Source organism: Harpia harpyja, chromosome 22 (assembly GCF_026419915.1).
Source record: "Harpia harpyja isolate bHarHar1 chromosome 22, bHarHar1 primary haplotype, whole genome shotgun sequence".
Classification (NCBI taxonomy): Eukaryota; Metazoa; Chordata; class Aves; order Accipitriformes; family Accipitridae; genus Harpia; species Harpia harpyja.
This window is the reverse complement of record NC_068961.1, coordinates 9,122,647-9,248,737: the sequence shown is the minus strand read 5'-3', so window position 1 is coordinate 9,248,737 and position 126,091 is coordinate 9,122,647. Positions and strand designations below refer to the sequence as shown.

Below are 126,091 nucleotides of genomic sequence, written 5' to 3'. Positions count from 1 at the left end.
GAGTTACCAATGCCTGCAGGAGAAATTGCTGGAGAGATGCTTTTCTTCCATTCTGCTGGGTGGAAGACTAACATTGATCATCCCCTGTTAGATCAGACCTATGACCACATGGCTGGGTTTTTGACATGTCCTGTTTGAACAGAAAGAAGATTAGCCAAATCAAGAAAAAATTGTGATCAACAGATCAGTAGAGAAGGCATCCAAATCTGAAAAAGACATGTCAGTATGATGAAGATGGACTGCAGCCACTCCTGGGATCTTTTCTATTCAAAAATAACCTGGGAATGTTTAACACCGAGGATATTATGGTAGGCTTTATGGATTTATTAATGATAATGCAGAACACATTACTGTTGTAAGGTTGTAACCTAATCTTTGGAGAAGATTTGTTGTCATTTGTCATGTGACTTTGGTCATTGCTTATCCTTTCAACTTTTCTATACGAGTATTATATTTAGACACACCTCCTGTAGAGACTACTGCCAGAAGTGTTCAGGGTGTCTGCATTTGACAAAGACTACCAAGGCCTTTTCAGTTGGTCTTTGCATGAAATTTGGACTAAATAAGCATTATCACTAAAACAAAGGCTGTGTGGTAAGAGGGCGTTGTCAGAGTTTGAAGCACAGGAGATTCACCGAGCAACTATGTCTTGAAGAGCACCACAGGTATCCTGCCACTGCTGAGCATAGATAGCACCATCCCCAGTCGTCGTGTTAGAGATGCTCATACACTAGGTTACCAGAAGAGGTCCCCGAATTGAAGTGCCATGTAAACAAGCAAGGTCTCCTTCACTAGCCTACTGCCTGCACTGCACCCATTTATGGCTTCTTGAAATAGTAGCCCGTTGCTGATACAGCAAAGTGCGTATCAGAGAGGCTGAGGCAATCTCACAGGGTCAACAGCTCAGTGCGTGCTGCTTTACAGCTAAAACCAGAATTGCTGTAACAGAGACACAACGCCCATATGGCTGGAAAGGGTACTAACAACTATTCAATATTTAGGGTTTAAAAAGTACTCTATCTTTCTGAATATCTGAAAGGAAAGAACACACCAACTTGAAAAATAGAGGGTAAATAGGTGTTAAAAAGACTTGAAAGAAAAAAAGCAGAACTAGCTCAGATGATAGTGTATCTCACAAACTTCAAAAACAGATCAATGAATGAGGTACTTCTAAGAAGAAAACTGCTCTAATGCAAAACTTCACTAGAAAGTAATGATTCGAACATGATAAGGCAAAGTTTACTAAGAAATACAGAAAGGAAGAGGAAGAACACCATTAATTTCCTTCCTTAATATTGTGTCACACAATGCTCAGCATAGCCTAGGCTGGAAATGACTGAAGAACCTGAGCACAATTCTCTGTGAGTCAGAGTATAATAGAGAGTGCATGGGAAAGAAACGAAAGTACTTATGTAACTGCTGTATAACCACAATTTCAGACTGGTGTATATCACCTTTCTGGGAATAATCAGATGATTGTCATTGCAACTTAAAAGGCAAAGGAATTCTGAAATGAAGAAATGTCATTTCAGTGGAGATATTTATATTGGCACAAATCAGGTTCAGCTGTCATTATTGTCAATGAAAAGAAATACACTCTGACAAAACAACGTTCCCCTCACCCTGTTCATTTTCACCCAGAAAGTATCCATTTCTCTTCACAGACTGAAGTGAGCACATAGTCGTGTAACTAAAGTATAGATGACTACAATATGCAGTTTTAATCTACACTTCAGAAATTAATCCCATCCTTGAAGTCTTGTTTAACATTCACTGTATGGAGCTATAATGTATAAAATGACTGTGAACAAAAGCATAATTTGGTCTGGTCAGTCAGCCTGCCTGCAAATTCAGCATTGATCTGCTCCTTGTCAGTATATAAACTCTCTTAACAGAAATTATGTTCTGGTAAAAAGGTTTAAGAGCTTTAATTCTGGGGAAAATAAATAAATAAATAAATAAAATAAAATAAAATAAAACTACAACCAGGAGTTAATAATGTCTAAACTAAATCTAGCTAAAAATCTTTATCTAAACTATCATCTCCATTATTCCACTTTTTAAACAATTATCTGTACATGGAGAAAAAGGGTAAGGTGACATGCTAACACCACAATAAACATTCTATTTGGTTAGAGACTGGATATAGATTTCAAATTGTGATGTACTCCAACATAGATTATTTCCTGATGAAGAGCTCCAACAAAGAATCCAAGTCCATTCTGCAATGAATATATTAAGTATGTGGTTTCTTTTTAAATACTATTTCCATTACTTAGGCCAGTACAAGAGCCTTTATATGGTACAAAGTTTCACCATTCCTACCCTGACAGCTGCAAATCTATAGCATCAAAGGTTTGCATATTTGTCTGCTTTGGTTCCCGGTCTGGAATAATAGCTCAGAAGCATAAGTGTTGGAGAGTGTTTACTACAATCATGGTTTGCATTGGAAGGGAACTTTAAAGATCATCAAGTCTTACCCCCCCCAGCACAAGCGGGGACACCTTCCACTAGACCAGGTTGCTCAAAGCCCCATCCAACCTGGCCTTGAACACTGCCAGGGATGGGGCAGCCACAACCTCTCTGGGCAACCTGTTCCAGTACCTCACCACTCTCATTGTAAAAAATTTCTTCCTTAAATCCAATATAAATCTGCCCTCTTTTAGTTTAAACAGGGGCTGCTCTCAATCCATTCATGCCCCCAGTCTGTATCAATGTTGGGGATTGCCTCAACCCAGGTGCAGGACCTGACACTTGGCCTTATTGAACTTCACGAGGTTTGCACAGGCCCACTGCTCAAGCCTGGCCAGGTCCCTCTGGACGGCATCCCTTCCTTCTAGCAAATCAACCGCCCCACTCAGCTTGGTGTCATCTGCAAACTTACTGAGGGTGCACTCAATCCCAGTCTCTGTGTCATTAATGAAGATGTCAAATAGTACTGGTTCCAGTACAAACCCTTGAGGGACACTACTTGTTACTGGTTTCCACTTGGACATTGAGCCATTGACAACTGTAAGGCTTTGGATGCACCCAGCCAGCCAGTTCCATAGCCATCTAACAGTCCACCTGTCAAACTGCTATGTCCCCAATCTAGAGGCAAGAATGTTGGGGGGGGGCTCTATCAAAGGCCTTACAGAAGGGGTTTACATAAGGATGATTTGAAACTCTGAGTTTGGAATGTGTGGGCAGCAATGCCCAGCATAGATAAACCTATATCTTACAGTTTAATGCATGGAGTGGCCCAATGCTACTACTTACAGAACAATTTGCACCTTTTCCTTCTGAAATTAGGGTATGTTTTGTCAGTATTTGGGGAGGAAGAAGTAAAGCAGAACAAAACAGACACAAACCAAAGGGCAGAGTGTCTGAATAAGGGAATGACTGAGCGCAACCAAGAAGCAAAATTAAGCCCTCTGAAAGCTACATGTGGCCTTCGTCTTGTACGCAGGCAGTACCTTGCTGCTTTCCAGGCTCAGTAATCAGTTTTTCTTTCTGTTACTTGGGAAGATTCTCAAAGTGGCCACATGATGGTAGCCTAGGATCAGAGACAAGCAAGCTAAATCACAAAAGTAAAGGAAATGGGGTGAAAAATTACTTCTTGTAAACTGAAATCAAAACAAACATTGGGACCAGCCACCACCACACAGTGAGGAATGGAACTATATTTCAGCTTCCAAGTAGTGTAATATCCACGATAGGACTATCTAGTGTACCTACTGGATAGCCCTATACCAAGAGATGCTAGGTGTCTGGAGCTCTGCACTGTTATGGACAAATTTATATCCAGCGAACTTCTGCTTACACTTCTCTTACCATGTGAGGTCAGCATATTACCAGCTGCAGTTGCCTGCAACTTCTCCTTTTCTTCTAAAACACAAAACAGAAGGAGTAAAAGGTTTAAACAAAACTCCTTGCTACAGTCTCAGAGTGTCTTATTCATTACAAAAACAAATAGCTTTGACTGTATGCCACGAATAAAGGAAAAGGAGGGGTTTGGACAAAATCAGCCAACTCTGTAGTTTGAGGAGACCTGGTAGTATTTGCAGATTTGAACCAAACTCAGCCAATAGATTCATAGCCCTGTTTCTTGGAAGGGTATAAACTCTGCTTGTAAGATTTGAAGCATTGCTTAATCATGCAAAAAGGTGAAGACAGTGTTTGTGTTCTACAGAAAATGTCACTGGCCCTGAAGCCAGCTTGGGGCTTGGGCAATTCTACTACACAGAAGTGTATATTTCTTGGTGGAATTAATAAAAAATAATATAAAAAAAAAGCAAAAACCATAACCAAGTTGCTAATATTGCTTGCTTTCTGCTTCTGATACCTCCCATAAAAGGTGATAAATTTTAAATAGATTAAGCCAGAGAAACAAAAATAAAAATTAATGAAAGACTTTCTTTTGATTATCAGATACTTCTTGACTACAACAGCAGTGTTCTTTCTTAGCATTAGCTGTGAAGACTAAATGCAAATCTTTGAATTCTTGTGTTTTAAATTAAAAGTGACAAAGCTAGTCATATAAAGTTTGTACAATTAGTCTGGTTTTAAGAATCCAGATTGATGCAAAAAGTCTGTGGTAAAATGTGCTGGTCTAAAGGTAAAGGATGCTTTCAGACTACTCTGGCATGCAACTCCCCTCCCTTTCATTAAGCAAACCAAATCATCCTTCAGACTGCACAGCTGCTAAGGGGAACTTCATCTTCAAGTTGACTGGTTTGGTGAAAACATCCATGTCTACTTCAAATACTGATCATGAGACTCTGAATGACAAGACTGGGATGCATATGTAGTACCCCAAATCCACTGCAGCGTAGTCTTAGGCATTTTGTGAATTTTCATGAAGTCATACATTCCATATAGTTCATTATATTGCCTATACGGAAACTGATAGCATACTGTTTACTCTGTATAAATGTTGAAGGTTTTAACTTTTCCAATCTATATGAAAAATTTTCATAATTACGGAAATTCACTTGACAATAAATTAAGGCGTTTGTACCAGCCCAGTTTCCTGTACCCCAATTCACTGTAACACTTACGTCATGGTCAAACTTCTCCAGTGCTGGGACTCAGGGTTCCAAGAATAATTCTGTTCTGAGAATCTGCAGGGTCCAGTTTCAAGAATTGCAGAAGCTGAGTAGACACAAACGTCTCAGCACTGTCTTTATCCTCTAGCAGGACTCTTTCAATTCCTCTACAGAGCAGCAGTCAGAACAACTTTTATGCAAATTGGTACTCTTTAGAAGAAAGGGAATTAACGAAGTGCAACACTTTCTCTTAACTAAGAAGAAACTGATGACTGCCCTTGCTGATACTGCATTACTTTATCTGCTGTTAACCACAATACGTGCATGAACACCATCCATCTGCATTTTCTATTTCTTGCACAGGAAGCTAATCAGTAAAAAAAGAAAGGAAAATACTTACAACTTAGGTCAAGTCTCATTCCTCTGTGACTGCATTAGTAGCTACTGATTATACGATTTGCTCTGTTTCCTTTATTTCTCTCAGTTTCTATTCTAAACCTTTTGATCTGTTTTGCCAACCAAGATGCCCCTTTAAAGTGCAGCTTTGCAGTGAACTTTCACCTTTTTTGCCATTCATTATTGCAGGGAAAGTGTCTCAGCCAGGGCAACTTTACAATCAATGGGGAGTGGAAGAGCACATTTTAAAACTTTTTCTCCCCTTGAGAGCTTGCCAAGGAGAGATTTCCACTCTTTCATTTGGAAATGAATTGCAAGCCTAAATAGAGCTTGAAAACTAGTTCTTCCCTGAAGTAAACAAATAGCCCAGCATTCACAGAAGTTCTCTGAAAGACAGACAGGAACAACCAATTCTGCCTGCTGAGCTCAAGGTGGAAATCACAGGTGAGTGTATCCTAAGCCTTTCCTCAGCTTGTGGGAGAAACACTAGAAACATGAAACCTACCTGTAGTAGCTGCATCCATTGGGAAGGAGTGTTGTTCTGCGGAACCTTGCAGAAGTTTTGAGGGAAGCCATTCCAGGCACTTACTTGCCAAAGCATGCCCTTCCCACACACATGCTCAGGATGCAGAAATGATACAAAAAAGAAAGGTAAAAAAAATTGTGCTTTGCCTTGCAGCAGTAGACTACCACTTGATGCTTGGGATTTTTTCTTTATCTCATCAGTAAACAGTGCATGAGTAACTTTCTTGTTGGATTGTCATGCGAGCACTTGTCTTACAAAGTGTTACAGCTCATCTGGTGACAACTTGGCATCTTGCCACAGGTGCTACAGAGGTAGGGTTGGTTTGACTGAATTCTCTCTAGTCATTGCAAGATGTCATAAGTAACGAGATTTCCTCGGTGGCCAAACGGAGAACGCACACTAGTCCCAAGATCACAAATTAACTTTTGTTCTACCTGAACATAATAATATAAAAACACACCTCACAACTTGATGGTTACCTTTCTGTGTTTTCTGTAAGACCCGCCAGTTGATCTGAAAGATGTGGCAGTGTGTACCTTACCTAGAACTTACCTGGAACTCTCATCACGGAAGCTCTTTTGTTTCTATTTTGGCAGTTTCACTTGTTTCCTGAGGTTAGGTCATGATTTTTAGCTTTTAGTTGCAAATGTTTCATATATTGTTTCAGGGAAGACGTAGCGAGTTAAACTCGTGCAAGTTCACCAAGTACCACATCTTGGAGCTAAATTAAATACTAAGGTCTGAACAAAACACAAGGACAAAGAAAACATCCCTAGTTTTATTATGCATGATCCCACTGTTGTTTTCATGAGTGGCTTCACCTGAAGGCTCATGTGTTCACTGATAGATTACCTAGCGATGCCTAGGGTTCTGGATCAGTTCCCGTATTTTTTCCTCCCAGTTGGCATGTAGAGAGTACATATCAAGTGTCCAATTGTCTAGGAGTTTGTATGTACCACTGATGGGATTTGGACTCTTTCCTGCTCTGAGCTTTCTAAATCCTTCCATTCCTTTAACTTGCTTTTTTTTTTTTCGTGGGCAATCTGCCCTTAACAGGTTCAAGGACACAGTGTCAAAGGGCTTTGTCAATAGTTCAAAAGTGAGTGTAGAATTAACTGACACTTTAGAAAGCAGCAATCCTGCCAATGGACTAAAGAAAGTAACCAAAAAAAAAATCCAAGAAATCACTGGACTATTACAGTTGTTTTCCTGGATAATTCATTCCTCTAACAATGTCAAATGTTCTGAGAAATTCTCATCTATTAAACTAGAAAATACTATTAACAGGGTTGCAGATTGTGTCCACAAGACAACAACTAGTATTTCCTGCCATACTGAAGAGCTTTGATGTCAGTGTGATTACATACTTACATCCTTTCCATGGAAGACCTGTTTCATTCTGTGCAACTTATGGATGCATTTGAGAATCAGTTGTTTAGCTTCCAAGCTACACAGCATTATTGTCATCTACCTGGGCAGGTTGTACATACCTTATAGAAAATGAGGTTTCAGGTTCACTGATAAAAATCTATCCCAAAACCATAATTCAGTCCAATTTTATAGAAGTGTCTACAACAGAAAATGAGAAAGAGAACAAAAGGCCTTACTTCTGCAGGTCCTGAAATGAAGTGTCTTAGCAGGGAACATGCTAGCATCTTATTGTCTATTCTGTTAAAAAAATTGAGGAATTGAGACCTGAAGAAGAGGAAATATCTCAAGAAATCCCCCGATTCCTCCTCTGCCCAGAAAAGCAACAAGAACAAAGGCTGATGGGAATGAAGCTGTACAAGATACAGACAGACAGAAGCAGGACAGATCTGATCTGATTTACCACTCCTCCAGCGACATATAACAGATACATATAGTAAGACTAGCACACTCAATGAACATTATAAGTAATCAGATTTACATGCTGTTTTCTACTTTAATAAACATTTTCCTGTTCAAATTATTTAAAGGTGAGAAAGGCAGAGGGCTCTGTAATCAGACTGTGCTATGTGCTACATGAAAAGGCAGATGCTATGTTTCTCAGTTCACAGAAAGTTGCTTTGCTGGACAAACATCTTTCAGGACGCAGCCCCACTCTGCAGTGCCAAAAGCAGTCAAGACAGCAAAAAAGCCTCAGGCTTACTCATTTTGGAGCCTGCTAACGAGGGCAGTTGTGGATGTCCGTGCCTAGACAGTGCACAACCGGCTGTGTGAGCACCACACTGTGTGTGTGCACTCTTTGCTGAATGCAGTTGGAAAGAAGACATTCAGCTTCTGAAGCCAGAGGGCAAAGGGGATTGCACACCTTCGTGGGACCAGGGCACGAGCACAGGCGAGTGACATAGTGTTCATTTGGTACACTCAGGGCATTTGCACTTTTCCTGGTCTGTGTGTTGAATTCACCCAGCCCAGAAAAATGTGCATACATCAAGTGGAAAAGTTGTGGAGGCTGGTGTTACTGCTTTGTTACCCATCTGCAGGAAATGAGGCTGGCTAGTGTAAAGCTGGGAATGGCTGTTACAAAGTCCAGAGCACCAGGCTTATTCTCCTGTGCAGGGCAGTGACCCTAAGCAATGAGCAGAAAACAGTGGCGTGGCTTGAAACGATGGTACCTGACCTATACCTGAGCCAGAAGGTAGACTCATACATTCACCTACCTCTGAGGCTGTTCCCTGTACAGGAGCCTGTATGAAAAGTGTGTGGTAAAGAGGATGTCCCTCTATTCTGACCTATTTGTCTCCCTGTAGAAAAACAGTAGCTGCAACCACGCTTTTCCTTGTTACATTACAACATGAAGGAAATGAGTAAGACATAGGCGGGATTTTTACGCCCTGTTACATGAGCAGTTCCGAAGGACTTCATAATGAAATCATGTTGTCAAAGCACACAAAGATAGACCACCAAGGCAAATTCACAGCTTCCATCCTTTTTGTGCCCCATTACTGTAACTGCCACAAGGAAATGGATTTTCAAGGAGGAGGTAGGTTTACTTTTGTCTTTGTCTGTTGTTTACTTTTATTCCAAAGAAGGTAGGCAAAGAAATACCGCATTTTGTTATTTGTGCTAGTTTTAATGTTCTTAAAATAACTGTGAGGGGTGGATAGACACTACTTTTGTCTGATGAATGTCTTAGCCAAAATTTTGATGGTGTATTTTTTCTATAGTCTGAAAATAATTATATAAAAATATTCTAAAATTAGCAGTTTCCAGTATTACTGGTCTCATCCACATAGCAGTATTTTGCTTGTTGAAACCTGCGTTACAGCATTGAAGAGTGCCTATGCCACTTTCTCTTGAAAACACAGTCAAACTGGAAATGTTCAGATTTTAGCTCTTTACATCCATAGAACAAAATCACTATGCAGAGTGAAACCCTTTTAGAGGTGCTGCATTTAGGCACCGGTAGAATGGAAGTATGTCAGTGTCTTTTCTCTTGTTACAATTTTAATGCTAAGCAGAAGATTTCACATATACACAGTTCTCTGAAAATGTTGCAGGAATGCAGGCATAATTTTATCCCCATATCACATCCAACATGTAAGCAGTAATTCCATTTCATATATTCCCCCCAACAAAAATAGCTTTCTAAGTGTTTCAGAGGCAAAGCTGGGAAATAAAACTCAATGGTCTAGTCTTAACTGCTATACCCAGCACAGATAAGATATTTCCCTCAACAAAAAATAGCGATATAAAAAAAAGTGGTGGTTTTTTTTTTTAATTACAAACCTTCCTTTCCAATGGTTATAAAAATCATAGCAATATCAAGACATGATAAAGTACATAGAATCATAGAATCACAGAATGGTTTGGGTTGGAAGGGAACTTTTAAATATCATCTAATTCCAGCCCCCCTGCCATGGGGCCTTGAACACTTCCAGGGATGGGGCATCCAGAACTTCTCTGGGCAACCTGTTCCAGTGTCTCACCACCCTCACTGTAAAGAATTTCTTCCTAATATCTAATCTAAATCTACCATCTTTCAGTTTAAAACCGTTACCCCTTGTCTTATCACTACCCTCCCTGATAAAGTGTCCCTCCCCATCTTTCCTGCAGGCCCCCTTTAAGTACGGGAAGGCCACTATAAGGTCTTCCCAGAGCCTTCTCTTCTCCAGGCTAAACAAGCCCAACTCTCTCAGCCTGTCCCCACAGGAGAGGTGTTCTAGCCCCCTGATCATCTTCATGGCCCTCCTCTGGACCGGCTCGAGCAGGTCCATGTCCTTCTTATGGTGGGGCCCCAGCGCTGAACACAGTACTGCAGGTGGGGTCTCACCAGAGTGGAGCAGACGGGGAGAATCACGTCCCAACTGCTTCTTTTGATCCAGCCCAGAATGTGATGAACTCTCTGGGCTGCGAGCACACATTTTTGGCTCACATTCAGTTTTTCATCCACTAATACCCCCAAGTCCTTCCCCGCAGGGCTGCTCCCAATCCACTCATCGCCCAGCCTGTATTTGTGCTTGGGATTGCCCCAACCCATGTGCAAGACCTGGCACTTGGCCTTGTTGAACTTCATGAGGTTCGCATGGGCCAACCTTGCAAGCCTGTCAAGGTCCCTGTGGACCTAGCATATGATACTAGCACAGGTATGAGAAAGAGGAGGAAAAGGCATTTTCAAAAATAAATTTGCAGTTTTCAGTGAGAAAAGAATAGTGGCAGCATTTCTGTTTAGTACTTACATGTGGATTCCAGCTGATGTAAGAGGCTTCCAGCTTGGACTGCAGTGAAGCTTGGACAGGAGGCAGTCACTTGTTTTCATAACATGGTGGCTTCTGAGCCATGTTTGGGAACCTGTGTTAGACATGTAGGGAGCTTTAAGGCTAACTGGGGACATACATGTAAATAAGCAGTGGTGGTGCTTAAGCTCAATGAACCACTATCATGGAAAGCTGTGACCCAGTCCTTCAATTCATGATGACAGTAGTTAAGCAGTGGTACTGCATGATTATTACTTCCTGTGGGAGACCTCACCTTTTGATAGGGAAGAAACAACACAGGGAATTCATTCCTCATGTGAATACACAGCCTAAATAGTCTTCTAACTTAAGCAAGCTGTCAACTTCTGCTTCAGTTTTGTCTTGGTTTTACATTAATGACATGGCCAATCAGGCCTGCTTCTATCAAGTTCAGTGCAAACAAAATTCCCCCATCCTTGAATCCAAAATGCCAGAACAGATTAGCAACCATTTTCAATTCAAGATCGAAAAACATGTCATTCTCTCTTCAAAATTGTGACACCTGCAGGGACTAACTTCAGAAAGCAGTCTCAGGGTTAGGTTGTAATCACCCAGCTGTTACACAGAAGAAAGTGGTGGACAGCTTATTTTAAATCCTTAGTCCTTTATAAGCCAACCAAGGCTCAGAGCACTTAAGACAAACACAGGAGAGAGAACCTGCCTTGCTCATGGTTGTAGAATTATATTCCACTGTAGACTGGACCTTAGATAAACAGGGGATCTAAGCAAAGGACACAACAGTGACTGTATGATATTAGCTTCCACTACCTCCCTGTGCCTGAGTTGATTAGACAGTTGATTAAATCCTAGTCACATCTTCAGCATCTGTAAAAATGGTAGATAATCCTCACGGCTCAATACAAATAAAATCATTGCTATCTTAAAGTAAGCACGTAACTGCAAGACCCAAACAACATGCAGTTGGATTTACTAATCAGGTGGCTAAAAATTACTAAATGAGATTGCAGAGATCTGCATGATTTGAGCAGTTACACTGTTCTTCTGCAGAGTGGACATGGGATATTCTTCCTGTGTTTGCAGGCATGAATGGGACAGCCATTGAAAATTTTGTCTGTGTCATTTTTAATGTTTCCTTCATGAACTGCACTTGGCATGTGGGCAGGACTGCTTCAGGAGATACCCAGTATTTCCTGTACTGGAAGAACTCATGGTAAGTAGGTCTGCTTGAATCTAGGGAATTTTGATTTCTGGTCTGACATGTGACATTGCCAATATTTAACTGATGCAATATGTCATGTAAAGGAAAGAAGATTTCACAGGATGCCAGAACTACATCAGAGATAATTGTGGAAGGCACACAGGCTGTAGATTCCAAAATGTGACAATAGAAAATAAAAAAGCTCATTTCCTGGTAAATGGGTCTAGAAATGGACAAAACATTCAGCCATATGAGAAGAAGATTATTCTGTACAAAATTGGTAAGGATTTTTTTTTTTTTAATTTAAGTTTTATACTAAGGGAATGAAGAAATCATCCCTGGCAAAAAGCATACATTTTTAAAATAGTGCTCCTTAGAACAGGTTTCTTTTTCCTTTTCCCCAGCCTCGATGGCTGAAAAGTCAAAAGTATAAGAATGAACAAAAATGAATGAATGCATAGGTCAGAGAATTGTGAACATTTCAGTCAAATATTTATTCTCTGAAAGAAAGGTATCATCTTTGGGGATTAACTAGCTAAGGATGCCTGAGCAGGACTACCTACATGTTGGTCTTATATCGTTATCTTGTAATTCTGTTCATCCACGTAATACAAAAGAACAAATTACCTTAACGCTGTGAGCAAAAACTTACATTTTTTTAATGGAAGAATGTTGCTAATAAAAAAAAAAAAAAAGAAATTACTTCTGTTTAATATGAACACAGTATATAAAAAAAAAACTGCACAGATTATATGCTGAATTCAGTAAAATCTAACAAATGGTTTGTGTTTTTTAATTTTACCTACTGCTGCTGCTGATACTCCAGGCTCCTCAACTGGAGTGTTAAATCAGGGAGTCCTGCTTCAGAATATGGGGTGAATATAATAATTCTGACAAAGCTGCATTACATCTTTTTAGACCAGCTGCTTGACCTATATTTTAAAAAGGCAGGGTGAAGAGACCTGATTATTAATCAATAATATTTCTGATTATATTATTGTAGAAAAACTCACCCCTCCATTAAATGTCACTGTGAACTGTACAGAAGCTTCTCATCATTGTGAAATTCGGTGGCAACCACCTCGCACAAGTCATGTGAAAAAACCTAGTTGTTTCAAATATGAAGTTGTCATAGAAAACAAGGTAAGAGTAATTATGACTTAATAATATTCTGTATGTTTGTATTTCCACACATCCTACCATACAACCAATACCCTGTTATCTTTCCCTACTTAACTAATCTCTCTTTTTTGATATGTAGCACCCTTCTTGCACATGAGCTGAGGACTGCTGTCACTCACAAATAGGGGCAGCAAATTGAGGGAATGCTTTCAGTCCACTGTACAGCTGGTCCTTAAAGAAACTGGGCAAGGGATTCCCCACGCTGAGGGTGAATTTCTCTTCTAGCACATGTAGGTGGATCGACGATATTACTTGACGACTTTGTTATGAACAGTTATAGGATACATCAAATGAACTCTAAACACACTGCAAAAATGCAAAGCTACTGTTAAAGTGGATACAACCAATTTTATGTGTCTCTGTAAGGTAGTTTGGGTCCCAGTGCAGTCTTCAAGCCCTACTGCTGTTTTCTGATGAAGTCAGGACGTTCTGTTCTGTGGTTTTCCTCTCTGCAGTCTCCTATCCCATCAATCACTTTTTATCATGTCTTTCACAAACCCACTTTGCATTTGTTCCTGCTTCTTGTAGTCATCATTACTGCTCAGTCAGGTTTATGATATTACTAAATTAGGCCCAAAGAAGTAACACGTCCTTTATTACAAAGGCACACCTGTAAGTTAGGATGTGCTGCAAGAGCTCTTAAGCATCTCCACCTGGACCTCCTTTGTGTATCCAGCCTTGCCTTCTTTTCCTGTTGCCTCCATTTACTGACACCAGCATGGTGTTGCAGAAGGAGTTTAGGTTTACCTAAGGTAGGTCTGCAGCATGACAATCAAGATGGTTGCACCACAGCTGTCACAATCAGATGTAAGGGGCAGTAATATATCATCTGTTCATTATAGAGTTTTATTAAGTTTTGTGTCTTTTTTTTTAACTTAAAGTGGAAAGAGCCATCCATGTCTTTGAATAAAAAGAAATATTCTGTCAGGTTATTGGAACAGAATACCCAGGTTTTCCAGGTTGTAACTGTATATGGTTGTTATTATACATTTCAGTAATTGCAAGTATTTTGAAGACTTAGATGAATATGGAAAGTAGTATTACATCCATTAAAACCAAATTTTGAAATATTTGAGGAAATATTTGTGAGACATGGAGACATAATGCAGCTAAATTAAATGTTTAAGAATGTAAAAGCTACACTGACAAAAGTTTTAATGGAAGAAACATTGTCCAGGTTCACTAGTATCTTTTTAGATACTTTGTTTTGTACAGGTAAAACATAAAATTTTAACTGGTGGGCGACGTGAGCCTTTTTTTGTTTAGTTCTCTGATACTCAGTTCTGCAATCAAATGTAAAGGGTACAGTATTTCAGAGCACCAGTGGTGGGGAAAAATCTTTCAGTGGAAGAACAGCTTAACTTCAGTCTTTAAAAGAAGGCATTTAAAATATTAGATGTACTTTTTTTTTCAAGTCCCATTGTTTAGCAGAGGTTAAAGAGCCAGGGAAGCATACTGCAAATTTCATCTTCACATCACCAAGAACAAAAATGTTCAAACAAAAGGAATTAGGATGGAACAAGCTAATTTATTAAGGGGAAATTTTCTATTTGTTATTTCACTCTAGTGTGTTCACAGAAGTATATGTAAAATTTTCTTTTGTAATTGTTTGCATCATTAAATGAACCTGACACATTCTTAACATCTGTACATCTAGTGAATAAAAAGTTCTCAGTCTAGTTTTTTTGTATATAGGGAAGAAACATCACAGGAAACTCCTACAAATTCGAAAGCTTCAGCGCAAAAAAGAGGTACAGCGTCAAAATCAGAGCAATTGACAATGGTTGTTTAGTGAGCCCAAGCTGGGGAGAGTGGAGTACACCTGTAGAGTTTGGTAAGAATGAAAATCACTTCCTTGGCCTAGTTTTCCCTTCGTTATTACTTGTCTGCCTCATTTATTACTTCATACTTACAGATGGAAACACATTGATATTTGCACATTAATTTGCTACAGTGAAAAGGAGCGAAGAATTGGCATATCTCTTAATTTGAGGAAGGTCTCCAAGCATTCTGGTGTGACAGTGGGTGCTTCTTGCAAGGAGACAGTGAATAAAGCAGACCTTTTTGAGGTCTATTGCCAGCTCTTTTCCTTCTTCCATTTCTTTATAAACTTCTCTTTTCCCCTGTTACTCTCTGCCACTTTGGATTTTGAAGTACTCGGTAGGCCTCAGTTCCTCACAAAATGCTTGGTAAGGTCTCAAGTTACCACAGTCAGTCCACATACTGTCAGCCATCCCATTCCTTCACATGTTACAGGGCAATGAGAAGCTAAGCTAAAAAAGAAGCCATTTCATACTGGTGCTTGACACTATTATGCAAAGCAGATTGCAGATAGCTGTGCAGTCATTCCTGTTCTGTGATACTAATCAACACTTGGATGATTGCTTGTCTTTCAGGAAAAGAACAACTTACATCTACTTCATCATATACGTTATTTCTGATACCAGTGCTGGCAGCAACTCTCATGCTTTTTCTCTTCGCAGGGTAAGCCTTATTTCTTGTGCAAAATTTTTATTCTGTAGTTGAAATAACACCTCTTCCCCCAAGAGAAAATTTCTGGCCTCCTTTTAAAGGAGAGGAGGGAGGGGGAAAATCAACACTGAACTATAGCAGGAATCATGACCTGCTGGATGTTCCTCAAATGGGCTTTACGTTGCTGATTCCCAAACTTCTTATCCACTTGTTCCATATAACACAACACTTTCCAATACTGGGACGAGGCCTTACCTCAGTGCCACTTTCCTGCCATCAGACCCTGCAATGTAGATGGGTGGTACATGAAATTGTTTCCTTGTTTTGAGGTTATTTCCCTTTCAGATACTTAAAAAGGCAACTTCCTATGATTCTTGAATAAGTCATAAAATAAATTATCATCCAAATTCTGAACAATGAAATGATACCATTGTATTCAGCCTATGTAATATGTAATTTTTAGTTACCCTTTCACTACTTTTGTCTTAGAGGAATAAAATAATACGTCAGAAGCATTATTATATAGTAAGCGTTCATATGTTTGCATACTAAGTCTTTTGTTCATCAACACTTTTTGTCACTGTAGAAGCATTTATTTGAAAAAAACATCTGCTACAGTACCACAGCCAAGAGACCCATTCCATGAGCTCTCTCCAATGGATTTCCAGGTATGTTTTCTTTCCATTTGTCTGAAATTTGTTGTAAGTAAGGATCCACTGCAGTCTCAAAGGTATGACCTAAGTGTCAGAAAGATGCACAGAAGCAAGTATAAATTTTCTTTCTTTTTCTTGTTCTTGGGGTAATGAAAGAGAAGGTCCATATGCAAATAATTTTTCTGGTTTTCCTTTTCCATTCTGAAACAATTGTCATCTCTCTACCTGGAGCATTGGAGAAAATACACTATTTCACACTGCTCTCCCTGTAAGCCATATTCTATCACTAGAATAGCGCTGAGCCTAAGCTTCTCAGCACAATAATAATGCAGAATCAGACTGTTGATCAGCTATGGGAAACAAGGGACAACAAAATCTACTGCTGGCCAAAAATAGTTGTGCCATAGCAGATGTTGAGACCCATGTTAGTATTTGGCAATGATGCTGAAGGAGGAAAAGTTTCTAGGGTATGGTAAGCAAGAAAGTATAGCAGAGAGCTGAGAGGTTCTAGCTTATGTGGAGGGCTGGAGAGACTCATGAGAAGAAGAAGGAACAGGCAGATAGATATTGCAAGTAACAGAGGGGAACTGCCCATCTAGAGAGCATGTTGCAAAGTTTGCTGCAATTTGCAAGTTGCAAGTCTTTAAGTTGGCCACAGCCAGGTCTGGAAGCAAGAATGTGTCTGCAAGGACACACTGGATCCCTGGTCAGCCTTTATAAATCCTTTTACTTTCTGTTCCTTTGTCATGTTAACTTTTCAATGTTTAAAAAGATGAGTTTTCTGGCTTTTGAGTTGAAAAGTATTTTGTTCCTCTTTGGGGAGCTAATATCTACTTCAGTCCTTTCATTGACAGAGTCCCACTACAGCTTCTATATAACAAATAACAACTCTCCAAATGACAGGAGATTCATAAATTGTAAACTTGTGGCTGATCTCATGCATGAAACACTAATGAAATGTTTTATTCTTCCTTTAACAGACAGAATGTAAGAATCAACTAATAAAGCATGAAACTGAAGAAATAACTGTTATTGAATCATAGAATCATTTAGGTTGGAAAAGACCTTCAAGATCATCGAGTCCAACCATCATCCATGCCGACTAAACCATGTCATGGAGTACCCCGTCTACGCACTTTTTGAATACCTCCAGGGATGGTGACTCAACCACTTCCCTGGGCAGCCTATTCCAATGTGTGACAACCATCTCAGTAAAGAAATTTTTCCTAATATCCAACTTAAATCTCCCTTGCCGCAACTTGAGGCCATTTCCTCTCGTCCTATCTCCAGCCACCTGACAGAAGAGACCATCACCCACCTCACTGCAACCCCCCTTCAGTCAGTTGTAGAGAGCGAGAAGGTCTCCCCTCAGCCTCCTTTTCTCCAGACTAAACAGCCCCAGCTCCCTCAGCTGCTCCTCATCAGACTTGTGCTCCAGGCCCCTCACCAGCTCGGTTGCCCTTCTCTGGACACGCTCCAGCCCCTCCATGTCTTTCCTGCAGTGAGGGGCCCAAAACTGAACACAGGACTCGAGGTGTCACTTCACCAGTGCCCAGTACAGGGGGACGATCACCTCCCTGCTCCTGCTGGCCACACTGTTCCTGATACAGGCCAGGATGCCGTTGGCCTTCTTGGCCACCTGGGCACACTGCTGGCTCATATCCAGCCGGCTGTCGACCAGCACCCCCAGGTCCTTTTCCACCGGGCAGCTTTCCAGCCCCTCTTCCCCAAGCCTGTAGCGCTGCGTGGGGTTGTTGTGACCCAAGTGCAGGACCCGGCACTTGGCCTTCTTGAACCTCATCCAGTTGGCCTCGGACCATCGATCCAGCCTGTCCAGATCCCTCTGTAAAGCCTTCCTACCCTCGAGCAGATCAACCCTGCCTCCCAACTTGGCGTCATCCACAAACTTACTGAGGGTGCACTCGATCCCCTCATCCAGATCATTGATAAAGATATTAGAGAACTGGCCCCAGCACTGAGTCCTGGGGAACACCACTTGTGACCGGCCACCAACTGGATTTCACCCCATTCACCACAACCCTCTGGGCTCGTCCATCCAGCCAGTTTTTCACCCAGCGAAGAGTACACCTCTCTAAGCTATGAGACGCCAGCTTCTCAAGGAGCATGCCGTGAGAGACAGTGTCAAAGGCCTTGCTGAAGTCAAAGTAGATAACATCCACAGCCTTTCCCTCATCCACTAGGCAGGTCACCTGGTCACAGAAGGAGATCAGGTTGGTCAAGCAGGACCTGCCTTTCATGAACCCAAGCTGACTGGGCCCGATCCCCTGCTTGTCCTGGACTTGCCATGTGAGTGCTCTCAAGACAAACTGTTCCATAATCTTCCCCGGTACCGAGGTCAGGCTGACAGGCCAGTAGTTCCCCAGATCCTCCCTCCAGTCCTTCCTTGTTTGTAAACAACAGATCTAGCAAGGCTCCTCCCCTGGTTGGCTCACCTACCAGCTGTGTCAAGAAGTTATCATCTTCCACACACTCCAGGAACCTCCTAGATTGTTTACTCACTGCTGTGTTGTATTTCCAGCAGACGTCTGGAAAGTTAAAGTCCCCCACGAGAACAAGGACACACCATTCTGAGACTACTGCCAGCTGCTTGTAGAATGATTCATCTGTCTCTTCAACCTGGTTGGGTGAAGAGACGTAATGGCATAGAAGTGAAATGAGCAACTTGTATTTTTTCAAAAATATGTATCTATCTTGTTGGCAGTAATTTACAGGTTTTTCATATTATCTCCCTCTTGCAAGCAGAGAGAATACTTTTGTCTGTAGAGACAATTCCCCAAGAACCTATCTTTAAAAGCGTCTTTGTATTTGATTGCATTTTCCATAAATAATTTGTTTGGACTATTTTTGTTTCTTCTTATGATAAGTATTCTTGCAATGTTCTGCAAAAATATTTCAGTAGTGCTTTGGAAGTTATTATACTGCTTTTCAACACCATGCAAAAGAATAAAATAAGAACAACAAAACTTGAGAGGTTAATTCAGGATCTCCAGTGGTCCAGTGCCTTGGAAAAGGTACAGCCATATTGAGATTGTGATCAGGAATAAAAATTTGTCATCTGTATGAAAACCCACTGAAAACTGGCCAAGATTAAGTGTCTTAAAAATGATCACTTTCTCATACAAAGTGAGTATTGTTAAAGAGTCCAGGAGATAATTTTCTCCTTCAAACTATGTTGCTACATCCTTCAGCATAGCATGCCCTAGATGTTGCTCACAGCCATTTACAAAACCAAAAATTTCCTCCCACTTTTCATCACGTCATATCCATGGTAGATGAAAAAATAGCTTAAAATATGATTGCTAACAGGTAGCAGATAATTATGTGTACGTATGTGGGGTGGGAAATGTTGGTAATTGAACTTTTGAAGTCTCCAGCAGAAGCCTGCCACTTGCTAGCTGCAAATGGTACAGGCTGGTTGTGTGGTTTTATAATACGTGGACAAAACAGAAGGGGCATATCCTGAATCCTCCAATTAGTAAGGAGATATGAAACAAAACCATCAATTTGGAAGCTAATCTCACATTGTGCTTCTGTGGATGGATTATTTAGATTGGGAAAACCAGGGCTTAAAGGCCATTGATAGTGCCATGCCTGTGTCCCATCCCTTATCCAGCCCCATGCCTCTACACCTCTACGCCCTATCCTGTGTCTCCACTTCTAAAGGCCCCTGCTGTCATCCAGACCTACACTGCATCTGTGTGTTAAGAGTTGTAAAACCTTTATGGTACCATACAAAGATAAACAAAAGTAAAACAAATTAGCCATGGACACCTGGTCAAACAAAAATACAAACAGGTCAAGTTCAAGCAGAGCAAGCCTGAAAAACTTCAGCCCCGAGACCTTGCAAACTCATTACAAAGCTTATGGCCTGTTACTAGCAATGACAATACTGTATTACAGGGCTACATGGTTACAACAGCTAAGTCCACTAATACTGCTGTTACAAATGATCTGGTTTTTCCTCACATCAGCATTACTTGAAGAGTGTCTGTACAGAATAAACACTAAAGATCTCCTGTGCCTACTAGGCAATGCTGTTCCTGACTAGCTTTTCCAAATCTTTACCTGAGGCTGCTAAAATGACTTCTTCTGAAAAAGGTAAGTTCTTTGTTTCTGCATGTGTGCCAGAAAAAACCAAAGGACAGACTCTTGCACAGGGCAATGTCTTGAGTGATTTGAACGTTCTGGTAAACTGAGTCCCTGCAAAACAGAAGAGGTGTTGCCAAGGTGAAGAAAAGACTGTGCCAGGTGAAAAAAACTCAGTATGGTGGCCCTTAAACTGAGAAGCTGCAGTTAGTTGTCCGCATCAAGCCATAGCTTCTTATGGGAGTTTCACGTCTGTCCAGAGCAGAGCCCTGGCTGGAGGGAGGCATGCCTTGAGCCATCCCATACTGTGAACCGAGATCCAGCAGACAGGCACCAAGGGAGGTCCTGCAGCAGAGGAAATTAGGATAGAATAGAATAGAATAGAATAGAATAGAATAGAATAGAATAGAACAGAACAGAATATTTCAGTTGGAAGGGACTTACAATGATCATCCAGTCCAACTGCCTGACCAATTCAGGGCTGAACAGAAGTTAAAGCCTGTTGTTAAGGCATTATCCAAATGCCTCTTGAACATTGACAGGCTTGGGGCATCAACCACCTCTCTAGGAAGTCTGTTCCAGTGTTTGACCACCCCCTCAGTAAAGAAATGCTTCCTACTGTCCAGTCTAAACCTCCTCTGGTGCAGCTTTGAACCATTCCCATGTGTCCTATCACTGGATCCCAGGGAGAAGAGCTCAGCACCTCCCTCTCTAGTTCCCCTCCTCAGGAAACTGTAGAGAGCAATGAGGTCACCCCTCAGCCTCCTTTTCTCCAAATCAGACAAACCCAGAATCCTCAGCCACTCCTCATAGGATATGCCTTCCAGCCCTTCCACCAGCTTTGTTGCCTCCTCTGGATGCATTCAAGGACTTTTAACATCCTTCTTAAATTGTGGGGCCCAGAACTGCACACAGTATTCAAGGTGAGGCTGCACCAACGCTGAATAATGCTGAATTACGGGATAATCCCCTCTTTTGAGCAGCTGGTCATGCTGTGTTTGATGCCCCCCAGGGTGCAGTTTGCCCTCTTGGCTGCCCCGGCACACTGCTGACTCGTACTGAGCCTGCTGCCGACCAGCACCCCCGATCCCTTTCCGCAGGGCTGCTCTCCAGCCACTCCTCTCCCAGTTTGTACTTGTGCCTGGTGTTAATACATCCTAGGTGCAGAATCCAGCATTTGGACTTGTTAAATTTCATGCCATTGCTGATTGCCCAGTGCTCCAGTCTATCTAGATCCCTCTGCAAGGCCTCTTGTCCCTCGAGAAAGTCAACAGCACCTCCCCGTTTGGTATCGTCAGCAAACTTGTTAATGGTGCATTCAACTCCTGCATCCAGATTGTTGATAAATATATTGAACACAACTGGCCCTAAAATTCAGCCCTGAGAAACACTGCTGGTGACTGGTTGCCAGCCAGATATAGTCCCATTCACTACAACCCTTTGAGCTCTGCCCTTCAGCTAGATCCAAAAGGTCAGGAGGAAACAAGTAGTGGCAGAAGGCTCAGACACTTGGGTCTGTGAGGTGTGTGAGGACACCTCTGGCATAGTAGATTATGTGTCAGGGCAAAGGTGAAAGATGTCATGAGCTGTTTAGAGAGGTTACTTGGGACTGCAAAGGATGAGCTGTGTTACATGTCATGGTATCCAAGACACAGGAGAGAACGGGAAGGATGTGCTGGAGGCTAAACCCAAGCTGCTGGCAGGAGTCCAGCACATCTATAGTGAAAGTCTCTGAATTACTGCCAGTCTCTCAGTCAAGAGCTGAGAGATGGGCAGAGTACTAGATCTCAGATCCTATTCTGCCCCGAGCAAGCTGAAGTCTGCTCTCATGACATTCAACATATATAGCATGCTATTTGCCTTCCTCCTTTCTCTCAAGATCGTGATCCTTGCAGTAAAGACTGTCGATGACTGTGGGATACTTGGAAAGTAATGGACACATAGTGAACAATCCAGGCACAATGGACCTGATTAACTTGTGAACCAAAGACGCTTTGTAGGCAGCAGGCCTCAAGAATGCTTTGCAAGCAACTGGCCTCAAGGACGCTTTGTTAAGGATAATTGTTGTTACAATTTTGATGGAGCAAGCACAAAAAAGCAGGACAAAGTTGGGCCTACGTGACGGAAAGGAGGACACAGAACAGGGTACAGGTGGGGGGAATCATTCGCGTGATCAGAAAGTCTTATCCAATCAAACTATTGCTTTAGGCGCGTGGACAGCACATGCTAACCAATCTTTAATCAGCTTATGCGTGATCGGGAACCAAAATGAGTATATAAACTGAGCTATTAGGGCAATAAAGTGGCATCTGCTTGATCACATTGATTGTGTGCAGTGTCCGTGACTTCCGCGTCAACAAGTGGTGCCCAAACAGGGACCCTCGGATCGGCGTTGAATTCTACGACAGGAGCCGATGGAGAGAGGGTGCGGAAGCCAGCCGTAGGTGAGTGCTTCCCCGGCACTTGGGAAAAAACGGTACCATCGTGGAAATCTCGTCTTGATCAGGCGAGCAGCTGGGGAGGAGATGGAGTCCACTATGTCCAAGGAAGAGGCAGCAGTGGTTAAGCTCCTCCAACATATGCTCTCTGTGAGAGGATTAAGTTATGACTCGTCTACCCTGAAAGCCTTGCTACTGTGGGCGAAAGAAAAAAGCTTACTCCCTACCTTCGGAGATGTTTTTACCATCCCTACTTGGAAAAGATAGGGCAAGAACTATGGCAAAACATAAGTTCGGGTTCAAAAGAGGCGAGCAGATACTCCACCATGTGGAAGTTAATTATAGAAACTTTAAAAGATATGAAAGCAGAACGTTTGGCAGCAGCTTCTGCTTTTGCAACACTGCAACCTGAAGGGTCACAAGGGATGCCATCCCTGGCGAGTTTCACCTTTGCACCACCACAAATTCCAGCTCTTGCTCCAATTTGTACATCAGGAACAGGGGCTAGTGCAGCCAAGAAATCTGCAGTAACAGATTCAGAGCCCAAAGATCAGCCCTTGGAAAAAGCCGACAGCCTGGCAGAATTTCCGCCACCACCAGCAGAAGAGATGGAAATCAACTTAGTCTCTAATTCTCGTCCTTCATCACCTAAACCATTTACCTGATCCCTGTATCCACCACTGCCACCAACCACTCCTCCATCCCCGCTCGAGGGAAAGGAGGAACAGGTGATAGGTTCGGGGGATCAGCAATTAAAAGAACTGTTACACAGACTAGAGACTCTCGAAGCCCGACTGGAGCCGTCAGTGAGGCCCAAGCCGGCGTCTTCAACTTTTCCTGTGCCTCCACCGCCTCTCAGTGACAGTTTTCCACCACCACCTCCGACGAATCCTTGTGTTTCACAGGACGTATCGGGTGAGATCGGTGCCGTGGCTCCTTTGCCACCGTCACCTCCGACGACCTTATTAACAGGGGGTGGGGTGGGAGATCCGGCAAAAAGATGGAAGGGGGTAATCAGAGATGCTTTAATTGAAGGGGAAATTATTCCATCTGCGTTCCCAGTTGTAGCAGGGGCACATGGGGGTCCTGTTTGGGAAGCGTTAGACTGGAAAGTTTTAAAAGAAGCTAAGGCAGCAGTCACTCAGTATGGGTTAAAATCACCATACAGTCAATCTATTATTCAACATGTATTTTCTGCACATTTGTTGACACCATGCGATGTTAAAATGATTGTACAAATGTTACCACTTCCACCACAGCAGATTCAGTTTTATCAAAATTGGCAAGCAGCCTGTGAAAATGCAGCTGCTATCCCACGGCAGAACGGAGATCCTTTGTTCGGAGTGCAAGCTCAAATGTTATTGGGGGCAGGTCCTTATACCAGTTTGGGATGGCAGGCACAATTTGCTACAGAAGTGTTACAACTCAGTCAAGATTTAGCTTTTAGAGCATTGAATAGTGTACAGGATGAGAAAATTAAACATCCCTTCACTTCAGTGAAGCAAGGTCCCACGGAAACATTTTCAGCTTTTATAGATCGATTGCATGCTGCTATCATGGCACACCCTGATTTGGATCCTGACATGAAAGTTAAGTTTTTGGACATGCTTGCTTTTGATAATGCAAATGAAAAAACCAAAAAAGTTCTTAGTATACTGCCAAAAGGTTCTACCACCGCTCAGCTGTTAGAAGCTGCAGAGCGAATGTTAGAATCAGAAAAAGCAACAGTGATGGCCGCTGCGGTAGGAGCAGCTGTAAAACCTCTATTAATAAAAGGCAAAGGAGGACGAAAAGATAAAAAATGTTTTCATTGTGGAAAAATGGGACATTTCAAAAAGGATTGCAGGAGCCAAATAGTTGTTGGCTTAAGTGATTCTAACCCGATTGACTCACAGAAAAAATGGTGTGCAAACTGTCAGTGAAATAATCATAACACCCAAGAATGCAGGAGATCGGGAAACAAGTTGCAGAGCGCGACTCACCCACATGCGATGACACAAATACAGGGTGCCTGGACCGCTGCGCAGCCGCAACCAGCGGAAGCGCAGGGGTGGACTTGGCAACAGCAGTAGACACTACACTGATAACTTCTGAAGTACAACTCATAGATTCTGATCAAAAAGGACCATTGGGACATGGGCTAAGTGCATTGCTATTAGGTCGTTCTTCTGTTTCTCGAAAAGGCATTTTTATAGTGCCGGGACTTATTGATGGAGATTATTGTGGTGTGATAAAAATTAAGGTCTATACACTGACTCCTCCTGTTACCATACCAGCTCAACCAAAAATAGCCCAATTGGTACCATTTCACGCATGTGTGCCCAGAGCGCAGGCTGTGGAACGAGGCCACGGGAGTTTTGGTTCCACGGGCCAACCTCAAGTGCTGCTAGCTGTTGACATTGCTAGAGGAAAGCCTGAAGAAAGAATCACAATGCTGCACCCTAATGGACAATCCCTGACAATGTCAAGCCTGATGGACACTGGGGCTGACGTTACCATCATTCCTACAGGCAGATGGCCTAGTGAGTGGCCGCTAGTGCCCGCAGCTACCGGGGTAATGGGAGTAGGAGGTGTTCAACAAACAATGATCAGCAAAGTTCTAATCTCTTTTTGCTTTTCAGATGGCACTGTGGTAACAACTCGACCGTATGTGATGCATTTACCAATAGCTCTAATCGGTCGGGATCTTTTATCCCAAATGGGTGCTCGTTTAGTTACACAGCCTTTTCAGGAGCGGCCTCTGAGGAGCAGCCTGTATTAAAACTCACATGGAAAACAGATGAACCAGTGTGGGTGGATCAGTGGCCGCTGAAACAAGATAGGCTGCAAATAATTCAAACATTAGTGGATGAACAATTGGCAGCAGGACACATCGTATCTTCCACAAGTCCATGGAATACACCCATTTTTGCAATCCCTAAAAAATCAGGAAAATGGAGATTGTTGCACGACCTTCGAGCAGTAAATGCGGTCATGCAAGATATGGGTGCTTTGCAACCAGGTCTACCATCCCCTGTTATGATTCCAGAACATTGGAAACTATTAATTATTGATTTGAAAGATTGCTTTTTCACAATTCCTTTACATCCTAATGATGTTGAAAAATTTGCATTTACAGTGCCCTCAATTAACAAGCAAGAACCAGCCAAAAGATACCATTGGGTGGTGTTACCACAAGGCATGAAAAATTCACCTACATTATATCAGACATTTGTATGATGGGCATTGCAGTCTTTTTGAAGAAACAATCCAGAATTGTTGATATATCATTATATGGATGATATATTGATTGCAGGAGAAAATATGGACACAAGTAAAACCTTAACAGAGATCACTGAAAATTTGGAGCCTAAAGGTTTAAAAATAGCCCCAGAAAAAGTCCAGTGTTCACATCCGTGGAAATATTTAGGTTGGGTTATTACAGAAAGTATGATACAGCCTCAGAAAATTGTACTGAATTCCAAAATTTCAAATCTTACAGATATTCAAAAACTGATGGGAGACATTCAATGGGTAAGACCCGTTGTGGGAATTACCAATGATGATTTAGAGCCCTTGATGGCATTGTTAGGAACAACAACAGGAGCAAATGATTACCGAAAACTATCATCAGAACAAAAAGATGCCCTTGATAAGGTCATTGACAAAGTGGTTTCTAACAGTGTGCAGAGAAAAATAAATGACTTACCGTTACAATTTTTATTGATTAATACTTCTGTTGAACGAAAACATCTTATTGGGTTGATAGTTCAGATAACAAAACAAAAAATTGCTATTTTGGAATGGGTATTTTTACCTTTTCAACCTAATACTACTGTATATACTAAAATTGACCAACTAGCACATCTAATGATGAAAGGTAGAAAAAGAATTTTGGAAATTTCAGGACTTGAACCTGAAACTATTCTTGTGCCCATAAGGCAAGATTATTTGGACTGGCTCATGGCCACCTCAGAAACAATTCAAATTGCCTTAGCAGAATATCCAGGAAAGATCACAAATCACTATCCCTCTGATAAACTATTACCATTGTTACAAAATCAGGAATTTGAAGAAAAACCAGTTAGGTCAGAAACTCCTGTTGATGGATTAACAGTATTTACAGATGCAGGAAGAAAATCAAAACGAGCTGCTGTAGTCTGGTATGAAAATGATCAATGGCATCAACAGCTACTTTCAGGACATGCTGGAGATTCTTTGCAAACTCTGGAATTACGAGCAGTTTTGTGGGTTTTTTAACATTGGCTTGATACACCTGTCAATGTTGTGTCAGACTCCTTGTACGTGGTGAGAACCACCCAAAGATTGGAATGAGCAATGAGTAAGCAAGTAAGAAATCCTGTTTTATGTATGTTGTTGATGCACTTATTATTTTTGTTAAATCAGAGACAAAGTAAATATTTTATTACTCACATCCGCAGTCATCAATTTCAGCATGGATTATCTATTGGCAACAATATTGCAGATAAATTAGTTGCTCCTGCATGACAGCAACATGGAACTAACTTGTTTGAGCAGGCCCGAGTATCGCACAACTTTTTCCATCAGTCAGCAAAAGTTTTAGCGTGACAATTTGACTTGAAAGTCTCTGATGCGCAAGGCATTGTACAGTCGTGTCCCGCTTGTCAAAAGGTGGGATTTGGCTTAGGCATTGGAGTGAATCCGCGAGGTTTAAAGTCTTTACAACTATGGCAGATGGATGTCACCTATGTGCCTGAATTTGGCCGTTTAAAGTATGTCCATGTTTGCATTGACACATTTTCACATGTGATATGGGCAACTGCTCAAACAGGTGAGACAGCTAAACAAGTGATAAAGCATATGCATAGTGCCATTGCAGTCTTGGGTATCCCGCAGGAACTTAAGACGGATAATGGTCCTGCATATGTTTCAACTTCTTTTAACAGATTCTGTACTTTATGGGGAATTCGTCACCTGACAGGTATCCCTCACTCACCCACTGGACAAGCCATTGTGGAAAGAGCTCATGGGACTCTAAAATCGCTTTTGCAAAAACAAAAAGAGGGAGAACTGTTGCCACCATCTGAAAGACTTGCAAAAGCGCTGTATGTGTTGAACTATTTACGTTTGACAGAAGGAAGAGACTCCCTTCCTATTGTAATTCATCACATGTCATTACGATCAGGGATTCAGAAAGAAATTGATGCAATTAAAGTGCTATATCGGGATTTACGAACTGGAGAATGAAAAGGTCCAGTAGAAGTGAAATTAACTGGTCGCAGTTATGTTTGTGTTTTAACAGACGAAGGACCAAAATGGGTGCCAAGCCGATGAGTGAAACCGTGGAAACAGGGAAAGTGATATCTGATTCATGGTTTCCTCAATTTTTGTTTTTGACAGAGACCTGAAGGGACGGTGATCAATCGTGTACCACCAGTTTCGTCAGCTGTTTGTCTCCAGAACCAAGCAAGTCGGATGATCACCGTGTCCAACCAGTCATTTGTTTTATTTTAGGTCAAAGATGCTGCCATGGTGGTTTGTTGTTTCAACGTTTTGTCAAGGCGTTGGAGCATTTTGGGTTCCTTCTTTACCCAAGACAAATATATGGCTCACGATTGCTAACCTTACCAATCAATCAACCCTGTGTTTGGCTATGGCCAACCCCGACAACCCATTTTCTACATGCTTGGTGGGAGTGCCTTTGGACAATGAGGCATGGCCGTCGCCAATGGGACTTCCGCTACGAGTAACCATGGGCACTGGCAAGGTTGACAACTGGGACCAGATTATGCCATGGTTACCTGGGGCGATAGTGGAACCACAAGAATTAGAACTTTTGGGTTCTGTAAAAATGGATTATTGTGTGATGTTTAACTATAGCAGTAATCATATTAAAAAAGGACAGATAGTCAATGCAACGTTGCCGAATCAAGCTGCTATTGATTTTTTATTGCTAGCACATGGTCATGGTTGTGAAGATTTAGATGGAATGTGTTGTATGAATTTATCTGACACTCTGAATCAGTCCATAAAGCTATACAAACGATGAAGGACCAAGTTAAAAAACTGCAAGTTAGTGATGGTTTGGGGTGGTTAGACAGTCTGTTTACCCGTTGGGGAATTATGGGATGGATAAGAGTTCTGTTAAAGATGTTGGGAGTTGTTTTGTTAGTATTATTAGTCTTGTTATTAATTATCCCTTGTATACTCAGTTGTATAGGAAGGATGGTACAGAATGCAATGGCTAAAGTCTGGATTGTTCAAAAACAAAAAGAGGGATTTGTGGGATACTTGGAAAGTAATGGACACATAGTGAACAATCCAGGCACAATGGACCTGATTAACTTGTGAACCAAAGACGCTTTGTAGGCAGCAGGCCTCAAGAATGCTTTGCAAGCAACTGGCCTCAAGGACGCTTTGTTAAGGATAATTGTTGTTACAATTTTGATGGAGCAAGCACAAAAAAGCAGGACAAAGTTGGGCCTACGTGACGGAAAGGAGGACACAGAACAGGGTACAGGCGGGGGGAATCATTCGCGTGATCAGAAAGTCTTATCCAATCAAACTATTGCTTTAGGCGCGTGGACAGCACATGCTAACCAATCTTTAATCAGCTTATGCGTGATCGGGAACCAAAATGAGTATATAAACTGAGCTATTAGGGCAATAAAGTGGCATCTGCTTGATCACATTGATTGTGTGCAGTGTCCGTGACTTCTGCGTCAACAGATGACTGTCACACCTGTGATCAGTTTTTCTTTGATGAATTGCAGATCTGGCTGAGTACCTCCTGCAGTCATCTTGTCCAGCATCTGTATCAAAATACTGTTCCTGGTGACCTCTGTAATTCTCCTGACTTGCTTGTACCCTGCCAGCAGGTCTCAGGATGGTCTTAGGTGGTAGAAATCCTCTCATGGTAGATATAGTTCTCTCAGGGTGATAAAATTCCACTAGACCAGCTTACCTCCAAGAGGCCACCTTTGAAACTAAGTTTTTCTATAATTCTGTGTTTCTAAATAAGCTTTCATTAACAATTGCTTTTAACTTTTTAAAACAGAACCAGAGTAGGAGACTTCTATTTAAGTAATAACTGCCTAAAGATAAGAGCACTTGCATCAGAAGTGGCCAACTAAAGCCAAAGCTTACTTTAATCTAAGGGGAATTAAACAGATAATGTCTACTGGATCCTCTCCATCCTGCTTCACTCACAGTCGATCACGGCCATTGGTGCGCTCCTTACATCCCCACTGCTTTCGCTACAAAAGCTGCTGAGACTGCAAAGCCATTCAGAAAACTTGTTCACTACCAGCACCCTGACACTAGCACCAGAAATCCTATCCATGAAACAATGGAGGTGGGAGTCGGAGTGGGATTAAGGTATCCCTTACCCATCCCTGGGCAAAGACCCAATGTAACACTCACTGGGAAAAGATGGTCAGGCTATATAACCTTCTAACCAAGTGGCTTATGTTCACACAGATAGAAGTCCTTTATTCTGGTCTCTTATGGCTGTTCCTCTGTTCTGTGGAGAAAGACATTTGCTAAAAACTAGAAAGTTCTTGCTGCAAGGACCAGAGAGAGGGCCTTGTCTCCCATGTGTATTTTTGCAGTCTACACAAAAGCTGTAAAACACCGGCATAGCAAAATGCCTAGGCAATTCTTGTGAGCACTCCTATTGTTGTTGGAGCAATAAATTATTCTTCAAGCTTTTGGGACTTTTAAGAAAGGTTGGTTTTAATCCTGTTCCTTCAGTGACTCTACTCTCTGTAGAGCCAAAAGTTTGTAAACAGCCCTAGTGTCCCTGCCCAGATCTCTCTTCTCTCTCTCTTCTTCTTTCTCTTTCTCTTCTTCTTCTCATTTCTCTTCCAGCTCCTGGGTCATACTGAGGACACTTGTTATGGGTTTGTGTGGCGGTGTTTTTGGTATGGGGTGAGGGTCCGCAGGGCCGGCTCCTGTGAGAAGCTGCTGGAAGCTTCCCCGGCCCCAAGCCGGACCCGCCGCTGGCCCAGGCCGAGCCCCTCAGCGACGGCGGTAGCGCCGCTGGGAGAGCAGATTTAAGAGGGGAAACCTGCGGAGAGTCGGGGATTGGGATGGGAGAGGAACCCCTCTGCGGGTACCGAGGTCAGGGAGGAAGGAGGGGAGGAGGAGCGGGGCAGGAGGGGATGCCCCCGCAGCCCGCGGTGAGGCGGCAGGCTGTGTGTCCCCAGCCACGGAGGGGAGCGGGGGAGCAGATGCCCACCTGCAGCCCGGGGAGAGAGGAGCCCACGCCGGAGCAGGGGGATGGATGCCCCCCAAGATGGCCGGGACTCCGTGGGGGACCCACGCTGGAGCAGGCTGGGACTGAAGGACTGCAGCCCATGGGAGGGACCCATGCTGGAGCAGCTCGTGAAGAACTGTAGCCTGTGGGAAGGACTCACGTTGGAGAAGTTGGTGGAGGACTGTCTCCTGCGGGAGACCCCCCACGGCGGAGCAGGGCCCGAGTGCGGAGTCCTCCTCCCCCTGAGGAGGAAGGAGCAGCAGAGACAAGGTGTGGCGAGCTGACCCCAGCCCCCATTGCCGGGGGGAGGAGGGAGAAAGAACCGGGAGTGGGGCTGAGCCGGGCAGGAGGGAGGGATGGGGGGAAGGTGTTCTAAGATCTGGGTTTTACTTCTCAGTATCCTTGTTTTGATTTGATTGGTAGTAAACTAAATCGATTTTGCTTCTTCCCCAAGCTGAGCCTGTCTTTTGCCCATGACCATAAGTGGGGAGTGATCCCTCCCTGTCCTTGTCTCGACCCATGACCTTTTCTTTATATTTTCTCCTCATCCTACCAGGGCCAGGGGAGAGGACTGAGCGAGCAGCTTCATGGTGCTTTGTTACCAGCTGGGCTTAAACCACAACAGCACTCAACACTGGTGTTCTGACCTCTGAAAGGTAACAGACTTTGGTAGCACCATCAATAGCACCAGCTTTGCTTGCGGTTTTTTTGATTTTTTTGATTTGTTTGCATTTTTGAAAGCCTTACGTGAGGACTTGCCCCAAATATAGGCAAGCAAAGAAATCCCCCAGGTAGGATAGTTTGTCCTTTGTCTGTGGTAACACCACTGCCTTTGTGGGCTGTTCGGATTGTTCTGGTGCAGTATATTCCATTTTAAAAACAAAAAGTACCGAAACCCCAAAACCTCAAAACCCAGACTTCCTCATTGTGTTACAGAGGTGCATAATCTGAGAGAGCAGCAGAGAGCACACTGCTCCTCTGCTGCCTGCTCTACAGGCACAGGAGATCTTCAGAGTGGGAGCATGGAGCTTTGTCTAGGGTGCACAGGTAGCCACCCAGTTGAGAGTTCAACTGGAAAAAGAGAACCCAACACTGGCCAGATGTGTTTGCCCTTGTCCACTCATTGCAAGATGTCTAATTGGGATGACTCAGAGGCTGGAAGTTGACAGCACTTCCCAAGACCAGATTTAGGCACAGAAAAAGCACACGGTAGCCCAGGGCAGTCAATGTGCCACTGTATCAATGCTAAACAGTGCAATGAAAGGGTGTCTTAGATACAGACACTGCCCAGCAATCCTGCCACAGCCATCAGTGGGCGCAGTCTTGTGGTCCAACTGCTTCTGCCAAGAAATCTCCATAGGATTGTGGAGCTACAACCACCTCACAGCAACAGCTGCTCTTAAACTCCATCCCTAAAGTGGTACAGGATCAGTAAATGCAACTTTTGGTGCAATTGATCCTAGCCTTCCTCCTCCGCAGCCCAATCTCTGGGCTGCATGGCTCACCTCAACTCCCTCCCTTCTCCGTTCCTGCCGTGTGAGGTGCCAGAGGGTGAGCAGAACTCCTGGTTTGGATGTGTCTGCTGATGGAGTGGGTGGGAGACTGCTTAACGCTCTGGGAACTGACCTGTTGGAGGATGGAGACCAAGGGAGGTGAAAGCCTGGGGGAAAGGAGAGGGAAAGACAGAGGCACGGAAACTCTGTCTTCCTTGGTTTTCCAGAGCCCCATTTGACTCTCCATGACATTTCCTACAGCTCTCATTTTATTACCCTGGGCACTTCCCACCCTCCCTTCTCCATGAAAGCCAGTCTGTTACCACCACAAAGTTGAGTGCTTTCTTCCAAAGATGAAGACACAATAAAGTGTGGGTTTTTTCCATTCTTTGTGATCACAAGTCCTTTCTTCCATCTTTACAGCACCGTAAGTGTTCAGAAAAATACCTACATAGATAGGTATGGAATGTCTTTAATTTGGAAGTACAGTGAAACTTCTGACAATGGGCTACTTTTTCCTCTGAATGACTATCTTTCAGATAGACCTGAAGTCTAAACTTCCAGTTGCTTTGTCTGTTGACACCTTTAATGTGATAGGGGTAGTCATAGTGATTCTTATCAAAAAGAGCTGCTTCTATGTCTAAATCTGCTTTTTGTTAGAACATCCACCTACTCTTATTTGCTCCTCATTCCCACTATTTGCTTCATAACTATGCTTCAGAAAAACTTTGTCACATTTTTATTCTCTCCTAGCATATGAAAAAAGTGAACTCCCATGAATTGGTCCTTATAAAGCCACCATTGCCTTAAACCTTTCCCTCTGAAACCACAAAAGACCAGGCCAGGCTCTGTTGTTTCTTTCATGATTACTGTTTCTAGGGATGACTGGATTTTTTTAAGTTCTGGTTGCTCTAGGTGAGTTGTTCATCTCCTCAGCCAATACCGAGTTACTGACAGACATGATCAAATGCATGAAAGCAACCATAGGATGTCATTTAATACATTGTTTTTCTGTTCATGCCTTGCTCTATGCTTCTAGTACTGCATGTGAGCAGAAGTGGAGCTGGTTCAATTCTCATTTTTGTAGAAAATACTTTTGCAGTCAAAAAGTTGCTGTTACCTTCATACTATTTGAATTGCAGAGAAGAAAGCAGGTCAGATATCCACTTTGGGGTATTGGCTGGTCTCAGTGACAACTTGGTATCATTCATGTTTACAAGCAACGTAAGAGAATGAACCTGAAAAATGACGGTCCACTTACAGCTTATCAGTCATCAATCTCACACTCAGAGGAATCTAGAAAGCAGAAATACTCATAAGTCTAGGCATTTCTGGGTCTCTAGAAAGTAAGTTCTCTTTGTCCTCAAAGACAGTCAGCACTGCACTATCTTTGGCTTTTTCTTTGGGAAATAACTATCTTAGTTATGTATGAATAGCTGATATATGAACTACTGCTGATATGGTTATATCACTTCATTTGTCAATAAAGAAGCAGTAGGATAAAAATGATCTTGGGATTTTGATAAAGGTGAATCCTGGAGCATCCTGGAAGGGTGCTGGCCAGCAGTTGACTTTTTCCAAATATAATAGGCAAGAAATGGGAGTGGTAGAGAAGCACATGTAGAGTTCTGTCTCCTGCAAGTTTTTAACTCCCGCAGAACAGATCTGCCTCTTTTTAAGAGGAAAATGTTGACATATCTTGATATCTTGCTGTTTGAAAAATGTCATGTTTTCTAGTGATACTTCAATTTCAACATGTGAAGAAAAGAAATTACTTTACATGGATCATAAATATCCATATTAAATAAATTACATTGTATTCTGTGAAGCAAAGCCTTTCAAGGTATAAGGGAGCTTTTGATGTTTTATACTGTTTATAATAACCCTCTCCTTTAGAAATTGTACAGCTGTGACCTGAGAAGGGAGTAAATACTCAGCAGCAGGCCCTGGAGTAGATTTTTGTAGTCAGATGCTTACTACTTCCAATTTCTTGTCTTTTTTTGCAGTGGCTTGTGGTTTGTTTTTTTGACACTGGGAGAAATAGACTGAGAACAAACCTTGATCGCAACTGGGGGATAAGATATATCTTATCTGAAGACTTTCTATCCAAGACTTTAAATCCTCTTTTTTTCACAGGCTTAAGGAACTTTTACAATTTGCATTGTCATCTCCTTGAGTGCCCCCATAGACCATCCCTGCCCAGCCCCCCGGGGCTCCCCCCACCCTGCCCAGGGCCCAGGACCCCATGTCAGGGGCCGTCAGCCCCTGCCCCAGCAACACTCCGGCTCCCCCCAGCCCTGCCCGGCCCGGCCGTGGGCCCCTCCGAGCCGGGCCCCCCATGTCCCAGCCCGTCCCCGTCCCCGTCCCCACGGAGGTGCGCGATGCCCGGGGCTGGGGCTGCCCCGGTGCCCCCGGCTCCTGGGGGGGTGGGACGGGCCCTGGCTGCCAGGCCCTGCCCTGACCCACCGTGGGGAGCCCCCCGAGTCCCCAGGGGTGGTTTGTATTGAGAGACGCTTTGTACTACTCAGTATTATTTAGAGCTAAATACCTGTAAAAGAAAAGATTTTTATGCACTCACAGGATTCCCAAGCACCAGTGGGCTCTGTAAAACAGAAAGGAAAATTTAACCAGCTAGCTGCTTGTTCACGTTACATGAAATCATGAGTTCTGCAATAACGTATTTGTCAAGAATTGGGAGGGAAGTGATGAACATCATATCTTGCAACACTTCCGATGGCACTACAGTTCCCCAAAACACAAGCAGCAAGGCAGACAGCCCTATTTATAGCTATACAACCATTTAAAATACGAGTCTCCATCTTCTCTGAGCCTGAAGACTATGACAGAAAGATAAACAAGATAAAGACATATTGAAATAGGAGGTGGGTCCATCTTTATCTTTCTGACTGTTTTGCTTGCTGAGGTATTCACAGAGACTCTAGGAAGTCCAGGGCTGGAGGGGTGATGTCCCACACAAAATCTAAAAAGCTGTCAGAGGAATACATGGAGCTAAGTTTTATAAAGTTTTTTGCAAATAAAGTACCTACTGCCTGCTAAGAAATGTCCTAGCCACAATTTTTATTTTCTTACTGGGTTTGGTACTGAATTTGTAGAAGTTAGACACCTCTCCAAGATCCACTTTTAAGCATATACTCAAAAACATCCTTGAAAGTACATGAACTAACACTCTTATCAAACTTGCCATACTCACCATTGAATAACTCAAGATGATTGATATTGCTGTGACCCATTTTGATATTTTGTGTTTGCAGCTGTTCGCCCACCTGCTTCGCATCTATTCGTTCTGACTTTTGTATATAGCAAATAGAAAAATAATCTCTAGACCTTCAGACAGCAGTCACCAAAAGTATGTATGTATGTAATGTTTACACAGTGCTCCCAAGATCAGAAGCTTTACGAATCATCACACAAATTGTTACAGAAAGGGATGACTTCTTAAACTTTGTTACTCTTTATTTGAACATTGACTGCTTGAGAAGTCTATCTAATCTTTCCTCCCACCAGAACTGAGAGTTGGTCAGATGGTATAGCAGCAGGCATATGAGCAGGTCAGACTATATAAATTTAGGGGAGAGTGGTTCACGATGGCATCTTTCACCTTGAACAAGTTTCACTGTTCTCTGCCTCCAAGGATGAAGACAGAGATGACTGCTCCTCTTACACTCATCTTCATAACCCAGTGGATGTTGCTGATCACCCAGTTGTGTGTTGGCTGGCACTGCACAGACTGTGAGTAGAACACTTCCATGGGGCGATCCTCCGAGGTGGAATGTTACATGCTTCTCATTATAGGTAGTTGTGCTTAAGTTGCCTTCTGTCTTAGATGTGCTAGGTAGTAACTTCTGCACCCAAAACTCTGGGAATCAGTCTTTCACCTTACTGGTCCTATTATGTGACACTTGCAGTGGAGATGCCAGACTCACCTATTACAAATTTGATGCTGAGTCAGTGGAAAATGGAACTGAGTTGACTGAGCAGCATGAATTTCACTGAGGACTGGTGTTCAGTGACTGCAGGAGATTTTACCAAGACTATACTGGTAAATTTGCCATGTAAAGTTTTAACAGAGATAAATCATTACACTTTCTTCTTTTTCTTTCATATCCTTAAGTAACTGAAAAAAGTATCCTTGGTAGGAAGAAGAGAGTCTGTGTTTTAGCAGTCCTTTCTAGTTTTTGTTGAGACCTATCTTGGTACTGAGGCGTATTTGCCCTCTCTGGCTGTTCTTGTGAAATTCTTGCCATCAGAGGACTCTTCTGGAGTCAGGGCCTTGATGGGACTGATATGTAAGATGATTGCCTTTTTTCCTGGTTTCAGAGGAACTTTGGTAAGAGGCATCTCATGCTGTGTGGATGAGAATTCTTAAGTACAAAGGACAGACTGAATTAGATACATGGGTCCTTACTGACTTACCTAAAAACAGGACATAAGCATTCAGGGACTTTGGAGGTGCAGTGATGTGCTTGCTCAGGGCTGACTGGTGTGACACAGAAGCCTGTGAAGACACAATATTTCTGGAGTGGCTCTTGAGGGCCAAGCAGGTTCATACAATCATAGAATGGTTTGGGTTGGAAGGCGACTTTTAAATATCATCTAGTTCAACCTCCTTGCCATGAGCAGGGACATCTTTCACTAGACCAGGTTGCTCAAAACCCCATTCAACCTGTCCTTGAACACTTCCAGGGGCAGATCATCCACAGCTTCTCTGGGCAACCAGTTCCAGCATTCTACCACCCTCATTGTAAAAAGTTCCTTCCTTATGTCCAGTCTAAATCTACACTCTTTCAGTTTAAACCATTGCCCCCTGTTCTGTTACTAAAGGCCCTGGTAAAAAGTCTCTCTCCATCTTTCTTATAATCTCCCTGTATGTATTGAAAAGCCACAACAGAGTCTCCCCAGAGCCTTCTATTCTCCAGGCTGAACAACCCCAACTCTCCCAGCCTTTCTTCAGAGGAGAGGGGTTCCAGCCCTCTGATCATTCTTGTGGCCCTCCTCTAGACCCACTCTGACAGATCCTTGTCTTTCTTGTGCTGGGGACCCCAGACCTGGACGCAGTACTCCAGATGGGACCTCACAAGAGTGGAGTAGAGGGGGAGAATCACCTTCCGTGACCTGCTGGCCATGCTGCTTTTTATGCAGCCCAGGATACGATTGGCTTTCTGGGCTGCAAGCGCACATTGCCGGCTCATATCTGATTTTTCACCCACCAATATCCCCAAGTTCTTCTCTGCAGGGCTGCTCTCAATCCATTCATGCCCCCAGTCTGTATCGATGTTGGGGATTGCCTCAACCCAGGTGCAGGACCTGACACTTGGCCTTATTGAACTTCACGAGGTTTGCACAGGCCCACTGCTCAAGCCTGGCCAGGTCCCTCTGGACGGCATCCCTTCCTTCTAGCAAATCAACCGCCCCACTCAGCTTGGTGTCATCTGCAAACTTACTGAGGGTGCACTCAATCCCAGTCTCTGTGTCATTAATGAAGATGTCAAATAGTACTGGTTCCAGTACAAACCCTTGAGGGACACTACTTGTTACTGGTTTCCACTTGGACACTGAGCCATTGGCAACTGTAAGGCTTTGGATGCACCCAGCCAGCCAGTTCCATAGCCATCTAACAGTCCACCTGTCAAATACATACCTCTTATAAGCCACTGTCTGTGTCTTCCTTCACCACTGCATAGACAAGGCACCTGTATGACTTGCCTAAATTAGGTGCTAGTTTTTAGAAAGCTAATGTTAGTGGAGATGAATCTCAAGCCAGCTCCTTCGCCAGGCAGTCATTTTACAATTTGCAGAGTTCCATCCACAATAATGAAAGGTCTGACAGAATTTACTCTTTGTATGAGAGGGGTAATATATATGAGACTGTTAAGAGAATGAGGTACAAGATCTGTTCATTTAAGCAACATGGAGTTGTTGGCATATACAAAATGGTATTACTTCCTGCCTCATCAAGCTCAAAGTATTTGCTGATTCCTTATAAAAGGATGGATAAATCATCCTTCCTTTTAAAAGGTATGCTTAGTCTCCTTATTGGGTTTTGTTGGGGGTGGGGGTAAAGGAATAAATTGATATGTTCGTGATCAGGAGAAGATTCCTCATGTTAATCTCAGGTGGAAGAAGGTATTGCTGCAGAGCACAAACACCTCACAAGTTTACACATACATCTCCCTGAAGTCTTGAAAAGCTTCACAGCTCTGCACTTGGGTTTCTTTCCCTCTTTTGAGTCCACAGGGAAGCTCCTCATTCTCTCCATTCATTTGACAGGATGCTGAAGAGCGTCCTTCAGATAGAAATGCTACGGCAGGGTACTGAAGGATGACAGGCACATGTTTCACTTTGTGGCATTGTGGCACCAGTGTCTCCTTTTGAATAGGAATAATTCAAATCACAGGGGTAGCCACTTTAGGTGTCAGCGTGTACTAGAGCAGTGTAGGCTCCCCTGAGACTTATTCTATCAGACGCAGCTATAATCATATCTTTGGAGGATTTATCCATGACAAACTCTTCATTGAATCTGTCAGTGCAAACCTCTTCCAGTGTAACTACCTAAATTGAAGCAAGTCATTCCTAACCGAAGCAATAACCAGCTGGAGTTGCAGGTGTCTAACATATCTCAGCATGTGCCAAGATCCTCCAGCTTGGAGCACTCACACAATTTTTCCTCATCACGGATATTCCTGTGTTTGCAGGCATGAACGGGTCAGCCATTGAAAACTTCTCCTGTGTGATTTATAACATCTCCCTCATGAACTGCACTTGGCAGCCAGGCAGGGATGCTCCAGGAGATACCCAATATTTTCTCTACTGGCAGAACCCGCTGTAAGTAGGTCCACCTGAGTCCAGGGAAGTCTGGATTCTCATTCGACACATCACACTGCCCACGTTTAACTAAAATATCTTGCTATATACAGACCTGGTGAAGTGATGGAATGTGAGCGTTACATTAAAGATGAAAATGGTAGAAACACAGGATGTATGTTCCAAAATGTGAGGATAGAGCCTGAAAAAGCTTACTTCCTGGTGAACGGGTCTAGCAAAGATGGCCTGATCCAGTTCTATGATGAGTACATTCAACTGTATAAAATTGGTAAGTAAATAATTTCTTTCTGCATTATTTTCATTATTGCATGCAGGTAGTAGAGCATTTATCCCTGAGAAGGAAGCAAGTACCCTGTCTCACCTAGAGCTGAAAGTAAGAGACTGTGACCTCTTCAAGAAAACCTGTTCCTCAAGCAAAAGAGCAATGAGGGAAATTTAGCAAGAAAGCTCCACAGCTGCAGCCTGCCTCAGATTTATTAGCAATCTACCCTTACTGTTTTCAGTTTTTTCTCCAACAAGGTCCAAAGGACTTTAAGAGATGATTGTACTTCCCCATGCTGTCCTTTCAATGGTGGCCAAAGACCTTTCAACAGAGGAGATTTTTTCAGGAGAAGGTTGACTGAGCACTGGTTTGTGGTTCTCATTGCCCGTAGGGATGGCATACACTGACACCATACCCTTGATTAAAGACATCAGTATGTGTACAAAAGCACCCCTGAGGTACTCTACTGAGAAGCATCCTGTGCAATTACTTTTACTGTGGCAAAGTCTTTTTGGCAAAGTCCCGCTGTTTTTGGTATTGCCTCCAAAAAATGGACAAACGAGGCTTCATCTATAAGGAGAAGGAATTAAGCTGTAATATCACTCATGGCAGATGAAAGACAACTGTTCTTTGACCAAATAGCCCATCACAAATAGCCCAGGCCTGTCTCTAAAGATTGATGTAAAGTTGTAGTCTAGCTGAAACTAAGCTTTCCTCTATCAGCCTTTTAGCACCCTTTCTGTCATGAGTGGCTGTCTTTCGTTGTTACAATAATCAAGTCCTCAGCGATGATCAAAATATAAAAGTCCTCACATTTTTTCTCATATCTGTGAAATTAGGGGAGATATATGAAGAAGTTGGCTAGATTCTTAAAACTGAAGTGTCTTTCTTAAATTTGTATGGCTAATTTTTTAGAAGGAGAGGGGGGGATAAACTGCATAGTTCACAACACCAAGCAAGCAACACCTTCATGTCACAGCAGCATTGTGTGAGGAGGCTTGAAGAAAGACGTGACCTTTGGCTTTCTTACATTAGGGTTAGCATCAGCTCGTCCTTCTGCAGTAAAAAACGTCCTTATAAAAAGAAGACAGGACTCTACCTTATTCACCTGGAAAAGTAAACAGAGGGGGCTTGTATCTTTGTATGCTCCTAAGTAATGTTCCCCGCCTTAGTCCCTGTTTTTTCTGATACTGGGGACAAGATTTAAAGAACTTCTGTCTTTCAATTATTTCTAACAGAGTTCCTAAGAAAAATAGATACAAATTATTATCTTTCTTCATAGAGGTGTTGCTTGCAATTGCACTCTTTTATCAAAGTAAAAAGAGATCAAGAGATTTTAATTATTTGAATTCTTGGATATATCATTTCAGAAAAGCTCATGCCTCCATCAAATATCACTGTCAACTGTGATGAAATTAAAAATTATTGCATAATTCAATGGCAACAACCCCAAATAAGTCATTCTAACAAAGACAGCTGTTTTAAATATGAAATCAACATAAAGTATAAGGTAAGAGGAATTTCTTTATCTACCTCTACCATTAATACGTATGTTTGCATTTAGCAGTACATATGGGTGAAAAGAAAAATCAGTCTCTCTTGTATGGTGTAGCCTTCCTCATACGTAGCACTGTACTCCTTTGTGGTTTTGCCTTTCAGCACCATGTTATGCCATACTGCCCCATTTTTTTTAAATCCCTGTTCCCTGAGTGAGATATTGCTGGAAATACACTGGATGACTGTGACTGTGTGGGACTAAGAGGAGAAGGATGGTTAATCAAGACTTGAACATATCACAGCTCTGGCTGTGCCAAAACTCAGAAAAGGCACTTCTTTCACTAAGACCTGTTGGAGCCGTCCTGGACTGGAGTCCTTCCAGTGGTGACTGCATCTCTGTGAAAGGGCAGAGCTGGGCTGACTAGAGAAATGTGCTTCCACTTAACAAATATGAGTTGATGGAGGTGAATGAAATTTCTCTACATATGAAATGTAAATAGCTTATCCAGATATATATAAGCAACATACCAGTTGGTCCAAAAGTTGAAGCTGTATAATGTTAAATAAAAGGAAAATAAATGTGAGAGAAAACAGAGAGGCAGTGTGGATAAGCACAGGTTACTGAGGGAATGATTTAAGCTACTGAAGGTCAAATTCAGACCTTGGCTTTACGAGTCTTTTTGCAGCAATAAGGAAGGACTGAGATTGCTGTGTTCTGTTGCAAAAGTAGACCCAAACCACTGTAGCTGTGGCAGAATTGCGTCACATGACCACAGGGTGGCAGGCAGTGACTACAAAGGAAAAACCTGCCTGTACCGCAACCAGATTTGGCCACTTAGTGGCTGATGGAAGGCATTCCCTAGATTTCTGCTATTTGGAACTTCTTAGCCTGGGTCAGGCTTGCTATTTCATAGATGAGTTTTCTTGCAAGCCCAACTAACCGCTGTGAAACTGAAATACTTCTCCGAATCCCTTGGCCGTTGCAGCAAAGAAAGCTTGCAGAAAAATCTGTGTGACGTTGGAATAAAAGTACATTGCAGTAAAGCAATACATACTTCTTAACATCTTTTAATATGCCTAATATTCGGTTTATAAAGAATATTCAATTCACACGTAGTCTGAATTGCCTAGCATTTTTTTAATAGTCATTAGCAGTTTTCATGTTACTAATTATGTCAAGATCCAGCAGTTACTGTATTGCAAAATTTATTGCTTTACTACTGCCAGGTATAAACTTGTATGGTTTTACTAATACACTGTGAACAACATATATTGTATTACGGTCAGCCTTTAAACTTAATTTTCACAATCGGAAATTACTTGCCTTGGGAGCAAACAAAAAAAGGGTAACTCCATGAGTAACATAATTTCAATCCCATTTTTGCATGTCTGACACTGATAAACTGAATTTGCTGAGACTCTTGGTTTCTTCTTCAGCTACGTTTTAAGTTAAGGCTTTATAGATCAGGATATCTGGGAAACCTGAAGGCAAACCTTGCCAGTGAAAATGGAGCTAAAAAGGCACCAAATACCTCAGCCTTTCCCATGGCCCTTGTCATTAGTTTCCGCCAACTCAGTGAGCAACAGGCCTACATTCTCCTTAATCTCACTTTTGCTGCCAGTGCACTCATAAAAACCTTTCTTGTGTTCACCTCCCTCACTGGTCTCAACTCCAGCCGAGCTTTGGCTTTCCTGACTCCATTCCTGCACGTGCAGATGATGTCTTTGGATTCCTCCCAAATCCCTTCTTCTACATTCTGCATACTTCCTTTTTGTCTCTGAGCTCCCATTCAAGCTTCATGTCCTGCCATGCTCACCTGGCACACTTGCTCGGTTTTCTGCACACCGGAATGGACCATTCTTGTGCTCTGAGGAGGCTGTCCTTGTAGATCAGCCAACAACTTTTTGCCCTCCAGGGCAGTTTTCCTCGAGTACCAAGGCCTGTGGCTGTGAGCGTTTCTCAAGCTGACTGAAAAGGGCTCATCTGCTTCCTTTTCTTGATCAGTAGATCTGGAACAAACACCTACTACATTGCCACCTGTGTTGGTCTGTCCTCTGATGCCTACTCACAAACTCTCTTACTGGTTCATCATTTGTCCCAAGACAGAGCTCTATGTATTCAAACTACTCCTTTACGTAGAGCCCAAGGACGACTGTTTGCAAGGACACTCTCGCCCCACTTGGTGAGATGCATGCTATGCCTGCTCAGTAGCCCCTGTTTCTCAAAAAGGGTCCCAAGGTGGTAGAAGCTAAAGCCCTGCCTGTGCCACCAGACTCCAGACCTGCTGGATGAATCCAGTTCTGTTCAAGCCTTTCCCTCTCACTGGAAGGTCTGAGGAGACACCATCTGGGCTTCCTGCCCTTCACCATCTCCCCAGTGCTCTGCAAACACATGAAACCATCCAGCCTACCCCTGGCCATATCACTGGTGCCCACACAGAAGAGCAGGAAGGGGTAATAGTTCGATAGCCAGACAAGTCTGGCGGTCCTTCCGCAGCACCCTGGATCCTGGCCCCTGGCAAGCAACAGACCTCCATCAGGTCAGGCCAGCAGGCTAGTGCCGCCATCCCCTGCAGGAGGGAGTCTCTCTTTTAAATATCATACCCATTTTCCCCTTCATTTTTTTTAAACGCAGTGCCCTTTCATACATCTTTTCTTCCAAAATATGCAAAAGACCAGCCGTCCTTCTGGAACTCTACTTTCTGAAGTCTTCTATGACCTCATTGTTTTCATTTCTTATATATTATTTTAGTATAAACGCAAAAAAAGGGAACCTATATTGTTGCACTTTCTCCTAGATTGATCTCTGTGCTTAAGCTAGCTGGTTTATAGATTCTAGAAGCTGTCCCGTATAGCAGCATGCCTTGCAAACTCATGTTCAGGTGCCACATCAGCATGCATGCAGTTGTTTGATGAAACAAGTTTGGATTAATTTCATTTTGGTTTAAAATGGATATTACAGAATGCAAAATAATTTTAAAAATACATAACTGGCAGGCTAATGGAGATGATACAGTCTGCAGTCATTAGCTGTGTGTGGTCACTACATTACATGGTAGTCGTTATGGCTATTCAGAAGAGATGAGTGAATTTTATTCTGTCTATCAAAAATGTAGTTGGATGGCAGCCTAAAATATCTGTGAATCCATGTCAGTCCTGAATATTTTCATCTGAGGGAAAAGGAAACAATATTTATATAGTATTTGCAATTAAAAATAGTGACATCTATTGTAAAATATAAACACTAGAGGTAAACTAAAAAGTTTATTTCACAGATTTTTATCTTTTTTTTTCCTGGTGGGTATAAGAATAAAGTTACAGTTTTCATTCAGGTCTGGTTTGCTTGCGTTGCAATTTAATCACCAATATGAAATAAAATTTATTTCTCAACTCTAGTGGTAAGGAAAATAAATACTTTTCCATAGAAGAATTAGTTACTAAATAAACTTGGCATTGTAGATGAATTATATATTAGACAATAGATGTTAGATAAATTACTAGTTCTTCTGAACAAACTGTCAAATAGATAAGAAAGAGTAATGCAGAAAAGGGGGACAGTAGATAAAAAATACTTATTATTTAAACACAAAACAAGCAATCATAAAAATGAAGGGGTTTTTTTCTCAATTTACAGGATAATCCTGAGGGGAAAACCAAATATACTTCTATACAAGTAAGTCTGCTTGTTCTACTAATCAGCAATATATGTTAGTTTCATAGTCATTTGTAAAAAGTGAATAATATGCAAATGCCTTTAAATCAGTATGTGTTCAATGTCCTATGCTTTATGGGATCCTTATTTATAAATTTCATTAATGTGTTAAACTGCTAAATCATCATGACATATGTAATTTATTATACATTCAGGGGCAGAACTATATTACTATCCTGTAAGTATTTTGAAAATCCTTCCATTTTACATTATTTGTCCATTCTCCCCCTCAAATATTTGGAACAGAATTTGAAGTTACACATCAGTGACAGCAGAGAAAAGAGACACAGAGAAAACACCTCCTAGGAATTTAATTTTGTTTATGAAAAACAAAGACCACTAAAGCCCTTTGGGATAGAGGCTGTCCTCCAGGTATGCTGCACCTCCTTCTAACCAGTGCAGCTTGCACATCCCACCTCTACCCTGAAAGTCTCCAAGAGCAAGAGAGTTTCAGTAAATTCTAGTAACACTAAGTACTGCAGTCTTCTACTTATTTTACAGGTTTGGCTGGAAAAGTTATGCTTTTCCTGAAAAGTCATAATGCAAAGAATGAGGAAGGTGAGGTGCATGCAAACAGTTTATTCCTCAAATTACTCAAAGTGAGACAGTTCTATTTTATTGCCTCTGTCAATGTGCCAAGGGAAGTTAACAATAGGTCAGACTACATTGTAAGAAATTACAGGATATAGTTTAAAAGAGTAATAGCTTCTAAACAAAAAGTTTATTGAGTGACAGGTTATTTTTTAAAGGAGATACACAGATATGTACATATTATATACATAATAAACATGCATATGGGGGTTTTTTGCCTTGTAACAGCAGTCTACTTTAACAAGCAATGTTGTCCTAGCCTTGTATAAGTTTCACTGGTAAAAGGAACTTCCACGTTTTCAACACCTAGGTATGTAACAAAGAAAAACATCTCAGTTTTGCTTTGTTTTTAGGAATGGGCAAATAGTCACACATTTCAAAGATCCAATACAAGAAAGAAGTACCTCTTGAAAATGAGAGCTGCTGGCAGCACCTGCTTCGTGAGCCCAGCCTGGGGAGAGTGGAGTGCACCAGTTGAGTTTGGTAAAAACAAATCCATGCCTTGGGCTACTCTTCCCCCAGCGGTGTCCTGTCTACCTCACACATTGCTGCGCACCTAAGGACACAAAGATCTATAAAGGGTTGGCAAATATTTTGTTTCACTGCATGCTACAGAGAAGAGGAGGAAGAGACTTAATAAATCTCTTAATGCTCTAATATTGGAAATAAATATAAAAAGTTATATATTTGCAGCTGAAGTGCGTACCTGCTTACTACAAGGGATGGACAAACAGGCTCAATGTTAATCCCTCCCAGCAGACATTACTGCTAAGGTGTTAAATTAAAGAACTGATTTTTTATACCAAGTGAAAACTTTCAGACTGTCATTCACCAGTCAGTCACCAGAGTAGATGTCTGACACAGCTGTGCATCTGTTCCTCTTCATTAACAATAATAATTTATGACTGTTTCTCTTTCAGGAAATGAAGAAATTATTTCTTCTTCAGTATGGATTTTACTTGTGGTAGCTGTTGCGACATTCTTAGTGGTAATCGTCACAATTTTGTTCTGCAAAAGGTAAACAACTTACGTGTTTATTTTGTGTGGGTGTATGAAACATCTGCAGTTCTTACACAAATAAGGTAGAGGTGTCTCTCTAGTACAGATAAAACCTTTTCACTCACACTTTTCTATTTCATCCCTTTTGATCTCCAGGACTGGCTGTTGGAAAGCAGCATTTCCACAAATCCCAGAGCCAACACAAGTATTTCGTGGACTGCCTGATACAAAACCAGAGGTATGTTCTCTTTCTATTTTATATTAAATGCATGAAATACATACAAGGGTCTATTGTGGGTATTTTTTAAATGACAAGGAGCTTAACACAGAGGATAACTCTTTGTCATATTTTGAGGAATTACAAGAGAAAATCAGCAGGCAAGTTTGTTAAGGGAAATCAAATGCAGTGCTCTTCCAGACACAGGGGGGTGTTTCTCCCATTTAACAGGGCGATGCTCCCACTGGTAGGTCCAGACAGCAGCAAAGGCTGTGCGTTTTCCCAACACGAGGCACTCGCACACAGAGGACACTAATGCAGCCAGCCACAAAGACCAGCACAGGTACTTTTGCTGGCACTACGTCAACACCAACAGCAGTCATATAAATAGGGTCACAGACAGCCCAGTCCTGCTGCTCCTCTCTGTCTGAGCAGGGCTGGAGTTTGCCAGTGAGACACGCATACACCCTCACTCTCTGCATTCACAATAACCATAAATTCACAAGTTCCTCACATCTGATCTCTGTGTCCAGACTGTGGGTCCCCCCCACCAGGTCACCAGCTCACACTTTAGGTCTCTCCGGGTGCAGGTCTTCTACTCAGCCACTAGTCCAGCTTCAATGAAGTTTGCTACCAAGTTAGACAGGATAGAAAGCAAGATAGGATTTCATAATGTATTATCATTGTGGTTTAACCCCAGCCAGCAACTAAGCACCACGCAGCCGCTCACTCACTTCCCCCCACCCAGTGGGACTGGGGAGAGAATCAGGAAACAAAATAAAACTTGTGGACTGAGATAAGAACAGTTTAATAGAACAGAAAGGAAAAAAATAATAACGATAACACTAATAAAATGACAGCAGTAATAATAAAAGGATCAGAATATACAAGTGATGCATAATGCAGTTGCTCACCACCCGCTGACCGACACCCAGTTAGTCCCCCAGTGGCGATCACCCCCACTCCCACTCTCCCCAGTTTATATACTGGGCATGACATCACATGGTCTGGAATACCCCTTTGGCCAGTTTGGGTCAGCTGTCCTGGCTGTGTCCCCTCCCAACTTCTCGTGCCCCTCCAGCCTTCTTGCTGGCTGGGCATCCGAAGCTGAAAAATCCTTGACTTGGTATAAACACTACTGGGCAACAACTGAAAACATCAGCGTGTTATCAACATTCTTCTCATACCAAACTCAAAAACACAGAATAAACTCTATCCCAGTTGAAATCAGGACAGGCACAGATTGAGGTGGTCAGATCAGAATACCAACCAGCAGCTTACTTGCGCCCGTTTCTTGTCCAGCAATTTCTCATGTTATGTCCAGTAGTTTCTCATGGTCTGTTCAATTAGCTAAACTTCAGGCCAATGTGTACTCATCTACTTTCACACCTTAGCAAAGTTAATCTTTTTGTATTAATTTGTTTGAGAAGGTTCGTGGTAATCTGGACGGTATGTTGGAGAAAAGCACACGTTCTCCCTGCCCACCTCTGGGCCAGTCAAAAATCATGTGTCAGCACTACAAAGTTGCTGAAATTTCATTGTTATGGCCAGCTAAGGAAAACTTATCAGCTAAGAAACAAAGAAGTGAAATATTTCTGTAAAATATGCAACAAAATTTGAAATACTCTCCAAATTGTGCATAACTAGAGGCTAACCTATCCTTATGTATAAAACTAATGGAAGTTTTTATTTTCCTTTCAGCTGATGGAGAGCAAAATTCAGTCAATAACATCTGAAAATGAAGAGATAATATTAATTACTGATGTAGTGAAATAACCAAGAAAAACTGAGGAATGTGAAAGTGCATTTCTTATCTCAGGCAGATGCATATTCCTGTGGAAATCTGGAATAATAGAGAGGCCTTTTTCACTTTCTTCCTTTTCTTTACAAAAACAACAGTGCAGCCAAAAGAAAATGATACTTGTAATTTTTTGAAATGCCATTGTATTTGCTCTTAATTTTGGCTGATTTTAACTGTTTGGGTAACTTGTTCTTATTGAATATCTTAGATTTTAATAATATAATTGAAATATTTCAGTCAAGAAGTTTTAGTTACTTTTTAATTTTTTTTAAGGAAAAAGCATGGATTTGTCTCATACTGAAAGTAATAAGAATGAATTTCTTGAGATTAATAAAATTTTTTACAAAAAATTTCTGGTGCCTGAATGCCATTGTTCGACTGTCAAGAATGGGCCTGTTCATACCTGAAGTCTCCTCAGATCTCTTACAGTATTCACTGGCAACTAAAAAATTGAGAATGGGATTGAAAACAGGCTGACACATTGAGTGGTGGCCCGTAATGAACAGGACTCTCAAAGGACAGGAGTATGTCTACAACCCTAACTAATCCTAGAGCCTAATTGTGTCACAAGTTAAGAGATCAGCCATCATAAACTCGATATCAGCCCAGAATTTACTTCTGTAAGTACCTAGCTCTTCTTGTTCTTACTGCTCACTTGCCTTTTTACTACTTTCATTCCTCTTTAGCTTCTTAGTTTTTTAAAATTTTGAGTGCATGCTAGTGTTTACTGCTAACAGTGACTTGGACAATGGGATGAAACGCAGCCTTAGCAAGACTGTGGATGACAGCAAACTGGGGACACTGCCTGATATACTGGAGGGTAGGCCTTCTAAAGAGATGTGAATGGGGATATCTTCTGGAATATTGTTCCTGATGTAGGCTTTGTTAAGCTGTCTTCCTAGAAGCCTGGGAGGCATACTTTGCCCTATTTCAAATTTGAGATTGTGTTCTGCAGGAAAGGCTGTGCTTTAGTGTTGTTGGGTAGAGTACTGCAAAAGCCCTATTGCCTGTTTTCTCTGCTGAGAGCAGTAGTATCTAAATATGGCAGGCTTGAGAGATTTCCCCACTAAATGTTAGATTTAGCTGACCATTGCAGCCACTCTAAGTAAGCTTTAGAAAACTGTTATAATTTCAGCTCTCAATTTTCTCCTCTTTTCCTAATAACACTGGGCCAGGTTCTGCTAATAGTTTTATTAACTCGCAAGTGGTTACTCTTTCCAGTGCTAAGTTGCTGGGTTTCTTTACACTCTTGCTTTGCTGGATCCCTACCTGCTCATGCAATTTATCAGCGTAAGGGGTTTCAGAAGAGATTCTGTCCTGCTGGTGGTGCCTTCCCTGTTGCAGAGCACAGGTAGAGTTCTGTCATGCTCAGATGATGCAGACAAATGTATTTGGAAAGTATTTTGAACCTCCCAAGTCAAGCATTTTTAGACCAAACAGAAAAATGTTTGGGAATTTATCATATAGCAACAGCAATATACAGGGGCATAAAGGCCATACTGTATCAGAGTAAAATGTCCAGCCAGCCAATCCAGCACTTCAGCATGTTAGAATTTTTCTTCATCATGTGTGCAACTTTACATTTTTGTACATTATACATGAAACTGGCATTTCATCTGCCAGTTTATCATTCAGTCACTCACTATAATCAGGCTATTGAACCTCCTTACAGTCATGTTTGGTTTCTATTATCCCAAACTACCTGTAACTATTTATCCATGCGAGAGTCCTCCTCCTCTTATCTCAGGACAGCTTAGATGTTTCTCCTGGTCTAACAATGAAATGCTCATTTTTTTTCTCTAACCCCTTTGGCACTTCATTTTGAGCATGATCTTCCCTCGCATTCCTCTTGAAGAAAAGTCCCAGCATAACAACCTTGAGGGCATTTGTACCAAATACTCACTGATACTTTCCGTTGTCACTTTACTTCCTTTAACAAATCTTTTAATATACCTCAATCATCTATTTGCTCAGTGGTTCCTGATAAGATTCCTTTTTGGGAAATTATTTATTATTAGATTTCTTTTATTCCTTTTACAGGTTGTTCCATAAAAAATGTTTTTGGCCTGAATTACTGTACTCTTGTATTTATCCTGTCAGAATTCACACACTTTCCTGTTTTCCTTCTGTGGCAAGGGCTCCAACTTTTTGACGGATGCCTTCTTATTTTGTGCAGCCTCCCTCACCCTTTTACTTTGTTAAGCCAGGATCAAAGAGATTTTTCTTTTTAAAGAGGCAAAAAACCCTACTATTTGATCTGTTTGTATTATGAATGGGACCCAAAGAATACATTTTAATGTTTGATCTAACTTTGTGGGAAGATACTGGAGTGGGCATAGCCATTTATTTATCATGTACTGCCATAGTGGCTCCACACATGAAAGCTTTGAGAAGGAAAGAATATTAGGTAACATTTCCACAGAATGAAAGTATTATTGGTACTTGGCAAAAAAATAATTTCTGCATCCCTTATGAAGTATAGCAACAGGCAGACAATGTAAGCCCTTGTAAGAACTAAGTGGTCAGTAGAGACCATGAGGTCAGCACAGAAGACAAGAGGCAAATACCCTTATCTCCTGGGGTGTCTCCTGATACCCTTGACAAAGATCAGGAGCACAGTAACAATTTTACTGGTATAATTTGATTTCTGGGCTCCTTTGGGAAAGAAGCATATTCCAGCAGAGGAGTCAGAATTTGAGCAGGTAATAGCAGGGCACAGACAAAACTTCCTTTTTTGGTTAAAGCCTAATTCCATGCAAGGCTCAGCCTTGATTTGGAGTTATGCCAAAAGAGTTGTCATCTGACTCCCCAGTTTGGATGGTTGGTCGGTGAACCATCTACTTGTTCCTATGTGAGGATATAATGCTGGAAGCTCACCATGGCTCCTAAGGTGGTCTTAAGACTCAAACAGAAAATGCTCAGTGATTTCCTCCCTTAACAGTATTAGCCTTTGAGCACTTTCATTCACAAGAAAAAGAACTTTATCCTCTGAGTAGCCCCACTAATTTTGATAACTCATATATCTTGCTGCTCCTTTTGGTCTCTGAGATTCAGGTTTTGGGGGTCTCACAATGTTTTTCGTAGTTGGGTGAGGAATCACTGACACATCATGCTTATGCTTTGGTACAATTTTGGTTTTCACTTTGAGACTCAAAGGCTGAGATTTCTAGACTAGACATTTGAACATAGCTATTTGATTATTAAACTAGTTTTATAATGATACTAGACATTCGATTATTAGAATAAATACTTCCAGCACTACTTTCTTGCACTGAGGCCAATTGCCATGTAAGAGCCCAGATAGATACATTTTATTAAACCTTTAAATAAGGTGGACACATGCAAACTGCCCTTAGAAATTAGCCCTGACCTGAGCTAACCGCTGGACTATGTCCAGGAGTTGTTCAGGACATTGCTTGCAAATACTGGCCAAATCAGTGCTAGGAACAGTTGTTCTGGGACACATTCCAGCGCTGGGGAGCCTTCCAGTTACCAGTGCAACCAGGGGCGATCCCCCACACTGTCCAGCTTCTCCTGTAGCTGGATGCAAACAGCTCTTGGCACACCTACTGCCTTTGACAAAGTTAATGATTGCCTTTTGGTCAAAGACTCGCCTGGGAATCTTTTTGCAGCAGATCAGAACAACAAGGCCAATTTCTTAATGAGGCCGAGTACATGCTGGACATGCATGAAAACCTTCTTTGTATTTCTCTCAGTATGCAGCAGTGGCCAGAGTTGAAATGCTCACAATCACTTGCTAAAAGAGTGATGGGGTTTTACTAGACTATACTAGTTCATACAACCTTTCACGGTATCTTTTCTCTCGGGCAAAATTGCCAGAGTGAAGCAGAGTTTGGCTCTAATCCACCAAAACCTAGCCATGTGCTATGAACCGTTCATTGGCTCTCTGTAGGGAAGGGAATAGGAAAGTGCAATAAAGACAATATCGAGACACTCAGGAGATGGCATTATGGTCTCGTTAAATAGATTCTAAACAAACTCCTCATTTGCTTCCTGTTTTCTCCTGGAAAGTGATAACATGCTTCAACTTATTGAGGAAAGATGTTACACCCCTGTTCAAAAAAAGGCCAAAAGTTCAACCCAGAAAACTGCAGACCTATCAACCTTGAAAACTCATGGCGTGAGTCCTCTTGGAGCACATTAAGGAGAAGGTGGTCACTGGGAACAGTCAGTAAGATTTTACCAAGGGTGTGACAAGTGGGGTACCACAGGGGTCTATCCTGGGACCTATCTGGTTTAATGTTTTTGTCAATGACCTGGAGAAGATGATGGAGTGCATTGTCATCATGTTTGCAGATGACACCAAATTGGGGTCACCAGCTGATTTGGTCAGGAAGAGGGCTGCCATGCAGAGGGACCCGGACAGGTTGAAGGAATAGTCCAAAAGGAACCTTGAAATCATCCACTACTCACTTGAATTTACATTGTCTGGAAGAGGAGAAGGTAAAAAATATGACATTATTTTAAAATAACTTTTTCAAAACCAGTGTTTTGAAAACTTGTGCTGTGCATTTCCCAGAACTGTGCATTACAGCAGCCCTTGTTAGTCTGTTACAAAACAGGTACATAACAACATTTGGCAACTTCTAGAAGGGTATGAACACAATTGTTCCATCTACTGCTTTCTTATGAAAGGTTGATAACAATTCTGAAGCTTTTGTTAGCCTGGTGTTTTTGTCAGACCTCCTCCTCATGCTGCAAATGTTAATGCTAAACCGAGACATTGTTATTAACAGATTTTTCAGACCATGTAGAGTGAATGTTCTGTCTTTCATTTATGACAAGCTATTCATAAATTGGCTAGCAACATCTACATCAGCATGGAACACCACCTTGCAAGAGATCCCAGCAGACCACTCTACACCTGTGGACCAAGAGCACTGGTGCTGGAAGGGGCTGCCTTGGGAGAACTGGAGAGGTCTCTGCCCACCCCTGACTACTCTAGGGGTAGTCTCAGCCGCTCACATTGCCAGTACTGAACTAGAATAAAACACAGAACCGTATATTAAACAAAACCGAAATCATTGCTGGCTTATCATAAACACCAGGCTGCAGACTGTGGCAGTTCACAAGCTGTTGAGATGACTGCTCCCAGGAGAAGGTGGGGGCCGTTTCAACGGGAGCACAAGAGATTTCATATGTCCCAAAAGAAGCTGATCCCCAGGAAAGTCAGGGTCCTGGGCTTGCCCAGGACCTGAGGGCAGCCATGGGGCCAGCAGGGTCGTGCCCTCCCTGACCAGGGCCCATCCACAGCACCCACTCAGGGAGCACAGGCAGCCAGACCCCAAGAAGAGGGGAAGGGTGGCTGCTCCTCTTGGTGCACACAGAGCCCTGCTGAATTAGTCCAGGCTGGAGTTTTAAATGTGTCATTTAAAACGAATTCAGCCACTGTTTGGGCAGTCTGAAGGAACTGGTCAGATGACACTGTAAGACCAGCCTCAGGTTACCCAGAACCTGACCAAACACACCACCACAACCAGATGCAAATCCCTTCATCAAAATTAATCAGGCATACTGGCACACACTTTGCCTCACAAATAGGTGTGGCACAGGAGGTTGGTGCTATAGAAAAGTTACGCAAGGTGGTAGTGGTCGCTAAGGTGGCTGGAGGTACCCAGTAGAGCATATTTGATGAATAGGCAAGTTCAGACTACACTGGCACACATACTAACTATGTTCTTTTCAAGCTACATAAAATAAGCAAATTAAATTCTTTAGGGAGTGGAAGATTTGAAACATGCCAGTGCTGTTCCCAAGGTACTGAAAGAGCTGGCAAGGACTGAGTCAGTGCTAGGTATGTGGTTCTAGAGGCCAAATTCTGCACCTGAGCCACTGCCTCACATGCAGTCTGCCTTCTGTATTACTTATTTAACTTATCTATAGGTTTTTTCATCCATAACCTCAAGGTTTTAAAATGGAGAATATTATTAACATACCCTTCTGGTGGGACTCACTGGGTAAAGGTGGGAAAGACTGAGCAGTGTGGACTGAAAAGCAAAGATATTTAAAATTTGAAATGTCTGTGAAGTAATTTGCTATTGGTGGATCTGACCACATACCCAAGGAAAAAAAAAAAAGAGATTTTGGTTCAAGGAAAGCAGGGTTAAGAATAGTTCTTCCTCTAACAGACTAACTACTAATGATACTGACTCACTCCTAAGAAGCCTGGAGAATTCTTCACCTTCCTGCTATTGTGCCTGTGTTGGGAATGGAAGGTAGGGGTAATTCAAATCACTCTTCGTACAAGTGTTTGAGAATAGCAAGAAATAAAAAGAATCTATTACATATCTGCATGCCAGATATCTTGTAAAACAAACTGGGAAGTGGCTAACACAGCGTGACACAGAGCCACATCTAAAGTTGCTGGAAGTTAAAGCAAACATTGTGGCTTAGACTCTCATATTTATATGACTGCAAAGTCTTTTGCGAACTTGACATTACTGAATTCAGCAAATGCTTTGGACATTTTCTTTTAATTTGAAAATTCTGAGACTTTTGCATCTAACCCATGATATTGTAGCCTAAGATGAACTAAACAAAATCAACCCAAAATCAGGCAGTGAGAAAGTTCAGAAATTTGGATCTGATATTTTCCTTGCCACTTCTTTGCCTACAAATATGCAAGACAGAATTTTCTTGGCCATTTGAAAATTCATGCTAAGGATTGATCTTCCTCAAAGGAGAACTTGGGCTGGTGAAGGGGTCATAAACAACATATACAGCCAGTCAGGTCGTGACAGAAATAAGTGGCCATGTCATAAGCACTTTAAACATGGACTAGGCACACAACACTGCTGTTGTTTCCAGAACATATTATTTATGAAAATGTGTTTATTTGTAGGAGAGGTATTTCTATGAGCATATTCAGGTACTATGAGTACTGAGTATTTACGCATTTTTATGTAATAAGTTTGCATATTGTGACTATTAATGGTTAGTTCATCCAATGTAAGAGGAAGGAAGTTAGTTGCGTGATCAGTTCGTGTGAAATCATTAACATCTGCAAATTAGGAAATTTAAGGAAGTTCAGAAGCAGTAAGGGAAATGATAAACTGAGTCGCTTTCTGACTTGCAGCATTTGCCACTTAACAGCTGCATGCAGTAAAAACATTTAACTGGCAAAGCAAGACACTTACTGATGCTTGCATGACCACAACTACAGGTTCAAGTGTCCTTGCCGCTGTGATCCAAAATCAAACAAGATAAAGGAAGAGGGGTTTTTCAAGAAGAGGTATGTCTCTTATTGTTGTCTATTATTTTTTCTTATGCCACAGAAGATTTTGTGCAGAATACAAATGTTTGCCAAGGATTAAGTTAGGTACAGTTATACTAGCACATGTACAAAATCTGGATTAGCTTCCTGCTTAAGAAAGTCTAGGCAAAATTTTGGTGATGCTTTAGCCTATTTGATTAAAAATGTAAATCTGTGTATATATAAAATTTCTAAAGCTTTCTGAAAGATTGAGGGAAGGCTACGAAATGTCTACGATGTCTGTTGCACTATTTGACATTTATTATCTGACATCTATTTTGCAATAACTGAAAGAAATGCTGTTTTCTGTACCCTTTCTATAAATTAATCTAACTAGAAATACGTCGATTTCTACTTCTTGAAAAAAAAGTAAATCACAGAATCTTGGGATGGTTGAGGCTGGAAGGCATTTCTTGAGATTGTCCTGTCTCACTCCTTGCTCAGAGCAGGGTCAGCTACCGCAGGTGGCTCAGGGTTTTGTCCAGTCAGTATCTGCAACGTTGGAGACTCCACAACCTCCCTGGAAAACCTGTTCTAGTGGTTGAATACCCTCACAGTAAAAAAGTGTTTTCTGGGTTTAAATTGAATTTCTATTACTTCAGTTTTTGCCCGCTGCCCCTTGTCTGGTCACTGGGCACCACTGAGCAGTCTGGCTCTGTCTTCCTTACTCCCCACAGTGGGGTGTTTATACACATGGATGACATCTTCCTGAGCCTTCACCTCTCCAGGCTGAACAGTCCCAGCTTCCTCAGCCTCTTCTCATATGTCAGAGCCCTTATCATCTTTTTGTTTCCTCGCTGGACTCTCTCCAGTAGCTCTCTATCTTTCTTGTACTGGGAGTCCCAGAACCAGACCCAGCACTCCAGGTCCGGCCTCACCAGTGCTGAGCAGAGGGGAAGGATCACCTCCCTCGACCTGCTGGCAACGTTCTGCTTAGTGCAGCCCGGGGTGCCTTGGGCCTTCTTTTCTGCAAGGGCACGCTGGTGGCTCATCATCAGCTGCTTGTCCACCAGAACCCTCAGGGCCTTCTCTGCAAAGCTGCTTCCCAGCAGGTCGTCCTCAGCCCGTGCTGGTGCCAGGGGTTGTTGCTCCCCAGGTGCAGGACTCGGCACTTCCCTTTGCTGAATTTCATGAGGTCCTTGTCAGCCCATTTCTCCAGCCTGTCCAGGTCCCTCTGAAGCAGAACAGTGGTATATCAACCACTTCTCCCAGCTTTCTGTCATCTACAGAAATCAAAATACTGATCTAAAGACTGAACTAAATCTGGGAAAGTTGCATTTAGACAGCAATTTGAGAGTGATATTTCATTGTCTGGTATACATTGTAAGGTTTTTATTCCTATTTCTATGCCTCCTGGTATGCTTAGCAAGTGTATGGCACTCTCTATAAGTCCACAGTGTATAAGCATCAGTTTATCCTCACATCACCCTATGAGTAAAATTCATATTTTCATTCCTGGAAGTGTGTCAGGAGCAGGAGTATCTTTCCCAGAGCCACTCAAGAAATAAAGTCACTGGCAAAGATGGGAATTAGAACCAAGGAACCTTGATCTTAGGTGACATTTTATGGTATCATCCTGCACTCACAGCTTACGAGCAAAGACAATACACTATACAGACTAAGAAGGTAAGAATTTAAGGTGCTTAAGTCAGTATTTAATGGATACTTTCTGTAAAAACTACTATAGACATACCACAGCTTTTAAATGTGACTGTGTTTTCCTTCTGACACATTGATACTGAGATCCTTCTAGAGCAGACCGAGTTTGACCATGCCTTGCTACGAAAGACCAGACAGACTCATGTTTGCTAGCATCCAACTTACCAGGGATATGATCACTACTGCTGCGTAAGACACATCATACATTTGGTAACATTAGATAGTAAGTTTAGCAATGTTTCCTTGATAAGATTTTGCTACTGAAAAAATTCAACATACAGGCTATGCACACACCTCTAAACAAAAGAAAACTCCAAGGCCAAGTATCACTGGCTGGCTCGTATTCACATAGCTTAGGTAGATTAGGTTTATAGCAAACCTGTCTTGGAGAAGAGAGCTAGGGACTGAGCTAAGAGCTGAGGAGTGTGGAAACTGGGTGCTTGAGTCCCCTCTGGGGCCCTCCCCTACGTAGCAGTGTAGACACATGCTGAGAGGTCAAGACACTTGTGAGGTTGGCCAGGGGAGAAAGAGGAAAGAAGCAAAGCAGAAAGAAGCATAGAGTTAAGGATGGGTGGTTTCATCCTAATGGATTCTATATTACCTCCTATATTAATGAAATATGAGGAAATACCACTTACACAAGAATTTATATGTTTCTTCTAGTCTGATTCTCCAAATAACACTCCCAACTGGCTTGACATAAGTACGTGTTCCTTCTGACACCTTCAAAACAGAGATCTGTTCAGAGCAGAGGAGTTTTACCACACCTGTCTGCAAAAGACTGGTCTGGGAGAGGGTGGAGGTCCTGGAGGCAGAAACCTCCTACAGATGTGGTGCTGGAGCCACTTGCTTGGCCACCAGGCAGAAGGTATGGATTGGTCAGCTCCTATATCTCTTATCCTGCCTGCAGGCCAGAGAAAAGCCAGGGAACCTGGCTATGTGTTGGTACATTCAGCTGGGGCGATAGAGAGAACATAGGCTCGACCCAACACTAACCCTTTCTTGTGCAATTTGTTTTAAAACTCAGTCAACTGCGAATCGCGAATCCTTTGGGAAGCAAACCCCCTTAGTGCTGTGGTCAATGGAAATCATCATTTCTTATGAGGAAAGCGAACGCTTACAGGCCCTGCTATTCCCACAGCAAGCCCAATGACACATCCAGAGCCTGGAGGCAATGGTGCCAGCAAGCACTCTCCTCTGAGCCGGCAAGGCTGCAGACGACTCCTTCGGCAGTGCTCCAGACAAGGGTTTCCATGAGAAAACGTGAAGAGTGCTTGCAGTATGGGGCTGCTGTTATGTGTAGAAAACCTGAGGGAGATTTTGAAAGCAGAGGAGTCATGAGAGCAGACAGAGGGAGATGACAAGAAGAATAAAGCAAAGACTATAAAGGAAAGGTGAGCACACAGTTGCCAGAGAATAGGAAAACAAATGCCTAAAAAGGAACGCAGGATGAGGAAAGAAAGGAGAAAACGTTAAGAGTGACTGAACAGATGGCACAAAATGGAGAAAAATATGGTTATATGAAAAGGGGCAGACTAGAAGGACAGGAGATCTCAAGGTTCCTATGTGCATTACTGGAGAGATCACTGAGAGCATGGGAAAGTAGAAATAACTGTTGAGAGCAATATCTCATGTAGCATTTTACAACCAGTCCTCCATACTGTTTGTACTTAAGATTCTTCAGTATCACTTCCCAGCAGCTGTGGCCACATCCTTGCTGTAGCATGATGATTTACAAAGAAAAAATTGATGCTGCAAGAGATAAGCAGAGAAGAATCAGGCTACAGTGAAGAGTCTGTCTCTGTTGCAACCCTGACATGGTGTCCTGGAGACCACGATGGATGGGTCACATGAAGCCAACTTCCACGAAATGTGAGGTGCCTCCCGGAAATATTCAAGACTCCAGCTTCCTTGGAGGGTCTGGCTAGGTTTTTGCTTTCACCACAAATGGAGTCAGTCTGGAATCGGCACTCTGAAAGGACCATGAAAATTAATATAGAAGGACAGACATGTAACAAAACATTATCGTGTTTCTCTTTTTCCTGCATTTGTAAGTATTTACCTCACAGTCTTAGAATTAACCTTAGAAATACCTGCAATGAAGAGAATTGCTACTAGGGAGTTACGTTACTAGGAAATACTAAAACAAATAAAAAACATTAACCAGTACTGCTTCCTCATGTAGAAAAAAACAGAAAAACAAATGTTGGGAATAGAGAAATCTCTTAGAAAGAGTTTTAACTTCCTCTGAGAAAAGGAAAGTTGTACCTAAGATACAGATATGTTTGACAAGAACTGATGCCACTGTTTGACTAGCTCTGCTCAGACCTTCACACCACAGGAATGAATGTGGAGTCGCCCTTTGCAGGGCTCACACTTCCTTAGAATTTAAAGTTCCTACAGTGATCTGTAACATCTGACTCCTTGGTTTCTGCTGCTGCAACAAGCAAAAATTTAAAGTAGACTCTTCTGAGGTGAGGGATGTAAACCTCTAAGAACAGAGTTAATCATCTAGTTTAACAAGTGGAGAGCCATTTGTGATAGCAAACAGGGAAAAAATACTGTGGTGGTTTGACCTTGGCTGGACACCAGGTGCCCACCAAGCCACTCTCTCAATCCCGTTCTTCCCTGTTCTCTACTTCCCATCAGCAGGTGGTATCCAGCCACTCCCTGAGAACGGGGGGGCCTCAGGACACACTGCGGTTGCTTCAGAAGACAAATGCCTTGAATAATGAATGCCTCCTCCCACACCCCTCCTCCTTTCTCCCAGCTTTATCTGCTGATCATGACGTCCTATGGTCTGGACTATCCCTTGGGTCAGTTGGGGTCAGCTGTCCCGGCTGTGTCCCCTCCCAACTCCTTGTGCCCCCCCAGCCTACTGGCCTTTGTGGGGTGGGTGGGACGGGGTTGGAGAGACAGCCTTGATGCTGTGCGAGCACTGCTTAGCAACAGCCCAAACACCACTGTGTTATCAACACTGTTCTAGCTACAAATACAAAGCACAGCACTATATGGGCTGCTCTGGGGAAAGTTAACTCCAGCCCAGCCAGGATCAAGTGTTTCTTAAGCTAGAGAAGGACAACACAAGAAAGCACAGCCATGAACTACCTTGTTGAACCAGGCAGCAATGCCAACCCTCTCCTGCACTCGCACAGCCTGGAAGGGGATGCATAGCCTCCTACACATGGTCTACCACTGCTTCACCAGAGACACTATTCACACGCTCTGCGAGAGACAAGAAAAGAAAAAAGTAGGCAAAAGAAACTTAACCAGGTGTAAGATTTGGTTGCTGCTTAAAAAAAAAATGCCTTTAAGAAAAAGACTTCCAAATCAAAGAAACTCAGCAGAGGGAAACAGAAAATCAAATATATAAAAAATAGGAAGATACTAAAAAAGTTAATAAGACTTCTATATGGCAATAGTCCAAGGCTTTAAAGCAAATAGTGAGAAATTATTTATGTCTACCAGAAGCAGTGAATGGAGTTCACACAGATCTCTATTGACTATAACGGGAGCTTAAATAACTTGTGCTTATGTAAATACTTACTTGTAGATACTTTTAGATGTCTTAACACCAAAATTCATCCCACACAGGATATGTGCAGGTATGCTAATAAGTCTGTTCCATTATCAAGACATTATGGAGGCAAGTCAAGAGGGGAAAGAAACACTGAAAAATGTCTTGTGTAGCATTCTTCTTTGAAAAGGTTCACTAGCAGATACCATCTCATTTTGGGAAATTGGACTGAAAGACACACAAAGACAGAAGTAGGTTCTAGAAAATACCGACAACTTGCAGAAACAAAGTCGTAGGCGCAGACAACCAGAAATACCAAGAATGAAGGTGTATACTGTTTGTAATTATGTAAATATTCATTCAAATGAACTGTACATGAAGACTTGATAGTCACATTCTCTAAAATAGGTCTAAGCAGGTTCAGCATTTTTTCCTAGCCTCTCAAGTATATTTTACAGCCCAAGTTCAATTGTGTATCGCTGTAGTTACATTAGTTTAAAATTATTATGAACATAGTTCTACGAGCTAGCATCGTATTTTGATTACAAAGCAGACATCTTCAAAGTTTAATAACATCCACAGTAAGATTCAACAATGTCTGGACCCAAAACAAATAATAACAAAGGAAGTGTAGAAAAAACTATTTAATTTAATAGTGAGATACAGTAAACTACACCTAACAACCGGGATTCTTTACTATATTCAGTTTTCCATGAAAAGAGGTAAGAAGTTAGGGACCACATATAAAAATGAAAAATTCATTCTCATTAGTCAGGAACTGACAGAAGTGTCATCAAGTTTATGATAAATGCTGCTATTTGGGATATTCAGGACAACAGAAAAGCAGCTGAATCCAGGGCTATCCAGTGACAAATGGCCTTTGGAAAGACCCATCAAAATTCCAGCTCCTAAGGTACTTTTCTGAATGGAAAGCTGTTCTTAGCTGATCTGTGGTAGGAAAAGAAAAGAAGTGGTAGAAAATAGCACTGAAATTGATAGATAACATACACAAAATCAACTGTATGTCCACTGTCAGCTTTGATCTTTGCCTCCAGGAAAAGACTGAGAAGTGATTCAGGGCATTGCTCTAAACATTATTTTAAGGGCTATTAAGCCCTTACTACATGAAGTCTTGAAATCAACCCCAAAAGACTCTGAAGTAAGACTGTAGATTTGCCATAGTCAAAAAAAGGTAAGCAGGTCAACATTTAATTCCTGCTAAAACCTGATGGAGATTGAGACCTTTCTCTTCCTGTTTTACTTAGACAGTCATTGTGGTTTAACCCCAGCCAGCAACTAAGCACCATGCAGCAGCTTGCTTGCTTCCCCCCACCCAGTGGGATGGGGGAGAGAATCGGAAGGAAAAAGGTAAAACTCGTGGATTGAGATAAGAACAGTTTAATAGAACAGAAAGGAAGAAACTAATACTGATAATAATAACAATAATAAAATGACAATACTAATAAAAGAATTGGAATATACAAAACAAGTGGTGCACAATGCAATTACTCACCACTCGCCGACCGATGCCCAGTCAGTTCCCAAGTGGTGATACCTCCCAGCCCCACTCCTCCCAGTTTATATACTGGGCATGATGTCACATGGTATGGAATACCCCTTTGGCCAGTTTGGGTCAGCTGTCCTGCCTGTGTCCTGTGCCAACTTCTTGTGCCCCTCCAACCTTCTTGCTGGCTGGGCAGGAGAAGCTGAAAAATCCTTGACTTAGTATAAACACTAGTGGGCAACAACTGAAAACATCGATGTGTTATCAACATTCTTCTCATACTGAATCCAAAACATAACCCTATACCAGCTACTTGAAAGAAAATTAACACTATCCCAGCCGAAACCAGGACAACAGTTCAGATCTCATCGATGTTTTCCATGCACTCTTAAGACATGCTGGCAGGAGCAGGTACCGGCTCTGAACAAGCCTGGTGGTGATGCTGGCTTTAACAGAGAACTCACGGAGAAGTGAGTCATCCACACCCTGACACAACCGAAAGCCAAACCATCCATTTCCCAACAGGTGCCTTCAACAAATGGTTGAAAGCCAGTCTAAAAGCTCACTTTGCAGCAGAAGCTGGAGCACTGAGTAGGAAAATCCGCAGTGATGTTCATAGGATCAGAAAGCAAGAAAACCTGACTTTCTGATGGTATGGTTAGGATAGTTATGTGGGACAACAGTAATCCTAAGTCATGGTCTCTGCACCAAATAAAGTGAGTGCATGTATCTTAATGAGAGTCTGTGGCCTCTCTATCTCAAACTGCTGCACTGTAATAGACAACATTGAGCCTATTCAGTTCTTTCAAAGAAGAGGTGCCAGCTAGGCATCTTGAAGCACACCCTCTGCTTGGCTTTTCTAAATAATATTTGCTAGGGATGAATTAGACAGCATCTTTGACTATTCCCATGAAAAAAATGAAGCTTTGCAGAAACCAAAGTACACTTTAGCATAATTTTTCTTTTTTCTTTTTTTTTATAATTTTTTTTCCCTGAAGGCTTCATTGTCTCTTTCCAGAGAAGAAAAGATGTTTGATACTCTTGGACTTCTTTGCGTGATTTGGTGGTGTGTGGTGCTATTTCATCCTTTGCATGCTGACATCCAGTGTATGGTGTGTAAGTATATTTTTGTAGATACATCCGGAGAAACAGTGTTTAGTTCTTCATTTGTCAGAGATATTTGCAATTAATCTGGCAATTGTCGTCTTAAGCCTGACAGATACTATCCTCTGCATTCAACAAAAACAATAGCATATTCTTACTGAGCTTATTCTGTAACACTTTCAGCAGAGGCACAAGAATCACCTATTACAAATGTGAAAATGAATTGGAGAAAAATGGAACTGTCCTGGGAGAGCAGCAAGAATTTCTCTAAGTACAAATGTGCCATCATGAACAGCAACATAAAAACTGTACCGAAAGAGGTAAACCTGCTATTCATTGAGATAAATAATTGCACCTTTTTCTTTACCTTTTATCGACTTCACTTACTTTGAAAAAAATGAATCAGTTGCAGGTAAAATCTGATCAGTGATTGTTTGCAGTCTACAGCTTGATCTGCCAGGGGCTGTGGAAAGCTGTCACGAATGCCAGGGTGCATTTGCTGCAGGAGGAGCATCCCACACATACCACGGAACTGAAGTTCCGGCACCAAAGTGGAAAGGAGGCAATAGCCTGAACTGTACCTACACTGATTCATGAATAGGGATGTAGCTGCTGAAAAAAGGGGCTGTGAGACTAAGTAAGACTCCTAGAGAATTTAGAGAGAAAGAGCAAGAGACCCTTCAAATAAAAAAATTAATTCCCCAAACACTGCCACTGATTTTCATTATCTCAAGTTCTTCACTTGTTTCCCAGTAAATTGGATCATGCCTGTAGCACAGGTTATGTTATAAGCCCACATTAGCCAAAGAGAAAAGTAGGAAGCTTGACAGAAAGAGAGATAGAGATGCTTATTAAGCCTAGCAAAGCAGATGTCTTAAATAGAAATACATATTACAAAACCACATCACATCTTTATTGAAGATTATAATGCCATAGACACCTTTCTGACCCCTGGGGAGGTCAGACGAGGACTTCTGTTCTGCTTAATCCTTTGATTAAATTCTGTTGTGGTTCCCCCATTTATTAACTATCTCCTGTTATGCTACTGAGGTACTATTAGCCTTCTCTAATAGTTGCACGCTAGTGTAGCATCCAACTCCTGAGCTGCAAAGCTTTTTGTGTAGTTATGCTCTTGATCACTCAGCTCCATTCTACACCACCCTCAAATGGTAAAGGAGAGAGTTAGCTCTTGAGCCTAAAACACATACATATAAATGCACGATTTTGGCCCTACAAATTGAGTTTCTAAGTTGAATTTCCATGGCCAGCATCATCTAACACCAGCAGAGGAAAAACAGAGAAATAAAACATCAACATGTTCTTTTTCAGGTGAATAGTTCACTATGCAGGTTTCCAGTGCAACACTACATGACCCTGCACAAAGGGGTATCCTTTATCATTGAAGTGCCAGACACAAACATCTCAAAACACTGCACCTTTATCCCTGGAGGTAATGTCTATGGTCTGGGTAAGGTTTTCTCCATTTGCAATCTTTTAAAGGTAAACATTGCCTTAGAAAACAATCGCTTAAACAGTAGGTAACTGCTTTATTTTCTATTAAAAATATTTTTTTGCCGATCTGCTAAAGTTATTTGCTCTGCAGTGAATGTTTCCACAATTCTGCAAGAGCTGCATTACTACAAATGTATCAGTAATTGCATTATTCTCTTTCATACTCGGGCTCCAAAATGCCACTAAATTACAGTGGTTTAAGGGTGGATTCAAATAACAGTTCTGGCTGTCACAAATTAAGACGTTAGCACCCATTTCTTTATTAAATGCTTTTCTGCTGGGCTCTTGCTGAGTTTGTCAAGAGCCAGACCACAGCACTAGCTAAAGGCACAGTCTGGAGATCAGTGAAACCCATAAAATGGGAGGAGGGGAGGAAAGGAAATGCCGATGTTAAGCAGCCAGGGGCAAACTGAAGGTAGCAATCTCCTAATCTGGCCCTGGCGTGCAGGTGCACGCACACACGAACATGCGTGGGTTCCCTCAGCTGCTGTGCCCCCATTTTGCTGAGGCAACTGTTTACAAAGACATTCTGAGCCTGCCCTGTGTGGGAGTTAATCAAAGTGGGATTTCGGCAGATCCTAGGTTCATAATTCCAAACCTGAAGTTTTTACAGCCCGTTTTCCCCTTCCTTCTCAACTCAGAGTTCTCCACTAAAATTGCCCAGTCACCAGTGCTCCTGCAGCTGTGCCTAACTGGGGTGTTTCAGACTTGACGGAGGTGATGAGATTAGCAGCTTGCTCATATCTGAGCAGAGAAAGCGCTCCCTACTCATCTCTTCCTGGGGACTGGACAGAAGAAACACTCTCACGGTGACCCTCAAAATACAAGCCAGGACACATCATCTCTTAAAACCTCGTGCTTTTGGTGTTTCTTTCCAGCTGGCCTTAGCCTCCAAGCATGCAGGTTCCCCAGGGGATTCTCCCCTGCTCCCGCAAGGATGCCCTCAATACTGGGGGCTGGAGGGGGCTGGAGGCAATAGCGGAGGAAGCCTTCATCCTTTCGCCGAAGTTGGGGCACTGAAAATTGGCTGAAGGAGAAGAGAGAAGGAGGCTGAGCATGCCTGCACAGCCCAGCCCCGAGGGAGCTTCCAAAGAAACAAGGTTCCCACTTCAGTGTGCTCCAGAAAAGGAAGAGAACAAGTCACTTTTGCCCCCATCAGGGTGGAAAGATCTAGCTAGGAGCCTGTTTGACTGGAGGGCAGAAAAAAACCCAAACTTACTTTTAAAAGTCCCAGCTTTTTAAATGCTGTGTGTCAACACTTCAGGAGTAGATTCCTGGGCATTAATTGCAAAAGGACAAATTCTTCTCTCTGTAGCACCAAGGATGGTGTTATAAGGCAATGTGCCTTCCTTTACCTGTGTGAATGTTCTGCTCACTCCCAGGTTTCACTGTTCAGACGCAGTCAAAACAGGGTGAGAGTCTAGCTTTCTCTCAGTTGTCATTCCTAACCCAAGCAATAACCAGATAGAGTTGCAGGTGTCTAACATATCTCAGCATGTGCCAAGATCCTCCAGCTTGGAGCACTCACACAATTTTTCCTCATCACAGATATTCCTGTGTTTGCAGGCATGAACGGGTCAGCCATTGAAAACTTCTCCTGTGTGATTTATAACATCTCCCTCATGAACTGCACTTGGCAGCCAGGCAGGGATGCTCCAGGAGATACCCAATATTTTCTCTACTGGCAGAACCCGCTGTAAGTAGGTCCACCTGAGTCCAGGGAAGTCTGGATTCTCATTCGACACATCACACTGCCCACGTTTAACTAAAATATCTTGCTATATACAGACCTGGTGAAGCGATGGAATGTGAGCGTTACATTAAAGATGAAAATGGCAGAAACACGGGATGTAGATTCCAAAATGTGAGCATAGAGCCTGAAAAAGCTTACTTCCTGGTGAACGGGTCTAGCAAAGATGGCCTGATCCAGTTCTATGATGAGTACATTCAACTGTATGAAATTGGTAAGTGAACATTTTTATTTTATAAAATAAAGAAGCAAGGAATTTTCCTCAAAGAGAAAAGAAGAATAAAACAAAGCCTGTAGCCATTGCAGGATCCTGCACTGCAGGACAGACTTCGCTCCCGATAATTTTTGGAACTGTATTCTGTCAGCTAACTAAAACAAGCAAAGGCAGAGGCAGCTTGAAATAACTGCTCAGAGAAGTGGTGTGAACATATCCATGGAATCCAGATGATGAAAGGCAACGGTTAGACTTTCAAGGCCCCCTTTCTGATGGACTCATTTTGCCATCCCTTAATTCCATGCCTCTCTGAGAGCCACAAGAGCTCCTAAAACCAGAGGGAGGGTTCAACTTGCAAATTAAGCCTGCGTTAGTTAAATATGTGGGTACCTATGTGTGAGCTAGGTGTTTAAGCTCCAACAGAGATCTGGGACAGGATTCAGTTGCCTAAAAGCATGCCTCTAGTGCCATTTGGGACACCCTCAGACACTTCAGGCATCCACAAGACTTGCAGATGTGGCCCAGGACCTGTCCTCCCGGTGTCCACAGCGTGAGACTGACTCCTGCCTGCAGCTGATGCAGGCTGTAAAGCCCAGAGCGATTCAGACGAGTACGCCTGCCCCACGGTGCGCCAAAGAGCTTTGCAGACATCATGGGCACTGCTGATGAGGTCTTCGCTGACTAGAGTGGGAGACACTTAGGTCACACCTAGTCAACTCTATTGTAGGCACTCAAATTCAGATGACTTGATCTTCTACATGAATAATACCACATGAACAAAAACTTCCATCTTTATTCCTATGGAGACTTGCATTGTCAATGTGAAATTTAGATGTAGAAGAAAATGGCACTCTGCTAATTGTACTACTGAATTACAGAAAATCCTTCATACTTTTTTTACATGAACTTCAGTTACTTTGGATGTCCAACAACTGAAGTGATACATTCCCAACTTTTGGTACTGTATTTTACTCCTGTTTACCAGACAACATTTGTTAACAACCGTAGCACACAGTTGTACATCAGTTGCCTCAACTTCACATGTATTTTGCTATGAACACGTGAGTTGTAGCTGATTACTGACCATTAATTATTTCATTTCTTCCAGAAATACTTACTCCTCCATTAAATGTCACTGCCAATTGCACTAGAGATTCAGCAGGTTGCATAATTAGATGGCAACCACCTCTTACAAGTCATATGAAAGACAGAGACTGTTTTCAGTATGAAATAAGCATACGAAATAAGGTAAAAACAATTTCTTGGTTTGTATTTGGCACCGTACCGATGTACATGCATATCTACAACGTGCAAACTTCTGTTTCCTGTATTTATTAAGTTCTCTTTCATAAGCCGTGCTGTCCTCCTGCTCCAGCTCTGCTGGTCTCGCATCCCACCGCTCACGACCTTACTTCAACCTAATCAGAGGTGCAAAGCAGAAAAGCAGACGAGAGCAGGGAAATGTCACGAAGGGTCTCTGTCCAAAGGCTGGGAGAGCACCCGAGATGCTTTCCTTGCATGAGCACGTCTCGCGGGAGACGACTGCGTGATGGCAGCCTGCGATCCGCAACGAGGGCGCTGCCTTAGTCCCAGCCTCCAGCCCAGGCCAGGGCCCCTCACCCTCCTCCTGCTTCCCAGGAAGGGAAAAATACATTTTTCACAGGTGGCTTCAGCCACCCTGACGGCATTTCGCAGATGCTGGAAGGCCAACAGCTGCCCCTCCGTTTCAACATGTGGGACCGTTTTGCCCCCCTCAGCCCCACACGTCTCCTCCACCACCCCTCCCGCCGCCTGTCGCCCTTTGGCAGCCCTCCCTCGGCGCCCTCCTTCCCCCGGAGCCTGGCTGAGCCAACCCGTGGACCCCCGCCGGTCCACACAGTGTCCGCCAAAACCTCTGGTTTGAAACCAGCGCTGAAACAGAAGCCACTCTTCTGAAAAATTAGATACCAGCAACTCAGGGGAAAGTTCGCACAGGCCCAGGGGAGACATCTCTGCAGTCAGGTGTGGTGTTACCATCTCCTTCCAAAGCAGGTGACAGACAAATCGTGTTCCTAAAGTGCTTCTTTCTTTCTGTTGGCTGGAGGAGAGGAATCTAAAACGTCTCTCTCAGACGTAAACATGTATGTACCAAAAGTGAGCTGGGATTTCTCCTACGCTATAGGCAGAGCACTGCCAACTTACCATAGTGACCACAGGAAAAGTGCAGGACAGCACAGAGTACGTGCTTTACCTTAGCTGAGGTATGTCTCGTTTCCACCACGTACGACGGAGCAGAGGCTGAGGCGTCAAATCCTCCTCCACAAATCCCAGTGCCTAAAAGACCCGATTTTAACATCCCCAAGGACAAAGGGCAGCAAAACTCTTTGAGCCCAGGACTTTGACAAGGAGGCAAGAAATAGCACTCTTCCTCCCCATCCCTGGGATACCTGCTTTACCATTACATGATTTCCACACGTGGGTGACGTCTGTGCCGTGACAGATTAGTGCTCCCTACCTAGCCCATCTCCCAGCCACAGCTCAGAAGCTTACCGCAGTGGCAATTCCTCAGGCATTTGTAACACAAGACCGTTATACGAAAGATCAGCTAAGGGTTAAACATAAATATACAACCACAATAAAGCAATACATCATTAAAACTCATTAATTCATTCAAAACAAGGCCTGCAGCTTGCAGGCTGTTTGGATTCTTGCGTGCGTTAATAGTATCTACCTTGGCAGCTATTTCAAGGAGCAATTGCAGTACACGTAGCTTTCCAGCTGGCTAGAATGATTTGACAGCAAGATCTTGTGTGAAATACTTAGAATGTTTTACCTGAAGATATAGGTTACAACATATGACTAAAACAATATTATCAAAAGGTTTCTTTTAAAGAAATACATGTTACCTCTTCTTTCCTGCACCGCAGACGGAATGAGTGGAGTTCAGTAGATTCCTACACTTGGGTGTGAAATTCATCTCGCAGACTGAGACACCTTAATGCAGGCATCTGCAAAAGAGCATGGATATCTTGTAACAGTCAATGCACATCCAGGGCTTTGTGCAGCTAAGTAGTAGGCATCTCATTCCCCGTAAGGTGCTACAGGTAGTGAAGGTCCCAGAGGTACCTACATGGAGATAGCAGATATAACTCACACTTTTCAGGAGGGACCATCAGAGGTACGGCAGCTAAAATGGCACTGCACACCTGAAGTTTAAGTAACTCATTTGCACCCTCCCAATTCACAGCACAGGCTGGTGACTTCCATCATGTCCTAAAAGTTGAAAGAGCTCAGCTGATGATGAGTAATGGGGAAATACTGGTCTACTTTATAACGCAACATACACAGCGGGTGTATTTTCTGAAATGAGATGTTCTTTCCAATAACATCTTTCTGACTTTTCCATAATGCCAGCTATCCTTCTGACGTTACATGTGATAGATGTTTCCAGGACCTCAGCTTTTCAATGTTTTCTGGGATCCTTGCTAAAATCACTGCTGTTGACTTTGTTCACTCATTTTTGAACATATCCTTTTTTCAAAATTTTCAGGTTCTTTGATCCAGGTCAATGTTTGATTCTAGTTAATTAAATTTTGATTGTATGGGATGTGTAAGTAGCTCTTCAGAGTACTTTGTGGAAAGACCCTGAGTATGGATCACTCAGATGTCTAACAGAGACTTTGACTGGAAGGAGGGTAAATTTGCTGTTCACATCAATTTTCTGCCCCATGTTATCAAACTATTGTGAAATCACAGCTTCCAGATCTGCTGTGTTTGGAGGATAATTTGATTGCTTGCGTAATTTGGATATACTTCTGCTGGATGAGAATGCACAGTGTAAATATGCCCTTAGAGCCAAATACACTTTCTCACAGCCACTGATAAATAATTCATGTTTCCTTCCTTTTCTGAAATGAAATGGAGGAAGCCAAAACTCTGAATAAAGTGCTATATTCTGGGACATTACTGGAGCACAATATCCAATTGATTTTTCAGTTTAAAATTACTTACGATTTTTATAAGGAAGAAAATGAGAACAAAAGAGGGAGAAGTATTTAACTGTGTGACAAGAAAGTAATAAAAATGAAGATTTTTCTTCGGTTTGCAGGATGACCCCAAAGAAGCGAAAAAGGATGATCCTTCGGAAGAAGTAAGTATTCTTGTCATATACAAATTTGTGCTTTTGCCCACTGAAGCATATAAATACCATTATATAAAATACACTTACTTCTAGAACTATAGTTTTTGTATCAATATAGCAATGAGAATTTAGAAAAACATGTTCCTGTGGTATCTTTATGTGTAAACTTAATACATCCCTTTTGGATGGGGTAGCTTAGACTAAGCAGAATTTTCCATGCATTTCACAAAACTTCATACTTTCCATTTATCGCACAAATAGATTTTGCTTAAGACAGATGTGACATTTTGCTTAATAAAAATTGGAAACATTCCCTTTCTCATATCTGTTGGTGGAAAAACACCACTGTAGTTCAGGATAGCTAGACAGAGGAAACACCAAGATCTTTGAAACCTGTGGAAGTTAATACACACTGCCAGTCTTGCCCTGAAAAATGAGGGATCCCCTCAGCCCTGGAAGCATCTTAGGCCTGGCAGATTCCAGACTTTGTATAAAGTGTCATGAGGCCAGATGATACAGTTCTGTTATTAGATTGTCTCACAGACATTAAGTCTGTTTAGCGAAGACAGACATCATCCAGGGAATATTTGCATGGTTAATCCCTGTAAAGGTTGTAAGGTGAATTTACAAGGTACTTCCCCAGTTTCAGCTTTCTGTCCTTCTGGGTTTTTTTTAGGATCCATAAACAAGGACAGGGAAAAAAGTGTCCTTAAAGCATAATAAAATAAATTAAAGACCCAATGAAGTTCAAAATCCAGAAAGATTTGGTGGCAGGATGAACTAATTTATCATGGTTTTAAATTTGGGGAGAAGAACATTTAACTAGTACATACCTACAAAATCATACAAATTAGTTTTTTATAGAAGCTGTATCAGGAAATTAAACCCCTAATTTTATTAGTATTTTCCTATGGGGTGAAATGCACAGTCTGATTGCTTTGATTTTAGGTAAGGAATGACAGCTACGAATTCCAAAATTACAATGAGAAAAAAAAATACATTCTGAAAATCAGAGCACGTGGAAAATACTGTTCCGTAAGCTCAAACTGGGGGGAATGGAGCGAACCCATCGAGTTTGGTAAGACTGTGAAATATTATTTTAATATAGATTTTTTTTTCCAGTATTACCATGTTTGCCTCCCTTGCTCCCTCACACTCACAGATACAACTAAAATCCTCATTCTTACCTAAAGACACGGAAGGAACCGGGTGGAAATTATTCATGTGGAGGAGAAGCTCCAATACTATGGCAAGGGAGGCTTTGATTAGGTGGGATTGTGAAGGCAGCAGTCACTCAGATGCCAGGGCTACAGGAACAGGCTGAGACAGACCCAGCCTTGCCTTCAGTCCGAAGTGCTGAGGCTGCCTTTCAGTTCTTTAAGTTTTGCCATGAATATCATCCCCTTCCTTCTGCATCTTCCTTTTCACCCTTTCCTCAACACTCTCTTACAGTTCCACCACTTTTACTCTGTTATTCATTCTCTGACTCTGTTTCTTCTTCTCCTTTTCTGGATTTTTTTTTTTTTTTAATTGTCTACATTTTAAATGTTTGAAATGGTTTAAAATGCGTCACGTGACAAAGTTCTGTAAGAAGTCAAGCTGAAGTCTTCAGATAATCAGGTGAAATTTGCATTCATTACCGACAGTCACAAAGGTAGCTTTTTGGCATGCTAAGATATTTCTCTCTCTTGGATGTTTCAGGTCACGGGAAAGATTACTTTATTTTTGTGATTTTATTTCTGATAGCACTTGGAACAATCTCAGTGGCACTGCTCCAATATTGTCTTTTCAAAAGGTAAATCAACCTTATTGATGTAGAAGCTATTGATACAGTACTATTTCTATGAAACACATTCTTCCTATCTCCTACCTTCCTACCTACAAACTTAAATAATCTGATTATTAATGTCATGAAGTATTATTACCAGTATTGTCATAGATGGCACTTTGGCATGGAAAATCACTACAAGTGAAAAAGGGGGAAAGGATATTTAAGTTAGTAAGTGATTGATTCCACCAGAACCTGCAAAAACATTTCTGTTCTCACTTTTAAGCATTTAACATCCACATCGCTTTGAAGCCATTGGTTTCAGACAGTACTAGACAAGAGAAATAGGGACAAATGAAGATGCCATTATTTTGATAAAACTTCTCACTTGCTTGTGGAAGAAAATTATGTCGTGATTTATTGAAAGTCATTGTTTAATAAAGTATTTACTGTGACTCTGGTCACAAAATAGATTTTAGTTACCCCAGTGATAAGTGTACTAATAGGTACCCTTCAGTCTACACTCAATATAATTTACTTCTCACCTAGTGATTTGTAGAGCAATAGCTATTCAATCTTGAAGGTAAAAAATGTCCTCAAGTACAACACAAAATGTTTGTGTTAAGTTATATTACCAGTATTTTTAATTTCTTTGCAATCCCATTTTCTACCCAAAGGTATTGCAGTTTCAAGAGCATATTTTCTCCCGTACCACAACCAAGAGAAAAACTTAATGCATCAACTGATGAAGATATCCAGGTATGCTTTCTTTTCAATTCAGTCAAATTTGTTAACTATAAACTACGATAGGCCAAAGACTAGAAGAATTGGCATATAAAGATGAGCGTTAAATTTGGTCCATTAAAAACTAATTCGCTTTCATGCAAAGTATGCTGTTCTGAAACTAGAAATGCTCTGTGCTAGTGCTGAGACTAGGGATTATCCTGTACGTATTTGCAGCCATATTTTAAGACCAGAGTTATCACTTTTACTGAGACTGGTAATTTCTGCATGTAGCAGTTTTTCTAGGTTGCTGTTCACACTTTGAAAATAACCTAAGTGAGGAAGCATTTTCCATTAGCATTTTCAAATATCAATGATCATAATACAATGTGAATATATACAAGTCTGACCTGTACCCATGTAAAAATCCTGTTGCATTGAATCATGAAAATCAACAGGGCTGGAAAGTCTCAACAGCTTAACTAGCCTTCCTCTTTGCTTCAGCATAGGATTAGCTATGACAGTTTCAATGTTACATGCAAATTGTGTTTGACAGATATTCTGTAGCATCCCTCTGCAGTCTATTCTAATGTTTAATTAGCCTTACTTTTAGAAAGTTTTATTAATAGCCTGTTTTGCTGCACTTAAAATCCATTACTTCTTATCCTTATTCCTTTCCTGTCTACAGTATCTTATGCACTTGCACACTGTCAACAGCAACTAACTCTTCCAGTCTGTCTTCACATATCATGACAACCAGGCTTCAAACCGTTCATGCTTCTCTTCTAATTTGTCCATTTGAATGGTGGTTTGTACAGTGTCTGCATAGCAAGGGAATGCTTTCTATCAGCTGGCTGAAGTAAAGATGTACTTTAAATCAATATATCAGGCTAGTTGTTTATTGCCTACAACGTTTCAGTGGGCAACAGTACCCTTTTCAATGAGGCTTTCAAAAGTGACACAGAAATTTTCCTTCAATCCTTTACAAAGTATCCTCAAAGCTATTACTACTAAAACTCTCTAGTTCATATAGTTCATACCAGCACATTGTCCTAACGTACTTGTCTTTGGTCCTACCACTTTGGCTTTAATAGAAGGCAGGTAGCGATGTAACTTGGATGAGTTTCCTCATATACCTTAAGTCATAAATACCTGATAGCTCACTTCATATCAGGCTGCCAGAGCTAAGGCTACGGAGCAGCAGCATTCCACAGTCCATCGTTTTATTAAATAGCAATTGCTAGTAAAGTAGCAAGCAGTCCTTCAAAAATTGCAGACTCCCCAGCTTGTTTGCTTTTACAAAACTTGAGCAGCTTCCAAATTCCTGTGCATATACTACCAGAACCACTCAATTCACCCCACCACAACCCAGAAGCCTTTGTGGATGTGGTTTTGTAGACAGTGGCACAGGCACCTCCACGCAAGCAGCAACTTATCAGCAGTAACTGTCAGAGTTCAAGCGAAGCCCTCAGCTCAGGTTGCCTCATACCTGCCAACAAGCACTGTGAAGATAACTTCTAAGTCTCTGACGTGTCTAAACAGTTTCTAGATGACTCTTTGCCTATTTTAATCTAATCTTAAAGCTTAGGTCTATTTTACCTCTTCTCTCCACACTCGGGTATCTTTAACACTGATTGAATGCTGTAATTCTTCAAAGCAGGTAATAAAGCACAAATAGGTTATCTCAGGAGAGCTCTCCTTCTCCAGGAGAATTGCACCTGACTATCTCTTCCTGGCATTTAGTGCTAATATTTTTAGGAGTTATTTTGAAACCTGTAATGTCCTTTGCTAATTACACCTTTTTAAAGCTTGCGTTTCCTCATTTTGTCCCTACTTACTTGATGACCTTTCACATTTTCTCAGTATTTGTCCTGTTTCACAATACAACTTTTCCTTAGATCACTGAAAAACCTCATGATTTACAACCCTAACCTTTCTGCACTGAGTTTACACTTGTATCCTTAACACTCGTGATAAAAGAACTGCCGGTTTTCTTATTTGCTGTGGCTAAGATCCTACCAACCAATTCACTCAGTACACCACACACCTTGCATTCCTCTAATCCATTTTATTTTACTCAACTTCCTTCACTTTTTGGTCATTCTCACTCCAAATGCTTTCCTCACCCAGAACTATATTTTAATACTTTGTTTTCATTTTCCTGAATTAAATACATCCCAAGAACTTGCAAGACACACTCTGTGTGCAGATGCATTGTTTTCCTTGGAGAATGGCCAAGTAGCACAAAACACCATGACCACAAAGCCCTGTGGGGCTTACCAATCCCACAGATTTCCTAGACAAAATTCCCTACCAAGACATCTGGGTTTGATGTTCTGTAACATACCCTCAATATTACAGCAAGCTTGCCTTCCCCCCCCTCTTTCTCCCTGTCCCCCCCCCCTTACAATCCCTCCTTTTTTAAAAATCAAATCTACCTCCCCTCAATATTTTAAGCCCCAAGCACTGTATCAGTACTATGATCTTACCTAGCAACTTCCACTGTCGTAGGACTCTCCAGGTTAACCACCGTCAAACTGTATGATAGCAACCAAAATGTTTTCTCTGTAAGTCTAGTTAATGCCTACATATGCAAAAGTTGGACAATACTCACTGAATAAATTTCTTCTATTGTCTCAGTTAATGTTGTCTATCATTTAAATCAACTTTTATTCTTTTTCCTTCTGCTGACAAATAGCTAGTACTGACCGCAGATGTTAAAAGTCAAACAATACTTAAGTGTTTTCTCCTGCTTTGCAAGCATTACTTACGCATAGCAAGACTTCGGTACTGGTGTATCTAACATTTAGAAATGTTCTCTGATCAACAGTGACTCTGGAGCTTATTGCATGTTACAGAATTTTCTTTCTCTTTAGCCAAAATACGTAAATCTACCAAACCCACAACATACCGAGGAAATAACTATGGTTGAAGAGATGACCTAACTTTCCAAAAAGAAAACACTTGGATTCCCCAACATGAAAGAAAATCGTGGATTCCCCTGACAAGTACTTCAAACCAGACCAGAAATTACTATAATCACCTATAAAAGTCTGTCCCATAAAAATCCATAATATGGATTTTTAAATAAATGGAGCATTTTCCAATAAAATGGAGCAGCAGAAAAAAGTGGAGAAAAATCAGTAAAATTTGTTCTTTTCCCTTTGTTCAAGAACACAATGCCTGGCAGCTAAGCTTTTCTGCAAACGTCCGCTGTGAAGACTTGCTTAAACCTTGCTGAGATTTTCTTCACGATGTGAGACAAGGCCTCTCACCCACGACACAAAAGAAACTTGTTATTTCCCCGCCTTCATCATTATGATGCTTCTTTCCTCTGAATATGATTTCCTAGAGGATGATAGGACTGCTTAAGAATGCTACAGGAGTAAATTTTCCCAGCTTATTTTTATATACCCAGAGTATTTTCTGAAGCAGAAACTAGCTCTTTAAAGTGTGTTTAAAATTGCTCTTCAACCTTGCAACCAGCAATACCAAAGTGTCACAGTATATTCAATAGACTTTATGCAAAACAGAAAATGGGAAATAAAACACTTGCCAAAATTAACTATTAAAGCTGGGCTGCCAGTCAACCCTTTCATGAGCTCAGTATTTCCAATGCAAATGTGAACCTCTGCAATATTAATATGGACTTAACTCGCATAGATAGTATTTAACTCTTCAAAAAATCCAGTGTAAGTGTTGTGAGAATTGGAATAAAATCTGTAGTAATATTTAATAACTGGATTTTAAATGTAAAGATTTCCTCACACCAATGCATTTTATTTGTTCCCTTCAAAGGATGCAAGCCCTATTTCCAATGCCTTTTAAAAATAATATAGGCTTTACATGCCAGTATTTTCTTAAACAAATTCCAGATCCTTTCCTGTTAAAAATATTTTTCAAAATAAATACATTTCAACAAGTGTTCCAATAAGGCAGAGAACAAATGCTTTTTTTAAAAGTCTCATTTATTGTTTGCCTCTTATGTTCCCACACTGCATAATCACACACTGAAAATCGCTGCTGCATGACTAAGGGAAGCCATATACTAAAAAAAAAAAAATGAACACCAAGTAGTACATGCTGAACACACAGCATAGGTAAATTGCAGTTCCACTTAAAAAAAAACACCTACACTTGCATTGATTTATTTTCCTATTTCTGGTTAAAACCTAGTTCTGGAGGGGAGGTGAAAAATGTCCTCCCTCTTTCAGGGGCTGCTTAAGTAATTGTCATGTTTGGTTCTTCCTCTCAAAGCTTGGGCCACCATACACTCACAGTGAGGTATCCTATCATCATCTCTACCTTTCAAGCCACTGATACAGAAAATAAACCTAAGCCATGTATTTATATAGACAAAAACTCTTCCCCTGCCCCCCCAAATCAATATAAATACAACTGAAACAGCAAGTTGAAACATCAAATGACCTGTCCGCACCACAAGGGAGCTAGCATTACCGAACAGGATAAAAAACACTTGCAGCAGGTACATAAAGTTTGCTATTAGCCTGTGTACAAAGTAGCTGTGTAACATACTTACATTCACATACAGATGTTGAAAGCAGTGCTTGTGCAACAGTGAAAGGAAAAAGGTAAATTACGTTTGAGAGGAAGGTAATAATCAGCCAAAGCCAAGCAGTTAATTTAAATACTTCATCTTGAACAGCAACCTCAGAAGGCACACAAAGAACTCAAGACAGCTCAGTCTGCCTTCAGTGATTCATACAGTGACACACTGTTTCTTTCTCAAGACACAGGGAGTTCCTAAAAACACAACTGGAAGATGAACACCTTGTTTTCCTTTACTGGTCCCCCTACCACGTCTTTGCAGATTACAAAGTACAAAAGTAAGATTATATACATATGAAGAACGGCACATAGGTATTACATTATCTCAAATAGCAGTACAAGAAATTATTCAGTCTGATTTTGGTCTTCTGACAATCCCTGGAACTAGACATCAATCAGTTAATATTGAAGGCTGACCTATCTTGATGTATATTTTACAGCTACACAGAAGCACATTTATTCCCTCTCACACCCCCCATCAACTTCACCTCTTAGAATGAACCTCATTTCAGATTAAATTCACCTTCCACAGAGGTACTGACCACTGCTACAGATCAGGCCAAACAGTATCTTGAATGGCACAATCAGCTTTTCCAAATAGCAGCAACAATACAATACATAGGTTACTCACAAGTTGAAGGCATTTACTAGGTTCCTGGGTTTTTGCATGAATGCCATGTTGCTTTCTATATTGATTTAAAAAAAAATAATTTCATTTTAAGCTGTTTTACCAAGGGCAAGAGTATTACTTTTTGACTGTCCTTGGGACTTTGCGTTCTCCTAGCACTACAACAGAAAACACCCCATTTTAAATCATATGAAAAGTTGCAAATCAATTTCTAAGAATCATGCAAAAAGCCAATTGCAGCAGCCCGTCGTACACTATCAGGCACAAAGAATGGGAGTAGTTTCTATTAGTATAATCCATGCTCCCCCGCCCCACCCCACTGAAATTCTCACATTCAATTATTTTTTTTTTTTAAAAATCAAGCTTATTCTGTTACAGTGCAGTATATCAGAGGAACCATTATCTGAAACAAGTTTTCAAACAAAAGAGGCTTTCCCAAAGCTTTTATGTAATAATTTCAACACAGACAGAGTAAGTATGTTTATTGTTTTACAGCAGAATGCCCCAATTTAAAAACAAAATTGCTAGATGTTCAGCTGTGCAAAATGGTACATAGTGCTTCAGTACAAGTGGAAAAGAACATGATTTGTTAGCAAGTACTTTCAAATACAATTTTATGGTCCTAGAAGATAGGACTTGAAACCGGGGACTGATCCACAGGCAAACTATTTTTTCTGCCTAAATTGGACCCAGCCACTTTGGACCCAGAACCAATACCACTCACTCCACATTGCTGAAAAAAAAAAAAAAATAAAATCACCACACTGAATTGCCAGATCCAGTGTCTCCATGCATGTTACTGAGAAATGGATCAGTCCTCTATGTCAGTTTCTAGCCCCATCTACAAATATCATCTGGCTCCGATAAATAAGACTCACAGGAATTTCTTGAAGGTCAATGGTCCATAATGGTAGTTATTCTACATGATCTGCTCAACTTGATTTCCAATTCTAGTTAGGCTGTTTAAATAACTTTCTTGAATTCATCATACAGCACAAGCACAAAAGCACCCCCCATGCCTCTGAGAACATTAGACCATGCACCCTTGAAGAACGCCTTTCCTCCCTCATCCCTTGCAATCTTCCGCCAGCAGTCAATTGTTCCAGAGTACATGATATCAGCTGTAGAAAAAGAGCACAGAGTCATTTTTAACTCCTATAATTGTATCTAAGATGTTTTTAACAACTGCCCTGTTTCACTTCTCTAGCTACTTTGTGATGTCCCAAACCACACTTTAAGACTGTAACACAATACTTAGTTCAAGTTCAGGCAGTAGAAAAGCTTCCTATCTCCTTGCCTAGTTATTAAAACCTAAGTCACAAAATAAAAATGTTAAGCCTTCTTTTTGGCAATTATACTGTCCCCTAATTGCCTTCATTTAATCTGTCATTGCACACAGGCAGTCCGTTCGCCCATTTCATATTCTATAAAGTCCTCAGCATAATTCCTGACAAACACCACAAGTTGAGCCCTACTGCATTTCCTTGTATCATTTAAATGTAGCCTAACTTATACCAGATTTATGGAACAAGGAACTGTAAGTGCTGAGGGATGACTATTAGGAAAAAAGAACCTCATCTTGTTAATGCTGCTTGAAGAACTACACAAATTAACAGCCTACCTCCTTTGCGCCCTGACTGCATCATCATTCTACGCCGCACTGTATCAAAAGGATAGGAGACCACACCAGCCACAGCAGTCACCGTCTGGGCAATCATCCAACTGATAACAATATGAGTATTTCTGGGATCTGGGAGCATGCCTGCAATAAAAAAAAGTAATTAGCTTTTTATCTGGTACATCCTCTTCCAGTTCACTCAATGGATGACAGCTACTTTACTAGACAAACTATTATGAAACATTGTAAAGCCATACTTTGAAACTGCAACAAGACACTAAAACTTTAAACTTGCTGAAGCAATATAAAAAACACTGAAGGAAATTCAGAGGATTTCCTCCTTGGTAATCAAAACAGATAACACTGAAGCACCAAGATTCTTTTCAGACTGGCACAAGAAGAAATCTAACTATTACCTACTCTTTTTAGAAATAAACGTCACTGAACTAAGTCACTGTTCCTGTGAATTACCCTGCACTCTATGCCCAAATGTCAATCTTAACAAGCAAGTGCTTTGTAAAAGCACCGCTCAATCCCACTCGGCTACACACACCTGAATTGGTCCAATATAACTACAGTAGCGCACTGAACAAAAAAGAACTTATTACAATCGTGTATGGTTACCAACATGCTTTGCTGGCATTAGAGAAACTCCTTTAAGTACAAAACCAGGAGTACTTCAAAGCAGCCTGCTGCCTTCAACACATGCCCCAGTTTTGCCTTGAACACTGCAGTGTCACTGATGTTGGCACCGATATCCCCCTCCACGCTCACATAGTTACTACAGACACAGAGCAAGATCCAAGAATGGACATAAACAGACAATACAATTCTGAAAATAGGTTTATCAGATCCCCTCTGAAATGTTACCTTTTGCTGTATCATAGATCCCAAAGTAGGCAGCTCTATAGATGATGATGCCTTGGACAGAGACATTGAACCCTTGATACAAGCCACGCAGACCATCAGACTTGGTAATTTTGACTAGGCAGTCCCCTAGACCAGAGAATTCTCTGTCTGCGCCAGCTTTTCCAACATCAGCAGCCAAACGGGTTCTTGCAAAATCCAAGGGGTAGACAAAGCAGAGGGAAGTGGCTCCAGCTGCACCACCAGAAGCCAGGTTACCAGCAAAATACCTCCAGAATTGAGTGTGCTTGTCTACACCTCCCAAGAACACCTGCTTATACTTATCCTTGAAGGCAAAGTTGAGAGCTTGAGTTGGGAAGTATCTGATGACATTTGCCAAGTTTCCTCTCCAGAAAGACAGCACTCCTTGTTCCTTTGGAATACGCACTACACAATCGATGATACCCTTGTACTGCTTATCAGCAGCAATTTGTTTACTTGCATGTTGTACCTGCAAATAAAAATACGTATTTTGACTGTATGCCTTGACGGGCCTGCGCTACAGCTGGGCTTAAGCCTGCTTCTACTATAAAACAAAGAGCTGTTAAGCCTGAATGCCTGATGACAGTTGTACACAGAGATTAAGCATCTGTTAACCACGATAAATCAGCGGCAGTAGCAAGCTTCCAAGCAAAAGCTGCTGGGTCAGTCTAAATCTGAAGACTGGTAAGAACTGTCATTTATTCCTATTTTGGTGAAGGCCAAAGAACTCGAGGATTCACCCGAGTTCATTCTCAAGAATTAAGCCCCTCAGTTTTACACACACACAGACACACAAAACCGGAGGATGCGTGTGAAGAAAGAACCAGGGATACGGGAGGCCTTGTACAATCCTAAGAACCAGAAAAAGCCTTAAAATCGCTTCCCAGCTTCTTCAGAGCTCGCCAGAATAGAAGGGGCGAGCCGTCAGGGAGCAAGGGCAGGCAGGAGACGAGGACGCAAAGACTGGGGCTACCTGCAGCCGACGGCCCGTACCGGCCGCGGCGGGCCCGCGGGGGGAGGCGGCGCCTGGGCGACCCGCCTGAGGCCGAGAGGACTGCCCAGCCGGCGCCGGGACCGGGCCGGGGGTAGGACGGGACGGGCCACCGGCGGCGGCCGCCCCCCCCCGCCCTCCACGGCGAGGCCGGGTCCGCTCCCGCCGGCGACCGCGGCCAAGGTCACGCGGGTCACCTTGGGTCGCCCGCCCGCGGAAGGGGGGGGGGGGTCACCCCAAGGCCCCGCGCGCCGCCGGCGGGCCCGGCCCCGCCGAACGGGGCCAATGCGCTGCCGGGCCGCGCCGTCACGTGAAGGTCACCAAGATGGCGCCGCGCGGCCGACCGCCCCCTTCGCCCTCTGCGCGCTCGGCGCCAGCGGCGGGCCGGGAGGAAGTGACACCGGGAGCCGCCCCCCCCCCCCCCCGCCCCGCATAGCGGAACCGGCTTCGCGGGCGCCCGCCGCCCACGTGACCCCCCCCGGCAGCCGCCGCCGGCGGGCCGCCGCCTGGCGCGCGCCCTTTGTTCCGCGGGGGCGGCGCCCGCCCGCCCGCCTCCCCTCAGCGCCCGGCCCGGCCCGGCCGGGGCGTCGGCGGGCGCTCTGCGGGGGAAGGTGGCGGGCCGCCCCCGCTCCCCGCCGGGCTCGGCCGCGCCGCTGACCTGGAGCAAGAGCTTGACCCGCTCGATGGGCGCCACCGCCGTCTTGCTGATGGCGGCGGCGACGCCGCCCGCCAAAAAGTCCTTGATGAAGGAGATGGCCTGGTCCGCCATGTTCGCGCCGCGCCGGGAGCCGCCGGGAAAGAGACGCCGCTGCCGCTCAAGCCGAAAGGGCGGGACCGCCGCCGCGCATGAGCTAAATGCCGGGCCCCGCCGGCCCCGCCCCGCGGCGCCCCATTGGCCGCGCCGCCCCGGGGGCGGGGCCGCGCCGCCCGGGCCGGGCGGCGGGGAGGGCGGGGCGGCTCCCCCCGCCCCTGCGGCGCCAGTGGCGCAGCGCCGCGTCGCCGCCGCCGCCACCTGAGGAGGGCGGGAGGCCTCGGCTCCGCCCGAGGCCGGGCCCCGCGGGGCGGCAGACCGGGCCCTTCGGCCTGGGCCGCGGGGAGGCAGCGGAGGAGGGAGGCACCGCTTCTGCGGGAGGGGCCCTGGGCCGCAGCGGCGGCCGCCGGGTGTAGGGGAGCGGATCTGGGCCGCCGGCGGGTTTTGCTCCGTGCCCGCCCCCCCTCGGGGTGAGGCCGGCGGAAGGCAGCTCCGTGCTCTCAGGTTCTTTTCCCGCCTGCTCCTCCTCACCGCGGCGCCGGGCTTTGCTGTCCGGGCGTCACCGAACTGACCCGAGACGATCGAAACGCCGAAGATCGGAACGGCGGTTTCCTAGAGAGGCAACGGGGCAGCGTGGGCCCGGCTCCTTCTTCGGGCGCTCGAGGTCGGACGCCGTGAAAAGCTCTCCTGCGGGTTCCCTGAGCGGGCACTCGCGGCAGGGCCTCTGCCCCTCACCAGACAGGCCTGGCTTCCGCCAGGTCTCATTTCTGCTAATTTTGTTGTACGCTGGAAGTGAAATTTTACACCTAGCGGCCAAACTTCTGTCTGAAATCGTACCTATTCTTTCTAAATGCAAGTCCTGAAATTGTTCTAGCTGGAGGGCGTTAGTTCACACGCACTTTTTGTTACCGCTTTTACTTTTAATGGGTGTTTCCTACAAAAGTAAATAAAGCCAAACTTTTTTTTTGTTAAACAGATGACTGGTGAACCACAAAGTTGCAGTAGCTGAGGTGTCCGAAACCACTGCTTACACATGTATGTACCTTGCAGGATTTCAAAATGAGAGCATCTTGCTCAGAGGGCATGTTGTGAGAACAGGATGTGCCAGGCATAGCCCTCGTTTCTGCTGCAGTAGGGTAGACTATGTATTACACATCGCTACACCTTGTTTTTGCGTATCAAAAGACAGGAAGTAAATTGTGTGCTATTTTACATTCTACATCAAAATACAGATACAGTGAAGTGACTCCTGTGCCCACACAGGGTTAGGCACATGCAGTGTTACAGGACCGTATTTTGGATGTAATTATTGAAAGGCTGTAGTGCATATTCTCAGGCAGGCACATACAGCTTAGCGTGGTATTTTTCTTTTAAAAAAAGCTCGTACCTGAACGTTAATACTCTGATAGCGCAACACGGTGTGTGCAAGGCTGCGATTTTTTTTCCCATAAAATACATTGATTAAAAAAGAACTTCATACTCTGGAACTCTGAAGCGTTGTTGGTTTGAAAAATGAAGGCAAAACATACGTAACTTTTGTGACATGAAACTGGGCAGTCAATAGTTGTCCTGTCCTGTTCACCTTGGGAACTCGGACACATCTGACTGGGGGAAATGCTTTTTAGCACCATGCTTTTTCTTCTGTTTCTGCACTTTTTTTTTCTTTTCTGTTCTTTATCTAATCTCATATTCTGCTATCCACTTTCATAAGAGCTCACAAATTAAGTAGGGCTAAAAAGGAGGAGGAGGATGTTCTTGAACCAAATGTGGTGCCCCCACATTTCATCTCCAATTACAATCACAGATGAAACTTGTGCTTTTATGCAACTGCCTTTTCCGAGGAACCTCACAGAAGGCAGAGGAGTCTGTCTTGACTCCGCTGAGAAGCTGCTGTTCCAGTTCTTGTTTCCAATCTTGACTACTCCATTGCAGTAGCAGTTTCCAGACTTCATTAGAGAATGTTTATTTACAGTAGAGAGTGCAACATAAAATGATATTAAAATGGATGGAGTATTGAAACGATACCTGCATTGACCTCCTGAAACGGGCAAAGCAATGTGTGCTGGTCTAAAAACTGGACTATTCTAATTGCATCAAGTACAAAAAGAAACTGATTTCTCAGCCACATGAATACTGCCGTAGGGCTGCTGACACCACTCGTGGTTGGAGACGTGTTTCCAAGGGTACTACAAGCGTTGTGCAGCCACAGCACCACTGCCGTCAAATGATGCCAGAATCTTCTGAATCTTCTGGCATCATTTTACTCAAGTTCAAAATAAATGCCACCAATCTCTCCCCCTTTTTAAAAGTGACTTCAGAAAGCTGACATAACATTCCTTGTTTATGATATTGATGGGAAACTGAGCGTGTATTTGCATAATTACACAACATGGCTAGAGACATCCAGATTTTAAATCCATTTTTTTCTAGGTCTTAACACAGAGAACGACATCTAACAAATTTCCTCTCAATCTGATTTTGACATTTGTGAATCCATGTTGTTCCAGTAAGGCTTGATATTCAGAGCCACTTCTCTCCTTTCCCTCTGTCTGCACAAGCATGTTCAAAGACTGCAGCAGAGCTGTGCTCCTGTTCTTCTTCTCATCATCCAATACCATTTCAGCCAGCAAAATCCCACAGCCTAATTTAAAAACAAACGCATGCAAGAGTACTAATCCATTATCAGGCAAGAGAATCTCTGCTACCATATATAAGGGTGCAAACTACCAAGACACAGGTGATTTAATTTATCGTTTATAGATTTGCTCTGCTATTAAATGATTAATCCACTATTAAATGTATAATCCACCCCTGTCACAAAAGCCAGGAAATTCCCTTCCATACTACGGAGGGATCAAACACAAGTCAAGTCATGTTTCTGTTTTCAGGGGAAGAGAGGATGACATCTGTAAACTTGGCACGGGAGTTACGGAAAACAGTAAGACAGGAATAGTAGTTAACGTCTCTTTGGGATATATTGCTGCTTCACATTCATATTGAAATTGTGCCAAGCAGACAAAAGGGTGGATAGCGAGCATTATAGAAGCAGAGAAGTCAATGTTGCACGTTATTTCTGTAGGAACCGAGGCCTTTGTGATGGGACTGACCTAGGGATGCGAGCAGAACTTAAATGATCCTGTTTATACACAGCCTCTTCATCCACCTTCAGACCCATGAGGGGAAAGGGAAGACAAGAGAGGGCTACTGACAAAACAAGCATTGTTTTACTCATTGTCTTTTGGCCTTGCATCTTATGCGGTGGTTTCTCTTGGCACAGTGGGGGTAGGAGGCCACCAACTCAGACCAAAATAGCAGCATCTTACTGTCATTTTAGTACTGCTAAGTGCTGCATAACATTCTTAATCTTTCTGACCCTTAAGAGCCATTCTTACCCATACACCTCAGACATTTAACAATTGATAACAAATTAATTAAACCTAACACTGCAGTTTCTTAGAGAAGAGACTGAGATCTGCGGATAAAATTGCTGACTGAGACCTCGGTGTTAACTATCAGGAGTCATGAAAGTCCTGACAGCTTATTAATAAATTCCCTGTTTCTTCCTCGTATCATCAGCTGCCTTACTAAATGCAAGTTCAAGCCACCTACCCTGTGATGAACCATGACACGGGTTTGCTTCACAAAGAAAAAGGATTAGCCAAGCATGTCTGAGGTGAGCCTGAACCTACATTATCTGTCCAGTGGGACTATTCTGCCCTAATTCAGTCATCCATAGATTAGATAGCTGTATTTCAGCTAGCCCTCTTAAATATGCTCTATCCACTATGAAATGTATAATTACTTTTCTTAGGAAAACCAGGCAATTTCCTTTCACAGAGAGGTGAGACGAATCATCCTCTGAAAATGCCTGGTCTTCTACTGACTGGAGAGCTCAAGGTGACTCGACGATTTGGAATACCTAATATTTAGGTATCTAAAGTCAGGGTGATAAAGCCCATTTGTTACGAGTCAGTGGTTTCTATTCCCTCCCCGCCTTCCCATGTGATTCTCCTTTGCCTTCAACGGAGAGACCTGGGAATCGCTGTTTCTGGTTACACAGCAAACATTGCTAGATAGAGTAATGCAGGACTATCATTTCTAAGTCACCACTATATTACAGCTTTGGAAGATGGTGTCCAGATTTTGTATACTCTGAAAGGAGGACACAAATAGAATGGTCATTATAATTTGCCACAAAAGTTACTGGGGACATCCAGATAACATCAGGGTAATCTGGAAAAATATACCCAGAAAGCACAACCAATGTGGGAAGGACACCATCAAAATTAGACACAGTAAATTAAGTTAGTGCAGGGAAAAAGAAAAAAAGAATTCTCTCTACAGTTAATGAAGATTTACTAATGTAATTGAAATTTCTTCATGAGAGGGACTGAAACAGAGCTAACTTTCAAACCCTTCAGGAAGCATACTTTCATGAAGAAATTTTGGCTATGGTTTTATAGGATATAAAAATTAACGGTCATAACAGTCCTTTCTGAATTAGAAAGTCATTTAATCCAGATTATCATTGTTTAGCAAGGACATAAGATCTTTCCAGTCAAAAGATGGGGGGGACAGAATTAAAGTGCCAGGCCTCCAAAAACTTTTTTTAAAAACAAAACAAAAACCCACATTAAATACTTCAACTATGCAGGAGTCAGCTAACACATCCAAAACTGAACTGAGAGCCCACACAAAGGGACTTAGCCATTAAATAGCTCTTCCTAAGCTTTTGTGCTGGGTGGCTCAGATGACGTTACTACCCTTCACTTCCGTCTCATTACTTTTCCAGGGACAAGTACTGTTAACAAGGTCAAAAATTGATATAAAAATGGTTGAGCTAGAACAGCCAACCAAGTTGTGTCTCTTCTTTCTTACAAACTTCTCTTTCTATCTTCCTCAAGGATTCTTACCTCAGCGTTCAGTAAGCAAGTGCTGAAGTTCTTGTTTTTATTATTCATCTATCATTCTGTTAACCCTCCACGATTCTCCACCTCAAAAAAATTGTTTTCTGTGCACCACATTTCCTCTAAACCATTGTTAAGGCAGAATGTGGGTAAAAGACAGCATCCTCAAGAAGGCATAGCTGAATGTCACTTCCCAAGGAGCAACACAAAACCTACAGGCTTTATTGGCAGAAGTTCATTTGGATTTTAAAGCTTAGCCCCCTCATTCTTCATGTCTTGATTAGTGAACAGGCCCAAATTTTCCTCAGTTATGCCTATTGCTTAGGAAGTCTTTTCAGTGTAACACCATTAAATCCAACCCTTCTAACAGGCAGCAAAAGATACCAGCTTTCTCCAGAGCAACTGAAAAACTCAATTTGGACATTAATGAGAGAAAACAAGTTTATCATTTCTCAAGTGACTGGGCTACATCAAATGATTATACAACAGCTTAGGCTGAAGTGGACCACAGGAGATGTCTAGTCCAACCTCCCGCTCGAAGCAGGGCAGCTCTACAGTCTGCTCAGCTTGTTCAGGGCTTTGTTCTCAGATCTTGAAACCTCCAAGGACAAAGGTTCCACAACCTCTCTGGGCAACCTGCTCCAATGCTTAATTATCCTGAGAGTGCAAAGCTGCGGTGCGTTACCACAGACGCCATGCCCAAGGGTCTAATGCTTAGCGTGTATAGAGCGCTGTTCTTTAATCACAGAGTACACTGAGGTTGTGTGGTAGCCAAGCACATTCTATTCAAATTTTACAGTCAGATACATAGTACTTAGAGGCACAGTTTTAAAGTCTGTGACAGTTACAGGTGTGCCAACTTTAGGATTGAAATTTGCCGACTCAAACAGCTTATAGCAGCTTAAAGAATAGCATTATGAACTTTATGAATAACTATCAGATGAGAACATCCAATTGCTGGAATCAGTCTCTCTCAAAATACAAACCTGTTAGGCATAATGGCAAGCTTCATGTCAATATGGAAAAGAGACATTTTCAATTTATTCAGTTGTTGAATATTTTGCCTTATCTCTTTACATGTCTGTACAGATGAGATCAGTCACATTTCCACTCATAAAAACCTTCTGCTAAGAATTAAAAACCCCTAATGTGGTAAAAATCTGACATTTCCCTGATTTTCTGCAGCTGAAATGCTCTGTAGTAAGCATGTTTCTCATGATGAATCACTGTGGTGCTTTTGCTTTACGCAGTGCTCAAAGAGCAAAGTAACTTCTGATTAAGTAACATAAGACATTAAGCAACATAAGTCTACCAGGCAGATGCAACTCTTGACCTTGCTCATCAACTCTTTCATTTGCTGAGGTTGGTGATTCAGCACAGGCATGGCCTCTTTCACACTGGCTTATTGGGATTATTGCTGTAGAAGTGTGACAGGCAAGAAACTCACAACTGATAGAGAAGAAAGCTAGTTCAAAAGTGCAACTTTAATCTCCAGGAAGGCTTCCACTACAAAGTACACTTTAAATAGAAAAAATAAATATCAGTGAAGTATCAGGAAAAAATAAACATTAGCAGAGGTGACATTAGTGACAAATTACTTGAAGAGATGGGATACAGTACGTACTTCTCCAATTACAGAGTGGAACATGAAGAAACTTCTATTTTTAATTTTCATAAGAGAACTTACACATAAATTCTAAAACTCATCTCAAGTAATGAGACAGAAAGCATATATGGCCATTTAACCATATTCAGAAAAACCCTAAACTGATAGGAATCGATAGGAACAGGTCCCAGCTGCAGCCTGTGTGGGTACATACTGTGGCTGGAGGTTAGAGGCTGCTGAAGCTTCTCTGTGACTGTAGCTGCTGTACGAACATGTTTGAGCTTTGTCCTATTTTCACTTTTGCCTGCAGAAAGAGTGCTTAAAGGGTATCTTTGAGATGTTTTTGAGTAAAGGCCCACAGAAAAGTGAAAAAGAGGACTAGCATCCCCAAATTCAGACAGACGGTACAGTATTAATTTTTATTTTTTTCATTTCTGATAAAAATGAGCAGTAACCACTGAATACACTGCAGAGGGAGAATTCTCTTTAATTTTAAGGTCCAAGAAAACTAAGGTATTAATGTGGCTCATAAAAGCTTGTAGTTTTAACTTGCTACGCTATACAGCTATGTCAAATCTAAGCTTAATACGGCCTGCAAACTAGCCGAAAGAACTGGACATGAAGGTATTTAATACATAGGAGTTTTGACCTGCCCCAGACACTTTTTAAATGCATAGAACTCACTCCTGCAGAAGCTGCAGTCCAACTTTTATTCAAGGCCTGTAACAACTATGCTTCAGATAAAGGGTCAAAATGACTCTAAACTGACAATATGTGCTGGATGATGATGGGTATATTGTAATAGCGTTGTAAAAACTCAGCATCCCAGTTTGCTTCTGGGCACGCTACGGTGAAGGATTCTTCTTGATGCACAAAACAGCATCTAATAAGTTTCCTGTGATCTTAATTTGTACATTTGTGAATCCATATTTCTCCAGTAGTTGTTTATACTCTGAGCCACTTCTCTGCTTGCCTTCAGTCATACTGAGGGACTGTAGTACAGCTCTAGGAGGGTGCATCTTCTGTTCGTCAAGCACAATTTCTGCCACTAGCAAGGCACCTCCTGCATTTCCAAAACAAGCAAGAGTGGTTCAGTAAAGTATTTCTAGCTTCAAGTTTTTAGTGTTTTGGTCAGAGACAGTTATAGAGGTCCCTCAGACTAGTGTTTTAATGGTCTTCAGTGGAAATCAGTGACAGAACTTCACTTTCAGTAATCTCTTCCTGGATGCAACCATTTAATTGTTAAAAGGAAGGGGGAGTTTAGAGCATTGTCTCCACTTCAGTGAAGTTCAGATCACTTCCTGATCACTTCCTGACTACGCTCTTAAACTCAGTCTTGTTTCCATTTGAAACAAGCAACTCCTGTAAGCATCTATCATACCCCAATCTTTGCATAAGAAGATTAAGACAGTCACCCACAATTTTCTTTCATAAACAGGATTATGCTTTATGGCCTAGATCTAATTTTGAATGCTCTCCTATGAAACAAACTTCATAGCTACAGTTAATCCTGTTGGATTAAGGAATCAGTTCATCTTAGCAGTCAGGCTTTTCTGCTTTTTGTCTTCTCCTTTTATCTTTAATACTGTCCAAATATGAATCAACAGTGTGCCCTGGCAGCCAAAAGGGCCACCCGTGTCCTGGGGAGCATCAAGCACAGCGTAGCCTGCCGGTCGAGGGAGGTGACCGTCCCACCCTACACTGCACTGGTGCAGGCACACCTCGAGTACTGTGTGCAGTTTTGGGGGCCTCAATATAAGAAGAACATCGAACTATTAGAGGGAGAGGTGCTGATTTCTCTCTGGTGACCAGTGATAGGACACAAGGAAATGGAATAAAGCTGCTCTGGGGGAAGTTCAGATTGGACATTAGGAAAAGCTGCTTCACTGAGAGGGTGGTCGGTGACTGGAACAGGCTCCCTGGGGAAGTGGTCATGGCACCAAGCCCATCAGAGCTCAAGGAGCATCTAGAAGATGCTCTTAGTCATACAGTTTAGTTTTAGGTAGTCCTGTGAGGAGCAGGGAGTTGGACTTGAGGATCCTTATGAGTCCCTTCCAACTCAAGATATTCTATGATTCAAATGCAGGAGAAAGCAGAAGCAGCTACATATTTCTCATTAAATCTGTGCATAAAGCAGTACTGAACTCCAGTTTACCATAATCTGGGCACTACTGAGATAGCAAAACAATAACAAAACAAACTACTGCTTCTTGATTAACCTAAAGGAACTTTAGACTACTTGTATGTATAGAAATAAGCACATGCTTAGTTATTTGATGGTACAGGGCTTAGTAAGAAAGACTGGGCATGGCAGAGATAGGGGAGATGACGTAGTTGTATGTGAAGCCTGCAACTATAGTAAGGGCTTATTTTATATACTTTTATTAGCAGCTTTGTTTCCTTTTTTTCTTAGTAGGTATTACCATAATGCAAGCATAGACATTCAAGCAAAGGCTACTATGATCGGACAGAAAAATATGCTTTTTAATATGAACTTCTTATGATTACTCATTATGTTTATGCATTAACATGCACCTCTAAGCCCACAAGATGAAAAATCTTACCTGGTTTGCAAACAGCTGATACCTTGCTTAACAGCACATGTATCTTTTCATCAGGCCAGTCATGAAGAACACGGGAAAGAATGTAAAGATCTGCTTCTGGAAGATTATCCTTGAAGAAGTCACCTGTTGGAAAGCAGAGTTAGTACATTCCTACAGAAACCACAGAGTACATTCCTACAAAATGAAATTAAAATATTGCGGAGGAACTAGGAGCTTCAGCAGAGGTAAAGAAAGAAGCAAGAATGAACAGGTATAGGTATGCACTGATTTGCAGATAAGGAAAGCATAGTTAAAGAGAAGAGCAGATCACAGGTAACAATTCTGTAATATATAAAAATGGGGAGAAAGCCTAAAGCAAGGGAGACAAAGTCCTTTGTAGCCACCATGTCCATCTTGCCTAGAAAACAAAAGCCTCAGACAAGGACATGCAGTCTCTACTCCCAGTGGTACTCAAAAATGACTAATCCGTACTTCCTTATTTATCCATATTCTCTAACGATAGCCAGTTTGTTTTTATCCTCACAGGCTTGAGAAATACAATGTCCCCATTTAGCATGGGTGAGCCTATGTTGCCTTGTACCACATTTGGTGTTGGAGCAGGGTAGCACACCATTTTCCACAGCAAGAGCCTGCTCTGTGCTCCAGGGTAACAGAAATAAGACAAAAGATCATGTGTTACATTTACCTGACACAAATGTCACTTGAGCTGTGTGTTGTCCTGAAGGCTGAAAGTAAGAGGTGTTTGCAATGACTTCTGGAAGGTCAAATACTGTGACCTTGAGATTTGGGTATATTTGTACTAATTCATGAGCCAGAGCGCCAGTGCAACCTGTTGGAAGTTTAAAAAAGTCAAATCAAGTCTTTGCTCCCAGCATTTGCAGACATTTTTAAAGACAAGCCTGTACATAACATTAAAACAGAGACATCAAATCAGAATTAGAGGTAGACAGTCAGCTCCACCATTTAACATGGGCAACAGCACTTCCTGGTGGATACAGCGATGCTTTAAAGCTTGGGGAATGCAGGCATGACTCCTTACTGTCACAGAATTCCTAGTATGACCTTTGATACCAGTACCTCAGGGGTTTTTTGGGGGTAGAAGAACATTAATGAAAGGGCAAGGACTTGTAATTTGTGGATGAAGAGCACTAGAACTATTTACCACTTACAAAGCACTGATATGCCAAGTTTGACAAATACTCTCCAGCATGGTGAAGGATAGGGATAGTAAAGTCTTGGAGTCTCTGCACAAGTGACAAAGGTTGCACCAGTATTGTGTTAATTCCTCTGACATGCTGTCCACCTCCCCAGGCATTAAGTAAAGTGTTCTTTCTTCAGTGGATCTCTCCCTATGTAATGACAGTCCTTCTGTGCAACTCCAAGCATAGGGCAAAAAAGGACACTAACGAAGAGTTTCTTCAGATGTATCATTGGTCTTTAACATTTTGGTGGCTATCTTAGATATTAGTAATTAAAACAACACACAAAACAAACCAATTCTAAAAGAATCAAAGAACTTTCGGTTCTAGCAGTGCAGTGTTTCAAGTTTGACACCCTGATATAGAAGGATTCAGAAATAAATCCTTCATTACTTTTGAAAATCTTGGACATGCCAAAGGACAGCAACAGCACAGTTGAAATTGGAGCTCCCAGCCCAATATTGTATTAGCTATGCCATAAACCATCTTGTTTTCTGTGTTGAGCTGTGTCAGTATGAAACTGATGGTGACAAACATTCACTTATTTCAAAGTACTCAATTACCATTTAAGTAACTCTGCTTTCAGTTAACTGCACTCAGTCCTTTTATTCTGACATTACAATACCAGAAAAATAGCAGTAGATAATACTACTGCAGTTCTAGTAAAAAATATACATATGTTTAAAGTAATAAAATATGGAACTGAAATCAAGTTTTTCCCTTTAATTTGTATACAAGTTCAATTACAGGCAATACCTCCTAAATCACAAGCAGATCTAAACCGTGAAAGATCAAATGCTGTAGCCACATCTCTTGCTGTCAGGTGGGCAATGCTGTGCATGGCAGCCATAAAACATTGCTTCACCTCCTGGCTGTGATAATAGTCCTAAGAAGGGAAAAAAGCACAGTGACTGAAGTTTATTTTCATTACTTAACTAAAACTATGTACAACCAAGACAGTAGGTGCACACCATTAACATTAGAATGCTAAAATTAAAAGATCAGTTAAAAGTGCCATTGACTAGTTGCTTATCCAAGTCCTTTTCTGTTTCACTGTAGTGGTAAGCAGATTTTTGCACCCCCTCAAAAATTCTGATCACACAGACATCTTTTGCAGTGCATCACAAAGGACATATGCTTGGGTGGTTTGAACCTGGTCTTGGTGATGTCCCAAGGGCTGTTAAATTAACACTTCTGCCCACTGAAGCTGGGGCAGCATAGCAGGAAGAAGGGTAATCTGAAAAGTGCTTTTTAAAGAAATACTGTGCCTTTGATACACATTTACTAACACATTTGCTCCACAGCAAGATGTCTTCAGACTTTAAACTGTTTGAAAGGACAGACTGAGTTTTTTCTTTCAGCCTCCTAAAGTGTTCCTCCTCCTTCTTGATATACTCTCAAATTGCTTTCGTTTAATTCTGACATTTATTCTTCCATGATAGGAAAATAACTAGATGATTGGACCATAACTTAAACCAGAAACATACAAGCTCATACTGGGTTTTCTGATGAGGGGAGAAGCAAGCATTCAATACCAGAACCTCACGCTTTTACCTTTGAAATGCCACATAAGCGTGAATCCCTTTTTATCTCACTTTCATACAGATTTCATCAGTTATGTCTGGCTTTACAGCTACCATGAAGTGGAAATATCTCCAGGCTGTGGTATGCATAGTGCCACAGGCAGCCCATATATCCTGCTTAGACATACCATCTTGTACACATATGGAGCCCAGGCCTGAACTGGTAGCAACTCCTGCCACAAACATCACCCAAGCAAACTCAAGTTGGTAATCCAGATGTTTAACAAAGGACGAAATCCAGTTCACCTACATTAAAACACTTAATTTGAACATAAATTTAAGCAGCTACTGCAACAGCTATCCTAAAGCAAATTATCTAAATATCCTTTAAAAGAGCCTTTGAAGGATTCCTAAAGGAGGTTCTGTCCACCAGTAATCTCGGTACTAACATTAGGCTAACGGGACCTTCTTAAGCCTCCAAAAGCCCTTATTTCCTTCCACCAACTGTATAGGGGGGATGTAGAAATCTCTTTTAGGAGACTGGCTTCGTCACCATCTAGAAGTTAAGTACAAATTAAGAACCTCAGGATGTAGTCTGAAGTACACTTCAAGCCAGCACTGCTGTCAGAGATGAGTCCTGACATATCCTCCTGCTCACTCTATTAGCCCTCTCCTTAAATAGGCACAAATATTGATGCTCCTCAACCTGCTTCACCAGGCAAATAACTGACAAGTTAGGCTAGTTATAACCCTAAGTGATTCTCCAGTCTGAACAGATCCACCTGGGCTAGCATTGGAAAAGGAAAGCTACAGAGATGGAAACAGACAGAAGAAAGGATTACAATTCTTACCAGCAATATATACCAGCTTGAAACATATACAAAACTACAAACCTTCATAAAAGAGATTTAGATCCCTTCTCCACTGCATCAACACAAAGCGACTTTGAAAACAGCTTTGATTACACAGTCAGCACAGATTGAACTGGATGCACATCAGTACCAAGTGACTGGCATCCAACGTGGAAGGAATGCATGTATGATACGGTACTATCTGGTGTTATAAAAAGGACACATAAATGCAAATTAAACAGGCCCAGAGGTTATTCTGAGTGTGTGTTAGCTGGACGGACAACACTTTAGCCAGAAAATTTTTGTCAGCACTTGAAATTCCCAGTATATTCTGTGATTGCTCCAGCACTTCAGAGCCTTAAGTTGAAGGGAACAGAGAAGTCTGGGACTAGCGAGGTGCACTGCATTTCTACCGTTTCTGAGACTGACCAACTTTCTTAGACGGCTCAGTCTCCATTTGCCCCTAGATCAGTTCTGGGCTCCTCACAGCTAGTTTTGATGCTAAGAGTTTATAAGATATCTTATAAGATAGTAAGAGTTTATATTACCTTAAATAAATCCTCTGCTTTCTTTCCAAAGGCTCGATGGTTCTGCCTGCTGCCTTCTTTGACAGCAGACTCCAAGTTTGTGAAGAGAGGCCAAAGGTGGTCATTAGAGTGGATAATGTAGCCATGAAGTGAGTATTCACCATCTGAGGTCAGGTAGGTGTTTGCCGAATCTGTATTACTGTAACCTTATGGGAAGAAAATTGTAACCAGCTTTGTTTCAGTACTTTACAACTGTCATGTAAAATCCGAAGGCATGCTTTTCCTGCATCACTGTTAAATAGCTAGCAAATCCTGATCTTATGATCATATTTTTTTTGTGCAAAGATTTCTATGAAATAATTCTAAAAGTCTTCTCATTCTTAAGGGAGCAAGTACTTTATTTATAAAAATAATTTAGATGCTGGAAGATATAGATAGGCACCAATTTTTTTTTTTTTTTTTAAACCCGAGTACCTCAGTTAGACATGTAATATTCAAGGGAGAGTATTAGAAGTTCCTCATTCCTGACCGCATTTTTCTTTAGATTACAACTTCTCCTTCCCTTAAATTCAAGCTTTCTCCAGTATGCTTTGCCTTTAGGGCTCTCTCCTTGGTCTTGTCCTCTAACAAAGCTGAAAGCCTCCTTTATTCCCTTTTCTTGGCACTTGACCATTTCAAGTCTTACTATGTAAACGATGCATATGGAAACTTGTAACTGCATAGTGCAAACTGAAAAAGTTAATCCTAATACTGACTCCCTTACCTACATACACCTTCAAGCACTGTTCCAGTTAGGGGCACTACAATTTAAGCTGTTGTCCATGAAGAGGGACACATTCCAGAGCTCTCCTCATTAAAACCCTGATTCTCTGCTGAAGATTGTGACTCTGCTGGGAGTCCTCCACTCCACAACTCCCCTGTTGCTGCAGCAGGGAATGGAATTTGGTCCTTATTTTAGATAGAATCATAGAATCATTTATGTTGGAAATTACTTAAGATCATCGAGTCCAACCATAAACCTAACACTGCTAAGTCCACCACTAAACCCTGTCCCTAAGCACCACATATACACATCTTTTAAATATTCCCAGGGGTAGCGACTCCACCACTTCCCTGGGCAGCCTGTTCCAATGCCTGACAACCCTTTCGGTGAAGAAATTTTTCCTAATATCCAATCTATACCTCCCCTGGCACAACTTGAGGACGTTTCCTCTTGTCCTATCTCTTGTTACTTGGGAGAAGAGACTGACCCACACCTCGCTACAACCCCCTTTCAGGCAGTTGTAGAGAGCGAGAAGGTCTCCCCTCAGCCTCCTTTTCTCCAGACTAAACCACCCCAGCTCCCTCAGCCGCTCCTCATCAGACTTGTGCTCCAGGCCCCTCACCAGCTCGGTTGCCCTTCTCTGGACACGCTCCAGCCCCTCCATGTCTTTCCTGCAGTGAGGGGCCCAAAACTGAACACAGGACTCGAGGGGTCACCTCACCAGTGCCCAGTACAGGGGGACGATCACCTCCCTGCTCCTGCTGGCCACACTATTTCTGATAAAGGCCAGGATGCCGTTGGCCTTCTTGGCCACCTGGGCACACTGCTGGCTCATATTCAGCCGGCTGTCGACCAGCATCCCCAGGTCTTTTTCTGCTGGGCAGCCTTCTAGCCACTCTTCCCCAAACCTGTAGTGTTGCATGGGGTTGTTGTGAGCCAAGTGCAGATGATACATCTGAGCTATTCCGCTGCTCCCTGGGACTGCCTACGCAACTTTTTCTTAGAAATTTGGTCAGTACCACGTCCAGAGAGCAAAAGCAATCTAAGGATTCCTCAAAGGAGACGTGAATAGATAAAGCCTGCCCCCAAACAAAACAATTCCAGCTACTAATAATGAAAGCAAAGAAGCAACAATCCATTCACCTTTCCCCCAAATCAAAGTTACCCACAGTATCAAGTCAGACCCTGTGACCTTCAATGCACCTCTTTCAGTCCTGCATGTCTTTCAGTACTATATGCAGTCGGGGGGAGGAGAATTAGTCACCTTGTGTTGTTTTCTCCAGTAATCCAAGAGCAGCACATGCATCAAGGAGCCTTTCTGTTCCACACACAGAGGTTCCAACCTCATCTGCAATATCCACAGCCTTCAGTGGACCTTTATCTTTCAGGTGATCAAATATCTTCAGCTTAGAGGCTACAAACAGAGCCTACATGTAGCAAAAAAATTGTTAGCATGCTGTGTTTAAAAGACTGCAATCAAGAAACAAGACAACTGTACCTTTTGCCTACAATTATTCTACACAACTACTGTTCTTTAAAGAAGTGCAACACAGTTTAACAAAACTCCTAAAAATTGCTGTGATACATTTCCTTCCCTTTCAGAGGGTTCCACTATCTTAGCCAAGTAACAGAATTTTGAACAGAGTTGTTTAGGACGGAAGGGAACTCAAAATATTCTGGAACGCAGCCAACAGATTTTGTATGAAGACCACCTCTTTATTCAGATATTTAGCGTATTCCCATCTATAAGATTGTTCCATAAGGTCAAACAGCCTTAAGCACCTGAACACTGCCAAAAGATCAAATTAAATTGGAGTTACCCAAAACGTAAGGAACTGGAAAACTCCACTAAGGCAGTGTAACACCTTCAGTTGCTGTAATACTGGTCTTTGTTTAACAAAAATTAAGGAAAAAAAAAATAGAATAAAACTTCAGAGCACAACTATACTACATGCACACCTTAATAGCACATGTACATATGGAATGGGGAACAGAGAACAGCTAGTGTCTGATGGTGACGAAAAACCCATGGGCAATGCAGCTAAGTTGAAAAACTTAACTGAACTTGTAGAGATATGCTAACCAAATCAGAGAATAAAGTTAATGAGATATGATAATATATACCCTTCCATTTGAAATTAATTTGCAATTCTGCAGTTTCAGTATTCTGAAATAGTTAAAACACCTAAAACCAAGGAACTTAATGTAGAGCACAAGAGTGGAAGGACACACAGCAGTCACAGAACCCATTTCTTTGCAACTGCAGGCCACTATAATGTACTTAAAAATCAAAGGCAGTCAAGGAAAAAAAAATGGATTGACATTCTGTTTAATAAAAATCAAATGGAGAAAAAGAGATCAGCTTTGAGAGGAAGGTCTGCTACTGTGTGTCTATGTATTTTATCATCTTCATCCTCTTTTTACAGTTTCCTCTGTTACTCTAATAAGAATGTATAGCTGGGATTTATTATAATCCAGGCTTTCACGATACTGAGCCAATTGCATCTAGTCTACAACCATTTGGCTTCCAAGACCTGCCCAATCTTTGGACTGATACCACCTGGAAACTCTAAGAACAGGAAAGAGAAGGTGAGAAGATAGGGTCAAAAACTTGGCTGATCCAAATCACTCCTACCATTCTGTAACTCTCAGTTCAAGGTGGGTGGCATGGGGCGGGTATGTGAATTAAAAGAAAAAATCCCAAAGGTCTGAGTACAGATCAGACTATGCAAATTCAGAACATACTAAGTTTGAGAAAGCGTGATTTAGCCTTGATCCCCTCCTGTTCTGTAACAACAGCTGTTCAGAGTAAAATAGGCGGCAACATCTTCACCAGCAGGAGATTTCACTCTGCTTTATGAAGTCCTTGAAACAACACTCAAGGATCAAAATGAAACAGAACTTGAGAGCTTTCGTGAAACTAAATGCTTTTGTGCTCTTATCCCTATTCTATAAGCGGAGAGATGAGTTTTGTGAGATCACAGGAAGTGTTCATTGCAACTGGTAATTAATTTTACAAAGATCCAAGCCCTGAGGAAAAAAAATTTCTCACTAGCTCAACATGAAACTCAGCACTTCATAATATGACTTTACACTGGATTAGTGGGAAAGGAAAGCTTCTGCTTCTGTCTACAGCCTCCACTGTCCTTCACTGCACAAAACCACATTTGGCATCACATCACTGTAAACAGTGTACATAATGTGCAACAAAATGCTGATGATTCCCCTTTTTTTTTTTTTACTTAAATTGAAGAAATGCTAAGCATCATCTCACCCATTCAAATACATCAAAACTCAGTCCCTATGGCTACACAAGAAAGTTCACAATCACAGCAATCTCAAGGCTGCTTTATTCCAAATCTCTCAATGCTGCTTGGCATGCCTGCAGGCAGCACACCCACAGATCTACAGTGACCACGCTATGGTTTTCCTTCAGATCAGAGTACAACTTTCCACTGTTTCAGCAAAACCATTGTCCATTGTCTTGCATGTTTCCCTCCACCCCCCCTCAAATTTGTTTTATCTTTAGTTCCAGGTTTGTCACTTCACTGCCACTTTAGCAGTTTTTTCACCTCTTCCTAAAACATGAATGACTTGGAGATCAGCTATCTGTTAGAATGACCGGTATATATTTCTCCTTCACTTTCTTCACTATTGTCTTCACTACACTGGAGCTGCGAGTAGAAAACTTGGCAGCACTTAAAATGTCCAGCTACTCATTTCCCATCACACTTGGCTGCTACACAGAGCATGTGACCTTCTGTTCGTAAGCTGTTATATGTACGCCTCCATCAGATAATGCATGGAGATTATCAGCTAAACTTACCTGGAACATGAAAGAGGGTATAAAAAAATAAATCTCCTTAACGGGGAATAAAAAAATTTAAGATCTTCCACAGAATTCTAATGCTAAGCATTAAAAGTTAGAAAGGAAATATAATATATACAATTCTCGTCACAGTTTTAATTCAGAGAAGTTAACCACATTAAATGCTTTCTTCGCAGAGTATATAAAGGTAACTTCCTGCTTGATTCTGCTCTTGTGATAAGTTAAAAAAAAAAAAAAATCAAACTTCTTTTCCTCGAGACAAAACTGTTATCAAATGGGTAACTGAAATTTCGTAGAACAGATAAAAGCAAACACAAAAAAACCCCAATGTTTGTACTGCACCAGAAGTTTCAGCTGTCTTACATTCTCTGGTACTTCAGTGGTCCTTTTATACTAATTATTAATACATTCTTACCCCAGCTCAAGTATTTCACATTACCTGCTATATATTGAAATCCAATGAAACAATGTATCAGTCAGCAATGTAATGAGTAGTTTTATTTTTTCCCTTACCTTTGAAGCTCTAAAACCATCCATCAGCTCTAGTATTTTAGATGGAAGTTTTGCTGCACTTTCCGACACTCCATTCTGATTTTCCAGAGGTACCATAAAAGCAGTTGTGACACTAGAACTGTTTTCGGAATTGTAAATAGCTCCTGAGGAACACATCCCACTGCTGTCCAACTTACTAACACCTTTGTGCTCTGTGAAATTTGAAGATTCACTTTCTCCATCACTTAGGTTCTCAAAAGTGTCCACGGAAGGGATAGAGTCATACTTTTTATGTTGTACATTATGTTTAGAGGGCGGATAGTACAATTCTGCTAGCTTTTTGCAGAAGTGATTCAGAGGAAATCCCACCACATTCAAGAAGTCTCCGTGGACATACTCAACTAACATTCCACCAAGGGCCTGGATTCCATATCCGCCAGCCTTGTCCCTGGGGGAGAGAAAGCAAAACCAACATATATCTAACTAAGGTTAAGAGTAAAGGTAGTACAGAACACAAATAATCCACCAGTACTGCAGAGTCTGGAATAAAGACTAGTGTCCTCAAGTTAGAGGTGGATTAGATCTACTAGTTCGGCTCAGCACTTCCAATTTATAAATCACAAGATAAATATAAGTATCAGTATTTCTACTAAGGGTGAGTAGCCTAAGGTCTTTATGTTTCAGACAGTGCAAGTGCCATAGTCACCCAAGCAGGAGGTACATCAGCTGACTGCGGTCAGATTGTGTTGCTGTAGGTCACCCAGCATTCTCCAAGTCCTGGCTACCAAAAAGGTAGCAGCAAGTGTCACGGGGACCAACATTGCCACTGGGTCATCACCCAGCTGCATACTGACCCTCACTCTATTCCAAGAGAGGCTGAAGGGCCTTTAGCAATACGTTAGCTCCAAAAGGAGCTCACACTGAAGAAGACATCTTAGAACTCAAACGACTGTAGTATGCGTCTTGCAGATCTCAGTCACAGGAATATCTAAAATGAGGATCAGGAAGATAGGACTTTCTTGTGGAGAAGAAACCTATTCAAATACAAAATCCACTACTATCCACTACTATCCCATTCAGCGCTATCCAATTGTTGTATAACCCTCCGAGATAAAGGTAGAGTTGTGGTTCAAATAGCACTGTGCTCTTAGATGTCATGGTAATACTAGTAATTTGGCACAGGAATGTATTTTCACAGAAAGTAACCTTGGAAATCTAATTTGTCTTTAGGTGTAACTATGCAAATTCACTGTGTGGAATGGAAACGTATACAGGCAGATAAGGTGCAATAGACCCAACAATTTTACTGTTGACATTTAAGGAACAAGGCAGTTAGAAGTATGCTTACTACATGATAACACCAGAATCTGAAAGCCTAAGTCAGCAAGCTTTGAAACCAAAGATCAGTCAATCTCAGATCTATTAACTTAAGACAGTATGGAATTATGCAAACCACTTGTAAAAGAAGGTTACTATACATAGAAGACTGGAGGTTTTTCTTCTTAGATTTGATCAGAACCAGCTCTTTACATTTTTATAACTTATTTCTGGATTCCCTTTCCGACAGTCTCTTAAGAGAAACAGAGTCATCAGTATCCCAACAAATGGGATTTTTGAACTGCTATAAACTGGGGAACGGCGCTTTTCCTTTAATCTTGCATTTTAAACGCCATTGTATAGCTGTCATTGTTTAAATTATTCTTTCTTTTATAACATACTTAAGACTTACACTATCTAAATTAGGAATATTCTAATGACTAAAAAGTGCACTTTTAATTTTTAAATGAAGTGGCAGTCCAGTAGGATGAAGTCATTCTGGTGTATGCTGACAGGGAGGCAAAAAAACATTCTGACCATCAAGAGCAGTGGTATCATACACCCAGCAAGGACATTAACACAATTGGGCACATCTTGTTTATTTTTATACAGAACTTTATATTCTGGCATTGGATCCTAAGTAGGATTCTCTACTATGGGTACAGTCCAAAAGCATGAGGCTATGTAGTTAGTAACAGTTTCATTGATTTTTCAAGAAGTGTCTTCCATGCTAAAACCCAGAATATGTCAGTATTTACACAGCGCTCATAACTAACTGGCTAATCTGACTGGCTTTTATAATTGGATACTTCTATTAGCATAGCACTAACTTTAAGGCTTCATTTACAACACTATGCAGAGCATCAGTTAATTTGCAATATAATAAAAAATACAGCTCACTTTAAAGACTTTTTGACAAACAGTAAGATCACTGCTGCAACGAAAACATTTTTCAGTAACTAACTGTTGTAGAGGATACATGATTTCAGCAGGAATGTGTGCAACACACTGATTTAAAAACAAAACCAAAAACAACAACAAAAAAACCCACAACCAACCAACCCACAGACAATACAGCAGGAATATGTGCAGCATCCACTGATTTTTTCTAACACTCCCCTCCCCCAAACAAAAAACCAACCCACACACAATACAATAGGGAAAAAATGTTAAGAAAGAGGTGAAATGGAAGTAACTCTTGAAAATGCAACATTAAAGCACATTTCCTTTATTAGCTGTAGAACTTGAACTTTAGTCATGCCACAAAATAGCATATCCATGTATACAATATCTGTATTGTCCAACACAGAGCCAATGATCAAATAAACCATTGTTGCACTAACAAGCACTACTGCTCCTACAGATGAAGGGAGATGCTTGGTTGGGTTCTAGGTGGGTTTCCAAAGGCAAGAACACATCTATGACAGTTATACATGTGTCTTGGCCCATACAGTCACATTAGTAGAAATACAACTTTCAGCCACATTAGACAGAGCCCATCTGAGCTAGTGACTGGGCTTCACTAATAGTCAGAGAGATATAGGTACATCACTGACAAAATTCATCTTTACTGAAGCAAACATTTAAAATACATTAGAAGCTGTACACTAATTTCTTGCATCTCTATGAACTATTAGTTGATTGGATACCCAAGCTTAGTTATCTTCACTTCACATATCTACAAATTAGACAAGTCCCACCTTTAGTTCCTTTAAATATAAAGTTAGTGGTTTTGTAGAGCAGAGGGACTGGCATGACAGAGGTAAGGAGAAGCAGAATTTGGTCACCTATCTCTTGGGAGAGGCAACAGCTACATGTCCAGTCAGCATACACACATCATGGAACCAGAGATGCATTTCCATTTCCAAAGGAACTTGCAAAGGAGCAGAGATAGGCAGGTGCAAGAAAAAGATTTACTAGTAAGTTCTGGTGAATGTAGAACAACTATTTCATACACAGGAGTCAACTGCAGCAACATGATAGATTAAAAATAAGATTCAAAGTTAATTCTAGTATAAGAACAGCACAAGTCCCCTTACTTCTGTAATCCTGCACCTGGAAGATTTTTGCTCTTATGCTCTAAGAGCTGATAACCTCAAGCTATCCACGAGCTAATTTGTGCTGTGAGACTGTAATTATTCACCAAATCTAAAAGATACATTTGCTATAGCTTTGAAGGAAATAACTCTTAAGACAAATCATAGAAAGGAAGAGAGTTAGACATTTACATTCTACATTTTATTACTTCATAGTTAAGTCTGAAACTGTAGAGCTCCAGCCTCTGTAATCACCTCTTTCGCAGAGTGCAGTAGGGTCCTTTGGTTTCATTGCCACCATTCAGGGCAGAGCTACCAAAAACCACACAGCATCTGCAGACTGGAAGTTGTGAGGAGAGACAGAGGAAGTTGTTCACAACGGAAAGATTACAAGATAAAAAGCTGGGTCAAAGAGACTGGCAGAAAGTAAGTCTACTCATTACACAAGCCCAAACCAGTTACAATTACTATGGTCCAGCCCTCTTTCTACAGAGAGCCAGAAAAGAGACCCTGTCAGCAGGCAGAAAATCCTTGGCTGGAAAGAGGAACAGGAATAAAACAGAAAGGGAAAGGCCATCTTTCTGCAGCCAAAATTTTTGAGGGTTTTTATAGCCTTATCACAGTCTACCTTGAGATAGTGCTTTTCCCTTCTCCTTTATTCATACTTTAAATCAGCTATATACTTTTAGAATTAGTCCCTGTGCCACCAGTGACTGACTTTCAAAATACTATATGCCAATTTTGTCCTTGCTGTAAGAAGAACTCAATCCAATCCTCAACAGCACAAAAGTCAATTTCCTTCTAATTTTTCATGTGATCATGAAGTCTTGTATGGTTTCGCAAAATTAAGTCGCCATTTCAAAAATAAACTAATGGTCATTTGAACTGCAATAGCGTTTAGGAAAACCTGTATGCATATAAATGTGTAACCAGTAGTGGTGGCCTTGGAGGAGGGGACAAAAAACAAAACAACCAACCAAAAAAAAACCAACCGCATGAGAGACTTCTTACTGTTTTGCAAAATTTATAGTTCCTTCACAAGGCCAGAGGAAATTCTTCCTATCCTCTTGATTATATGAATGAAGATTGATTGGCTTCTGCTCCAGAGAGTAATGAAATATATTCTCTGAACCTTTGGCTCCTGAGAAACCCTTGCTGTCACACACCCTGTTTAGCAGAATGAACAGAATTACCCAGTGCTGCTCATGAGCCATTTTGCTGCAGCACAGCACTGCTAAAGCTTATTTTCTTCCAGATGAAATAATCAGAATATTCCAAAATATTTTTCAAGCTGACATTCTTCCTAAAAATCCATGGTCATTTCTCCTTCAAACTGCAACTTCATGATCAGCTGCATACGAAAGATCACCTTTCAAAAACCTAACTGGGAATTTCTGTTACAAACTGTATTCTTACCAAAACATTCTTCTTTGCATAATCCAATTTAGCTTCAGCCTCTTTAATGAGCTGGGAACCTCACATGTTCAGAAAGAATGCCTCATTTACACATAAGCAGTTAAATCCAAAGTCTACAGTGGTTCCTCTTCCCCCAGTAAAACATGACTGTATAGTTTTATAGCACAAATGAGTTTTAAAAACACCATGACTGATACTCTTACACAGTCAGAATTGAAGTTACAGAGCCAAAAGTTCACCTCAGGCCACCAGATATGCAATCCATAGTGTTAGCTAAGGCCTGATTTGCCTTCACTAAGCTTCAGCTAACACAGAGGAAAGGCAAATTCTGTAAAGTCACAAATATTCCCCTTGTTGTCTCCAAATAAGTACTTTTTTTCTTTTTTTTTTAGCAATCTAGTCAACTTCATCTTAGGAGTAGTTAGGCAGTCTGTTCTCATCCTATTTCTTCTGTGGAATCAATGTTGTCTGTAAGTAACTAGTATATTACAAAGGTAGTGGAAAAACACATGCTAGGAGACAATTACAGCATAGGAACACATATAAGGTGGCCACAAAAATAAGTGAAAATTATGTTGGTGTTTCTTGCATCAGCGCAGTGTGATTTTGATAAACTAAATAAACCAAGTTCTAGCTTCTTTCAATAAAGTTCTCCAACACCCTGATTAGCCAATACTCACTCCATTCACCTGTTTTATAATGAGAACTATCCATTTTCTCAGGTATCCAAGCTCCCTGAACGCCTCTGTTAACAGAGAGGTAATTGTATATTGCATGAGTGCTTGCTCTAATCTAGAGTATTTCAACAGTCTTCACTTTTCAACTTTTTTAGGGTAATAAAAAGGTAGCTCACTTTCCTGGAGGAATGATAGCTCTAGACAAGAACAGAATACCCACCTTGCATCACCCATGCTATCATTTATCATATATACACAGCAAAATTTCACAGAACACAGGACAAAATGTTTTATGCTGGTGGCTAATAATGTGCCCTAAGGCCTATTCTCAAGTACTGTGTGATAGCTTTAAGGTCTTACTTACATTGGCTCCCCACTATGAATGTACTCCCATAAGAGCTCTTCAGACAGGTCAGAAAATTTTACTTTAGTCTCTTCATAGAAATCGGTGACTTCTGTCTCTAGCTGATTATCTACAGAAAGGAAGAGGTCTTATTAGAAACAGGAATTGTAGTTTAGAGAGCATAACTTCTCAGTTTTATTTCATATTCATTTGATGTTTTCGCTTTGGAAAAATTAAAAGATACTACACGGATGTATGAAATGACAAATAATGCTCTTTAGGGACGGTGGACTCGTAACTTCCCCAAAAAAGTAAAAGCTTGCATTTTCAACCTCTGCAGTCCTGTGTTGGAGCTAACAGGTTGCTCTCCCTGTGTGGGATGCACTCTTAAATGAAAAATGCTTATGCAGAGCTATTTATGGACTGCTAGCATACACATCCAGCACTGAGTACAAAGAAGGCTGCAAACACCCTTCTAACTTTATGACTGTTGTCAAAGAACTCTTAACAACACATCATAGTTAAAAAAGTAGCTGTTACAAATGCTTGAATGTGAACGTGCAACTGCATCTGCACTGCAGACTCAGGCATCCAGCAGTCCCGTCAGTAACCATCAGTGTCATTTTCCTATCATCTCGCAAGAAATAACACAATTACTTTAGACTTCTGTAACTAGAAGCGGTTGATAGAAGACCAGAGGTGCAAAAAGGTACTGCACACCTGGGTATGGACCCTGTTGCATGTGGTACACTCTGAACCTGGTATCATTGCAGATGGAGGCTTTTCCAAAATGTGTTCAAAGGAAACGGCCTCGCACAAATGAGCGTGCACGTTACGGAAAATTAGTTCTCTCTACTCTTTTCTGTAAGTACCAAGGTCAGCATCCCCTGTTACTGCTGTTTTGATAGCAGTGGAAATTCTTGAGGAGCAGTAAGAAAGATCCACAGTACAGACCAAGGGAAGAATACTAACCAACTGCTAATGGTGTTAGTGTTGAAAACACATTTAATGACCCAGATGAAAAACAAAATTGTTGCACATGAAGATAGACTACTACGTCTTTCAGTATAGATAAAAAAAACCAATCAGCTCAGGATGAAAATTCCATCTGTAACATATACGTGGCACTTAACAACAGCATTGTAATTATAAACTAAAACAAAAAATGTATTCTAGGAAACTCTTCCATTGATTGCATCACTTGGGGAATATGCAGACTTATGGTATTTTTATTCATCTGAGTACGATGTGGCTTAAATTTGTAAACTTCAAATGAGACATGCTGTCACAGCATCAGTACTACAGTTGTATGCACTTTCACTTTCTTCCTAGAGCAAACACTTAAAGACATTATTATTCTTGCTGGATTGCTCACAGGAACCCCTTGATAACATGTTTTATTTCTTTTCCAGCAGCTCTTGTTCTACTGTACTAGCATATTAGTAAGGGTACTGGATCACTGACTTAATTTCTGTACAAGAGTTACGAGCAATCATTCCAGTAAATGTTAAAAGCTCTAAATAATTTGTCTACAGAAAGACTATGTCTAGTGAAATTTCAGAGAAATGATCCTTGTAAAAGTTCCACTAAAAGAATATTGCCATAATTATCAGAGGATATCCCTCAAACTAAACATTCCTCAAATTATACTAATAGTACAGTTCTCATAAAAACCACTTGCTTACTATATAAATTATCTGATAAAGAACATTGATGTATTGCTTCCTACAGTTCATTAACAGTCTGAGGCATTAAGCCATTACTTGACTCATCCCCTAAAAATGGGCTCTAAAGCTTCCCTTATTTACTGAAAAATGAAGTAACTACAGATACAGCAACTGCTTGTATTCATCAGCTAGTGTATAAACTGAACACAGGAGTAAAGTTAATATGGATCAGATTCTGCTCTGTCCCACAGTTTGTAGTGCCTTACTTGAATTTAATTTAGAATACTCCCACAACTTATACCGGTCTTTTAATTAGTCCCATAGCTTCCAGAGACAGTATTTCTAAAGTCTATTGTATTTTGTCATCCTCCTTCCTGTGTGAAAACTTAATACAGTAAGAAGGTTGGCTTTTGTGGGGAGTTTTTAATTTATTTATTGATAAGGTAATTCTCATCTTGAGTAGGAAGCCAGTTCAGACTGTATATGAAAAATTCCCATCTCATTTCTTCACTTGTACAAGTCCTTATGAGAATAATTTTTAATGAAAATACTGAGTTTTAATAAAATGACACATGTACCTTTACTACTGCAATGTATAATAGCCACTCCTGTGAAAACACTGTGCTCTTTGCCGTTCAACCTGTCAGGGAAGAAACGTGGATTAAGCATCAGTTTTATGAAATCTGTTATGTGCGAAAACATCCTATGTGATTATGTTGCTACAGCCTGAGAAACAGACCATTATATTAATACATCACGTGATGGCTCTGACATGTATCCTAAATAAATACATTTTATTTTTTTAATTTCAATATAGGTGGAAAGACATTGTCAAAACAAAAACACTATCAAGAGATTCAGTCATTTCAAGTCTCCAAAATCTCACTTGTACCAACGTCCACAATTTGGAAAAGTAGTCCATGGTATTAGCTTATTTACTGTACATAAGAAGTGACTATTTCAAATGCATAAGAAAAAAACAATCAGCATAAACACTACTATTACAGGCATCTTCACTGAAAGCTGGCAATAAATAGCTAGGTGATGCAACTTAGACTGAACAAGTGATAGGCAACTAGAGCTTCTGTACTCATTTAATCCAGACTGGCACCCAGGGACCCCACGGCAAGCCAGAGTAAGAGATGCAGAGTGTAGAGGAAGAGAGCCTATATATTCCCTCTTACCCCAGACCCATGTCCTCTCCCTTGGAGTGGCTCCAGAGCACCACACTGTGGCCGATTAATTTTGAGGGCTTTAGGTTTATTAATCTAATGTGTAAACAATGCAAGTATAATAAATAGCATGAGAACTTGAGACTAATTAAGGAATAGTCTCCTAGAGATTAGCCAGGCTATTATTTGATGCGATCAGAAGCATCTCACACTCTTACTATCCCCCACAACATTCCACATAATTAATTGGAAAATGAAACAGTGAGTGAAAATTTTAATCTGACACCTTGGATATATGCAGATATGTATCTTGTCTGCATTTTTTTCTGTTCATATGGAACAAAACAGAGAGGAGTTCTAAAAACCTAAATTTTAAGTGCATTTCATATCCATGATTAAGAAAGAGACTGACCTACTGAACTTAAAAAAAAAAAAAGCCAAAACATTTCCATGTATTAGAAGCAGACTAAGCACTGTAAACCCCCCCCCCCCAAAACCCATAAAAAACCCAAAAGGAAAAACAAAAAAACCCCCAACCAAACACCTATATTTGAACTAACCAAACTTGGCTTGATTTCAAACAAAAACAGTTGTGAGAAATCTCTTGCCAGACAGACTTTGGGAATCTCCTACTAACAACATATGCTGCTATCACTTTTTTTTTTTTTTTTTTAAAGACTACTACTTTTAAGTTAGTAACATGCTACAAAGGATCAAAAATTCAGCCTAAGTCATCAATGAAAAAAAAATAAATCTAAAACAGACTTACAGAGCAAAACTCCAAAAACTACCAAGCCACTTGTATTCTCTAGGAGACACCTGAACTACAATGTTAACCAGTGAAACAAGTAGTGCACCTTTTCTGTATTTCCCCCATAAAACAGAAGGATGACTAGAGGATTCACCACATCTCATCCTTCAGAAAGGAGGTGACTAGAGTTATTTAGTAGTTGTTTCTTAAAAAAAGAGAGTGCTATAAAATAACATTAAGCTTGTAGGGAAAAGTATCCTTTAGGAAAAAAACAGAAGCCTCAAAACCAGGCCACTATCCATGGAGAACTCTGATGGAAGTAGGTTTTTCCTCCTCAGTTAAACTATAGAATTTAAAGCAATTGTCCATGAACACATATCACCATGTACTGTTTTGTACAGGGAATATTTATCCATTAAATGTCAAGACTCAAACCACTTCTATGATGGTTCTATCCTCTTTCCCATCATGATTTCTCTCTGTATCTCCCCATCCTGTATCAGCTGAAGCATACATACAGTCTTGTAATAATTGATTCTGAAAACTAATCCAAGTGAGAACAAAATGGTTCATTAAATCTCTCAACTTCTTAAGGTGAAGGGGCAAAAACAAGCAGCTGTGGGTAACATAAAAGCAGGTCTAACTTCTTCAGTGGCAGAACTGGCTTACGCTATTTAAAAATGATTGAAAAATTTGTGTCTACTGAATTCTTCATATACATCAAGGAATCTGTACAGCTCCTTTTAAAACAGCTTAATATACACATTTTGAATCTTAAAACTACAGACCTTGACAGCATCCTATATGCATCTTGCTTATCAACTGGTTTCTCCAGGATCTGCTCATCCACAGTCTAAAACAGAAAGACAGAGTGAGTGTGCTGTTTTTTCTTAATTTTCAGAAACTGAGGTCAGAAATTACATTTAAACCATGATTTCAGCCAGGGCTTCAAACACGAGTCTACTGAACAGAGGAAGAAGCACAGATACTTTGGTAGAACAGGTAATTTAGTGTCAAGCACATAATGAGTGCAACACTCTACCCTCCAGTGGCTGCAGCGCTCAAACAAAAGGGTAATTCACCTTCTTCTGTCCTTAACCATTCACTGTCTCTGTGGAGATGACAGGTTTGAAGTGATGCCCACTACAAGGCACAACATTGAACAGTTCACATGATCTGGACTTCCTGACAGTCAACAGTTGCCTGAGAACAGAATTTCCATTACATACTAGAGGATCCAAGGCAATACTTACGCAACACTAGTGTCTCCACAAAACTAGCAGCAAGGCTTCCAACACTCAAGATACCAAAAATTGCCTTGTTGGGAAAAAAAACCTAAAACCCACACCCACAAAACCCTAAAGACACATCATACTGTGGGTATAACTTCTCAGTGAAGACAGCTTTCAAACTTTAACCCTAAAGATACAAGTATTTTCTACACTTGTCATAAATTAAAACAATGCTAAACCACAGAAGACTTCTTACCACAATAGTGTCTGCTCCTATGACAACATCAGGTGTTCTCAGGTGTTTCTGCAAAACAGATATTTCTCAAAAGAGGTAGAAAGAAAAAACCTTTTAAAACTTAAGGTAAGAAAACATAAGTTCAGTGGTTTACAGGTAGGGCTCTACACTGACCTGAAAATAAGACACTGTTTCCCCTTTTGCACTGTTTACAAAACATCTATATTGCCATAAAAGTGAGGAAAACAGGAGGCTTGAGCAGACCATTCTGAGGTCAATTTTGCTCAAATATGTCACTGATGAACAAATGCATCCAGGAAAGAACTGCATTCTCAAAAGTCTTCAAGGTGGCAGATAGAGTTCCTTTAAAGAAGTGCCCAGTGTATGGAAGCCAGGGAGTACAGCCCTCTAGGATCATTTTTCCAAGCCAAGTTTTGCTGAAAAACAAACTTTAACACTTTGCTTATCTCTCTCAAAAGGCAACACATACTGTCCATTTGGGGGAACTGAGAGGCTGGGGTATATAGATTCCTTGTAGCCTTTTCTTGGCTTTAAACTGTAATCGGTCCTTATAGCTGAGTTTTGATTTACTTGCATGTTACGAGGTACATAGGTATTTAACACAGCAAGACAGGAAACGTGTCTGTAACGGTCATCATTATATTAAAAAGTTGGTAGGGAGGCAATTCTTCTATAGAAAGGTTGTTGATGCGCTTTAGATAGGAGAACTAATTCCAGACATCATTAACAAAACTGCTGTATGAAGAAGCATTCTGAAATCCACTGAACTAGCATTATCACCCGCATAGTGTTTTGCAATGAAAGCCCAGTGCAAGTCAGTTAGTGAAGTTGGGTTTAAAATCAACTGTCCTAATGTTGTACCATTCTCTGAAAAAGTTGACGGAAACCTGGATAACGATTTACATTGGAGATCATGCAATATTTGCTTTGAAGAACAGTGACATCTGGCAACATTGTTGGTTTAAAGTGTTCGACATTCCTTTTCTGCCATCAGTATAGGTTCAAACACACTCCTCTCTTTCAGAGCTGCATTATTAAGAAATTATTATGGTACCTTTTGTGGGATCTAATCAGCTAGACTCCAAAATAGGTTCTGGCAGAGAACAGCCTTACGTGCTCACACACAGTGATCACAGCCAAGGGCAGAAGTCAAATATGCCACTGATAGTGTAAGTTGTATCACTGGTTTTGGCAATATTTAGGATACAAAATGGATGCCTTGACTACTGAACCTGAAATCACATCAGCTTCTCCCTTGTTAAAATGCAATTGCCTGTTTCTTTGTCCAGAATGCTTTAAAACAGATTTGTCTTCTGCTGTCCTCCAGCACCTCTATACTCACAAATTCTGAGCTATTCTCTTGTTACGACTGCTCAATGAAAGCTACAGCAAAGCACTGGATTCACATCAGTGTATTTTTCCAGAGTCTGCCTCCACAGTCAACAAATACCTGGAATTAACAACTGTCCAGCCACACCCCTGACTGTTGGAAGGAACTACCAAGTATATAACCCAAGCAACAATAGGTGTGCTGCTGATAAGAGATGCGAGTCAATTCTGTTTGTGGAAAGCCCGAACTGCAGGCACAAGACCTTCTTTTGATTAGGTAAGTTAATTTCAGGAAACTATCTTTCACAAAGGACAGAAAAACATCCATTTGCCTTCAGTGAGGAAAATGCACTCAGAGACCACCTAGGAAGTACATGCAAATTAAGTCACAGTAACACGCACCACTTAAAGACAAAAATCTCATTGCTGAAATAGCTGGTAACTTACTACATGCATTCTGTTTGCTACTTCAAGAGCCTTCTGTTTTGCTGTTTCCACAGCATACTCATAAGGGGCTGCAAAAGATGACTTTTCAAGTGTCTCCTTAAACCAGGAGGGAACCACCTCAAACCGCAGGCCCTGTAACAAAGGAAAGCAACGCAGTCAATCTGATCTTGCTATTAAAGGTTGCTCCCAAGACATATTAAGCAAGCGACAAATTTGATTTTTGCTCTTTCCACTTTAACACCCCTCCCTCCCAAACACACAGGGTTAAAAACAGTGCTTCCATTACAGTGTTTGGTGTATACATATCATGTGCAAGCAGTCCAAAACAAAACAATCAGAAAGAACTCTTAAACTGGTGTGCTTACTTGATTTTACCCTTATTCCTTATTAGAACCTAATCGCATTAGTAATTTCACCATTCTTCTCCTATAAAAATCTAACAGTATAAAACTTATGCACTTCATAAACAGACTATTCTACTACTGGTTCTTTCTTATTGAATTCATCCATAGTACTTTACTATGTAGCACACATTCTTACAGGAGCTTTACTACCCACACTTAATGAGTCATTATACATGTGATAAACAGAAAACAAGAAGAGGCACTTTCTGTATGGTTTTGTCAAAAAACATATTTTTCCTACTTCTTGCCTGCAGGTTATACCTGTAAAGCTACTACACCCAGCAGACACATTATGGTCCTAATAACTTAGTGCATGCTTGAACCTTGGTGCTTCTCCCATCTCTCCATTTGGAAGAGAATATACTTTTTCCCATTTAAGTTCAGCTTCTCCCACAAAGAAGAGTACCACTAAGCAATCTAAATTAGATGCATTCTAATACTCAAGTGCCATCCAAAAGCCTCCTGCAGCCTGCCTGGTGAGGTCAACATGTTCCTCCACAGGGGCTGAATGGTCTGAACGATGGGTTACAGCTTCCTTTGCACTCCGCAAGTGCTTTACAGAAAGAAGAGGAGACAGCTACCCTATTCCCCCTGCCCCTCTCCACTCATAATACTAATCCCATCAAGTTTTGACACGTTTCAGAAGCCCAAGTTCAAATTTTCCTAAGTTTTGGTAGCAAGTGTCTGGAGTAAGGGCAATGGAAGTACATTTTTAATTACTTCAGTCCATGGTAAGACCTTCCAAACGTTTCTATAACGTGCCAGAAGTAATCATGCCGGCATTTTTCAGCCTAAGTCGTTTGATCACGCCACCTCCCTGTCAGCAGAATACTTTAATCCACTCTCGTATTAATCATACACAAAACTGGCGCACGCGTACTTGCTTACAGAGGAAACCTGATCCAAGAAGCGCTGGGATCAGAAAAAAAAAAAAAAAATACTATTCCTAGGTAAGCCGGCGTGCAGCTCGGGGGGGGCAGAAACGCGGCCGCAGCCGGGCGGGAAGCCCCGAACGGCCCCGGGCCCGCAGGCCGCTGGCGCCGCCGCCATCGCCCGCAAGCGCAGCGAGCCCGGCCGCTGCCGGAGGCCCGTGTGGGGCCGGTGCCCGCCCTCGGCCACCCGCCCCCGGGAGCGGACGGGCGGGAGGGCCGGGAGGCGGCGGGAGCCGCAGGCCCGGCCCGGCGCTTGGCGGCCCCTGCCCGCCGCCGCGGGGCAGCACCGCCGGCCCTTCTCCCCCCGCCCGGGCGAGGCGAGGCGAGCGGCCCGCCCGCACTCACCACGTTGGTGAGGATCTCCTGCCGGCGCGGCGAGGCGCTGGCCAGCACCACCCTCTTGCTGACCAGCTTCCCCAGCACCGGGTTCAACACCATGGCGGCGGCCGCCGCGCCTCCGGCCTCCCGCTCCGGCGCAGATCGGGGGCGGCAGCGGGCGGCGGCCTTATGCGGCGCCGGGGCCGCGGGGCGGAGCCGGGCCGGGCCCGTCCCAGCGAGCCGCGGAGGCCCCGCGGGGCCGAGGCGGGCGGGGAAGTGCTGGGGGCCGGGGAAGGGAGCGGGTTCGGCCGGCCGGGCCCCTGGGCCCCGCCTCGGCCTCTGGGCCCGGGCGGCCTGGCGGGAGCGGGCCTGTGATAAATGATTTAGTCCCAAACAGGATTTTATTTAAAGTTTACCATTTATTAAATGAATAAAGGCAAGCAAACAGCGCTGGGCACGCAGGGAGCCTCTGCTCTACCAAGACGTGCACTGTGAAAAACAACACAGCTTCTTTTATAGTCTAGCAGTAGTTACATATAATAGGCGTGTTCTCCCTAAAAAACTTTCCACCTCCTGGCTGCGCAGGTGCAGTAGTTCTTTTTGTATCTTTTCGAACTCCCCCCAGCAACCGAGGGGCCCTCCAGCCTATGCATCTCCGACCAGGCTCCCCACTGCCCAGACACAACAGCAGACATCTTGTGTAACAGCCGACACCCTGCACAACACCAGCTGTGGCTACCGAAACCCAAACAAGTTCAACAGCAAGCCATAACAGACACTTCTCTTTTAACAAATGCATATAACAAATTGCTTATACACAGCTATCTCAATACACCCCATGCTCACACATACCAAGGGTCACCCCGTTCACAACATTGTTCAACACCATGACAAGTGCCTCAGTTCTCCCTTAAGATCTCTTGCTTAACACTGTGTAGTTAATCAGCTCAAAACCAGTTTTGAGCTAGCAGAAAAAGAACTATATACATGCTATCTGTTTCCCCTTGGTCTGCGGTTATACAAAGACCAACAAAGTGGTTAAAGATTATAAATTCAGCGAGGGTCACACTTTACTATGCGACTCTAGCATTGTTTTACATTAACACGAATCAGGTGAACACATTTCACAGGGCCTGCGCCGGTAACGGGCCCGGCGGGTGAGGAGCGGGCCTCGGCAGCCGCACCGCTGCGGGGGGAAGCTGCGGCTTTACCAGAAATCGGCGGTGCACCGCCTGAGGGCCGGCTTAAGTGAGGGGCACCGGGCACCGCCGGCCCGTGTCCGGCCTGGGAGCCACGTTTAACAGCGCGCCTCCCCCGCGCCGGTCGCTCTCGAATGAAGTATTTGGAAAAGAGGCCGTAGCAGTCTCTGGTTTTCGGTCAGAAGGAACTGTTACCGTCACCTGACTTGATGCAAATCGTAGATATTGGCCTTCTAAGCCAGTAGAAAAAGTTCAACATAAAAACTCAAATTTATTCCCAATAACTTGCAAGTAGTGCCACGCTATGTGTTCTCTCAGTTGGCTAGGAAGAAAGTGAAATAGGTACTCTCGCATTGAAAAGTATATCCAGTCATTAAAATAGCAGTTTGCATTGAACAATCGGCTTTCTGGACATCCGTCTCACGGACCGCATGTCGGGCGGGTTGTGTTAGGGATTGCCCAACGGAGGGGAGCCTGCCGCAGCTCCGTGCCCCCAGGCGCTGCCCGCAGTGGGGCTGAGCGTGTATTGCCAGCAGGCACGCGTGCACACACGATGCAACGTGTACGTGGACACATGGCGAGCAACACGGGCAGGCACGCGCAGCGCTCACGCAGACACAAACGGCGCCGAAGGTCTCCGGCTGTTCCCCTCGCTGGCTGATCAGGATGAAGGTCTGTTGGTGGAAAATAGACACACACACGCAGATACCTACCTGTCTGCAGTGTGGACCTCTCCAGGAGCAGAGCTTGGAGAGGGCTCCGGTGGCACCGGGAGGGGCTGGGGCAGGGGCTCCTTTGCCCCTGTGGGGGTCCGGGGGCTCCCCCCACCCCTGAGCCTCCTGCTTCTGTCAGTGCACAGGGATTAATCAGCCTTTTGGCACCACAACCTAAGAGGTTGTACACCATCCTAAGTATCAGAATTTAAGTTTTGAAGCTAGATTTTTTTATGGGTGGCAGTGACTTGAGAGCAGAATTGAGAAATTGAAGATGTTTTTGCTCAAATAATTAAAAAATACTAAGAACCTAGGGAAATTATACTGAATTGAAAATAGAAATAAAATGCTTAGATAAAATACAACTGTGAATGTAGACAGCTGTCCTCTGCAAATCCATAGTGCTGGGCTAGCTGGAGAGCCAACTAGGAAAAAAGGGCCCGTGTGAAACAGAGCGAGGAAGAGTCTGTGCTTGTCATAGAGCTTGTCAGAACAAATTCACTGCTCTTTTTTCAGGGCTGTGCACTGACACTGCTCCTGGCAAACAAGGAGGTTTGAAAGATACTACAGAAATGGAAACCAGAGTATCTTTCATATGATACTAATACAATTTTTGACTGAATAAAAGGACAAGGATCCCATCAACCAACAGAAACATATGTTTCCTGGCACACATAAGACAAAGATACGGAGTTATTCCTCTTGGAAGAATATTGCATCCCTACCTCTAAGGCCTGCAAGTTTGACACAGTTGTAAATCCTGATACATGTACATCTTCAACATGACTGCAATACTAACCAAAGAAAAGTAACCTGCAATTGTATGGATGCTCCTAGAATTTGGGACACGCTTCTTACCCAGAGTCATCTTTCTATACTATGCCTTGCTTTGTGTGGGATGTAAGCAAGCCTGATAAACTAAATTCAGATACTCCAGAGTTTTCCATCTCAAACCAACGGGCCTGATTTTCTTCTTAGTCTCATTTTATTCAGTCTTCCAGTATAGTTTCACTGGCATAGAAACAAAGCAATGAAGTTGTGACTCCAACCCAATGTGTGTATATGTATAAAGAGCAGATCTGACAAGAAAGAACACCTTCTGTTCCAGCCAGCTTGTTTTGACAGACAATAACGGAACACAGATCTGTCTCTAGTCATCTGTAGAGCCTGTAGAGATGCGTGCAACGTAACTCATCTTTCTTACACGTGGCGTCCCATTAACTTGAGAGTAAGACAAGCATGACTTACCTCCCTTGGCTGAATTCTGCTTGTATACTGCTCCTCTGATTTGCACAACCGACTTCTTCAAGGTAAAATAAATAGAAGAAGTATGTGGTATTTCTATAGATTTTTTTCCATGAAAGTTCAGACAATGTCCAAAAATGGAGGTCACTAAAAGAATTCTTTACGTGAAGAAAATGAGATGTGGCTTTTTGATTATTATTTTTAAGGAGTGGTAATTACTAAATCTGTTATTCTGATAAACTTACGTGACAAAGAGTGATTCAGTTTATTTAAAAGACAAAGACATGAAGCTGTTGAAATACATGTTTTCATTTACCTTTATCTTATTTATGCTGGTCTAAATGCCAGTCCAAATAACCCTATGAGAAAAGCTAAACCACGTCACATAAGCTACCACAGTTGGGAGAGGTTTGACAAGTAATCATTATTAACTGCTCCATAGCAGCCTTGCAAGAGTCAGACAGAACAAGTGTGAGGCTGCAGCAAGCTGACCGAGGTGAAGATCAATGACACCAGCAGTTATCAGAAAAGTTTCTGTCTTGGCTGACTGTGCTAGTCAAAGATTAGCTTGTCCAAGGTTGGTTATGAAACTGTTGACTTTTTCCAAATATCCGAGGTATTTTGAACAAAAGCAAAATAGCAGTTAGAGCTCTGAACTGCAGAGACCTTTCCTCGGTATTTTTGTTCTGGACTTCTCTGCTTTTCTGCCTATGTAATTATGCTATGGCCATCACAGTAATGCCTTCAAACATGTAAAGAACACTATGATAATCAAATTCTTGTGCCTACTTTTATGTATATCGCAATGAGTGTATGTATTTCAACCTGCACGTATTATTTGGCTGAGTCACCTGTGCAAGCGCAAGATCAAATTCTTTGGGGAACAATTCATTTCCCTTGCAAAGAAGTTAGTGAATTCCAGGGACATTGCTATGAAAGGAATGAGCGTTTCACTTTTCACAAGACAGCTTGGCTTTTCTAGGATGATGTCATTAATTCCAAGAGCTCAGACTTACATTTTTCAAGGCACCTCTTTCTGCCATTGAAACCCTTGCCATAGTCCAACGTGTCTGCACAGTTCATGAAGTAAGTAATATCTCTTGGTTTTATTACTATAGGGAAAAGAGCATTAGTGGTTTACACATGGATTCTATTTCACCAGCTGATCATCAGGAACCCTCCTCTGTTTAAAAACATCATTCTGTCATTTAACATTACCTGTGCTATGTTTTATTTTTATATGTACAACTGGTATTTCACTAGCAGTCTTTTGAGCAAAGAGTTACCTGCTTCATGTAACGTTCTATCATCTCCTTGATCTTTTAAGATTGCTTTACATGTTCAACTAGATTTGTGGGTTATAAAGGGGTATTCCAGATGTTTTAATAAATTTCAAGGTGTATAAAACAGAAGTACATGTTGGCTCTCAAATTATTTTGTCATTGCTTCTTGCACAGTACTGCTGAAGTTTTTCTGGAAAATAAGACTTTCAAGAACCATTTTTCCAGACTCGGGGAGTGCTTTCAGAGCGGGTACCCTAGATTTCTTTCACCAGTCTTGCTGTTTAGCTCTGTGTTCTCATAGCCCATTGTTAAGAACCCCTATCAATTCAGTTTTCTTCAGCTCAGATCTAAATGCTCCTTCCTCCCCTTCTACCCAACTTGGAAGGCCTGCAATAGCTCAGTGTGTCTGCATGATCACTTCCCAGAATTTCCTTTCTATTTGAAGTAGAGCAGTCTTACAACCATATAGAGGTATTTGGGGAAACCACAGGAAGTCATTGTAAGTTAAATATGTGGGCTGCATCGTATGTAAAGTCGCTGTAAATGTTTTTACATATACTTAATTTGAAGATGTTTATCCCACATAGCTATCAAATGAAATTATACCTTGCCTGTGAGGAAACTTCACAACTGCTGAGGGAGTGCAGTATATCTAGTACCAGAGGAATATCAGCCTGCCTCTCGGGCAGCTCCATCCATGTCCATCTCATGGCACAAGGAGAAGAAGCTACATTAAACATGGATGTAGCAAGGCCCAGGAGGAGAACGTGGCCATTCACAAAACATCTTTTAGCAACAGAGAAATCATTATCCAAGCCCCGGTGAAGCATCCTTGGCCAGCGTATTTAAATAGTGCAAAGAGTTTCCTTCCAAGAATAATTAAAGAAGGGATGTCAGGGATTTGCTTTTGGCCTCTGCCACAGAGAAGGTATTGCAAGGTGGAGAAGCCTAGAGCCTTGAAAAAAAAAAAATCTCACTGTGAACACAACTAAATCCTGGTGAGAGGAGCACAGAATGACAGGTTTTGTCCCTGCATTGTCCAAGAAGATGAGATGCCAGGTCCACAGCAGCAACACAGGGCAGAAAAAAGAAAGGAATTCTTCCTTCCTGCTAGTTTCCGCCTGATATCAAATGTGTGCTATAGCCCTTTCTGGGATGAAATGTGCTGCAAGCACATCCCAATTTACATGATACAGAAGCAGCATCACAGTTACATATGGTTCCATTGCTGTCTTTCCCAGCTGTTGCCACAGCCCAGTGTCTCCTGCTGAAAGCAACTTCCAGTCTGCAGCTTGCCAACAGCCTCAGAAGAGAAGACCGGTCAGTGCTTAATAACCCTGTAATGACTGGGACAGGAGGGTGTTTCCTGACAACACCACTAGTTATCTGTGTGTTTGTGTTTTTGAGGGGCAGTGGATTATATTGAATCCCCAAGCCTCTCTTAAAGTCACATGGCTGGCTTGTGCTGCACTGGTAGTTCCACCTCTAATCTCAGCATTGCCCCAGTCTCACTCCTGTTAACACTTACATAATCTCTAGAGAAAAATAGTGTTATCAGACTATACAGACCACAGTTCCTAAATTGTTTATATTTGAAAAACACATAAACAAGTTCATAAAATATCTTCAGAAAATGTGTGTGTATTTACATAATGTATATATTAGCCACACAACATGCACATGCTATATACGTGTGTGTATTTATATAAAACACGTGCACACGTATATAAGATACAAATAGTATTTGCCTAAGTATGAAAAACAAGTCTTCCTTCTACTTGTACAGTATAATGATTAGTGCAGAGACAACGGTATAAAGTTAGAGAAAATGAAGATAAGAAGCAGAGAAGGTAAGGTTTATTGGCTCAGCTGGGACCCCAGCTCTTCCAGAGAATGGCTGCCGCGGCTCCAAGGTCAAGAACATCAGTGGAGCTCTTATGTTCATTATTTAAATCTCCACAAGAGGGCAGTGCATCCCATAATTTTTCTACGTATTTGCTCGCAGACTTCAACTTTCAAGTAGCTGTAGAGAACTGTAACTTTTAAGGACTAAAGACGACGAACCACAGACATTCGGAGTCCTAGTTTTAAGTATAAGGATTACTTAACATAACTGGGTATGCCTGCATGTGTGTACTATAGGGACAATCGAAGTTAACATCAGTAGGTCTAGCAATATCTTGAAAGAGCTGCATTGAGATCGGAGCTATAAAGAATCATAAACACATTAACAGGAGCTAAGATATGTTTGTAACAGAGCTTAAGGCCCATCCAGCAAATTTGCATAGTTGTAAGAACAGGAATAATTCCACCCTGTGACCCAAATACCTTTGTTGAATATGAAAATAAAAACTTAAATACTGTCAGACTAAAGGCTTTATTTTTGTCTTCTACCTTCTCAGTCTGATCAGATTTATCAATTGAAGAAAAGCTATCATCTGTTGTATTTTGTCTTATTTTTGTACTCCTTTCAAGGTTTAGTTTTAGCAGCAATATGTGGGAACACTTGCCTTGTTAAAAAAGCTCAAATATATGGACATTTTAGGTGAAAGTGTACAGAGTAGTTTGCATTATTCATCAGAATGGGGTGAGATACTGATGCATTCTGCATATACTATGGAATGCAAGGTGAAATAGGGAAAGGAAAAATGTCAGCCTGTGGACAATAATGAGGAACTGGGGACACCAAACCATCAGTGTTGCACAGCTGAAACTTTTTGAATGAGAAAAAGCCATTGCACCTACGTAGAGAGTTTCTAATTGAGAAGGTGGACAGACTCTTTGTAGAGGTAAATGATGGGAAGAGGCTTCCTGCCATTTAACTTATATGTTTTCCTTTATTTTCTGAAGCCATAGGAGTTTGGAGAGGTGAGAAAGACCTGCAGCCTATTTGTTTTCTGAGGTCCCCAGGAATATTATTTCCCAGGTCATGAGTCTACATGGCTTTCCATCAGATGAACAAACTGCTGTTACAAGCATTAAGATGGCAAAATCTGAAGACAGCTGTCAAGAAGAAGGTGGTAGCAGTCCCAGGATACCAACATTGCTTTTGTGGTGTGGGTCCATGGTAACACAGACGTCTACCAACATCTGGATGTCTGAATGCAACCAGCAGCCAAAGCAGCTATCATGTAGGTTTTGGAAACAGAGGCAGCAGTCAACATGAATGTTGCCAAGCAATAAGACGCTTAGAGCAACACTTAATATCTACTTTTGATCAGATAAGTTGCACCTTTTGTGCAAGCCCACATTTCCAGAGATCTAAGTCCCTCTGTGAGATGTTTGCTCTGTATCTAGGTAGTGGTTTATTTGTCTGTTAATCACATTCCTTTCCTTACAGCAGAGATCTGGAGATTTGCTGCTGCTTCCAGCTTTCACACTGAAAGGGCTCCGTGTTTCTAAAATGAAACTGGGTGTTTATGAAGAAAACTATTTACAGACGTTCTCTAACTGCAGATGGCCTCTTGCAGAGACTAACTTTCTGGATCTTTCTCCAAACTCTCACTTACTGTATTTCTCCCCACAGCTGCCACAGAGGTTACTTCTTCAACCCTCTCCCATCTCTGGCTTGAATCTGTTTATACCTCCCTTAAGTCTGTTGTCCTTTCTTCTTTGAAAAGCCTGGCTCAGCAGAGGAGCCAAACCTTTACATTTCCTCAGATTTAAGGCACTCAACTAAACTCTTCCACATTTTTCTTGTACCTCACTGTATCCACCAACAGCAGTTAAGGGTGTGGAAGATACTGAGAAAAGCTTCAAAGGACAATTAGCCTAGGTAGCTCCCAGCAGGACAACACGCGCACATTACTTTCTGCATCTGAGTAATTGTGGCATGCCAGAGCCGGGTCATGTGGGCAGTGGTGTGGAAACTGGGGAAGGAGAACCATCGGTGTCCCAGTGCTGAAAATTTCTGCAGAAGGAAAAGAAAAAGACTGACTGCAGGACATCAGCATGAGTCAAGACAGTCAAGCAGGGGGTTGAGGTATTTATTTATGCTAAAAGCTAGAAAGGTATTCTGCCTGGCAGCTCTGAACTTCTTGCTTTATAATTAAAGAGGCCTGAGAGTCTCCTCATTTGATAACATACTCCAGCTGTTTAGACTTTAAGGAAAACTACTAGAAGTCATAAGACTTGCAACCAAGTAATGAAAGACAAGGAGTTCAGTAGGAGTCCAGACTTCAGACAGGCAGGGTCTTTTTGTCAAATAAAAAAGCAAGCTTTAAAAAAGATATTTCAACTAAGCATTATGCTCTATTCTATTACGCACTCCATAATTACACTTTATAGATTTGACAAGAGAACACTTACTGCAAAAATTTAATCCAGAATCAAAGTAACCCAAATATATCAAGATGAATAGTATGATTGAAATTTTGCTCTCAGTGACTCCTTTTAAGACTATGAACTGCAGCATAAATGAGGAAAGACAGTACAAGATTTATTCTAATAACGAGTCCGTCTTTTTTCCAGGATGGATTTAATTACTAAGTACAATAACCAAGGCTTATATCTTAATCATTCTGGTGAGAGTCACTTTATATTAAAATTTTTATTTGGGGCACTTAAAAGAACTGCAGCTTTAGATGCATCTAAAAGTTTTGCCAATAAAACTGATTCTCCTAATGGATTTTGCCAGGACAAGATACTGTCCGAATATCTTAAATCAGCTTCTCTAGAGGAACTTGTCAGGTTGTTAAAAAAGACCTTGTTACATGCTCTTTCAGCAAAGGGAAGCACTAGAGTGTATTTGCCAGTGTATTTGAGACAGTTCAGGCCAGGGAATCATAGTCTTCACTAATGCAGCGATGACAGCTTTTAAGAGTAGACCAGGCTGCTGCGTGAGAAGTTGAAAGAGAGCCAGCAACTGCGAGTGGCCCTGCTTCAAGAGGACAATGTCTGCTGCTAGTCAGCTCCAATGGCAGCAGCCTTCAAGAGGGTAGGGTGGTGGAAAAAATGAGAACAGAGGTGAGAAAGGATGTTAGAAATGGAATTAATGATATGCTTTGAAGCAAAATGGGTTAACTGTTAGCAGCAGCCAGAGGGGTTCGTTGAAGGGCGATACACGAGTTCATCTTTACCTGAACGTGCGGGACTGCTTGATGAGGGGGGTCAGCCAAGGTGACCTCCAGAGGTCTCTTCCAACCTCAACCACCCTGTGATTCTGTGACTTGTCAACAGGGCTACATCACAGAGGGCCTCCCCCCGAGGCACCCGCAGCTCCCTCCCTGACTCTGGGACAGCCTCTCCTGGGACAGCAGCAGGCAAAGCTCCCCGCGGGATCCCCACTGGCAGCACCCCAGCCGGCAGCGTGGAAGAGGGTGGGCTCCAGCGCAGTTCTGGCAGGCCTTGCGTGGGAGCACGAGACTGGCTCGAGCGGGGCAAGGGGCTGCCTAGCTTACGGTGTCCTGCCTCAAGCACTGGCATTTAAAGAAAAGGAAGAACAGGGCAATCACATAAAGTCACTTCCCCTTAATACGCCTCCAACCTCTGACAATTTTAATCTTAGGGGTTTTCCTGAGTCTGTTGCGCTTTGCCTATTTAGTAACCTACAATGGATTTCTTTTTCCAAGTGCTTTTCCAGTCTCTCTGTGGACCCATGGGCTATGTGCATCCACAACATCCTTGGCAAGGTGCTGCCCAATTATACTATGTGTTATGAGAAGAGATACTAACTTTTCCTGGTTTTGAGCCTGGATCTCATTAGCTTAATATGTTATTCCCCAGTTCTTGCCTGGGCAAAGGCAGTGAAACTCATCCCAATCAGCTTCTGCACTCCATTGAGGATTTTGTAGACCTCTTTCCTGCCCACTTTACATTGTCTTTTTCCTAAGCTGAAGAGTCCTAAACTATTGAACTCTTAAGCTTTTAAATTCATACCGTAGATCATCCCACATGCCCTTCTCTTGACCTTTTTCTGCTCGTGTGTATCCTATCTGTGATGAAGAGACCAGAAGCGCACAAAGTAAACAAAGTCTGGGTGAACCATGGATTTCTACAATGCTGAGCTGATGCATGGAATTATGCATTATGATTCATAGTGCTCACTGCTGAGCAACATCATTTTGACACAAAGCTATGACTGGATTTCCCCATGTGCATGACTTCACACTTACCAACGCTGAATTTCACCCTCAGACATTCATGCTATCATGCACACCTTTGGGTATGTAGCATATACACTAAGCATCTC

General features: G+C 42.0%; 5 protein-coding genes across 12 annotated transcripts; 3 read left to right on the top strand and 2 right to left on the bottom strand.

The window, feature by feature from the left end:
• Positions 1-8,808: 8,808 nt before the first annotated feature.
• Positions 8,809-17,657, top strand: LOC128135119 (granulocyte-macrophage colony-stimulating factor receptor subunit alpha-like). Of its 2 annotated transcripts, none has more exons than XM_052773678.1 (8): positions 8,809-8,917; positions 11,712-11,841; positions 11,934-12,109; positions 12,833-12,972; positions 14,707-14,845; positions 15,408-15,495; positions 16,070-16,151; positions 17,117-17,657. In XM_052773678.1, exons 1-8 carry the CDS (start codon positions 8,809-8,811, stop codon positions 17,177-17,179), a joined length of 927 nt encoding a protein of 308 aa, XP_052629638.1. In that variant the 3' UTR covers positions 17,180-17,657. The 2 variants fall into 2 exon arrangements, with proteins under 2 accessions (XP_052629638.1, XP_052629637.1); XM_052773677.1 differs by having other exon boundaries at positions 11,679-11,841.
• Positions 17,658-31,465: 13,808 nt separating this feature from the next.
• LOC128135118 (granulocyte-macrophage colony-stimulating factor receptor subunit alpha-like) lies at positions 31,466-48,600 on the top strand. 3 transcript variants are annotated; one of them, XM_052773675.1, is made up of 10 exons: positions 31,466-31,555; positions 36,045-36,142; positions 39,106-39,235; positions 39,328-39,503; positions 40,868-41,007; positions 44,629-44,667; positions 45,651-45,780; positions 46,218-46,314; positions 46,453-46,534; positions 48,215-48,600. In XM_052773675.1, the coding sequence occupies exons 2-10, from the start codon at positions 36,046-36,048 to the stop codon at positions 48,287-48,289; spliced, it is 966 nt and encodes a 321-aa protein (XP_052629635.1). In that variant the 5' UTR covers positions 31,466-31,555; position 36,045; the 3' UTR covers positions 48,290-48,600. The 3 variants fall into 3 exon arrangements, with proteins under 3 accessions (XP_052629635.1, XP_052629634.1, XP_052629636.1); XM_052773674.1 differs by lacking the exon at positions 31,466-31,555 and adding an exon at positions 35,155-35,274; XM_052773676.1 differs by lacking the exons at positions 31,466-31,555; positions 46,453-46,534; positions 48,215-48,600 and adding an exon at positions 35,155-35,274 and having other exon boundaries at positions 45,651-45,878; positions 46,218-46,315.
• A 6,781-nt stretch (positions 48,601-55,381) lies between these two features.
• LOC128135113 (granulocyte-macrophage colony-stimulating factor receptor subunit alpha-like) lies at positions 55,382-76,524 on the top strand. 3 transcript variants are annotated; one of them, XM_052773667.1, is made up of 12 exons: positions 55,382-55,566; positions 63,286-63,383; positions 63,555-63,691; positions 64,701-64,821; positions 66,450-66,579; positions 66,672-66,847; positions 67,956-68,095; positions 70,935-70,976; positions 71,916-72,045; positions 72,669-72,762; positions 73,413-73,494; positions 76,335-76,524. In XM_052773667.1, the coding sequence occupies exons 2-12, from the start codon at positions 63,296-63,298 to the stop codon at positions 76,401-76,403; spliced, it is 1,209 nt and encodes a 402-aa protein (XP_052629627.1). In that variant the 5' UTR covers positions 55,382-55,566; positions 63,286-63,295; the 3' UTR covers positions 76,404-76,524. The 3 variants fall into 3 exon arrangements, with proteins under 3 accessions (XP_052629627.1, XP_052629626.1, XP_052629628.1); XM_052773666.1 differs by having other exon boundaries at positions 63,266-63,383; XM_052773668.1 differs by lacking the exon at positions 55,382-55,566 and having other exon boundaries at positions 63,298-63,383; positions 63,558-63,691.
• Positions 76,525-79,122: 2,598 nt separating this feature from the next.
• On the bottom strand, positions 79,123-83,000 carry SLC25A6 (solute carrier family 25 member 6). Its single transcript, XM_052773679.1, has 4 exons — positions 82,811-83,000; positions 81,144-81,630; positions 80,277-80,417; positions 79,123-79,776 (listed from the first exon to the last, which is right to left on the bottom strand). Exons 1-4 carry the CDS (start codon positions 82,919-82,921, stop codon positions 79,619-79,621), a joined length of 897 nt encoding a protein of 298 aa, XP_052629639.1. The 5' UTR covers positions 82,922-83,000; the 3' UTR covers positions 79,123-79,618.
• Positions 83,001-85,226: 2,226 nt separating this feature from the next.
• On the bottom strand, positions 85,227-115,620 carry ASMTL (acetylserotonin O-methyltransferase like). Of its 3 annotated transcripts, none has more exons than XM_052773662.1 (13): positions 115,489-115,620; positions 113,808-113,939; positions 112,032-112,079; positions 111,332-111,396; positions 109,199-109,260; positions 106,975-107,083; positions 101,186-101,612; positions 98,108-98,270; positions 96,102-96,286; positions 93,936-94,065; positions 92,666-92,809; positions 91,981-92,103; positions 85,227-85,544 (listed from the first exon to the last, which is right to left on the bottom strand). In XM_052773662.1, the coding sequence occupies exons 1-13, from the start codon at positions 115,579-115,581 to the stop codon at positions 85,330-85,332; spliced, it is 1,896 nt and encodes a 631-aa protein (XP_052629622.1). In that variant the 5' UTR covers positions 115,582-115,620; the 3' UTR covers positions 85,227-85,329. The 3 variants fall into 3 exon arrangements, with proteins under 3 accessions (XP_052629622.1, XP_052629623.1, XP_052629621.1); XM_052773663.1 differs by lacking the exon at positions 85,227-85,544 and adding an exon at positions 85,561-86,010; XM_052773661.1 differs by lacking the exon at positions 85,227-85,544 and adding an exon at positions 89,277-90,479.
• Between the last annotated feature and the right edge of the window lie 10,471 nt (positions 115,621-126,091).

Excerpts from the sequence above, each read along its gene's own strand:
- LOC128135118 (XM_052773675.1), top strand. The coding sequence starts at position 36,046 with ATGAAGACAGAGATGACTGCTCCTCTTACACTCATCTTCATAACCCAG. Across the intron at positions 45,781-46,217 it reads GAGTGCACCAGTTGAGTTTG|GAAATGAAGAAATTATTTCT; the intron begins GTAAAAACAAAT and ends TTTCTCTTTCAG. Across the intron at positions 46,315-46,452 it reads ACAATTTTGTTCTGCAAAAG|GACTGGCTGTTGGAAAGCAG; the intron begins GTAAACAACTTA and ends TTTGATCTCCAG.
- ASMTL (XM_052773661.1), bottom strand. The coding sequence starts at position 115,581 with ATGGTGTTGAACCCGGTGCTGGGGAAGCTGGTCAGCAAGAGGGTGGTG. Across the intron at positions 112,080-113,807 it reads TAGCAAACAGAATGCATGTA|AAACACCTGAGAACACCTGA; the intron begins GTAAGTTACCAG and ends TCTGTTTTGCAG. Across the intron at positions 107,084-109,198 it reads TATACATTGCAGTAGTAAAG|ATAATCAGCTAGAGACAGAA; the intron begins GTACATGTGTCA and ends TCCTTTCTGTAG.
- LOC128135119 (XM_052773677.1), top strand. The coding sequence starts at position 8,809 with ATGTTGTCAAAGCACACAAAGATAGACCACCAAGGCAAATTCACAGCT. Across the intron at positions 8,918-11,678 it reads AATGGATTTTCAAGGAGGAG|AGTGGACATGGGATATTCTT; the intron begins GTAGGTTTACTT and ends GTTCTTCTGCAG. Across the intron at positions 14,846-15,407 it reads GAGTACACCTGTAGAGTTTG|GAAAAGAACAACTTACATCT; the intron begins GTAAGAATGAAA and ends CTTGTCTTTCAG.
- LOC128135113 (XM_052773667.1), top strand. The coding sequence starts at position 63,296 with ATGTTTGATACTCTTGGACTTCTTTGCGTGATTTGGTGGTGTGTGGTG. Across the intron at positions 63,692-64,700 it reads TAAAAACTGTACCGAAAGAG|GTGAATAGTTCACTATGCAG; the intron begins GTAAACCTGCTA and ends GTTCTTTTTCAG. Across the intron at positions 73,495-76,334 it reads CAACTGATGAAGATATCCAG|CCAAAATACGTAAATCTACC; the intron begins GTATGCTTTCTT and ends CTTTCTCTTTAG.
- SLC25A6 (XM_052773679.1), bottom strand. The coding sequence starts at position 82,921 with ATGGCGGACCAGGCCATCTCCTTCATCAAGGACTTTTTGGCGGGCGGC. Across the intron at positions 81,631-82,810 it reads GGGTCAAGCTCTTGCTCCAG|GTACAACATGCAAGTAAACA; the intron begins GTCAGCGGCGCG and ends TTTTATTTGCAG. Across the intron at positions 80,418-81,143 it reads GATCTATGATACAGCAAAAG|GCATGCTCCCAGATCCCAGA; the intron begins GTAACATTTCAG and ends TTTTTATTGCAG.